This window comes from Stegastes partitus, unplaced genomic scaffold (genome assembly GCF_000690725.1).
Source record: "Stegastes partitus isolate 25-593 unplaced genomic scaffold, Stegastes_partitus-1.0.2 Scaffold1326, whole genome shotgun sequence".
Classification (NCBI taxonomy): Eukaryota; Metazoa; Chordata; class Actinopteri; family Pomacentridae; genus Stegastes; species Stegastes partitus.
The window spans coordinates 1-119865 of NW_007579057.1; the positions used below are offsets into that span (position 1 = coordinate 1).

Sequence of the window (119865 nt, forward strand, 5' to 3'; positions counted from 1 at the left end):
TGGTGTGGCCAAATCTCTACAACATGGATGTGGGCAGACTCATCACGAGCTTGCTGTGCCTGGTTTTAAAGACCAAAATGGCAGCGACCAAAATCCAACCTGAATCTGAAAAACAGCAGAAAATGGCAAACAGTGGCAACACTCATCTTTTACATACAGCCTATGTGACTCATTTACATGCCACCATAACAAGTGTATACAATTTGCAGCGACAGACTGGTCATATAATGTAAAGTAGTGCAGTCAGTAAAACAATGCGCCAAAGTTATTGTGACAAGTTACATAAAAGGGGTAAAGAGCATGAGGGAATACATGCATATGCTTCAACAAACTTAGACGTACACAAAGTCGCACCCAGCAGACACCAGACTGACGATGCTCTATGCGCCGGTTCAAGCGTCTTCCCTGTCTTTGTGTACCTGTGTGTGTTTCTGTGTTCCTTCAGCCTTGGAGCAGTCAGCTTTAATGCCTCACATTTATTCCTCTCTCTCCGTCAGTCAGCGTCACCGAGCTACAGTCTCTCTTATCACTGCGAAATGTGACCTTTTTTTTTTTCTGGCGGATTCGCGTTCTCAGTCGAGTCATTACTCTTTAGCCCCTTGTTGCCTCTACGTCCTTGAAGATAAAGTTAACACACTCAGTGAGTTTGCTTTGCCGCTGTAACTATAAATCTAGTTTATTGCTGTGTGAACGGTGAGAGAGTGAAATGAGTAAGCGGGAGGAGGGGGGGGTTGGAGGTGAGGATGGAAGGGGGGGGGTGCCGGGTGTGGGGAAGCCATGTCTCACCCGCCGAGTCACCGCTAGACCGCCCCTGGGGGTCAAACCTGCTGAGGCGACAGGTGAATCAATCCGGTGGTAGTCAGCTTGACGGCGCACACATCCAGCGGCGTACGTGAGTGGAAACGGAAAACACCGCTGTTACGCAGTGTGAGCTCGGCGTGCCTCTGCCTGAGAAAGCCTGCACCCCACAGAGACTAACACATTATGCATCAGGAAAAAACTGAGCACTGCTCCTCTGAAGTCCCTCAGTGCCAGTAACATAAAAACCTTATTAGGATTAGACCAGAATGTCAATCTGCTCTTTATTAGGCAATTGGGTCGTCTACTGCCAAGGTGGTGGAGGGTTTATTAATTGTAGAAGTCTTTAAAACGTTTCACATTTTAAAGTGCTTTTTTTTTTTTTTTTTTTTATTCAAACACCTAATGTATTCCTGATTGTTTTTTAGTATTTACTCTAAGTGGGTGGATTTCTTTGTCATAGTTCTGCCGCCTTAACCAAAAACATCCATTAGTCTGGGTTTCAGTGGAGAGTTTTACTGTCATATTGCAAAGTAAATGCTGTCTGAGAGGCTTTTTTTTCCTTGCAAAGTCTTTACAACTGCATGGTTGCTTTCTTTGGCAGGATGCTGGTCAAATAGAACGATATTCAGTGTTGTCACAGGATGTGAGAAGTAATTCAATCCTCCTCTTACGTAGATCAGCTACCATCTCTGCTGTAAATGTAGCACATAAACAAGACTATTAAGGCCAATGTATGCGCTCCATGTCCATGTATCTGCTAGGATGACGTAAAATATGTCATCCATATGAATCTCAAGGGTTTGCTCCTCGTCCATGAGCAACCCAAAATTTGTACCACGTGGACTTTCTGTAATGTGAGACTGTACATGCGCAAGAAAAACAAACAGTGCTCAAAGCAAATGATTTTTATGAAGAGAGACTGTACGAGGTGATTCTGGGTCATCCACATGTATAGTTTTTTTTAATTGAAAGAATTATAATTGAAGAAGCTGCTGGAGGTGCTTTGGTTTGGATATGCTTTGGACTGAAGGAGTCCAAAGCAGTGGGAAGTTTAAATTCTCCAGAAGTCCTGTGCTATGTGTGCCCACTTTGCTTGACATACCTCAAATATAATGACATTAACACAGTGCTACAACCCAATCTGTAAGTAGCTGCTATATGCTGTCAAAACTGCCCCATATGTTTTTCTGTGCTCAATATGAGAAGCAATGTGACCGTCTGTGTGGACCTGTGCAGATTTACTGTAGTATGCATAGAACCGCATCTGCATTGGTGCATATGTGCATGAATTGGCCCTTAGAGACACAATCTGTTTAGAAGAAGCCTTAATCGTCATTTATACATCACAGCACAGTGAAATTCTTTTCTCATAACCCAGTTTTTGTTAGAAGTTTGACTGTATGTAAGGATGGACGAAGCATCCATGCTATCACCCATAGGTTTCAGCATAGGAGACAACAATCCTGACTCATTCAAATATGAGTAAAGAGGTGGAGTGTGAGTGGAGCTGAGACAGACCATGTAAACATCTGTAGGCCGTGGACTTTCCACCTGTCACTCAAAGTGGACACACCCTTAATTATACATAGTTTTATGTCTTCACAAGTAAGTTATATAAAAATGAATCCCTTTTGCAGTTGTCCTACATAAAGAAATCATCACGATAGTCTATGGGGATTGATTTACTTTTGAAGACTGTCTCAAGTGGCCATTTGAGGAACTGCAGTTATCAACTTCATTTTGCAGCCCAGGAAGTTGCTGCATAGTCAGAGTGCAGGTTTACCCACAATGTGGTGCCTCTGATAATATGAAGGTTAATAAGGACCTTCTGATTAGGAATCTGAATACTGCCTGTGCAAAATGAGTTTGGCATCCTATGGTCATATATGTTCCAAAATATGAATCTAGCTGACTTTGGTAAGGGCCTGACTTTTTCCTTTGTGCTGCCATGAATTTGACATTTGAATATCTGAAGAATTACTGGGTGGAGTCATGAAATTTGACACAAATTTACTTGGTGTCCAGATGATGCATCCTAGCTTCCTAACTTGCTAAACATCAACTAACTCCTAAGCACTGGCGCTGTGAGTCAATGCCAGGCTGTCTCCCAACATAAGACTGTTTGTTAGGACCCTTTGGTGTTACATTTGAACACACTAATTGCCCTTTAGCATCATTTTTCAATGCCCAGTATATAGTTCAGTACACTTACAGACATCCGTGAAACTCAGAAATAGACACTGAGACCATAGCTGGATTTTCTCAGCTCACTTTAAAGGCAATAGGAAGTTAGCACTTAATGTTGCTTTTTAAGCCAAACCAGGATCTATTCCTAAACCTATTTGCAGGTGCCTAGCTGATGTTTCTGAATGTCTTTGGTGATCCCATGGCTTTTTCTTGTACCACCAACATGGTCAAAATGGTACATTTCATTTTCTAACCATCACATTCTAAGCATCAACACCATAAGGATGCCACGATGGTAGCATTAGACTCAAACTCAGAGCTGTAAAAAGCCTCACAGAGCCACAAGTGTGGCTGAAGACTCTTTGTCAAGTTCAGGTATCACTTCCCTGTGCTGAAGTTAATCAGTAAACCAAAAAGGCAAAACCTTCTGTGTCAATATTTCAAACGTATTTGCATGCAAAGAGGATTATCGAAGATTAAATCGCAGCTCAAGTGAGAGATATGAGTTCTCCAAACACTTCAGATTTTCATATTGATAAAGATATATTACTACACTCAGTCTGAGTTTGAGGATACAACAGTAGGTAAGTGGAACTCTAAAATCTATAAAAGCGGGCTTTTGAGTTGTTGGATGATAGTGTTATTCCCTGATCCAAAAAGTGGTTGAAAATTTGTCACCCAGCAGCCAATGTGAGTTATATTGTTTGATTGTGATGTTGGAAAATCGATCACAGGTGCAGGCACAATAAATATAAAATTAAACCGAACCAATCCGGAGTCCATGCCCAATTATGAAGGATTTGCTCTGCAGACCATCTGTGGAAAACTAACTTATTAAGAAGCATGTCGGAACAAGGGCCGTCTCCTCAGGGTTTGTGGCAGTTGTTAGATTTAGCAGAGCATTTGTACATTAGACATGGCCCATAATTGGTCATTTGTACTTGTAGGAGACGGCGTCCTCCTCTGGGCTGAGTTACAGGCCTGCATCCAGGGACCTTTATTAGTCAGTTTTTGCCTCAGTTGCTGTAAGAATTCGATAAAGCGACCTTACATAGATGCACAGGGGGACGGTGGAGATGGCTATTGATTGACAGAAGTGTGACTTATCAGCTGGATGCTGGACCATTGGGAAAGTGGCAGAGGCAATTAAAAGACAGTTGGTGGGAGTTGGTTTGGGTTTTCGAGGGGGTCAACAGCCGCGGAAAGCAAAGAAGATGAAAAAGCATTTTGGATTTGTTTGCTGTCATCTATTCACTCTCTTCCTCTGTCTCTGCGGTAGCTTCTCTCTTTTTTTGTTGCTCCTCGCAAACATTTTTCACAGCCAGCATGTGACGTTTCCATCACCGGCTTCACAGTAATGGCAGTTTGCCTCCTGGAATCCCAGGCTCCGGCGCTGTGTATCTGCGGACAGGTTTCCAATCATTTCATAGGTGCCTCTTTGAATACCACTTGTGGAATGGAAATCTGTCAGTCAAGCGTGAGCCCGAGGGGGGAGGCCTCGCTTCAATTACAGAAATGGAATCAGATATGAGCCGCTATAAGGGAAGATCGAGATTAGCAGCCCAATGATTCTTTAAAGAGCGATACGGAGCGTGATGGATTGAGGTGGGAGAGGGGGGGGGTGTTGGTCGGGAGGTGAAGAGGAGATAGGGGAGGGGAAGACAAAAGAAGCAAAAAAAAAAGAAAAGCTGAGAGCAAAATGCAGTGGAGGAGAGGGCAGGAGGTGGATGATAAAGGTGATTGTATGAAAGACGGAAAAAGAGAAGATGGGAAATGGGGAAAGGTGGGAGGGACGGAGCGAGAGAAGAGGTGAGAGGAAATGAAGGGGAGAGGGAAAGTGAGAAGGGAGGGAGAGAAAAACGAGCCCAGACATTAAAGGTTAGCAGAGCAAAAAGGAGGCAGGAAGATGGTCTGGGGAGGTGGTGAAAGGAGGACCAGGGCCATTTTAGATACAAAGCAGCAGAGGTGAAGAAGTTGGTTTCGAAAGGAGCTGAAGAGAAGAACGCTGGCAGACACGTCCGGAAAGGTTTTAACAGCGTTTCCACACTGCTGTCTGGACACGTTTTAATCTTGGTAAAAAGAGCCTTGTAAAAACCCAAATATACAAATGTCCCTCATTGTAAATGAACCACACGGGTAGCTTTTGCACATTTTCTCCCATTAACTTGAAATCATGGACACTTTGCAGTACTTCCAGCCATCTTCAGAGCAGCTTTCTAGATTGATTTTATGGCCCAAAGGCAGCCGCTGCTTTCAGACCATGACAGTACATTATGAAAGTCTACTTGCACAGACTTAATACTGCCTCAGAATAACAATCAATCATAGTCAGACAACCATCAAGTCTGGTACATTTATGCTGAAGTTATAGTTGGTTGCAGGATTTTTTTTGTGAAGCAGTTGTTGATGTGGACAATGGAGCCATTTCAAACATTACAGTCCCCCACCACTCAAAAATGTTACTATAGCTGCTAAGGTTTAGGTAATATTTAGAGGGTTTCGGATTCTAGGTGGCATATTTGGACTCAGATTTGATTTACAATTTTAAACAACATGATTCTTGAGTTAACTCATCATATTTGGATACAGCATATACGTGTATCTCTTTAAGACCTGGTACGACATTGAAGTGTTTCCCCCTTTGGATCCAGATGTGACATGAGTGCGTCTCTTCACTAAACATGTGCGAGTCTTGGATAGCAGGTCAGAAGGCACATTCAAGTCTCTTCAGTGATTGTCATTGTTATTTTCATCCAGGTTACTGTTGCATTCTTCTTCACAGTTGCTTCCTTCGCTCGGGGTGTCCGCCATTTTCTGCAGCACATCTTTAAAGTCCCTCTCTGGTCTTTGTTTAAACCCCTAAAAACTCGTCTCTGTGTATTCAAAGTTACAAGTTTGTTGCAAGTCTAAAAATGTGCTTTTAACAATACTCAGCCATGGCATTGATTGCTTATTTATGTTGTGATTTGTCTCCAGCATATTAAAAAAAAACGCTACATGGACACATTAACAAGGAATATAACTTGATTTTCATTGAAGGGTCTCTAAAACTGTTTTGCAGACTATGAACAATGAAAAAAAAAATGGACAAAATCCAATTCCCATAATGCAATTTTCCTCCAACTGGTGTATTAGCGTGCGTCACAGCTGGTGCTAAAAGGATACATAATAAGTGTAAGTATACAAGCAAATGCTTCGTGCATCTGGTCGTAGCAGAAAGGAGTAGTTTTGGGATCTTACTGCATAACTTTTAATTGGGAGAAGGCAGCTTTTTAGCTTAATTTAATAATTTAAAAAAAAATATACGTATGCTATAGTCTTCCAGTATCTGAGTAAAGTATAATGTACGTAATTGTCTAGTTGTCTTTTGTAAAGCAGGCATCAATCTGTATGTTCTGGAGGACGGAAGAGGAAAAAAAAAAAAAAAAAAAAGCACTGTGCTCCACTGTGACGTTATCTCTCCAGCTGTAGACAACAACTGTTTCTGCTCCGACAGATAAAAAACAATGTTTGCCACAATGCTATACTGCTGAATTTCTTTGCAACAAACTGTGGGCTGAGTTATGTTCTGTAGCGGGTAGTAAAATATCTATAGTATGTAGAATCACCAGTTTTTCCAGTGTTGTACATGTTGATTCCAGGTTTTTGTCCAAACTTTAGTCTTTTTCTTTTTTAGGATTTTGTTTCCCTCTTTTGATTGTATTTCTAGGCAGCACACACAGATCAATCAACACATTAACACCACTTGTGTACCCATGAGTGTGTCATCGATTCTACAGTTTTCCTTTCTTGGACCACTTCTGGTAGCCACTGTATACCAGGATCACCTCATAAAACCTGCTGTTTTTGAGATGCTCTAACTCTGTTCTGGCCGTTACAGTTTGGGCCTCGTCAAAGTCACTCAAATCCTCACGCTGCCGCTTTCTCCTGCTTCCAACGCGTCAGCTTTGAGAACTGACTGTTTGCTTGCTGCCTAATATATCCCACTTCTTGACATGTGCCATTGCCAGATAACCAGATAATCGATGCTCTGCACCTCACCTGTCACTGGTTTTAATGTTGTTGTTATTTTAAGCAGTAAACTGATGCTAATGTATGAAGTGCATTCTCCGTTTGTAATAGCCATTTGACAAATTCCAGTAACTTTGATAGGATTTTCTTGTACCTATTATCCATCAACCTGCCTCATCTGTTTTCCCCGCAGATAGAGATTTCATCCATTTCCCAAAATGCTGTCCGCAATCCCCGGAGCATGTGTTGCATCCATCTGTTGGGTTTATACGCGATGAGATGAGAGGAAGCCGTAGCCTAACATCACAGTAAGGTTTTCTAGTTGAGAAACAGTGAGGCCGCGTCACGTACTCAAATTGCAGCATGTCGTGCGGTTGCACTGCACTCTGATCTATTGAAGCTCCCGTCAGTGGAGAAATTGGCATGCCTGCCTTCTCCTGTGATGGATTTCTTTTCTCCTTGTCGAATATCGGTGCGGCGTGTTGAGTTGAGAAAGACTCCTTTTGTTCTTTGATCCTCGGGGACTGACACCAAGATGTCTTCTGTTGGCATTTCAGATAACCGAACAATTTTCTGCAATCAAACGCCGCTGTGGCTGTGCTGAAAATATATCTAGACGTCGTCTGATGTCTATATTTGGCCAGTTTTCTGGGAATTATAAAAATACGCCTTCAAACGATAAAGTTGCGGGACTCAGGTTGACAGTGTTAATCATCATTTCCACTGATGTCCTTTTAGGGTAAGCTGAAAAATTGACGTGTCCACTTATCTCTTGTTATTTATTACTCATTCATCTGTTTCTCTGTTTTTCAATTTTGCTGACAGTTATATAAACTGCTACCATAATCACACTTCTTGATTCTGGGGCGCAAAAACAGCACCCCGTCGAAACAAGTGCGGTAATACATCTCTGTATCATGTCTGGGGATGAGTCAGGACCCTCAACATGTAGGGTGGCGTGTGGAGTAGCATTACAAATTGCACACTGCATAGTTAGGGTCAGAGGAGGTTCATTCGTGCATTTGTCATCAGAATCAATTTTACCTTCTGTTGCTGGACACACAGAAAAGAGTTTCCAACATTCATCAACATTATTTTTCTAATAAAGGGCACAACCGCGGACACATAACATCTTGTAGCTGTTCAAACAGATATCTAGAAGTATTTGTAGATCATATCTTCCTCTGAGTGGGCTGAATTCTGAAATCAAATAAGGGCAGGGTACCTGTCTCGCACAAACAAGCTGACAGAGACACTGAAAAATTGCTCGCGTCAGTCTTAAATGAATTCAGGTTATGAAATATTGATGCCACTGCCAAGTAACATATGGACACAGTGAGGCGAATTCACATCGGCTGCACTGGCAACCGACTCGTTTAAGTTGGCGGCATGCATTAGAAAGCTTGATAAGCAGTTTCTGTCTTACAGCACGTCCAGTTTTGTAGTGTAATCAATAACAACTGTCATATCTGCCCGCGAGGCTGACGTCCTGAAGTTTAGTCGCATCTTTCCTGAAGATCTCCAGGAAAAAAAAAGCATCCGGTGCCCTTTGAGTTTGGGTCAGAAAGCATTCAGTAAACTATACCGACACAAAAGCTCCAGGTCTGATTTTGTCAAGATTCGATGCCAAGATGCCAGAACGAATCGTGGTTACACCACTAACAAGAACAGGGCACCAAGATTCACTGTGAGGATGTTGCACCTCCAAAAAGTCACAGCTACCAGCATGACAACAACAAGAACTATCTCAATCTTTAAAAATGCTCTTCAGTCTCTGTCATTAGAAATTTTTTAAAATAACAATCAGAACTTTCGACACTCACCTACAGCCTTCAGAGAGGCGTACTTGTTGAGATCCTTGTTTTGCTGCTGCTGTTGCTGCTGCTGCTGCTGATGCTGCTGCTGCTGCTGTTGCTCGTAGACATGAGCCAGCTGGCTGAGGGCAGGATAAGGGTGCTGCTGGCCCATGTTTGAACCTGGTCCCACGTTGTTGTTAATCTGGCCACCCTCTGTGGACAAGGACACGCGACAGGACAAGGTTACGATCACGTTCAAGGGTTAACTCTGGAGGGGCACTCACTGGTCAAATGGTTTGCTAAAGGGGCAGCCTGACAGGAACATCTCTCATTCACATTTTCCAGCATCCACTTACATAACCGTCTCTTTTTTATACTGTATGATCTGCTGCTGCTGCTGCTGCAGAGATTCTGGCCATGCACCACTGTTCTCATAAGCATCCACTCATGGACTCTTGCCATCGCTCTACAGCTGCAGCCTGTTGTACGTCTTTGCTGCCTAGTACACATTTGGACACAATCCGGTGTGTGTATATATATATATATATACACATATATGCACACTGATGAGCTGCATCTGCTGTGAATTATATGAAATTTACCAGTCATTATATCATGCATGCCAGTACATATACCCCAGCTGGCAGGGAACATTCCCACAACATTGGCTAACGTCACCTTCAATTCTGAATATTGATTAAAGGCTTCATTCTAATGTTTAAAGAACATAGTCAGGATATCTTTTCAAGTAATATTCCTACAAGGTTTAACTCAGGCACAATGTTTCGCTGCAACTTTCAGAGAATGTTTTGAGGACGTTCTCAGGGCCACAGATTATGTTACAAGATAATAAAAGAAGTTTCCAAACCAACATTTAAAAACTCTTTTCATGACGTGATCAAGACAAAAAGTTCTAACAATGTTCTTGTAGTGAGATATATTAACAAAGTTGGAACGTAATGCCGGCAATACTTTGAGGATGTTGTTGGGGCAACACTTTACAAATCTTCTCACACATGCATTCATTTTGCTTTCCTGGCACATACGCAAAGTTGGCTTGGTCACAACTCTTGGGCTGCACAGTGGCTCGGTAGTTAGTACCATCGCCTTGCAGCTAGAAGATACGCAGTTCATCCTGGTTAGGACGCCAGGGATCTTTCTGTATGGAGTTTGCATGTTCTCCCTGTGCAGCGCTGGTTCTCTCTGAGTTCTCCAGCTTCTTCCCACAGTCCAAAAACATGCTGAGGTTAATTGGTGATTCTAAATTGTCTGTAGATGTGAATGTGAGTGTGCGTCGTTGTCTCTAAGTGTAGCCCTGTGATAGACTGGCGACCTGTCCAGGGTGTCCCCTGCCCTGAATCAGCTGGGATAGACTCCAGCCCACCTACAACCCTAGTGAGGATTAAGCGGTGTATAGATAATGGATGGATGGATGGATGGATGGACATGGGTGTCTGCAGACTCTGGTGGCAGAAAGCATGAAAGCATGATGTGTAGTTGGCCTAAATTATTTTACTCTCTAGTCTGCTTGGAAGATGTGTTCAGTATATGCACCGTGCAGCCTATGTACTATGTAGGTATCTATATGGGCACACTTATGCTGAGGATGAATACTACTGGTCAGATGAACACAAATTTTGGGATGCACGAGGATGTCCACAAAGGGGTTCATGAAGACTCTTGAAGAATTGAGCAGATGACAAACTTCATATCGCTCAGACCCCAACAGACTGGATGTGGAGAAGTATTATTCCCTTCGTCTTCTCTGAAGTACTTTAAGATAAGATAAGATAAACCTCCATTAATCCCACAGTGGGAAAATGTTCAGTGTTACTGCAGCAAAGAGGACAGTGCAGATAGTGCAAAAACCTATGTACATCAGCAGAAAAACAAAAGAATAAACAGGACACATCCCAAATCTGGGTTTTCAGGTGCTGTGTGAGGACTGTGTCTTTGGGTTTGAAAACATTTATGAAATACATCCGTCTTTTTCTCTGGACTCACAGGATTCTTCAACATAAACAGAAGGTTTGTCTTTGAGATGGAAAAACAATAAAATGCCAGCTACGCGGAAATATTTGATCCTCTGTTTCTCAGCATATCCTCTTAACAGTATTTTTCCAGAGTAGGGACCGTCTGACTATCATTATTGTGCTGACCGGACGTTATTACCACAACAGCAGCAGGGAAGAAAAATCTTTCACATGCAGACATTTCACTGTGTTGTTTTGGGGCTTTGAAGAATAGGGCTATTGTTCTTGGACTTAGTTGTAACATTTGCTTGAGTTTTGTGCACTCGCTGCTTCAAATGTTAAATACTCAGCAATCAGCCTCACTGCTTTGATTGAGGATGAAAGTCTGCAAATCTGACAGAGCCTGACAGAGATTTTGTAATCTGCTTGTTTGATTCATCTAAAAACGATTGGTAAAGTCAGAATGTAGTAGATGTAATGAGGTTAGAGAAATGCTTTTTAGCTCTACCATTTATTATTATTTCAAACCATTGAAAATCTCCATCCTCCATGTTGCCATCTATTTTTCTGCTTATCTGGGGTTGAATCAGGGTAGCAGCAGCCCAACAGGGCATTCCTGGTGTCCCTCTCTCTACCAATATTTCCCAGTTTGATGTCCCAGGCCAGAAGAGATCGATAATCTCTATAGGAAGTTCTGTTCTGGGTCAACCCTGCGGTCTCCTCCCAGTTAGGTATGCCGAGAAAGCATCCAAGGAAGGTGTCCAGGAACCACCTCTGCTGACTCCTTTTATAGTGAAGGAGCAGCTATCCGATATCCCCTATCGCTATCATTGTCATTCATTTGATCACTACCCAGAGCTCATGACCATAGATGAAGGTTGGAACATAGATCTGGTACATCTAGTAAATCCAGAGTTTTGCCTTCTTGCCTAGCTCTCGCTTCATGGCAGTCCCCAATCCTTCAGTCCACCTCACCCTCCATTTTCCTGTCACTCGTGAAAAAGATCTAGAGATTCTTTAACTTCTTTACTTAGGACATCAACTCAACCCCAACCTAAAGGGAGCAATCCTCTGGTTTCTGGTACAGAACCATTTCTGCAGAATGGGAGGTGCTGACTTTTGTCCTGGTTGTGTCACACTCAACTTCCCCAGAATGTGCTAAAGGTCACGGCTTGATGAAGTGAACAGAACAACATCATCTGCAAAAAGTAGAGATTCAGATTTTCCCAAACCTGACCCCCTCCTCACCATGGCTTCACCTTGAGATTATGTCCATGAATATCACAAACAAGATCAGGAGTCCAGCACCCACCGGAAACATGTTGGACTTTGTGCTTAGAATATAAATCTTCAACCATTTACCTCTTTTTTTAAGTAATTCAACTGTTTATCCTTTACTTTTACTGACATTTTCAATTATTTTTCTCTTCCATTACACACATTCTCAACTGCAGCCCGTTGTGTTTAGGTGTTACAACTGGGCTTCTCCACAATCCTTTCACATATCCTCTAGCAACTGCATAACACTCACATTTCAGGTTTTAAAACTATCAAAATACATCTTATTACCTTCACTGTATTAGCAGGTGACTGTGTGTGACTCTTTCTCACGACCCACTTATGGCGTAGGAAGTAACAGATGTCTTATATTAATTACAGCATTGTGGTTGCAAAATTAGATAACTGTACTTTCTTCCTCTAATTAAATAAGAGATAATTACATTTCAAAAGATGTGCAGTGGGCTGAGCAAGGAGGAACTCCTCTAGCAGAGCCGCACAGTCTGACTTTAAAGCACGGCCCGAACGTTGAAGTATAATGTGGGACTTGTTCTCTCGCTGCGCTGAGCCTGACGGATAATTGCAAATTCCTGTTACGGAAGGCGAAGGTATCCTTTGCTCAGTGAATACATTCTTTTAAAAGCTCCAATACTGCCACTTGATAATTTGAAGAACATAAAAAATATGTCGAGACAGGGAGCGAGACTATGAAATGAGAGTGGGGGAAAGTGAAATAGGGAAAATGGAGAAGGATGAGGATGCATAAAGAACAAAGAGGGGGAAAATAGTTAGAAAGTTGGGTGGCAGAGAAAAACTATAAAGGAGATGTGTGAAGCTCAAAGTAAGCTGGACCAAAATCATTAAAGCAGAAAATACAGGACACAGAAAAGATGGACGATCTATCGAAGCTGTTCCTTTCCTCCCGTCTCTTCCCTTTCAGCCCCTCTTAAAGGTACTCATACAGATGGCCTTTTGTTGCTCCACAGCAAACAGAGACGGGGAAGATGCGCAGCTACAGCCCGAAAGTATTGATTTCCTCCACCGTCTTCTCCCTCTTTTATCTCGGTGGTGTTCCGTTGAGCCACGAGTTGCGCTCAACGGCCTAAAAACCTGCACGGCTCAACTGTCAAGGCGAAGCAAGTTGTGTTGTTACTAATTAAACACTTAGCCCTGGCACGGACTCAAACCACACACACACACACCCTGACTGACAAGGTAGACGCAGAGGAGAGACAATTAAAAAAAGAGCATCAAAGTGAGAGATGGTGTGTGAGGCCATGTAGACGAAGGAGGAGGGCACGAAGTTCCCCGCTGCGATGAAACGTCCTGCGGTGTTTGGTGAGAATAAAAAGACACATTCAATCTGAGATCTCGTAGACAACAGCGAGGTGGAAAATGCAAGGTTGAGTCATTTTCCGACAATATTATTGGATTTGAATGCGACTTGCACAGCGTCTCTGTAATGCGTTTACTGGGATGGTTTGGCTCACTGAAGGCTGCATGAATTTAGGTAAACCGAAGTGCACTGTGGAGGTTAGAAAGGAGAAGCAGGGGAAGAGAGACGCCATGGATAGAAGGAATAGAGAAGAAAAGAAGCCGATGGCATCGAGTCAATATGATGCTGAGCCCCCCTCTCTCATGAATTTAATAGAAATTCCCCAGAAAAACAAACAACATTCACTCCAGTCATGATAAAAGGCGGCCCACTCCTTTTTTTTTTTTTCATAAAAGGCCAAATCGCCTGGCATAAGGTCACCAATTTTCTCATTTCATAATGGATTTTGTCCGGTTGAGGAGCACATTTGTAAAATTCAACAGCCTATCAAAGCACAGGTGCACCTCCTCCTTTGCAGGCAATCTGCCATGAACGGATTCGCAGTGAATCCATGAGCAGTCACGGAAATGGCTGCACAAAATTGCTAAAGCCACAGTTACACAAAAAAAAAGAGAGAAAAAAAAAGGAAATATGATTGTATGTTAATGCTTTATGTCACAAAGGGCATGACAAGATGGAAAATCAAATTATACTCTCACTGAGCCACAAAGGAACACCTGGTTACAGCTGTGGTGCAATTTGGCTTAAAACAACAGTTACACATTTTAGAAATATGAGGAACACATGATGTTACAGCCACATTCTTTTTTTTTAATATTAGTATTTCTCTCTCTCTCTCTCTCTCTCTCTCTCTCTCTCTCTCTCTCTCTTTCGCTCTCTTTAAATGCGAATATGTCCATTTGGAAAGCACTGTATAGTATGTTATGTCTGCACCTGCCAGTGGAGCATCATGATAGGAGCAGGAATAATTATATGTTGATTCCACAAAAGGTGAGGCCTGATGTTCTCTGTAATTAGTTGGAAAAATACATGCATATATCGTTATTCACAATCAAAAAAAGTCCAATATCGTGGAATCCTCTGAAATCAGCTTGTGTACTTTCTTGCACAGAAGAGATGATCAGTATCACTGTATTGTTAAAAGGCTGAACTCAGAGAAGTTGGCATAGCTTAGCATGGTGACTAGAACAAAGAAAAGGAAGGCTGTACTTTACCAGAAGTAACAAATCTCTTCACCAACACCTCTAAAAAGCACTGATCGATGTGTATTGTTTGCTTAATACGTTTGTGCTAATACGTTTGTGCTAAGCTAAGCTAACTGCTGTAGCTTCATGTTTAGGGAACCGACATAAGAGTGGTATTGATATTCTCATCTAACGCTGTGCCAAAAAGCAGTGGGGTCACAGTACCTGGTTCTGAGGCAAAATAAGCAACTTCATCTTTTTTATAATCTACCTTAGAGGTGCAATGGATGATAAAACTCGTGTTTGGAATCGTATCACAGTTTCTGAGTCGTGGATCAGATTGTTTTGGGGTTTTTTTTTCTTCAAAAATGAAGCTGTATGGGGGACAAATATTGCCATGACTGTCACTGTCAACTATATTAGCATGTTCTATTCTGTTTTGTGTCTTGTCACTGGGTCTCTGCGTTGAGTTTTAGGGAATTATTTCCAAATGAATGCTAAAAAGTATTACACTTCCAAGTGGAGAGTTGGAGCTCAACCAATTCAATTTTTTGCACGGATCCATATAATCTCCTTTAGAAATGCCAGGTAGGACATTGGTCTTGGTGGAGGACTGCACTGTCCAGGTGTCCTTGTAGTTACTTAAAAAAGTAATAGCACTATTAAAGCTATTTATTTAAGTTCATCTTTGCAATTATTCCGCAGTTGGCATGCGTCCTGAACCGTGGGTAGAGATCTGGATCAAGGGTCAACTGCAGTCTGTTAGTAATTTTAACTATCTGTTGCAGAATGGTTAAGTATTACAGGAAAAGGCAGTACAAATGATTACAGGAATGTAAAAACAAGTGTTCTGCTTCAGATTTTGCCTTTAACACCCTCCTGTAACACTGATTTATACCAAAATGTCTAAGAACTTTGTTTTTCCACAGTGCAAAATATGTTAGTTTCACACTAAAAGCTGTAAAATAGTGCGATGCTTCATTTTAAATTTTTTTTTGGCTTGTACTTTTCTATTGTCTCATGTCTTCTATTGCTTCTGTTGTTTTTCTCTTTATAAACCGCAGCAAAGTCCTCATTAGGAGGCTGAAGAGGTGGTGGTGGTGGCATTAGTCACAGGACTTTCACCCAGGAGACTTACATTTGACTAGCATGTGGAACGATTCATGTTATTTTTGTTGTTGTCGCAGCTTCGGTTTGTTCGGCTTCTACAAAGCTACTTAGTTCAGTTAAGGCACTAAAACTACTGTTTTGGGTTAATGAAAAGACCACAGTGCTGAAACAGACTCCTAAAAAACGTATGCATGTCACAATTTTACAGCCTTTTTTTAGGAAAATAATACATTTTGTTCTGTGGCCCCAGCTATTACATATTTTAATGTGAGACTGGGAAGACCTGGACTTTCTCCAGCACCTGCTAGAGCTGTTGAATTTGCGTCATCCACCTTTCTCAGTAGGCTAAACTGTGTTTGAAAGGACCACACTTCAAGCAATTCAACACCTCATGAAGCGCTTAAGTAAGGGCGGTGATTCATGGAAGGAACCGCAGCAGTTCTCTTTGGGTTAGTGGTTACAATAGGTGCACAAGCAGTTTTATTGGACGTACAGATTCCATTTTAGAGGGAATGTTTGCTGCAGTTTATCACATTATGTTCCAGTTCCAGTCTGTAAAATGTGCGCTAATTGTCCCTCAACGTGCATTCATGGTCAGAAATTAATTAAAATTATAAAGCACACTGCTTCTCTCTGTGAACCGCACCAACACTGTATGTTCTCATTCATTATTAACTCCAATACAGTTTTGCTTTAATGTGGAAACAATCCTCACTCCTGTTCGCCTAAATGATAATAGTTATTTTAGCTTCACAGGAATACTGCATGAACTCTCTTCCCATCTTAGTAACATGATTCTGACCCATCTTGCTTCATGCAAGCTTGAGAAAATGAATAAATAAAGATCCAGCAATTATATAAAAACACCGCGACTGCAGTTTCCATTATTATGCTTTCCTACTTTAACGTGATATATCCCAGTAAAAGCCTCTCATCCCTGATCATAGAGGAACAGATCACACTCAGTAGAAAACAAACAAGGCCCCCAGATGACATCACCACACTCTGAACCCGTTCAGCGGGGTGACTGACAGCTGTCACCGGGATGTCTGTCGGGATGATGAAGCGGATGCAGTGGGAGTCTGCCGGTGTGGTCACGGTGCCTCACCAAGAACCAAAACAGACCGACTCCGAGGTCACGAAGGTTTTCTACCGCCAGCTTTTTCTTCCTGCAGCTGAGATATATTTCCCCCAAGATTACAACAAGCAGCAGAATACAAAGAAATGAAAATGATTTTGGATGCAGTTGGGAATCAGCAGTGGCAATTAACCGTCTCATTTTGTTTTAGGCGTCGGGTCAAACAAAATGAAAAATAAAGACAAAGCTAAGATCCCACAACAGTGCTCCTCTACACCCTTATCTAAAATAAAGACAACACTTCAGCAACAGAAAGCCTTATTCAGCTCCTACTGTGTTTTCACTAAACCAACTCGCAGCTCATTGGAAATCTGGTGTATTAAGAGGTAATATAAGAAACTGAAGGAATCTAATGAGAGAAATTGCTCAATAAAGCTGGAAAGAAACCTTCACCAAAGGCTAATCATCTCAGTAAATTAGGGCTCTCACAGCCAAGCTGGAGAGGAGAGACGACAGGACACGAGGTCAACAAAATCAACAAGTTTCCTCAAGCTCGGATCACGTACAGAAGATATTATTTTTATGAAACACACCAGAAAACACAGTATGTTTTTTCTGAAAACTGAAAGATTGGACTGATGATGGTGCCAGTGGAAAGAAACTTTTGGCGAAATGTTGTGTGGTAAAATGTATTTGAAAACTTAGTGGACAGTGTGATGGATACTGTGTCTGTGACTGACAAATAGATTTGCAATTTTTAGTTCAGATACAGTTATTGTTAACCCACCGAGTGTAGGAGATGTAACTGGTGTAGGTACCAGATGTGCTGGGCCTGCTAGATCTGCTTGAGATCCTGTATTTACCAAGGCCGGACCTGAACATCCGAATAGCTGAACATTCGGTCGTTGTGATGGTATCCGGATATCAATTTTGAGATCCGAATATTCGTTGTTGTAATAACTGGTTGTGCCACCAGGTGGAGCCTCTTACTGTTTAATGCAAAAGCAACCAGAGGAGCATTGTTGGAGTTTAGCTTATAAAGGAGCACCGTGATAAAGACCTCATAAATTAAGGCTTACTGAACTCAGGCTAGCGAACCAGTGTTAAATTATGCAGGAAAAAGGCCTGGGAACACCGCAGGATTCCCCAGGAGGAACTGGAAAACGTCGCTGGGGAGAAGGAAATCTAGAATGACCTGCTCATATATTGCCATCACGACCTGACCTCATGCAAGAAAATGGATGGTTGGATTGTTTGTGTACAGAAACCGATCTATAGCTAATACAATGTATTGTAGGGCGGCAGTGGCTCAGGTGGTAGAGTGGTTGTCCTGTAATCGCAAGGTTGGCGGGCAAGACACTGAACCCAAAGTTGCTCTCAATGGCAGGCAGCAGCTTACATGGCAGCTCTGTGTGAATGAGAAAACATTGTAAAGCGTTTTGAGTCCCACTAAAGGTAGAAAAGTGCTATATAAATGCAGACCATTCAAATGCCCAACTTGAAGTATAATTATTTGGTATCTGTGCGGAGTGTTGGTTCAGTATTTTCAAATACATATATATTTCTGACATGTTTAATGTAAACAGATTTTTTATGTTTTAAGTTATGTATTTAATTCTCTACTGGGAATTAAATGAAATGAAATGGGCTGCTTCATTATTTATAGCAATATTATATTAAATCAACAGCAATTTCATTAGACACCCGACAATTTGAATTCAGCTATGCAGAAACGTAATAAATCAGTAGTTTGCGCTGTCTTGAAACCACTGTTGTCTCCAGTATTCAAATCTCATGCTGACTGTCTCTTGAAAACATATTCTAACATTGTTTAGCTATAAAGCCAGGTAAGATCCTCACGTTAGTTCAGTCGCTGTATCTTTATGTAGCATCAGCCAACTCTGAGGTTTCTCCAGTCCTGTGAGTATGTGTGCCACCCTCTAACGGGTGTCACAATTGGTTACCAATGGAGATGAAGACTGTCATCTACATTGGCATCTAAGACATGCTAAATAATTCCTTATCACAGTCAAGAACATTTTAACAGGTTAACAGGTTATTACTGAATTCCTCATTTGGTGTATTTGAATGCAGACAATTAAAGATTAAAGAGGTCTCTTTAAGTTTAGAAGAATTATGCTCTTTGGACTTTCCCAGTGCTTCTAAAAGAGAAGATGGACTTTAGATGTTTGGGATTTTTAAAGTGGCAGCTCAAATTTTTATCTCCTATGTAATAAAACTAAATCTGTGCACTGCAAGTAAGCCTCAAACCATGTCTCCTGTCATTCACATGCACTCTCACATTGGGTCATGAATTATGTTACAGAAAGTAATTCCCAGAGACTTCTCACTGACAGGATACGGGAAAAATCTGCTCAATGGCATCTGAAGTAGCCCATTTGGATGCTATTGAAAATATTTATTGTTGAGTGTGGATGTAATCCTGTATGAGGATGTAATCCTGTAAAAGACCTTTCAGTCTAACAATAGCCCAAAAAAAAACAACAACAATACAGGATTCCCCATTCAGTACAATGAGGCGGCATCAGTGCAGCAGGGTATCCCGTTGTAGATGGTTCTGCATTGACCAAAAATATGTAACATTTAAATTATACAACATTTTAGTAGCTACCATGTAACTGTGTGCAGTGTGAGGTAGAGAGAAAACCACAGGTTACAAAGTCCACTGGATATTATAATAACGTGCTGAATCAGCTGTTAGCAAAGAATGCTGCTGAATAATTCAGTTACAAGATACGCTGGCCTTATTTGAAGCATGTCACCTTAAATATTTAAAGTCGTACTATAGTTGTTGTGTCTCTAGTTCAAATTCTCCATTGTCTTGGTGGTCAAATGCATTGTGCCGGTACAAGTCCACATTCTGTCAATGTATAGACGAGTCGAATTTAGTTAAACCTTAGGACGTTACCTGACAGGATATCAAGGCCTCTTTTTGTCTTTCGCCATGTGCAGCCATATTCTTTACTGGAAACTACAACTTTCTCATGCCTTGTTTGTTTGGTGTGAAAGGTTAAGGATGACTAACGCTACATTTTCTGTGACTCGTGTCCTGGGTGGCACACTGCTCTCTGTCTGTTTAACCGTGATGGCTATCACTGCTTACGCTGACTGAATGCACTTATTGTAGACAGCTGTTGCTGTTTTACTGCTTATCTCAACAAGGTCAAGCACGTTCAAGCTCAAAGGTCAGTTCTACTAGAAAAGGTCAGAGGATACCATCACATATTAGACATCAATGGAGCCTGTCCTTTCTCAAAAATGGACCCCATGGTCATTTTTCAGACAGCTTATTACAATCGTTAGTTGAAATTAGGCAACCTGTAGCGGAAGTGCATGTAAAATCCATTGTTCCACCTTTACATGGTACAGGACTTGTTACTCTGGTAACCTAGAAAATGTAGGTTTCTAACACATGGTTAACATTGTCAAACGATTGTTTTAACCCAAACCACAACATTTTTCCTCAACCTAACAAAGTGTTTTTCCCCTACATCTAATCAAACAATAAAATAACACGAAACTACATGAAAAGATAATGGTCCCATATCTTGGGTGACAGTACTGTGGCATATCCCTCCACTGTCTTTATGCAGACTTTGGTCACTCATTTAAACTGAAACCATTCCCATTGGTGGTTCAAGTGATGCTTGTATGAGTACTATCTGGCAGTGAGGACAAGTGACTGTTATGATAATTTAGGCTGTTGAAGCAGCGTAGTCAGTGTGGTCTTTAAAATGTACACCTCCCAAAATATTTACCTCTGCTGCTAAACCAAAGTCATGTAATTCCAGCGTTGGATACCCAAAGGTATAAAGGTAGCACACACAGCTTCGGGGCAAAGTTGAATAATCTTAATTGCACCGACTTAGTGGCCTTCATCAGAGCAGTGCTCTTGGCCAAAATGTTTTTTTGACATCACCGGAATAAACTGATGTAATTGAGATTAGTCAACTTTTCCCTGAAGCTATGTGTGCTACTTTCTTTTTTTTACTTTTGGGCATTCAGTGTAGAGATTGGTGCACAGCGTCCAAGCATTTCTAGCTACATGATGAAGATATAACAAACTAAACACAATGTATACTAGTTTGATCACACTGCTGCCATGCACAGATTTTTAATGGTGGGTTTGTTGTTTATCCTATGGTGGAAAACATATCAAGAGCAGCAGTCTCAAAAACGTGAATTCAGAGGTTTTATACATAAGAAACCTAAAGAACCAATCCTGTCAGTTTGCGAGGTGGCACTTGGCAGGATCACTTCAATGTTTCTATTGCGTTCTATTGGTTTTACGGTGTTTCAGCAGAGTTGTTGGTGAGCTGGTGTGCTCAAGCTGCAGTGATTGACGAGGAGCAAGTTAGTAGACAAGCAGGGACTTTATAGATCTGCACATTCTAGAGGAAGCAACAGTTACGTCTGAGACTTTTTTAGACTGGAAGGGATTATATTCATTCTAAATTAATTCTTTTGTTTATGTAACTGCATAATCAATGACTGGAGACAGACTTTAATTCACAAATGTCAGGACTGGCACACAAACTTTTAGAAAGGTTTGCTGTTCACGCTCATGAAAGAACTGTTTTATTGTGTTTCCTCCACAATAAAAAGTCGACGCAGGGAGTCCATGGTGCTGACTTATAATCAAATACCAGACAGGTACATCGATTCCATTGACGGGTGTTCCATCTCACAGCCAGTTCTTCTAAAGGTCAGCTATTATGATTTCCCTCAGACCTTTCTGAGTTTGACAAGATGGACGTCTGGCTGTGCAAGATTGCCGCTGACCAATGGGGTCGGTCCGTGTCATTTTAGGTAGCGGTGTTGCTGCACCATCTCACATTTTGTTCAGAGTTTACTCATCTGTTATGTGAGACCCAAAAGTAAGTTCTGCAAATTGTTTTTGGCTGAATTTTGAGAATGTCATATGTTTTCAGACCAGGGAATAAAGTCTTACCTATAGGTAGCCATTTTAAGGTTGGAATACCTCTAGAAATATAGCTCCTACAGCTGTGAAATTAGGTGAGGACACATACAAAAATGTTTCAAGTGGCTACAAATAATCAAATGGCTTGAACAGAGGTCGAATTGTTACTTATTGGCCCTTGAAAATGGAAAAACATGGGTGGTACTCGGGCCCCAGAAAGTTTTCTAAGTGAATATATGTTGCATGTATCCAGATATCATCAGATGGAGGCCACTTGAAGGATGCAGCTGGCCCTCTTGGGTGCATGAACTTCCCCCTCTCACATCCTGCTCCTCTTCATCCTCGTCAGTGGTGAATCCAGCCACCACTTACCATCAAGCACAAGGCTGCATCGTTCAAGTGGCCTCCATCTAATGACATCTGTTGGTGCCAGTAGTTCTGTCACCGTCCCAGCTCCAACTACTGTGTGCCGGAGAAGACAATATAAACTTGACATCAGGTCCAACAGAGGCACTGAAATGACTTTTGAGAATTTCCTTTTAAAATATATGATATAAATCCATTTAGGAATTGAGGACTCTGGCATTTATTTTGTTGCTTTTAGTGCAGCATCGAGCTCCTGCTTCACTTGCCTTGTTGTTTTAGCGCTAACAAGGATGTGTTTTGATATACATGACATCTATTGTGGTATGTGTTGAGTTATCATTATTTTCTCTGCTCAGCGTTTGTTTTAATTATGTGTGGGAACATTTAGTAAAGAAAAATTAGACTTACATTTTGTTAAATTTCAACATCAAGACAACATGGAAGCAACTTGCAACCTTGCACATTTAATAACATGTGGACCCCTTTTCCCACCAATTTTTGCATCATACGAATGACTGTGTTGGCACATCAAAATAGCAAAGAACTGGATGTCAGAGGCCACAAATTTGGTGAAATGGTGACCAAAGACTATATTGTTAGGATGAAATATGAATGTGTCCATGCACATATACACATACAGCAACTTTTTTAGGCCCCCATGACACCCTTGTTTAAAGATTTTGCACTTCATTCCATTTTCAAGGGCAACTAATTAACAATTTGACCACAGCTGAAGCCATTCGATCATTCGTATCTTCTGGAAACGATTGTGTTTTTGTCCTCATCAAATTTTATGGCTAATTATATTTCTGAACACTTGAAATGGCTTCCAAGGTAAGATTTTTTTTCTTTTTTTAAGGGTGAAAACAATGATACCCTGGTCTATAAGCACATAAAATTCTAAAAATTCTGCCAAAATAGTTTATAGGACTTCGTTTCAGATCCCAAACGATAAATAAGTAAACTCCGAGACGGTGCAAGAAACATATTTCCTAAATTCTGTCTAAACAGACACACACTGACCCCAATATGAAATATTTAACACTTCCTCCATGCTGTGTTTTTTTTCTTCTTCTCTCACCACACCAGCTGTTTGCAGAAGCATATTGTAACAGTGGCTGTAAATTGGCTTAAGGTTGAATCATTGCTATGTTACATTAATCACTGACGGGAGGCAGCGGGGGATTTATTTAGATGAAGGCATCACAGAGGACTACTTGAGGAATCATCGGGAGTGGTGGTGGTGGTGGTGGTGGGGGGGAGGAGCGGTTGGATTTGGTTTTTGAAATATATGCCACAGTTTGAACCTTAATTTTAGCTTTAAAGAAGCAGACATTTACATGAAGTTGCACTGCAGGGCAAAGGCGCAGAAATGTCAGGATTACAGTAAGTGTGACGGCACTGATGAGACAGCACGCGCGTGATGAGCTTATGACCGCCAGGTAACAGACAGTGTGCAGTTGGCGACGCACAAAAACGCGCACTACCGTTAACGCTGCAGAGGCAGAGAGAGAGACGCATGAAACACAGAGCGATTTCAAAGCCGCGTTCCCTCCCTCGTGGGAAGCCAGACATCCAGCATGGAGCCGTGAGGCAATCCTCCCGGGGCAAGGAACGGTATCTGTGCTTCTCTCATATCCCAGACAAGAATATATTCTGTTCTGCTGCACAGTGAAGGCGTGGAAATAGAGTAGACAGCACATTCAACTGTGTCCCTTGATGTGCGCTGTATAGTTGTGTGTGTGTGTGTGTGTGTGCGCGCGAGAGGGGAAATGAAGAAGAAAAAACATAAAGACAGACGGAGATGTGAAGAGAGAGCCAGAGCACATGTATGTAGGAGTGCCTCTATCTCATGCTTGGCCTGGCTCCATCGCTACTGGCTGTACAGTGTAATTTCACTGCCTGTTTGATTCGGCGCTGAAAATTGTAAGCAGCTGACTCATCTATTATTCTCTCTTTCTCCTCACTCTGCAAGTGGATAAACCCTCTTCTTTTCTTCAGCTGCAGCGCTGCTTTCTCTGTCATTACTCATCTCTCTCCATCTCGCTCTTGTCATGGCAACAGTATTCTCTCGTGTAGTATTTGCTCTGCAGCACACGGCGAGTTCGCATTGTCCCGCAGTCACCCGCGCCCACATATCAACAGGCAGGCCGGCTGTACTGTACTGAAAAAGTCATTGTTATGCAACCTATGTTATGCTGCCTGCTGCTCCGTGGGTCTGTCTGTTTGACTCTCTCCACCGATTCTTCACGTGTCTGCGTGCCTCCTCGGAGCTCGTTCTAGGTCACATCCTAACAGCTTTGTCAGGCACTGTCAAAAAAAAACGCACATGTTTTATTGAAAGACTTGCTCCAGTTTGGTAAAAAAAAAAAAAAGGCAATTTCGTGAGTCATCGTAGGGTAAAGCACTTTGACGCTGAATAGATGTTGACACAAAAGTCTGCGCTGACAATAAAAAACCTGTGTAAACACAGCCTCAAAATGAAAGATGAGACGCGTGCAGTTTGCCGGAGCTGCTGCTTGCATTGTTGTGAAATCGAGACCGACAGTAAACATCTTTGTGATATTGGTTCAGAAGAGTAACGTGGAAATTGTGTCATTCACTTCCAGATACTACAAATAAGTATTCTCTAAAGTCTTCTTGTATTTATTATGTTGCCGTTAGTTTTTTTTTTGACTTGTCAGAAATAATTCACCTTTGTGTGACAGCATCCTTGAATCGGGGAGTGGGAGTATGTGCGGCCCGCTCTGTTTCTCTGCATATGCATATTTAGTCACACTGCGAATGGTAAGCAGGTTATGTGTGAGCCTGTGTGAGGCGGGAGCTTCCTCTTTATTTGCCCTCCTGTCTGTTTACAGCAACATAAGAAGCTGCATCTGTCTTGACCTCATCCCTCCGGCCCGTATCTCTCCCCTGCAGCCTGGAGGACGGCGAGGATCACAGACGAGCGCGGGCCTCGATGTGAGACCGCTGAGCTCATGGGAATTTCAGCCGGGAGTCGGCTGTAAAATCCCCTTTTGTACGGCAGGCGGCGAGGTGAGGGAGTTCATGTGGAGGTGTGAGCGAGGAAGTTTTTTGGGGCCCTGTGGGTGAACGGGTCAGACCTTTGTGATTGGAGGACGCTTGGGAGAGAAATTCATTAGACGCTTGTATAAACAGGAAAGTTTGCAAGAATGTGAGACAGACAGTGAGAGGAGAACAGATGTCCGAGGCTCCATGGGTCTTTTTACCTGCTGGCGCTGTCAGCAGTGGGAGGCGAGTTTGAAGTGTAAGGGCCAGAAAGCTCACACATAGAAACTATTTGACACCAGTGCTTACACTTTGAAAGACTGCCAGCTTGATGAGAGGAAAGCAAACAGTATACAGCTTTTAGAGGTGCTTCAAAAGTCACAAAGTAGCCGACGTTAACACAGTGATTCCCAATCAGGGACTTGTATTCCAGGGGAAATTATGCTGTTGCCAGGGTATACATGGATAAACTGTGTATAATTTAGAAATACACAGTATATATATATTTGGGTATATAAATAGCTAAGCGGCAACTTCTGGAGCTGAAAAATGACGCCATGGCTGAAGTACCAAAACCTGCAGTTCCTCAAATGGTCACTTGAGACTGACTCCAAAAGTGAGTAAATCCCCATAGACCGCCATGTTGAATGCCTAAATTTACAGCAGAAATAACACACTTGCAGCTTGGTACAAAAAGCGGTTTCTAAAGCTAATTTCCTCATTCAGGACAGCTGCACAGGGGGTGAATTTGAAACTCACTGTGGCGACAGCTAGCGCCACCACGTCGAGTTTCAGGAAACATCATGGAGGGTTTGTCCATGTTCATAGACGGTAACCTACTACAGTTTTCTGACAGCTTTAGTTACCAGTTACTTTTCAGGTTACAATTTTTCATCCCCTTTTCATTTTATAAACTGAAAGACTCCGTGTTCCTTTATGGGTAGAGTGCATCTTCCAGCTTTATTGGATATATAAACACATAATTATTTACATATCATGCACAAATGTCAAAAAGCTGAAAATAGGACTTTTTAGAGATTTTTAAAGATATGTAGTTCTCAAAAAGGCGGCAACGCCACAAGCATATGATGAGCTTATTCAAAAATATTAAACTACTCAACAGTATAGAAACTTGATACATGTGGCCCACCCTTAAACTTCTACAGCATTGGAATGCAACATACACATTAGTTTAGCAGAAATATGATTCCAAAAACATCACACCTGTCAGGTACTTCAAGTCAATTTTACTATACATACTTTTAATCAAGTAAGGTTTTAAATGCAGAACTTTTACTTGTAGTGGACTACTCACATTTTCATAGTGTTGTATTAGTGATTTTATAGACTCGGTGGACTGAAAAGGTTTGGGGTTTTTTTTTTTAACCTTACTAACATGTCCATATTGTGGTTTTTATATGCTGGAAGATACATCATGAGTGAAATAAACAGTCAACACCACGGCTCAGGATTTTCACTTTGGAACTGCAGTGTACCACTCACATTCTCAAAAACACAGATTCAGACTTCCTGGGTTTCATATGTAACAAACCTAAAGAACCAATCCTGGGGTGGAGCTGTTTGTATCACTATTTTTCTTTGACAGGGACCATGTAGATTTGCGCTGTCTTAGGGAAGCAACAGTGTAGAGTTACATCCAATTAATTTTGGGGGAGGAAGGAATTATTTTCATTAAAAAACACTTTTAAATATGTAACTTTGATACATAATGATGAGTTATTAGGGATTTAACCAACAACTGGAGAGGAACTTTAAGTTAAAGATCTAAATACTTCTAAAACTACTGTCTAAAACTAATGAATATGGTCCGATTGTTAAGCTTTTTCACTTTGCAAGACAAATGCTAACTTGACAAAAACACAAAACTAAACACTTAGAGTTGTTTAGAACTGTTACTATATCCACTTTATATAGCTAAAAGTGTTAAATAACATCCAGTTCAAATCTCCTCCATTCCCCACAGTTTGCTGCGTCGATGAACGACTTGGAGCGTCCACTTTAGATCTCAGGATTTCAGCAACACTAAGTTTTAGAGCCACGAAACGAGAACCTGCACGAGCACTCAGCAGCAAACGCTACCCATGTGCAACATGATCAAAGCATCTTACCATATTAAAGGCATGTCACCGCCATCAGCAGTCATTTATTTGCCCAGAAACAGTGCCTTAAGGAATTGGGCGTGTGTGTGTTCATGAATAATACATCTCATGTAGCTTAGCCTTAAGGCTGCCGTATGCATTTCAGCGCACAACACTGTCTGTCTGCTCCAAAGCAACATGTCACTTCCTCAGCCTTATATATGGCCTTGTTTTCCAAACATTGTTCATCTCATTATCATCACCATATGCTGCTAGCTTTGTCTTCACTCATTAGTGCATCAGTACGCTCCCATTTAGAAAGAAATGGAGACACAGAGGAGAGAGTTGTCGTGTAATGCTCCAGAGATAGGCCTATAGAAAAATGTGCTGCAGAGGAATGTGTGCCGTCAACTCTGTTCCAAAACTGAGTGATTCCCACGAGGACTGACCATTAAACAGATAGGAGTGCGGTACAGAGACACACCATTATTGAAAAGTCTGTCATGGGAAATGGCGCAGGGAAATGATACCAGAGAGAATAGCTTATCTGCTCTTAATTGTTCCTCCCTTATCCTTTGAAGGCACAATGACTTCCGCTGCACCCTTTTGTGATTAGAGCTTTCCGTCATACCTTCCCCATTTTGAAGTGCTATCGATTTCTATTGTTCCGCTGTTTTTTTTTGTCTCGCCTGTGTCGGCAGAACATTTGCAGCAGGTTTCAACAGCTGTCTCCCTCTTGCATTGTCTTGTCAAAGGACAATGCATTGACTCGAGTCTCACAGGACATTGTTAAAGCTTGTCACTGAATCAACTGTAAGATATCACTCTGTTAGCTCTTTTAAACTGGAAATATGTCCGCCCAAAGAGTTATGTTTTAAAGGTTATATATGTGGGAGCTTATCCCACACAGGTTACCAAACAATTCTAATAATTACTGACCCATGAGATGCTTCTTTTTTTAACATGTCTCTTAATATACCTAATGTATGCAGGCACAGTTTTCTTCTTATTCTCTGTATTCCACTTTTCAACCTTATAGCAGATGGGAGCAGCCATTTGTAACAGCATTCTAATGTGTCAAATGTAAAGGAATCTACCTTGTGGCATCTACATTGCACGAGTGGATGGAAACGAGTCAGGCGTGAAGGGCGTCGGAGCAAATGAAATGCAAAATAACACCTCCAGATAAAAGACCTGTTTATCAGACGCTTAAAACCATAAGTCCTCTGCACTGCTGGGTGCTGACAGATGTGTGGGAGAACCCCAGGTAGAAAACAGAACATGCAAGAGAAGTTGTTTGGAAAGGAAAGCTGCAGAAAGCCATCTAATAACTGAAATAGCAAGAAGAAATTAAATATGACTTTAGCCTTGGGGTTTATTGTGCAGAGAACAACAGTTTACTAAGCTTTTATTAATGCATTAGTTGCATGACAGGCTACCAAATGTAAAGGGAACAAAGCTCTTGATGCAGTGGGATCTCTGGAGATAGCATACCTGTCAAAACTGGAACGTCTAAAAGGAACGTGTAAGCATGTGCTGATCAGCTACAAGACTAAAAACACTAAGTTCTGCTGAGAAAATCCAGCATTCATGTGGATGCTACTTTGACACACACAACCCATCTAAACATTGTTCCTGACTCACGAAGCCTCTTTATTGCAACAGTGGTCCTCGACTGCAACATTGGACCCCCCCACAAGGCGAAAACTGCTCAGGAACAGCTCGAGGAACGCGACTAAAATCCTTGAACCAGCCACCAAACATTTTACTTTCAAATCCAATTGAGCATCCAATGGAGTCAACCTGAACAAGTCTGATCCATGGAGGCCCCACCCTACAACCCACAGGACCCGATGAATTGGCTGCCATCGTGCCAGACACCACAGGAAGCCTCCAGAAATCCCACAGTCATGCCCCTAAAGTTCAAAACTGTTTTAGATGGCCGTGTACAACACTAGGCAGATGGTTTTGATGTTGTGGTTTGATATCATCATATCTGCAACTATACACTAGAAAACTGTAACAAAACGTGTGCAAACGGAGCACAAAGTGCAAGCAAAAATGTGCAAAACAACACTGGTATTGGCCCTGATGTGAGCATCCATGTCAAGTAAAGTTTCTTTTTCTATGTCATAAAATTCTGTCTTCCTACAGTTATTCAGTCACACTGACGCTAAGCCTCTGACTTTGCTTTTAGCAGCACAGCAATCCCTGGCCTCATATTGCCTGACTTAAAAAGGCTCTCAGTGGGTTCTATGCAGTGAGGTATACAGATTTTGAATTTGGAGAAAAGCTCAGAAATCTAAAATCGAGATATCAGGAGAGAAGAAATTGTTCCTGTGTATCCGTACAATCAATTCAGTGGTAAGAGGTCAGATTTAGCTCAGAAAACCGGCTGAAAGTGACTCTTTCCTTTCTAAATTCTTCATATTTCACACACACAACTCAACAAATAATTTCAAAGAAATTCCCTTTCCTTGGTATTTCAAAATGTCAGTATGCAGGTTTCTGTCACATGGTTGTATCTGATAAGGGCCTTGGGCAGTCGTCTCCGGTGGCTACAGACTGGGTGTTCCTCGCTGTGACAGGGCTCATCAGTCACAGGGCCACAGAGAAAGACACAGTGGAAACAGAGAAATAAATACCTGCTTCACTAAAGCATATGATTGACAAAGAGGAGCCCTTATTCATCATGATGATGGAGCACCACTCAGGGAAACAGAGCATCCACTATAACATCTGGGCCCGTTGTTTTTCACAACGATCTTCTGTCTCTCCCACAGAAACGTGTTCCATTTGTAAGTCATGGCCTGATTATCTCTGAATTTTTGCCGGAAAAAGAGGCCAGTTTCTAAAAAGTTGGAGTGTCCTTTCGTTTTGACCTCTTCTAACTTCTTTCTTCTTCTCCTGGGTCTCTTTTTTTTTTTTTCGGGAACTCATTTGAGTCTTTCTGAGGTTCCTGATTGGCAGGATGCTACAAGCACAGCGCCTCCCTGCCTTACTGGGCCCTAATGTTTCCCCCCTCATCCAGTGTTGTGAGTCAGCAGTGGGACTGCCGCTCTATCAACTGAGGGCAACATGCTGTTAGAGACAAAGCGAGACAGACAGACTCAGACAGATTGGGAGGGAGGCAGTGGGAGATGGTGATGATAATGATGTGTGTCTCCATGGGGGGCTGACACCTCTGACAACATGTCAGCAGCGTCGACCCAGATACCGCCAGAGAGAGACAGGCAGGACACCGCTTTCCAACGGTTCCTTATGAGGGCTTGTCAGGTAGTTATGGCATCCATGATGACAAAAGTAAATCCAGACATATGTGTTTAAACCAAAGGAATATGACAGTAAGCTCGGATCGGTTTTGTAACTGTTGCAAAAAGTCCGGTACAAAGTATTATATTATTGAGTATCCTTCAGTTTGAGCAGAACTAAAGGGCACTTGATTGATTCTGTTTAGTATTATTCAGTCCGGCAAACAGTTGCTGTCCAAATTTGAATAAATGACCCCAATGATGTGATCATAACAGCTTAAGGCTTGCATTATAAACTGGAGTTGTGAAGTTTGAGGAGCCACCGGATTCAGATGGCATCAACCCTTTAAACGGCTGTTACCGACAGCAGGCGCCCTCCTGCACGTCCAAATAGATCAGAGGGTGCGTTACTATTTTTTGGGATCATTTCTAAACAGAGAGTAGCCAAGGTTATGTAGGCGACCTCTTGTGGTCGTGTAAAACGGTGCATGAAGAGTCTCCAGCGGCATCGTCATCATCCTGTAACATGTGGTAACGAAAAGGGTGTCTTTAACCCAAACCCTGATCTTGTCCTGAACCTGACTTAGTAGTTCTGGTGCCTAAAACAGCAGCTGACCATGAAAGTAAGAACAAAACTTAACTCAAAATTAATACAAAAATGTTGGTTCTACATAGGATTTGAACTCATTGCTACATCGTAAGGCTATAAGTATCTGGAACTCCCAACTAGTCTGTCAGAACTGATGAAGCCTCTTGGATGAGAGATGAAACATCTTGTGAAACTCAAGCAAGTCCAGTTGTTACGATTAAACTACGAGAATCATTGCCACATCCATACAAATACATTTTGTTAAGTGTATACATTTTGCGATGTTGATGCCTACTATTCACACTCCTCCAGTGTTTTAGAACCCCTAAAACCAACACTTAGGGAAAGCTCTGCAGACCCTCTTTTACTTTGAAAACTCGAGGTTGTGTCTTAGTCAGGATGAGTAGAAAAACAGACTCTTGGAATCAGACACCCATGTTTCCGTCGTGATTGGTTTTTATCAGTTGCTATGTTTCTTTCCCTGATTCATCAGACACCAGACACCAGCCCATGCAACTCACTATCAGCAACAGTTTCACCTCGTCATTGGTCCAAACGGAGAAATCTCTGCTCTTACTGTTCTTCCTCCGTACAGTGTCTTACTAAGCAACCAACCCTCTGCTTCTCGTTGGCACTGACTAGCCTGCCCAGCGTACGTGACTAATAACATGATGTGCATTTTCCTGCGAGTTAAAACACTCATCTGGACGGACGCCGTTTTGAAACGGAAACGTCTTTAGCGTGGAAGTCGTGCCGCTGTAACCCCTCCAATCGCCTAATGTGAACTTTGGTGCTATTTCCACATGGAAACACTTAGAATCAGCACCATCAAATTAGGTGAAAACAGGCTGCTGAGCTAATAGTAGGTGGAGGAGGAAACAAGTGATAACAGCCATTTAATTGGCAACATTCGAAACAAGTCAAGGAGGACACATTTCGGAGGCAAGAAAGGAGTCATGAAACAAATTACACAGCTGCATGTCTGAAATTTTGACAGTTCTCGTGTTCTAAATCTTTTTCTTTTTCCCCGAATGCAGCGTGCATATTACTGGTACATGCTACTTCCTCATTATATTACGCCTTAAGCTTGGACCGTGTTGCTCATATATGTGTTGCGGTTCGTAGTGTGAAATGAGCTGTCATCTATGTGAGGCTCGAGCTTGTTCATACTCGCACTATCTTCTGCTGCACAGAGGATTGTGGATCAGAGCGGATAGGAAAGCATGCGTACGGATGTAACGGCACATCCTGGTACGTATAGGGACATGATTAGTAGTATGGTAGTATGCGTGTTGTATTTTAGTTTTAATCAGTCTCCAGCAAGCCCCACAAAGTTAAAATGTGACAAAACATCACTGGAGTACATTTTTAATGTTCTCGCTGAACAAAAAAGGCTTTAAAACACCCCGAATGAAACCCATGAGATGCAGCTGAAAGCTACACAAGCTTGTAAGTGGACCTTTAAGCTTAAATTATTTAGCCACAAAAGTCTAATTCCATCGGCATGTTTTTATTCCGCTGATTGTTGCGTTCTAACGAAAACGCCTTTTATCTGATTGTTAAGAGGCTAAACTGAGATGCAGTTCTCACCTTAACACTACATCCAGCTGAATGACTGAAGGCAGCATTCTGATCGCTGATAGGGTTTAATTAAGCGTAACTTCTGATTTTTTTTTATTTCGCTTGCAGTCTCTGACCCACAGTCTGCTCCACTGGCTCCGCTCAAGAGAAGCTTTATGTTAAAAAGCTTTATAGTCTGCTGCACCTGGCCCTTGGGCTGAATCCCTGGCAGGTTTAAGCATTGGAGCACAGCTGTGAGGGGTTTTTTTTTCTTGGCCTGCGAAGACAACGCAGGGCAGTAGGCAGATTTAGCCTCGTTCATCCCTCCGCAGCCAGCCAGCCAGCAGCAGGATGAGAAATGCATGACAATAATTGCTGAACACGAGTGAAAAGTGGAGTAAAACGCGAGCGGTAACGGCTTAAGCTGCACGCAAGTTCGCCCAACATCCCAACAATCTAATCAATCCCAGACTGCAATTAGCAGGCATTTGTTGTTTGGTGAACAAAGAAAGGGCTTCTAGGTGCATGTCTTCAGTACAAATAACTCCTTGTTACATACTTCCTAGAACTGGCTCGGAGCACAACAGCTCGATAACATGATCTACAGCGGTAATTTGTTTTGCACACAGACTCATAACTTGTGACATTTAGAAGTTTCCACAACAACAAACAACTCTTCCGGTCCTTTTCTTCTCTTTGTCTCTCTCTCTCTCTCTGGCGTGTTCGTGTGTCCTGCGAGAAAAAAAAAGCCGCATGACAACACATCAATGATGAAGCGAGTGGAGTGGAGGGTTCATGGTAGCCTCGCATCCTGTCATCGCTCCATCTGTCTCGGGCTTCTTCTCCTTCTTAAAAAAAGAAACATTAATTTTGCCTTCTGTTTGCTCGCTGGGGGGAAATCAGACGGGAGGCTTTTACTTCACCAAGGCTGCAATATGGTTTTGGAGTCGCGTGTTTGTGTTCGCACTCGACTGGGCAGTCAAAGCATGATTTTCTAGAATGTGAATGGGTGCTTTATTGTATGCGGTGGAAGTTTACGAAAGGGAAGGAAGGTTAGACTGAGAGGCTCTCCTCTCCCTTGGTCTCTGCCTCTGTGTTGCTGCCATATGCCAGTCTAATATCAGCACATGGTAGGAAACACATTCTTATCCATGTTCCTGCTTATTTGTGTACCTGTTTATCTGTCTTTTCTTTCTCTCCGCGCCTCTTCCTCTCTCTCAATCCCCTGCTGCCTCTCCGTCCATCTGTTGTCAAAAGCATCCTCAGTATTTATCTACCTGTCTCTCTGCTTTTTTTTTTTTTTTTTTTTTCTAGCTGCAGCTCAAACAGAGAGAACGGGTCAGCACGCTTTCACTGCACCACTGAATGCTCAGGCTCGTATCCAAAAGTGCATCTGATACCTCCAGTTTATGAAAGATGTACAGTTTGAAAGGAGGAATATCATTTGAGGAACCTCGGTGCGGTCCTGAGGGATCTCCGTACTAAGACGGGCAGATTAGCCGGCAAGTGAATCCCACACTCCACCACAGGACATGTCTGCTCGTGCACAAAGACGCCTTTGTGACATTCTATTATTAGAAATATGAACTAAACGCAGCACTTATTGATGACCTGTGCTGCAGGGATCGGCTCGAGCAAGACATCCATACTCCCTCGGAGAGTTAGGGATGCAAGTGAAAAAGGAGAGGGGAGAGAAAAAGTAGGTTACAGAAGAAAGACCGGCTGCCTCCCTCCATTTGTAAGCAAGAGAACACAAGCACTGGCAGGGTGCAAAGTGTACAGTGTGCGAGTGTGTGAGTGTGCATCGCTGCGTTTTGTGTGCGCCTGAGCGTCGCTGTGCCTTTGTGAGAACGACGGCGGCTGAAGAAATGCACAAAGAACAACAGAAATGGCAGCGTATAGGGCTGCACGCAAGTCGACGAGCGCACATGGCAGCGCACACGTTCGCTCAGATGAATGGGTGCGCATCCCCACACGGGTGCTTGCACTCGCGAGCATTTGTGCAACAGTTTAGAGCTGATTTTTCTTGTCTGAATGCCTCCCATGCGCCTTTGTTCGACGCACAGATATCTGGGGGGGTGATGGCGCGAGGGTCCGTGCAAGGCGACGGTCATGCGGAGCGCCGGCTCCTCTCCATCGCTCGGTGTCTTGGCAACAGGGAGTGTGAGAGGAACCAGTGCGAGCAGACAAAGACACCTCCATCTGCCTGACGAATGCTGCAGAGTAGGGAGGCAGGCAGGCGAGAGATAGCTTCTGTGCAACAGCATGGGGGGTTAGAAGTGGGTCATAAGGAAATCCCCATATGGATGACCCATCGTCCCCCTCCTCCACGCCCCGCTGGGCACTTACTGCTCTGCCAGCAGCCCTTCAAAACTAACCCAGAGCCCTGAGCGAGAAGCACTGAGGGGACAAACACTTGGCTGCATAGACAGTGTGTCGGGCAAAATGCTATAGGCTCCCGAGTGGTTTGGCTTTTTAAGTGTAACTGTTTCACTCAAATACCAAGAATGGTGTCAAGAAAAACGCCATAGATCAGAGGATAAAATGTCATGAATTCTGCAAAAAAAAAAAAACAGAAGCATCCGCTGCATGCAGCCTCACACTACCTGCATCCGGCATCATCATTCACTTTGTCTCTCACTCCTGTCTTTTCATATGCACACACATGCAAACACACACACACAAACACATGCTCACACATGTCTCCACCCACTGCTTCATACTCATGTCTTCCCAAATGAACTAAATCTAAACTGGTTAATTATGAGATTCATCGCTGTTAGCACCTGTTAGGTAATTAATGCCAATCACTGCCTTCTGGGGAGGAAAATTATCCTCCATAAAAACACGGTTTAGCTATCATCACTCTCTGTCTCTCTCTCTCTCTCTCTCTCTCTCGAGCAGCTTCTTTCTTCCTTTTCTCTCTCTCCCCTGCTTATTACCTCCATCAACCTGTGTGCCCTGCGCCTGCTGTTAGCAAATCATCCCAGAAAAATAAATAAGCGCCCGCTATAAACAAATGTTGCCGCGATGGCCACGCTCGCAGGATGAAGCAGTGGTGGAATTCCATCAGCCACAGATGGGTAGACAGCGTGGGAGTGCGGATGTGGCGATGGAGAAACCTGAGATGTCAGTTGGCAAATGCAATGAGAAAACAATAAATAATTTAGGAGAGAGCTAATACTGGGATGGTAATGGTGCTTCTTACCAGAGGGCTGGTTGGCAAAGCAGGAGTTTCACCACTCTATATTGATATTCAAACCAATAGTGTTGCATAAAATTTTAAGACACGTTGCAAATTTAATCAGAAGTCAACCACTTGATATTGAAACCTTCACTCCAGGGTTGCTGCAGCAGGAGCCAATGAAGGATGCTGCAGAATGTGTTTCTTTTGATATTGATAGATATCTGGCAGGTGTAGGTTTGCAGGGTGCAATACATACTGAAGGTGATCATGATAGTCTTTTTCGCAAACACAAAGCTGCAAACTGTGCTAGCAATTAAGATATAAAGATGTATAATCCATTAATGCAAATAAGACGTAAACACAGATTATCACTTGGCGGCTGACTCAGATGCACTTTGCTTTATTTTTGTACTGCAACTAATTTAGTATCATGGCAAAGGAAGATTGCTCCACAACACACGAGCTCGTGTGGTGTACAGCAACACTAAAAGGTAAATGGACTAAAGGTACGACTTTAAATTATAGCTGCGCCCAGCTAGCTCATTAAGTTATCTCCATGAGCTGTTTAAAAATACAGTCTCTCGCTGACTTTTTAATTTTTCCAGCTGACGTGCTATAAAATGAGAATCTTCAGGGATCTTAAACACATTCTTTATGGTTCATACATGATACTGAACTAAAAGATCCCCTCCGGTTTTACCTTGTTAACATGCCCATATGGTGTTTTTTTTCTTTTTTCTTTAATACACGCCAGAAGATTTATCACAAGCAAAATAAACAGTCAGCACCACCGCTGAGCGTTTCCACCTTGAAAGTACAGACTCCTGATGACTGTCTCGATAAAAACACATTCAGACTTTCAAGGTTTCATATGCGCCATGTAAACATGCCGGGCTGAATCACTCCAATATTACAACTTGCGATTGTGTAGCATAGAGACGTTTTAGTGTTTGAGTAGAGTTGCTGGTGAGCTGCTGTGCTTGAGCTGCCATCAGTGGAGAGAGAGACAGGAAGTTCATAGATCTACGTATTCTAGAAGAAGCAATCAGGTAGAGTTGCATCTAAGCCATTTGAAGGCAGAAAGGGATTATTATTATCATGGACAAAACTTCTAAATATGTCTCTTTTTAGGGGTTAAATCTACGACCAGAGAGGGCCAGGGTTAGGGTTAGGGTTAGGGTTTGGTTTTTTGAAATCTTTCTCGATAACTTCCCCTGCCGTGTCCGTCGACACAGCAGTTATGGGTGGGTAGGGGTTAGACTAAACAGCATTGTTCTTGCATTACAGTGTAGACATGGTTAATCCTAGTATTATAAGCACGATAAGAAAAAATGTGAGATGAGACCATTACTTTGTTCTACCATAACACTGCATTCCATCTACCTTGGAAATTAGAGGTGGGAGTGACTTTACACCTGAGCTCCAGTCGCAGACCATGTTGATGGACAGAATGATCATAGCTTCATGTATGGGTTTGTGGTCTATTGTTTTGCCCGTTGCCGCCTTGGTCTTCTGAAACCAAATGCAATTACTCAGGGGTGGACTTGAGTAAGAACTCAAGGACACTACGAACAATATGGTCTTTGATTTTGAGATCAGGATCAGTAAGGTTCTTCCAACTTTCCACGTTGAAAATCAGACTACAGGGGTGTTCCAACTGAGACATCCCATTCTAATGGAATGCAGCTTTAAGTTCCCCAAATTAAACAAAGACCAGCAGGATTATGAGGCAGATTTCAGCTGCAGGAACTCAGGGCATCTGCAAAATGTTGCAAATATTTACAGAAATGCACCGTAACTATCTCTATCAGGATCTGACAGCTACGACGTCAACCCCAAGTGTACGATGACAAATAGTAGTCACTAGATGGAACTCCAGTTCAGAGCATGTAGGAAATAGGGCAATGGAGGGTTTGTTATGTTGTCCTATATGGCGAATTTTACTTTGAAAATGGCAACGTTAGAGAGGAGAAGACTGCTACTCAACAAAAACATCGATAGGGAATAAAATAGCATTTGTTGTTCTCTCTGAGTTTAACTCATCAGCATTCGTCTTCTCCCAGATCAACCAATCAGAATTGGTTGGGAAATCAGAAGCACCTACCCCAAAATAAGTACTCTTGTCTATTGGAAAGTTCCACACTCTTGAGGTTACAACACACAGAAAGGTTCGGTTCACCCTTATCTGAACTAAACCGGCATTTTTGCTATTATTTGATGGCAGACACAGACAGGAAACAATGGTTCCTGGTTTAGGTCATGAGCTTCTTAGTTAACATTTAGGGAACATTTTGTCCAAACCGATCCTTCCATTTGTCTTCAGAAAAACTCCAACCTCTTTAAATGCAGTGTACAGTATATCTCCTCATGCAGCCACGTGCACACTGCTTCTACATGCAGAGAAATTAAAAAGCTTGACAGGCCGGATGTTTCACAGTTATGTCTGCTGAGGGATTGGACAATTGAGGTTTAGACAGATCTAGGAAGGTATCACATTCATTAAACTGAGACGTATTGAGCTTTTAAAATGCAGATTGCTGTGTCTATCTAATCAAACGCTTCAAATGATGAAAACTGATGAAAGTAACTTCAAAGTCTAAAATCACAGACTTCAGCTTTGTTGTTCCCAACAAATTAAGGAGAGAAAAGCATCTTGTTTTCACATTCAAAAAGAAGAAGAAGAAGAAGAAGAAGCCTGCAATGTTGTGAGAGGAATTACAATTTGGCAAAGCAGCAGGAGACAGATATTGTGGGTTAAGGGAGGCACTCATACATAAATCGAATCTGTTGCACGGGCATTGCGGCGTGGAATGACTTATACATCATTTATGGCTTTTAAATGTTGATCTTGTGGCATCGCAGCACCTGCTCGAACAATGTACACAATCAGAGAGCCGGAGAAAGAGAGAGGTGTACGAGATGGGCGGGGAGGGGAAGTAGCTGATGCTGGGGAGCAGATTAAAATCAATACAAACATACAGCTGGACCAAATGACTCAGGTAGAGCAAGATGAAATTCAATATGATGCTGAAATAACATGAGACACAGACAAGCAGGTAAGTGAAATGTTTGCACTCGGGGCCATGCGCGCAAAATTTAGGTCTACCTCCTCTACAAAGCACATAATGACGCATAAACGCCTCCTCTTGAAAACACGAGCATACAAGAGGAGAAATCAGAAGCCATTTGGCCGTTGGAGTTGAACTTAATGTACAAAATGATGACTTGAGACACGACTGCCTGAAGGCTCGAATCGAGCTTTGACCTCTGAAAATCCCAGAGCAATAAAAAATTAATAAAAGACTGTCATGCAGGTTGTGCGTAGCCGCAGACCTTGAATATTTGATTATTAGGCCTGTGCATTGAAGGGAATTGGTCTCATGCGTGTGATGCAGGATTACAGTTAGAAAGTGAACCGTTCAGATGAGAAGCTGCTTTAATGATCAGCATATAGGAGCCTAATACACTTTCATCTTAATGGTAGAATCTTGATTGCTGTTGGGTGATAACGCTGAGTGGCACCAGATATGTTGGCCTAGATTATCTAAACCACTTTTTTTGGAGGAAAAACCAAAAGTAAATGCACCTAAGATGTTGGTAATAGGGATGCACGATATATCGGCGACCATTGCCGATATATCGGTATCGGTCCGATGAACAAATTTAGCTGATGTGAGAAACCAATGATTGTCTAACATTAGCGTCTTTATCTCTACATTCGACATTGCTGCTATTTCACAGATATTTTTACTTAAATGATCCTGGACTTGAACGTTAAATATGTTATGAATATGTGGTCTGATCTGGTATGGGCTTCTTCTGAATAGTTTTCATGTTCTCACAGTGCTAACTTATACTCATTTTTCAATGTGAACAAACATTAAATATCGACATCGGTAACATTGTTTATCTGCGATATTAAAAATCTTAATATCGGATATCGTATCGGCCGGAAATTTTAATATCGTGCATCACTAGTTGGTAATAATCTGCCGTTGCACTGGGAAACTGTCTGTGCACAAATAAAGCAAGTTGTGGAGGAAGTTAGTGCGTCTCTCAAATGCTCCCAAAATTCCTCTTATCGTTCTTTTTGTTATATTAACATAAGCTGCCATAAGTAACTAAATACATTTACTCAATTGCTGCATTTACACGGTAAGAGTATTTCCATTTTTTGCTGCTTTATACTTCTACTTCACTACATTTCAGAGAGAAATCTTGTATTTTCTGCTTCACTACATTTATCTGACAGCTTTAGTTTCTTCTAAGATGAAGTTTTTACACAATACATAATATTACAATCTTTTAAAATACAACACATTGTTAAACCTTAAACATTTTTGTCTTCTCACATGAAGCAGCGTGTAATCTGTCACGTTTCAGATGTCTGTCAGTTTTCCTTCTGAACCTCTTCGAATTTCATTGCAATAAATGTTCAAAGGCTCCAATATCTCACCAAAAAGATTAGAGAGAAAATCCAAATAAAACTAAAAAAAAAAAAAAAACAGATTTGTGGATCAGAACTTTGTTTCTCGTTTCTTCTTTCCTCTCTCATTAATCATCTGACGAGCCTTCAGATCTGCAGCTTTGGAAATAATTATTGCACCACCTGTTGTTTTCGTTACAAAGTCTACACAACAGGCCAACAGCATGCGCAATTTTGTTTGATTTTATCATAGTGGTTAAATAATTACAGCATCTTCCAGAAGACATAAAAAAGTCTTATGATAATTCAACACAAACATTTTGCTTTAAAATATGATAAATTAATACAGCTACAGTGTCAAAATGAACACTAGATGACCAGCAGCATTGGAGTTACCTGTATTTTGTGCATAAGCTGATATGTAAAGTTAACACATCATCCAATTATCACTCAACAATGCCTGAAAGAAGAGAATTGTGAGATGAATAGAAGATAGACACCGCTGTGATGAACAAAGAGGAATACAACGACAGAGAAATTGCTTGGAATCAGAAAAAAAAGGGCCTCTACTACAACCTTGAGAGGAAAATGCAGTATGGGTCCACCAAGAATCGCAAAGGAAGAGGCTGGAAACAGTGGGCACAGTGGTTTAATACTTGTTTCCAAGGCTGTTTCTGTGCTGTCTCTGTATAAATAACTGTATGTAAAGTAGGGTTGCAACTAATGATATAAATATAAAATATCATGAAAAACGTGATCCCAAAAGCCAAAGATGATGTCCTCAAGTCTCCTCCCAAAAATGTTATAGTTTACTATCATGGAGGAGAATAGAAACAAAGAAATATTCACACTTAGGGAGCTGGAATTGGAAAATAAAGACAAAAAAAATACTCGCTTTGATCAATTATCAAAATAATTGCAGACTAATTTAATCCTTTATGGGGCAAGTGACCATATTTGGTAACTTCCTTGGACGTTCAACATGTCCACCCTGTGCCTCTCCTGGAGGTTGAAGAACCATGTGCACTTTGATTTAGTTTTTGATATCAGTGCCAGCATCACAACCTTACGAAAAACATCACTACACAAATGTTCCAGGCACTTTATATAAACGCTTTGTTACTGGTTTGCATTGAACTCCACTTTGTTTTATTTTTTGAGATTAGTGCCATTAATACCACTACCCCGAGAACAATGTTACTAGATGAGCTGTCCAAGCACTTTATAAATACTTTGTTACTGGTTGTGTAAGTATCATTACCTCAAACTAAAATGTTTTTGCAGTTTGTTGCTTTTTCTTTTATTTTAGATTCCCTTTTTTTAACTGTAGACGTGCAAGTTACCATATATGGTAACTTTATTAATCTTGATTTTTTATTTTTATTTTTTTTGAAATTTCCAAAAGTACAGATATCTTGAAATATCCTTCAATAACACCGTAGAGTTGAAATTTTCATTTTTCAAGTATTTCAAGGAGTACCCTATAAAGGGTTAATAACTGACAACTAATCGATTAATCAACTAACTGTTGCAGCTCTAGTACAAAGTAGTTCAAACTTGCTGAATCCAGTGATGTCTCATACTTTTACATACAGGATCGCTGTATTGGTACTTTTTTTTCCCAAAGTAAAGGATCCGAACACTTCTTCCACCACTGATTGCGTTACATGTGAAATCATACACCTGACGTTTAACCCATAAAACCTGTGCAGTGGCTCTTATGGGACGCTCACTTGAAAAACAAACTGAAGCTGATAATATAACTGGATATTTCAAAGAAAGCAGATTCAGAATTGCTGACGAGCATGTTTGTACCAGTCCATCCGTTCGCATCCATACCAACAAACAACAGTATACACGCTCCAACCGCCAATTCCCCATCTGCCTATTATCTCCTGTTTTCCACCGGCAGCGAAAACAAGAAATCACCGTCTTTTATCTTCTACCTGTAAACCGTGCGAGACGTTCACATCAATACTGTTTGTTCAACGCTTGACATGCAACAGAATCGCTGATGATGCGACAGCAAAATGCGGACTTTGTTCACGGGGGAGCTTTTGACCGATTCAGGCCTAAATGAGCGTCAAAACATCGACGCCACGTTGCCACAACAGAATAATGTTGCCATTGTGTTCTTGATGGTGAATCACAGCGGGGAGCTTTGAATCCTATCGCCTCTGTGTCTCTTCCACTTTCATACCGGGAGAGGCCTGGAAGATCGATGGCCTCAGATATAGATTTCCTCTCACGTCAAACAGCTTCTCCTTTTGTCGGTGCCCGTTTTTTTTTTTCTTTCTTTCTTTCTTTCTCACAGTCTTTCTTTTCTCATCTCTTGTCCCCCACATGCACTGTACACGTCTCGGTTTTTGTGGTCCTCCACTTTATTCCTCTCTATCTTCCAGACTTTGGCGTGCACAGCTACTCTCTGTCTGGCTCTGTGTGTCAGAATAGGAGGAAGAAAAAAAAAAAAAAAGGCACTTTCAGATCCCCTCAGCTTCTATTTCCCAAGATTCCTGAGGGGGACTGATTCAATCGCTGCCTGCTGCTGAGGTTGACAGTGACATCTAAAGGTACCTCTCCCTCTGGATGCCTGTCTCTTATGCTTCTCAAGAATTCCCACCATTCACCGCTGCACTCGACGCAATTGCCGTCTCCGTATCGTGGAGAAAAAAAGAAAAAATGTACCTTTCTTGTGTGATTGGAGATGGTTATCATCTGTCGGATAGACACTCAAGGGAAGTATTAAATTTGCATGCAGTTCTACTCGCGATAATAAAGCTAAATAAAAGTGGAATGCCTCATCACAGGCAGAGTAGTGTGGATTATACATTACTGGGCAGACACCTAAATTAATGTGCTCACTGATTTTCCAATAAGGTAAGGCCCGTTGGGATTATGAAGCTCATTAAGTTGCTTTGTGTGCAGACACAGTGTCACGCTGCCGCCTGTGATCTGATGAGAAGATACTGAAATGGTGCAATTTGCATAAATGTATGAGACCAAACACACTGGTCAATGAAAGGGCAGGGAAGTAATCCAGATTTCCATTTTGAGCCCACAGGTTACTAAACGTGTGATGCTGGCAAGAGAGGAATCTAAGATATCAGCTTTGAAACAGATAACGCACACGAGTATTATTTATTTATCCGGGAATGACTGGTGCAGAGAATTTTCAACAAGCGTATGCTCGCATTTTTACAGTGACTCATAGACTGCGGGGCTGCCCACTACTACTGCTGTAAATGTTGTATCCCTGTACTATTGTGTGTCTCGGGAAAATTATTCATCACAGGGAAAGTTTTGCTCATTCACTTCCCCCTCCAACATGATAAATATAAACAGAGAGATGTGTTGTTTATCTACATCCAGCCATATGAGGACAGGTGGAGTATACAGGTTAGGATTATATGTAAAAGCTCGTTTGCTTTTTCATGAATGAAGACGGCAAACAGGCGGATGCATGTATCCTGTGTCTTTTCAAAGGATACGCCTCCGCACCTTGCTAATTTAAACCTGTAATCTCCAGGTTGACATGTCGATTGGTTGATCAATATATTGTCAACTGAACAAATACTCACTGGTCAGACATTTGCCTGTTCTACTTTCATAAGGAGAAAAGGTTTCCGTCAATAGCCCTCGAGGATTACTCCATTATCCCTGGTGCTAGAAGGAGCAGAATACCTGGGATTATTACACTTTGAACCCATCAAAGCTCATGCAGACAGCTAAATGTAGGTCTTATTTAACATTTACATTTATTGAACATTTACTCAGAGTCTCCGAAGCAGTTGACACTGTGTCGATCATTGATTAAAAACTCATCTCTCTCTATTAAAGTTGCGTAATTAAAGTTTTTTTCCATGATCTTAAACTGGCTTAGATGTAATTCAGCAGCATTGCTTCCTTTAGCATGTGCAGATCTTTGAAGTCCCCATTCGCTGCAGCTGAGCACACCAGCTCACCTATGACTCTACTCTACCTTACACAAATGCAAGTTGTAACATTTAAGCAGCAGAAATTTTACCCATAATCCTCATGCGAAGTTTGCTGTAGTGGGGTGTTTATTAGCATCCTGGTATACGGCTTACCAACACAGAGCGTCAGTCCGTGGAGGTAAGCCGACCTAGAACATTTGCAGAGTTACACATTTTATAGGGTGTGTCAGAGGGTAGGGAGGGGATGTGTGTAAATACCAAAGTCAGTCGTGGTGAGTTAGTATATAGTTGCTAATCAATGACAGGAGGTAAGAGAACAATTGACAGAAGGTGGTTGAATCGGGGATCTGGTGACCAACCTGTATAGTTGCTAATCATGACAGGAGGAGAGAGAACAAACAGTGATTGAATCAAGCGGTCTAACAGACAACAAATGGTAAGAGAATGAGGGGTCTGGCAGACAGTTACAAAAGGTAAGGAGATTATCAATAACAATGGTAATGGAATAATGAGTGACACTAGGGTTAGTGGGTGTCTGTAGCAAAAGATGTGCTATTTTCTTCATCACAGTTCAGCCATACATGTTCAAACTGATTCTGAGGATAAACAATGATACACAAAGCATGAAATCCTCCAAGTTAACAGGATTGGTCCTTCAGGTTATGTCTAAAAAAGTCTAAACCCTTGTTTTTTAGACTGTCTCTTCTACACCACAGTGGAACTGCCCAGCCATGGCGTTGGCCGCTTATTTTGCTCCTCATGTATCTTGCAGCATGTACAAACACCATATGGACACGTCAACAAGGTCACGAACTTGATTTTCACCAGAAGGGGTCTTTAACACCTGAGGCTTTGAGTGTGAACATACCAAAAGTAGCATATTTGAATACGTTTGGTGTAATAAACATTTTATAGCAGCAGTTGCATTCAGCTGCAGCGTGGATGGATCCTTTATCTAACAGCAGCAGCTGCTCCCAGAACCAGCTGGACGTCAAACTCATCGAAATGGAACAATGATATCAGGATGGGGATGGAATAATTAAATAAGTCACTTAAAATAATTGAATATGGGGCAAACACTAGCTTTTTATTTTTATTTATAATTCACTTTGGCTAGACGTAGGAGTGCACTCACCGCACTGAGGCTGACTGTGAATGTTTAGTTTGTGATTATTGACAAACTGTAGAGCAAAGTCAACCGAGCTTTTCTACAGACCTGCACAAATGATGTCTCATCCGTTATAAAGTGTACAAACATCAATTTATGGGTTTACATGGCTGATATGAAAAACTGTTTCTAATATGTATTTTGTCATCACAGTGAGGTTGCCAGGCAACCAGTCACCGTTTCCTCCTGTCGCCAGTCTTTAAGCTAAACTCCTGCTTGACATCAGACATCAGAATGGTATCAGTTCTCTCCTTTAACTCGAGGCATATTTCACACCACTCCTTCTGTTGATGCAACCTGGATCCGCATTACAATCCACTGGAGCAGTTGTGAATTAACATCTTCCTGCAAAAATGAGGAAAATACAAACTTTTCAGGGCCACCTTTCATGCTCACAACCTTTCCAGTGGGGTAAAAGTCTTGCTAGTAGCATTGTGTATTCAATCAGTGTGCTCTCCTTGCCTCTGTTCTTTGACATCGAGGTGATTCAGGCTGTGAGATGCTTTCTCTAACAGCGTCAGGATGGGAGAAATAAATAAAGACAACATCTGACCTTTCCTGAAAGAAAAGCTCCTGAAAGAAAAAAAAACAAAAAAAAAAACTTGATCTTCTGGTTTCAATCTTCCACGAAGGGAGAACTGTTGCTCAGCTGCGCACGCTACTTATTCCCAGTCGCACAGCATGAAGTATGTGCGGCGTAATAATCGGAGCAGGTTTATCAGTGTCCTCTAACCCCGTTGCTACAGGCAGAGACACACCTCTGCTTCTCTCTGGAGGAAACTGTGAGAATCAAGACAACAGAAGCAACACCAGGAGTAGAAAAGAAGAGCAGATTCTGCAACCAGCTAACTGCCATAAGAGACATGAAATGCCAAGAGAAAAAGGCAACAGTGGCCAGAAGCCGAGCGGAGCTGAGAGTGGGGCGATTGCTGCAATCAGAAGGGTAGAAAACAAAACTCCTTCTCTGTTTTCGTGAGGCGTTCCAGGCTGGTAATTTGCAGGCGGGCAGACAGGCACAAGATCTGTCGGAGTGAGAGCCCAGCATCGTGACGCATTTCGCCCAGCCACATGTCCCCTATCCATGGGCCAGCGCCCAGCAGGACGGGGGGGCAGTGCGGGAGCGGGGGCCGTAAGCCTGTCCACGAGTTTGTGTGTTTTACTGTTTGTGTGTGTCCATATGTATGTATGAGGATGGGGAGGGTGAGCGACGGGACGGCTGCCAATGTGTCCTGACCTCCTCGGGGCTGGGTGGTGAGCGAGCCAGGCCATACTGAAGCCTGCGGGCAAAAGAGAGAGAAAAGAAATGGAGCTCGCTCTCCCAGGACCGAGTTTGCTGATGGGTGTATGTGCGGGGCGGCGGCATGGATGGGGGGGTTTCACAAATGTGCTCCCAGCATGAAAGCTCTCCCTGCCTGTGACGCTGGTGGCATCCGTCAGCTAGCCAAGCAAATCTGCTGCCTGCCCCTGGGCCGTGTGAAACTCAGGCCTGGAACTGAATTACTGCGTGTACATGGAGATTATACACGTGTGGGCACCTTTTGGTGTCCATATGCATGTGTGTGCATTAGAAAGAGAGGAGGAAAAAGGAGCTTCCAGTACTTCTGGGACATGGAAAGTGGTTTGTGGCTTTGGCAGGTTCAACCAAAACAGACTGTTCCAGATTGTTCGCTTTCGAAGCCAAGACTTTGAGAATCTTGACAGGGAGAGGTGAGTGTCCAGCTCAGCTCCTGTAGGTATCATAAGAGGTACTGCAGTGGTATCAGCCTTTTTGTTTAGATGAACCATGCAGACATGCCGAATACAAGAACCCCACAACACTACAAGTCATAGACTGAATTGTTTTTTTTTAATGCTTATAACTATATAATAGCACATCCATCTATCTATGTTTGTATATATGGACGAAATATTAGGAACATTTTTAATATAATGTGATCCAGTGAACGACCACAACCACACATAAGCATGAAGTAGGGTATTGGGTTAAAGGCAATGCTGCAAAACTCTGATATCGAGTTATATTAAAAAGGGGAACTGATGGGGTCATTGTTGGTGAACCTTCCAATTATGTTTTTCACAAACTAATAGCAACTTAACAACTGTGCACCGCCAACTGCTCAGCTGTGATGTGTACTCTGCTACATGTGCTGCAGACAATGTGCAGAGTTGGGTCAGGCAATATAGTATTGTATTACAATGAAATGTTTAATTTTAATTTTAGTTGATGTTGATGATTAATGATCATTTTTAATTAATATATATATATTTTTTTTTTTTTTTTTTTTTTTAATGAAAACCAGGATGGGAAAAAAAGGTTTGAATTCAATTGAACCACTTTGTTGTCCTGATGTCAAGTTAGTGAGTGTGTTGCTTCAGCACACTTTCATAGCTTTCAACAGCAAAGCCAGCTGCAGCCTCCACCAGGGGAGGTCTGTGGGTGCAGTTGGATGTGACGAGACATCCAGGTGTCCACAGACTTTGTGCTCTCATTGCATGCTTTCTTGTTGCAGCTAATGCATTTTGGTGAAACTATCAAGCATATAAACTCTTTTCTTATTACTGTTGATGAGGTGTCTATCACCAGAACATATCACTATTGTTCTATCTCCCAGGCATAGCTGAAAGTATTATAGGCAAGTGCTCTGCTGGACAAACTGTTATGACACCCTTTCTAAAAAATATAGTATTTTTTTCTGCAATATGTTCAGATTTTTTGATCATTTTTGTAAAGTTTACATTTTGGCACATACCAGACAACATATATGCCAATGCCAATATACATGGTCTGCACTTATATATGTAATAGGCTAATATCAGCCACTAATATTCGCCAGCAGATGTTTTCGTCTGCTCTGATATATATCTCACAGTGGCCACCGTCAGATCAAAGTGGAATACTGCGGCAAGAATATACAAATGGGTGCCAAATAAATGCAAAACCCAACATTAAGGGTCTCAGTGAGGTGTTGGCCCACCACATGCTGCCAGAACAAGTTTGAATGCTGCTTGGCATTGATTCTCTCTGAACTCTACTGGAGGGATGTACGCCTTTCTTCAAGTTTTGATGATGCTGGTGGAGAATGCGGGCTAACATGTTGATCCAAAGTCTCCCGTCAGTGTTGATTTGAGTTGAGATCTGGTGACATTAAAGACCACAGCAGTGGAGTCACATCATTTTCATTCTCATCAAACCATTCAGTGACCCCCTCATGCCCTTTGGATGGAAACATTATTAACCTGGAAGACGCCACTCACATCAGAATAGAAATGTTTCATTCACTCAGGACGGCATCATATTGATTTGCAGTGACCCTTTCCTCTGAGGGGACATATGGATTCAAACCATACCAGCTAAATGCCCCAGCAGTATACCAAATCCATCGGAACCCATCACTGCAGGGACCAAACATTCAGGTTTTTTTAATATACTTTGTCTTTATATGTTATATCGTTGGGAATACCAAAGCTTAGGGCTGTATGTTTCTATTAGAAACAGTGGAAAAAGGGGAAAACTGAGTGAAAATAGCAGGAGATTACAGAGGATTTTACACAGCGTTCAGTATTACACAGCATAACACAGCTACATGTTACGGAGCCTAAATAGACTTATAATGCCACTATGATCTTCAGCCTACTTCGCCGTATATCTCACTGACGGTAAGCTTGTTATTGTTATAAAGAACACGGCTGTTTTCTCTACAGCTCCTCTGCTGCACTGACTAATATCAGGAAACATGCATTGATCCGAGCACCTCTTGAAACTTAAACATGTCCAGAATAACAAATGAACCCCTCCCCTACGTGTACAGTTATCCTCATTAATAATTACATTTCTGTGCGAATTCAGAAAATAATCCTAATATTTGCAGAAGACTTGACTCATTAGTTTGAATAGTTGATTAAGAAGAGTCAGTGTAGCAGTTAATTAGAAGCCAGTGGTGATAACCACCTGTTCAAACATACAGATGGGAAGTCTGCCTGCGTATATCCCACGACTGCCTGCTATATCATTACAGATAGCCGAATGTAAATGGAACAGATGAAGACGGATGGAGGCAATATTCCTTCGTCACACTGAGGATTTGACTGAAGCGCAGGTTGTGACATACACATGCACGTGTATACGATGAGCGCGCACCCGCAAAACGCATAGACGCAGACATAATTACCTGTCAAACGCAAGATGTGACTTCCTGGGAGTAAATGAACTGATTAATATTCGCGAGAAGGGGGAGGAGGGGGGAGAGATGTTGGGCTGATTAGAAGTTAAGATATTCTCTGTTCCCATTGCTTCTTTTATTACCCCGCACCACAATGTAAAGACGGTGGAAAATATGAAATACTAAGAGCAGAAAATGACGGGTGGCAGGCGTTAGCCAGCTCCAAAACTGCTGTTTGCTTTCTTCTTTCCTGAATGAGTTCCAATTTACGTCGCCTTTCAGAGAGAAGCTAATGCTCAGTAACAAGAGCATGATGCAGCTCAGGGTAACCTGCTACTTCTTAGGATTTCAGAAAAGAAATTAAAAAACGGGCTCTCATCTTGGGATTTTCTGTTTCTGAAACCTTTTTTTTTTTCTTTTTGCCTTTTCTTCTCCCTCCAGTCCTCAGTCTGCCTCCCTCCCGGCTGTGTTGACACCTCCTTGTCCGGCCTCCCTCTGCGCCTAAACTGAGTGGATGTCTACTGTTGGTCGATGCTCGCCGGCTGTGCGGCCCCAGAGCCCTAATAAGCAGGAGTCTAATGGCGTCCCAGGGCTGCTGAGGGGCCTCGCATTAGGATAATTAGGCAGCGAGAGGGTGAAGGAATGAGGCCCTGGAGAGGAGGAGGAGGAGACACTTCTTCACTTTCAGAGAATCTGGGCTCTGTGACTTAGTGCCTCTTGGCTTTTTTTTTGCTCTCTGTGGCTGATTTGATCCTATCGTGAGGTTCCAAATGATGCTGAAGGACAGGATTTTTTAGAGGTGATGAGGTTCTCCGACCAATTAAATCACCTTTAATGCAAAGTGTCAGGATGATGATTTGTCAGCTTAAAGGAACTGTGTCAAAAAAGTGTTTTCCATCAAGCATTTCTCATGTACCAACTAGTGGCTGAATACTGGATCCAAAGATGTGTTTCTACTAATGAACATCTGACGCAGCATCAAGATCTCAGCAGGTAATCAGATTTCTTCTATGTTTAATGGCAATTTGGAAATCTAGATTCTGTTTCAAAGATATTAAAACGAAAAGCACAACATTATTTGGGGCATATTTGTCTCGATAAACAGTTGCCTCAGATGTTAATCAGCGCTATCACGCTGGTTGTATCTTACTTGCTTCACTGAAGCCTCCACTTCCCCAAAATGTCAATTTCCTGGGTAGAAACAACTGTCAAGATGGGAGCAGCTGCTTAAGCCAAAGAGTTATATTAATGCTCTCGTGTCTGCGTGCTACATGCAAAGCCGGAGCCACGAATCGATTAGCAGCTCTGTTCAAAGTATAAAGAATCCACCTACCACCACCTCCAAAGTTTACTTAACGATACCAGACACATTGTAAAGGAGAGACTCTGCACTTGAAGAATCTCAAACAAAAACCCACGAAAGTATTCTATAACGTTAAACATCGAGGTTTTACAGGACATGTCCCGCCATCCCTCACTAAAGAACATCAAGCCAGTGTGTTGTCGTCAAACTGCGCACATGTATAGCAGCAGTATAATCTGTGTGCAAAACCCCATTTTTTTAACCTGATTTTTAAGCATTTTTAAAAATCTGATTTGATTTGGTGGTTCTACACATGCTGTTTTTGTGTCCCAGTGACCTTTGCATGGCTTTTCCTCCATTCATTTAGATAGAGATCTGGTCGTTTTAGTCTGAAATAACTGCAATTGAGCATTTCCAGGATGACTTCCAAGAGACAGGACTTCCCCATTAGGACTTATTTAGGAAAGTACATCATGTGTGCTCTCATAGAAACAAGGTTCTCTGCACATCTTCCAGCAACATGGTGCTGAAACTTCTCAGCAGCAGATTTCCAGAGTACTAAAGCAGACTGGAGCACACTGCCTAATTTATAGATTTTACTGTGTGAACGGGCTGGCTAGCATTTTAACACGACTGTGTCCTTGTCCGCTTTGACTCTGATGAAGACACAGGACGGTTTGAAAGTGTTTGCACAGTAAAAGGCTATAAATTAAGCAGCGTGCTCTGGGCACCTTTTGGTACGTTATTTGTGCATTAAGCTTGTCATGTCAAAAAAAATACAGCACAAAACTCTCTGTAAAACCACAACTAGTTGCTTGTTGTAGAAACTGAACCATCAAGATCCACCCATTATCTATGCGCAACTTAATCCTCACTAGGGCCGCGGGAGGCTGGAGTCTATCCCAGCTGATTCAGGCCCTGGACAGGTCGCCAGTCTATCACAGGGCTACACAGAGAGACAAACAAGCACACTCACATTCACACCTACGGGCAATTTAGAATCACCAACTGACCTCAGCATGTTTTTAGACTGTGGGAGGAAGCTGGAGAACCCGGAGAGAACCCATGCTGCATGGGGAGAACATGCAAACTCCACGCAGAAAGATCCCAAGCATCCTAACCGGGACGTGAACCAGGGATCTTCTAACTGTGAGGCGGTGGTGCTAACCGTGCAGCCCACCATCAAGGTAGAGATGAATTATTTCATTAGAGTAGAGTTAGAGTTAAAGGGGTCTTTTTTGTTTGTTTTTGTAACAGCAGACTGATCAAGTCCAGCTATTCACCCCTATTTTCAGTCGCTATGCTAAACCAGCCATGTGCCGGCTGTCTCTTTATATTTAGTCACATTTTCAAATCCTTGTCCTTCAAATGCTGAACTGCACCTTTAAATGCATGTATAAAAACGTCCACTAAATGTGTTCATGTGAGAACGTAAGTGAACCGAATTTTTAAAAAAACAGAACAAACCCTTTCCTCGATGGTTCGGATCAAAGACAGCGAGCTGTAGATATAGTGGGAGCTTTACTGTCACTCCAGCGGCCTATGAGTCTGAAAGACAAACTCGGGGATGGAACCTCAACTGTGCTTTTTCTTGCCTGTTTGAACACAAGAACAGAAGCTGAGCTTCAAACGGAGCCGGAGCTGGAGTGACGCCTCACAGATAACTACCTACAGCTCTGTCATTTTCTCTTTCACAGCCTCTCTTTGCTTGTTTCTGCGGCCCGTGTGTAGGTTCAGTAGCTGAAGCGCCTCTTTCCGCTCTGACACTCTGCAATCAGATGTGACATGCTGAAGGCTCGGATGACAGCCGGGAAGACAAGGTCACACAGTCACCTACTTTTAACGAAGGATATGTACAACTCCTTTTGACAGGCCTGTGCTGCGCATAAAAACACATTTACACACTGCGTGCACGCTGTGAGCGCACATGCACCTCCGCTCGCTCGCACACAGTCACAAGGCGGAGCAGCGGCATTTTGCAGACGGGGCCTTTTCTCGTGCCTGTGCAATCTCTGAAGCAATTACCTATTAAAATTTCATCCTTCCCATCTCGGAATGTTTAGGAAAAGATTATAACTACTGGGGAGGTAATTAAGCCTGCAAATGGTGAATTGAGTTGTGAATACAGAGCACTGTGTACGTCGTGTAAGTGTGTAAGTGTGTGTTTTGTCTTAATAAAGCGCTGCCCACCTAAAGCTCTTTACTGTGACACGCAAAAATGACAATTAGAGGAACGAAGGACGTTATTGGACTGCAGGACGTGTTCTGAGTAATAATTCACAAGGATAGCTGCTTCCCCCCCAATAAATTTCACAACTACTTATTTAACAGAATATACACTAAATGTGATAATGAGATTAGCTGATGCTTCGGCGTAAGAACCCGGAGAGTTTATGGTGCTGCAGACTTTGGCGAAAGTCACCCTGAATTAAATGGCTGGAGATGTTTTAAGACGTTTCGTGTCAAAGCGTGGAGCAGCGTAGCTTTAATAGCGCCTCAACGTGGCACATGTGACAAATACGGAGCCCTGTCCTTCATCGGTGAGCGCTGCCATCAGTCTGGATGTTGCCTCTGACATCATCTGACTCTTCTTCCTCTCCTTCCCCGTCCTCCCTCTTTTTTTTTTTTTTTTTTCCCAGCCCTCCCGTCTTTGTCTCCCTTCGCTCTTTGATGCTGGAAGTGAAGAGACACGGGATTTTCGGGCCTTTTAAGGATTCAAACAAAGTCTCTGGGTTTTGAGATGACATGAAAGTCTGCTAGCCTGCACCCAACTGGGGAATTTGTAGAGTTGGCTGGTTTCTGGTTCACAAAGCAACAACAGTGTCCAGTTTTATTACGCAGTCTGTTGCGGGAGAACGCACTGGGGCCTTGAAACATGGCAAACACAGACCTCCGGCTTGTGTATTACTAATTGATTCTGTGTATTTCTCACTTGTGTGGCCCGTAATCATCGTGAAATATCAAGGAGCTGTTTTTTTTTATTTGCTGTTTTACACCTCCGTTGGCGAACACACAGAAAAACACACCTTCTGAATGATAAAGCAGCAGCGATTCCTTCACAGACAATCAGCGTGCGGACGGTCGACCCAAAGGAACTTTTCTCCTCTTTTGTAAGGAGCAGAGACCTGCCAGGCCAGATTCATTGATGCCAGTAATAGGGCCAATCTGGCCATAAGCTATAATCAATATGCGCTTCGCACTAAAAATAGATTTTCCAGCACAATCTCGCGCTACATCTGAACAGACTCCCTTTGTGTGCCCAAGCATGTGCGCGAGCGGCCCTTTTAACCCGAGCACTTATCTTTACATTGCAATTACTGCTCTCTTCACTCTTCCCCTTCCCCTCTCATCTGTCCTTTGCATTTACAGTGACACGCCTAATGAAAAATCACCTCGCCCTTTCCAGTCTATTTATCTTCGGTTAATCACTTAAAATAAGAATAACGCGTCAGCATCCATCCAAATCCATATCTAATTCAACCCTCGTCTCCTGCAAACCGTGATGAATCGCCTCCGTCTTCGGCCGACCGAGGGACCCGTCGGGGCCAATCGGGCGGCCGTCGTGGGAGCGATCCCGCCAGATCTCGGAGGTTAATGACATTCCGCATGATTACCCGCAAGCGGCGAGGATCAGGAGGTTCGGGGGGAGCAGGTTCCACGTTGCAAATAATAATCGCTTTTCCACAGCCGTGTCCTCCACGGCCACTCGGGTGATAGGCCACCCCGCTATCTCATCTCTCCCACAGTGAGGGAAAAAAAAAGGACTTGAGCGAACCCTGACACCTACTAAAAGTGTTATTTATCTCCTTTCATGGTGCCGGAGCTTTAAGACTCCCCCCTACCACCCCTCCATTTATTTAAAAAAAAAACACACATGCAACCTTTCCTTCTCCCTTCTACACGAGATGCGCTCTCATCATGATGTTGATGGTGTCTGTGGGTGTAGTGCTTCATGCTGAGTAGGGTTATGTCACCTTGTCGTTAGCCAGGGGAGCTGTTGTAGGATTGCATATTTATCTCATTCTCACAAATAGAAGTAGTTATTCAATCCCCACCACCACCACAAACGCTTCCTTACATGTACACTTCCTGATTGATGGAACATTTGAAACTCAACTGTGCAGAGTTTAAAGATAAAAGAAGGAACCTGGGGATGTTAAAGGCGATATACGTGGTCAAAGTTCTTCCCGGATGTTGGGAAATTGAGCATCCAATCTTTTGACTTTTTTGTGAAAAGAGCACATCAAAAACGTAGTGATTTATTTTGCAAAAAAAGTGATGAAACGCGCTTTGATGCTGCAGTTAGCTGGAATACTACAAGATGCCATTCATGTACGGCTCGATAGTAACACATGAGACGAGGGAGAAGAGACGCGACCGGTGATGCAACTTGGAGAAGCTGCTGTGCACCGAGCGGTACAGTGTGTTTTCATGTACTGTATGCTCTGGTCTGTACATATTTGTGCTTTGTGCGCATTCACGCGTTTGATCTTCGGTGTTAAAAACACAAAGAAGCCCGCTACTGTAGCAGCCCACGGGACACAGCAGAAATAGATGGCATTCATAGTCTTTGTATTATACCCCTACCACTGCCACCACCCCCCTCCAAAAAAAAAAACAACCTCCACACGAACACACCACTTCCTCACAATCACACACACACTCCCACTTCCCTTCTTCCTTTCTCTCATTATATCATGTGGGCACCAACCAAAATAAAACAGTGAATAACGGCTGGATTTGAAAAAAAAAAGGCTGAAAGAGAGGAGCAGATCTTTCTCTTTCGAGCGCGGTTATGAAATGGATGGATATCTGGCTGGTGAGAGATAAAACAAAAACCCATTTGAAACAAAATAGGAACAAGCCTGCAGGGATGTGTGTTTTCTTCCCCGCGCTTGCACTGAATCTTTGAGGATTTTTTTTTTTTTTCTGACTCAAATACCAGTTTGGTTCCAAAACATTTGAGCCCAGATTGACTGACTTGATCCCCAGACTCTTTCCATCCTTACATCACTCCGGATGACTTTGCAGCCTCTGACACCAACACTGGACACACACTTTTTTCTTTTTTTTTTTTGCTGACACACTCTCCGCCCACACTTCCATATGCTGCTCTAAGTTATACACACAGTTCAGTTAATAGTAATAATATATATTTTTTGAAAACTCACGCAGGTTGGTGGCCCTGGAAACATAGTGCTGCGAGTGCATCCCAAGGGCCTCCTCCCCCCGGTACTGCTCACCTGGACACCCGCCCTGCAGCACGCTGGCGACGGCCCTGTTAGACAGAGAGGAGAGAGGGGGGGAGGAGGAGAGAGACAGGGAGGCGGTGGCGGATGAGAGGTGCAGACATGAGGAACTGTGGTTAATTTAATTATTCAGTTGGGCTGCACTGGTGCACACCACCTTTACATGAAACTGTGCGGTGCAGCAAAAGAGAGATTTGGTTTACTTGCGCTGTTTTCATCCACTATTAAATGCCACTATGAAGGTAAAGCATCTCCAATCAGACACACAAATGGAGCGCAATGCCGCCTTTTGTTTTATTATTTTATTTTTACTCCAGTGAAAGAAGCCGCCCCCGCCACATGAGAGAAGCAATGTTATGTTATACATCACAATGGATGGAGTGGAAAGCGCACGCAGCATCCAAGAGTCTTGACACAGAAGATGTCATAAGTTGCTTTGGTTGCCTAGAAACCACATCCAGTGTGCGAAAATGGGATGCGTTTAAGTAAAGCAAGTTGCAGCTTATTTCAAATGTTTGCGTCTTCTCCGTCTATACTTCTGATGCGCGCAGAGAGGGAGAGAGAGAGGAGAACGACGCGCTCCGTCTCAGTGCGTGCGTAGGCTACTACTGCAAGTGTCTTTGTAAACAAGCGCTCTGAGAGAAGCAGGCAGAGAGAGAGGAGAGAGGAGAGAGACTTACCTGGACATGTTCTCTCTCTGAGGCCGGTGCGCTTTTTCCAGCCCCAGTTTGGTGAAAATCCCAACAAGAGCCATGATGGCCACTACTCCACAAATGATGTAAACTATTAAGTTCGTCTTGTCTTTGGTGCTGTCGTGCATCTTGTTCATTTTGTTGTAAGGGGTCTGCCCGGTCTTCATCCACACCGGAGTGTCATAATTTTTACAGGTGCTCTGGTCGAGCCGCGAGTGCTTGAAGGAGCAGCAGAAGCGGAAGCCACAGGTGCCGCAGCAGTACAGATAATTGCCCGTTTTGCAGATGAACGGAGGGTCCCACTGGCCCATCACGTCGTAGTAACCCCGACATTTGTCCTCCGTGTGCGGGGTCTCCTCGGACACGCTCTCCTCCTCCCTGGAACCGTTGGAGGTGGTGATCATTACGAATCCGCCGAGCAGTCCCGGCTCCCCGTCAGCCTTGCACACGAGAGCCATAAGTTTGAGCAACAAGAAGCCGAGGAGAAAGTATTTCCCTCTCATTGTGCCTCCGGTCAACTTCACGCGGAAAGGAAAAGACTTGGAGAGAGGAACAAAGGCGCACGGTCATGATATGCTGGAAAGTCCAGAAACATACATCCGAATAGCAACGCACCGTCATCCGCGCAGATGGACATCTTTACTCACATAGCATCATCCAAAATAAAAAAAAACAAACGCGCAGAATAAGAAGAAAAAAAAAGAAAATCTCTGTCTTGAACTTAATCGGACTAACTGCTCTCTCTGCTGCGCATCTATACGTCTTCCCCAGAAAGGCTTTGGCAGGCTCAGATTTCGCGTTTTCAGGAGTGCATCACTTTACATATCCATCTGTGCGCTCTTACGCACAGGAGTAGGCAGAGACACAAGCCGCACAGAGGATGAGAGCGCAGTGAGCGAATAGAAGAGCCGAGGGTGGGAGCGCCTGGTGCGCAAAAGGAGAGGAGGAGGAAAACAGGGGGAGGGAAGGAGGGAGGGAGGGAGGGAGACTGCGAGGGTTGAGAGAGAGAGAGAGAGAGAGAGAGAGAGAGCCTTTGTTGTGAAATATCCTGATAAAAGCCCCGAAATACGCACATCACTATTCTGTTTTTGCGAGGAAAGACGTGGGAGCCCACCCCCCATTTTTGCCACTTTGTGCATTTCCAGCCGTAGGTTGCCATTGTTTGAGAAATATCACAAGTAGCTTAATGTGTTACAATTGGCGGTGGCTGGCAGAGCTTCTAAGAACAGGGGATACATTTTGAAAAAGAGCCCTCCACAAAAGATGTAACCCCGGAATATAAAGCCTACAGATCCCAGGGGAGTTCCAACAAAACACTATTATTCTCTCAGTCATTAATGCCCATTAAGACTCAGCCCTTTGTTCAAATGCATTATAACCAAGTGGCACAAACCACATAATAAGATAAGTAATGTGGCACCATAGGCTATAAACCAGTTGTATTATGGTATCTGACTGGAAAATGCTTCTCTTCTTCAAATTGGTCTTTCAAAAACCAGGAGGAAATCAGCTTATGTTAACACACAATCTCACACTTTATATAGAAGGAGTTACATTGATTGGAGTGCTTCAAATGCATTTGATTTTGCATATAGGTGCTGTGAGGCGGGAAAAACAAAACTCCCTGAAGGTCTTGATGTGAGCTGAAATGCTGTAAAAAAAAATCCTTCAATTAAATCCAATTTTACCGAAGAATCTTTAATCCTTCAAGGTATTGAAACTGTGCGGAAGCACAACCAACAATCATTCACCATATAAGTAAACCAACCGTATGAGCTGCTTTTGTTCATTAACATAAAGAGCATGGATGGAACATGCAGCTGCAACAACCTCTCTCCGTGGTACTGAAAGGCTCCAGCCTCTGTCCAAGGTCCTTCTCTTTGTGTGAACCAGGAGCTGTGGGCGACAGCAACATGTGAAATGATGATGTGGAGGTGGAAAGTTTATCAGGGGCACAGGGGATACATCTCCCTTTGTATTTACCCCAACGAACAAAAACATAAAAGAATCATTTGTTTTTTGGGGGGGAAAAAACAAACCTGCGCTGTTTACTTATAGACGCAACAATTCCAAGATATTTTTTTTTTTTTTGTTATTTTTTCTCATTTTTATGGATAACAGGTTGCATTAAACAACAGTTTTGCGCATATTTATTTATTTATTTATTTATTTATTTATTTATTTATTTATTTATTAATCACCAAGCTCACTCACTTTTAAAATGTATTTATTTCATACAATACGTGTTCCGTCTTAACCTCTTCAGACCCGAGCTCTTGTTTTAATCTGATCAAATAGCAAAGAGAAAGAAAAAATGAAATTTTAAAGAAAATAAAAATATATTTGAAAAAAAAAAGGTATTAAAAAAATTTAAGGAAAATATATAAAATAACAATAATAAAATGATAATAATAAAATAATAAAAAATAATTTAAAAGATAAACTACTGTGGTAATTTAACCCAAAATATGATGTCCACACATGTGGATGCCAGAGGTTAATGATATGTGACAAAGCTGACTTGAAATGAACTACCAATGTCCATTAATATATTAATTAAAATGAAAGAATGAGTCATTGATGTGGTGAAGTGCCACGTGCACATTTCCAGAGGTCACTTCTCCAAACAAAAGACACAAAAGAAGACAGAGGAGTAAATCACACCTGTATGTATGTGTGTGTGTTGTTTCAGCCAGTGATGATATGAAATGAGTAAAGTTGATTTGGAGAATAAACATTTGAAGGCAATGCAGAATGCTTCAGAGCCCCACTGCATATTCCATTATACTTTGGTAAGTGCCTAAGTTTTGTATGTTTCTTTACAAAAAAAAAAACTGATGAAGAAAAATTGCAAATTAGCGCATAAAAATTCACCAGTGTATGGCGCTCAGATTTCCTTGGGGAGGACATGAGATCTACCCAAAATGCGGAGTTTATAGCCTCAAGGTTCAGCTGTCACTGGGAGCAGCTTATGTTTGGTGATGAGAGGAACGCACCTGATTATCATTTTTACAGCATCTAATTGTGGTTTGTGTAATAAAATGATCGTATAATTAGTTTTCTAAAGTCATTTTCACATTTCCTACAGCACCCTCCATAAACACTGAGCTTCTCTGGTGTATTAACAGTCACTCCAGAGAATAACACTAATTCAACAAACATACTTTTTCGAAAAAAATAAAAAAAAATCCTGTGTGTTAAGCTACACTTAAGAAAGCAAGTATGTTAAAGTGGCACCTTATGGATTACAGATAAAGATATGAAATTAAAATCTGTTTTTTCTCTTTCAATTTCTATATATGGCTTTATCCTCCGTAGGGTCGCAATAAGCTGGAGCCTACCCCAGCTGACTTAGGGCAGGAATTAAAATGTAATAAAGGATACAGCAGTATAAAATCAATTAAAGGTCCCTATTGTGCCCATTTCCAGTAAAATAATCAAGACTCACATGTCCTAACAGGCTGTTTTGATGTGAAAACCAATGAGCTGCTGCTGTCCCGCCCCCTTCAGGAAGAAAATGCTCTTCGTTTGTGATTGACAGCCAGAGGTGTCAATCACAGTTTGAGCAGAACAGCTATTGAGGTTTACTTGAGGAATGGCAGAAATAAGCTTCTTCATATCTTAACAGCTTTTATTTTACACCTCAAACTATGTAACAACCACACAAAACAAATCGATTTTCTCCTCAAGGGACCTTTAAAATAAATAAATAAGAAGAAAAACAACCAAAGACAAAATAGTACAGAGAGGCTCAAAATAGTGCACAAAAAATATATAATAATCAAAACTGATTGGCCAAAACATCAGGACAATATGAGATAGAAGTTTTTTGTTTGTTTTTATTCCTGAAGGAAAGTCTTTTGCCAGATATTGCTCAGAAAACAAAATGACATAACATTAGGAAATGCAGTGCCCAGCAGAAACGCAAAACAATGGAAGTGTGAAACATTACTGAAAATAAAATAGTACACTAAAACAAGGCTGTAAAAAAATAAATAAAATAAAATAGGTAATACTGGCCATGATACTGAGGTAGTAAAGTGATATCACACATGATAATAAAATACTGTACATTACATACACATTGTAAATGAAAGTAAAATATTGCACATGTAATTAAAACATTGAACCTGGTTTTGGGGTCTGCTGCACACACAACCCATACCACTCATACAACAATAAAATGAGCATCCAGAATAAAATAAAAGAATAAATAAGTGACATAAAAGTGCAATGCATTATCACATTACTTAAAAAAAAACAAGTGCAATGTGAAAAAATACATACAGACACACCCCTTACACTGTTACACACATTGTTATCTGGATGACTGGCTTCCTGTCTTTCTGTTCCTTAATGAGCTTCACTGATAGACGGATGAATGAGTGTTTGTACCTGTTCTGTTAACACAGTGGAACCCTGGACCTTCTTCCTGAGTTCCTCAAACTTATCCATACCCTTCCATTATAGAAAAGGCAAAATTCACAATAGCCACTGAAATAACTAGAAACTGAAAAAAGTAATAATAAATAAAAATTTGCTAAATTACAATTTAGTGAAATAAGACCATTATTTTTGAATTGTGGTTAAAAAGAATAATGAAAAAAAAAACTGTCCCGGACAAATTAGAGCACTTTGCTGATGAGCAGTGGGCCAAAATCAAAATACCTGTCAACAGGTGCAGAAGTCTGATTGGGTTACAGAAAACACTTGATTGCAGTGATTGGCTCAAAGGGTTGTTCAACTAAATATTAGTTTAAGGGTCCCATCATGCTTGTTTATTTTTTATTTGTTTATTTATATATTTTACATTTCTGTTGAATCACAATTCAAAATGTCATGATGTTCATTTTTTAAATTATTTATTATTACTTTTGCCAATTTCAACTTATTTCATTGACAGCTGTTTTTTTTTTTTATTTATTTTATTTTTAATTTTTTTTTTCCTTCTTTAATGGGGGTATGAATATATTTGAGGACGACTATAAGTAGAGTGTATTCAGGGTGCAGTGCTTTAGAGAATATGAAATACTGTCTGAGGGTCATTTGTTCTAGCAGGTCATTTATATGATGCTAGACACTATATAATACTCGACACTGAGAATATACGATTATGCTTAATTACAGTACTAAACGTTGAGAGCTGTGCCTGGTTCGATAACCAGACAGCGACCTGTTGGAGCAGAGCGCGGCCGGTGAGCTGCAGCCTCACTGGGGGCCGCTCCAGCTCAACTTCCTCACCACCACCAGCAGGCTGTGTAGTCGATCACCGATAGTCTCCAGACCGAGCTAGCCGCGGGGACAGCTGGACCCACACAGCCGCTACACAACAGTCCCGCCCGGAGGCACGACTCTGCAGTCGCACGTTAGTTTGCGCGGACGACCAGCGGACACCATGGCTGAGAGTGAGAATATGTTTCTCAGGGCGAAGCACCGCACGTTCAGCGGATTGACTGAAGGTAACCGACTTTGGTTAGCTTGTTTAGCCCCGCCGGCTAGCCAACTTATAGGCTAACCCATTAGCTAACGCTTCCTAACTTGGCAGTTACACAAGTTGTTGTTGTTGCTGGCTGCAGGTCGGCGGTGTGACAGAGCAAGAGCCGTCACTTGACAGCTTTTGGTGGCTTTATTTGAATAAACGTGTCGTCGTTGTCAACCACATGCAGTCAAGGTGACTAGCCTGTTAGCTTGTGTTTACAAAAAGTATCCGTAGGTAGTGTTGTTCTCTCATTTAGCAATGAATCAAATCAGTGCAGGACTTGAATACAGTGGTTGCTGGCTTTGCTCCAAATGTTTCGAAAGCGCTTCACATGTCAAAGGAAACGCAGAGAATGGGATCGTTTCGTAACTTAGTGCAGAATAGTTACAGAATGGACGATAAGTCACACAAAAGTTCTTATTTAAAAGTCATGTTTGACTCACGGCTCGAGTCTAGACTTAGTTTAACCACATTCCTAAGCCTGAATCTTTTAGCACAACTTGATTTTTGTCTCTGTGACTAAAAAAAGTTAAATAAAAAAACAATTATATTTATATGATTAACTGTTAAAAGTGCATGGTTCGGACCTTCAGCTAAGATATTAAGGGATTCAAATCACGCATACAGTGCTCAGCTACATACTGGTGACACATTTAAGGAAAAGCCTCAACACCCTACAGTGAGAGGATCTGGTGGTTCTGTTGTGTCCATATAGAAAAAGGTCACTACAAATCAATATAGTCTTGTTCTGCCTGATCGCCTTTATCCTATGATTAAACATTTCTGTCCCAATGGGAATGGTTCCTTCTAGGATGACAATGCCCTCATCTATAGGGCACAAGAGGACTCAATGAATGGTCTGATGAGTATGAAAGTTATGTGCTATGGCCTTTACAGTCATCAGATCTCAACCCTACCGAACACCGACTAGTATGCAGGGCTGAACAATTGATTGAAATATGACCAGGTGCAGTATTTAATCACAGGTGGTGCAGGTTTTGTTCACAAAATTCCATTAATGAAGTATCACGGTGTCATAAAAATGCCCCAGCCTACAAATTAGATTCTCCAGACAGAAGGAAACATGCTGGTTTGCTACAGAACACAATTAAAATCGCATTATCATGTTTTTATTTTTTCAAGTGGAACAGAAGTGAAAAAAAATTACCATTCCCACTGAAGTCATGAATCATGTTGCAATATTAGTTACAAAAGGCACAGTATGAATTGTTTTGCATATCATTCAGCTTTTTGAGACTTTGGACTAATGTGTTCGACGGCTCTCTCCACCACCACCATTAAAACACTGACTGTGGGCACTTCTAATATGGTGTTCGTCCCTCCTGTAGAGTTCCAGAAACCTCAAGAACCAGTGTCAAAGTGAGAATCAGTGTCAAGTGCAACATGCCACCACATGTCCTGACAACATGTGGTGGCACCACACCTTAATACAACACTTTATGTTGGTTTTTCCTTTAATTTGTCACCTGTCTGTGTTTGCATTCACCAGATTCTACCCCTCCTGTTCTACCCCTGTTTGGTTTATCAGCACCTCCTGCTGGAAACCAGCTAGTATTGGGGAACTCAGGGGAAGAAACTGAAATCTTCAGTATTTTATTGTTTGCCACAAAAGTAACCCCCTGTGCACCTTAATCTAAAAACATGATTAGTTTTGTTTTAACTGCACCATCTGCCACCTGAGAAATCTGAGCAATTTATGCTTGACGTTTGGCTCCTTGAACACAGCCATAACAGACTGCTGCCTCTTATCTCTCGTCATCAGAGCATTGCCAGTTTTTTCCCATTTGTCTACAAAATAGTCACACATCTGACTCCAGAGAGAAGCACTGTACTACAAAGAATGCTCAGTGTAAGTTAAGAACTTGCAGGATTTGCATGTGAACTCTGTGAAATGTTTATAGATTGTGTCTGTTAAGAAGAAAAGAAGATGGCTTATAACTCAGGAGCAGGAAACATGCATGGAGGTGCACATGCACATGAACATGTTGTATGTCAATGCATGTGCACACTTGGGTGCCCATGTGATTTGCATACATTCCTTTTCAAAGAAAATCTGCTTACAGAGGTGTGTATTGTCAGGTAATGAATTCTATATGAACACATTTAGCTGAGGCAGGGATTTAGAACAATTCTTCTGAGCTGCCAGAGTTCAAAAAATGCTGATGAAAGTTTTTGATCAGTTTAAAAAAAAAAACTCCAGCTTGCATCCTCTCAAGAAGTAAATGCTGGTAAGATAAAATTAGGTCTATACCACAGTAGGAAGCTAGACTGTACACGACACTGCTCCTGCTAGCTGGGTAAATTCAACAGTCCCCACTGTGTAGACACAAGTTAAGATCCATGTGAGACCAGTCTGGACGGAAGGCATTCTGAATTCAATTGAAGAGATGGTGATGATAATCATAAAAGCACAATGTTCTTCCCCTCGTGATTTCATAAGTGTCAATTACAACGAGGGGATCATTGTAAAGCTTCTACTTGTCTCGTTCCCATGAGCGAGACACCCTTTGTTGCTCTTTCTTTTGCTATCTTTGCTCAAGTTTCTCTGGAGGACAGAATTATCATAAACTCATTTGGGAGAGAGATACATGGAGAGCATGTTAAACACAGTGGATGCTGAGCAGCTACTCGCCCCTGCTGAGTGTAAGTGAGGGGATTTGTGCAGAATGCAGATGCAGACTCTCAGTGACAGCAGAGCATAACTACAGTGGTACTCCTTCCACATCCTCCGGAAGCTAAATGAGTGGAGCAGAAAGCTGTTGTTTACACCTGCTCTTAGCATCTGTCCATTTTCGAGCGACAACGACAGTCCATTTCCATATCGCTTCGCTGGGCTTTCTCTTGTGTCCTCCACGTCGGAGCTTGTCATTGCCATCAGCCAAGCCGCTTTGAGCGTCTGCTCCTGTTCTTTACGTGGAAAGGCAGGCACTGTTTGCCTTGTTAATGAATATTTGAGAGTGATTAGATTGTAGAGCTCTTCTGTTGCGTAATATCAGGATTATGTAAAACACTTGTTCTTTGCCATTCATTCTCCAACATGTAGCTCTTTGTTAATTATTTAGCAGTGGTTACTCATTGAGCGAGCACGTACATCACTTCTCCCCCCTCTTCCGATCTTCTATTCCCCAGTCCTATATCCTGATCACAGCGCTTTGAACTAATCAAGTGTTGTGCTGATTCCAAGAACGCATATGATGAGGTTTCTACAAGAAGCTTTCACAGCAGGCCTTACACCACGAAATGACTAATACCGTGATGACACCTAATCCTTGAAGCTTTTCTCTTTACACTTATTACTACGTGGCTTGTTCTCTGTAAGCATCCCTTGACTTTACTATATTGACATGACAATGTTTGGATTCTGCCATAATATCTAGCTGGTAATACCCCGGGAGATAAATCAAAAGGTCAGCTGCCATAAACATACTGTGAGGTTGTATAAACTGATGAAAAGCACAACTTTATGACACTGCATAAACAGTGTGCAACCTGCAGGAGATGATGGTCAGTCTGGCCCCAATTTGAAAGAACAGGCAAAAGTCCCAGCAACGCAGCTAGACGATGAAAAGCTAAAGACGGGGTCAGTGGCACAACATCCCACCGAAACAATAATCAATATTACTTGTCTACGCTCTATCTGTACTATTTTACCACACTACCTTGCCATCAGATCGCTCTTTCCACTAAAGAATCGCCATCTTCAAAGCCACCTATTGACAAATGCTGTCACTTTACCTGACAGGAGACAGGAGTTGCTGGTCTATTGCTGTGTAACTGTGGTGTTTTAGCACCAAACTAATGTGTTTAAACACCAAAGTCACACAGCAGCACAAATCAAACTAACTGATCGCGTGTTCTTCACAATGAAATGACTGTTTTTGTCAAAGGAGTCATGGGGTTTTGAAGAGAGCGGGGAGTGATATAAAAGTTCTCCTTTGGAAAGGGTTTTCTGACAGCGAGATAAAACAATGCAGATGTTCTAAATGTGACCCAGACTAAAGACTTTTTCTAGGTGGTTAAAATAGGTTTTGCTGCTGCCCCCGTCCACAGCAGGTCAATGTTTAGCAGCTGTCCTCCTGGCTGCTTCTCTGAACTGTAAACTCAGTGACTGCCATCTACTGTAGGTAATACACTGACTGTGGATAAGTACATCATACAACCCTCCCTCAGTGAAACCAAACTGTCCCTTTAATGTCAAGTTAATCACTGAGAACCCATGTAATACAGTTAATGAATGCGTAAAATAATGTTCATTATTTGGTTGATGCTGTCATATCTATGGCAACTTCACTGCATTGAAAGCACAGCACCAGCATTTATCAAGTTTTTGATGCAAACAGTTGTATATTTAAACATCCAGCAGATATTTACCAACATTGTTATTCATTTATCAGGTTTCTGGCAGCCAGATAAACCTGCAACCAATGTTCACTTCCCTTTAGCTCTATTTTGACGTCTACCAAGTCCTACTGTGGCTCTTTAGCGGCATTTTTTTTCTGTGTTCACCAGCTCTTCCTATTTATGTGTCTTGTTTGGTGCTGGATATGTGGTGTACAGTAGCTGGGGCTAGGGGGCTGTACAACCAAAACAGTTAGCTGAAAGAGAGTTTTCCTTTTTTTATTTGCGTCTTAGTTTCCAGTTGGTTTGACAAAATGTAAAGTTGTCAAATAAAACCTTTAATGAAGCTGTATGACGTTGTAATCTTGGTATGAAATAGTTAAACTGTATATTTATGCTCACCTGTTTTGTTCCAGATGCGGAGCGTGAGTGGAAGGGACCATTTTGCTTCATCCAAGCTGCAGACCCCCAGCTTGGGTTGATGAAGGCCTGGAGGGACGGAGACTGCGATGGTGGCGGGGACGAATGGGCTGAGGAAGTTGAGTTGACTAAACAGGCTGTGGAGGCTGTTAACCAGCTCCGACCAAGGCCAAGGTTCATGGTGCTGTGTGGTGACCTCGTCCACGCCATGCCAGGTAGGGTAGGAGCACAAAAATAAACACACTGCCCTGGAAATTCTTTAAAATAGTTGTAGGTCTCAAAACTAAATGAGAGTACTACTGCTGCAATCTCATCAAAGTGAAGAGGTCGTTTTGCCAGTTTCTCACCTGGTAAAATCTTTTTTTTCAGTCATTTTTAAAGAACTAAAATCTTTTTAGCAAGTGGCTCTAAACAGGTGTTTAGAGGAAACACCAGGTGGGTCCTGCTTTTGCTTTTATCTTTACTGAGAGATAAATACGTGTTGAGCTCTGAAGCTTGCAAAGAAACATCAACAGCAGCACTTACTACGGAAAACAAGCCACAGCAGAGACGAGAGGTTCCCAGTGGACACACCACCGTATGGACAGTAAAAACAAGATATTGGCATCCGCCAGTGGCACTGCCAATTATCTGCTAATGTTTTAGGACATAATGTGAACTCACAGATGCCAATTGCGTGAAATTGAACTCTGCTCATCCTCTTTAAGTCGGACCAAATGATACAGCAGAGGTCCCATGAGTGTTATCTCATAGCATCTGGTACCAGACGCGTGCTCGTGCAAATGCTGCACCTTTTTTCCAATCACTCTCTCAAATTACAGATAACAGTAAACTATTTGTAAACACAAGCTGTGATTTCATGCACTATGCACCATTTCACCAGTCAACTTGTTTTATGCCTGATTGGTATTCAACAGTTTTATTCCCGTTGTGATTTGGAACGACAGTTGGTCATGCACTTGCAGAGCTGGAGTGATATCCAGGGAAATTCTGTTTCACCTTGTCTAAATAGACAAGGTTGTGCATTCTTGTGGAGCAGTGAATGCAAAAATCAGAAGCGTTGCTGTGGTGATGGCTTTGCAAGATACTAAAAAGGTAAAAAATGATTTCTGAGCTTCTTTTGAATTTGCTTCATGTTTTTGTAGAAATGTGTGGCAGGAATTGCAAACTGTGTCAGCTGAGTAAGCACAGTTCTTGCAGTGGCTACAACATGTGGGTCAGTTTTCATGTACAGTCACCCTCAGATTTATTCATACCCTTTCATTTAAGAAACGGCAAAATTCACAATAGTTACTCAAATAACTAGAAACTGAAAAAGTAGTAATAAATAAAAGAATTGCTAAATTATAATTGAGTGAAGTAAGACATTGTTTTTGAATTGTGGTTGAAAAGAATAATTAAAAAAACAAAACTGTCCTGGACAAATTAGAGCACTTTGCTGATGAGCAGTGGGCCAAAATCTAAATACCTGTCAACAGGTGCAGAAGTCTGATTGAGAGTTACAGAAAACACTTGACTGCAGTGATTGGCTCAAACAAAATATTAGTTTACGGGTCCCATCATGTTTCTTTGCTTGTTTTGTTTTGTTTTGTTTTTTTAATATTTCTGTTGAACCACAATTCAAAAGTAATGTCATGATTTTAATTACATTTTTATTTATTATTACTTTTGTCAATTTGAATTTATTTCACTGACAGCTGTTTTTTTTTCCTTCTTTAATGGGAGCCTATGAATACATTTGAGGACGACTGTAGGTAACCTCACAGTAGGTACTTACTTTGCTACACCACAACACAGACCTGAGAAATCCAGCTTCACCACAGGATAGTCACCACCTTTGCATCATAAGTAGGAAATGCACCACCAACTACAGCCTTTGCCCACAGAAGCTATGGCTGCTGCCAGATGCCTTTCACTTCTAAGTGCCCGTGTCTGCCTTTGTAAGCTGAAATGTTTTCACTTCAAGATGATTGCTGGATTATTACTTAAAGTATCAACATATCAGTGATACATCTGGCATTTGCTCTGATAGTTCAGTAATTGATAGTGATGTGTAGACGTCAGATAGATCAACTCTGTTGAATGTGGCTCCGCTCACTCTGTTTTCAGTGTGGGTTTTCTTTTTTGACCTGCCTAGCATGAGATGAAACAGGAAAGCTGCTCTGAAAGGATCTCTTACACCTGTGTCAAATATATTTTTTATAATAGTTAAATACAACAAGAGCGTTTCTTGCTGAAACCTTCACAATTTGTGCTTTTTCTGTCATACAGGATTCCAAAAATGCATGCAGTGTGATCTGATTCCAGTTAATAGATACAGTCAGCACCGTTTTTGAGCCTTGGGCAGAATTGATTATTTTTGACCCCAGAGCAGCAGGTGGGAGAGGTTTGTGGTGACCTGCAGAATTAATGCATCTCTGGTGATAACAAATGCCACTTGTCAAACCAATATGTAATCTAAACGTGAAGGACATGCATAATAGATGTGCTGCGTGTTTTACAGAATTCTTTTCAGGGTATGTCTGTCGGGTGTGAGAATAAACATATAGAACTGAGTCTGCATGGTGCTCATTATGTCGATTGCTGCAAGTTGTTAAATATGTTGTTAGTAGAAGCAGAGCAAGTTTTCTAACATACATCAGTCTTTAAAGAGAAGGCAATATGTCTGATACAGATATTGATTCTTGTATTCTCAGCTGCCCTGTGAGACAGTCCTAATCTAATTAATACACTGTGTGAAGAACTTTGGGATGGTTCAGTCACAGAATATTTCTCTCTGAGGTAGGCTTGAACATTAGCCGTCTCTGTTTCCCAGCCAAAGTGTGTAAACAACCTATTCCCATATGGCAGCGGCGGCTGATATTCATCTGTGAAAAGCAAAGGGCTCGTGGCTATTCTCAGGCTGATGCTGATGAAGATTTTGCTTATTGATCAGACTGAGCAGATCTTAAATTCCTGTCCAATTCTAAAAAATAAAAAATCTATATAAGATAGCTGCTGGTGTGTTCACAGGTGCTGCAGCAGCTTCAGCTGGGAGGCAAAAAAAAAAAGTTAGCTGTCTGTCCTGTCCGTAAAGTTCAGTTTGTAAACATCAGAACCAGTGTGACAGCATGCAATATTTATCTATTAAAGCACCTGGTTGCCTTCGAGATATTTGCAGGGAGGCTCTATTTTGTTATTTTTGAAAAGTTGAAATGGTTCAGCAGAAGACTACGAGTTGCAGATTTTGAGAATGCGAGGCATGTTCATTCCATCATTCGGTTTGTGAATAATATCTATCAGTAGTGTGGTTCGGTGGTTTCTCTCCATCCATCTCATTCTGGGAGTTGATCATATTAGATGTCTTGGAATCAGGACAGCAAGCCAAGCTCTTTTGCCACAGTGGCAGCTGGTTTCCCCCATACACCAGATGCTTTCACTGTTTAGCCAGACAAATAGATTTTCGGTGTAGAAATTGGGTTTGAAAAAATAGCTGGTTACCTCCAGAAATGACTGGTTGAGTAAACAAAATAATCCTTTCGCTGGTCATTTCCCACCTTGTTGGAAGCAGACACATTGTGTTTGACTCACGCTGCGTTCCATTGTGCTCCCGTCTGTCGGGCTGTTTCAGTAGTGACAGAGATATGATGATTAATACTACATACCATTTAAATACAAACAAACACGTCTTGCTCATGATGCAGAGCACCGTTTGAAGCTGTACGCAGTATGTTTCACGAGTGCAGGAGCTTGATTGTGTACGTTGGCAGGTATTATTGGAAAGTGGATGCTTTAACTGAAGTAGCTGTAATGAGCGACTCTGGCATGGTGAGCGCGCTTTTCGATGTCCAGATGCCTGATTCTATAACGAGGTAAGAGAAACGGTGCTGGCGAGACCCACTGTAGAGTTAATGTGCAGCAAAAAGAGCCGCAAGCCGCCAACCAGCGCAAACTACCTTTGCATGACAATTAGAGGGCCAGCAAGAGGTGCCTCCGTGGTTGACTGGCCTCAAGAAATGGACACTGGAAGAGAAAAGAAGTCAGCAGGTGAACCTGTCTGTCTCCATCTCTGCATGTTTTCTCTATCAGTACTCCGTTAGTGTGTTGGGTTGGATCGTGATGAAAGTTTCCCAGAGCTCGATCCTGAGGACAAAGTAAGATATTAAACAGAATTAGAATATTTAGTTATATGTGGTGCTGTATGACATCTGTAAAATGTCCTTGGCTCCCTGTTTCTAAAATTTGACTCAAGGCAAACTATTCATATTCAACACAGATTTGGCTTGGCTTAGTCACAGAGCAACTCTTGCTTTTCCTCTCTTCTTTTCTGGGTCATAATGACCACCAATTTTAGCAGCACAGCCACAGTCATGAACACTCCTGGAGCTGTCTCTCCCTATCATCTGAGAGTCTTGCTGTAGGCATCCAAGTATCCTTATCATCTCCATGACTGCTCCATTTATACCAAAACATGTCCGCCATCCATTTTCCACCACCCTCTTCCCCCGTCCCCCTCCGATCAGTCGCATGCAGAGGTCGAAGCGAGATCCATTTCACATGCTGTGGGACAGTAGATAGCGTAAGCATGGGGCTTAAACCCCAAGGCCTTGGGGACCTTTAAACGCTGCAACGTCAGCCCTTGTTACTGTCAGCACCAGCAGGGCAGGTTGTGTGTGCCATCCTCATTACTTGCCACGTCCGTCACTTGCCTGGCAACTGGGCTGCTGCATCGGCGGGGAGGAGGGAAAAGATATTATAGCCGGAGCTGCTCCTTCCGTCTCTGGGCTGACATTTCCCCTTAAACTGTTTATTTACAATACAGAATGAATGGGTGGCGGCCAGGGGAAGCTGGCTGTCAACCGGCATTGTTGACACTGCTGCCTGTCGGCGACAGGAAATTGGCAACTGTATTTCTGTTCCCACGGATTTCGCTCTCTATCTCTCCTCTCCGTTGCTCTCACACTCTCTTTTCCTTTCTGTCTCTTGCCTCTATCATCTGTCTTTTCTCTTTAGCAAGCAGCTGCAGTCACATGCCTCATACCTTATTTTGACAACCTTCATTTGCAAGTCTGACACCACACACAAACACACTAATTTATTCTCGCCGCTGATGAATCTATTTGAGGCATTCGTGTGAATTCAGTCTAGTGTTGAAGAATCAAAGGTTCTGTTTGTTCGTGTAATCGTTCTAAACGAAGGATCACCGTGCTTTTCAGTGTCGCATATAAAGTTTACATTAAGATTTGAGGGCAGAAAAACTGTACGCTAAGTGGTCTGCATTTAATAAACTCTCTTCCTTATCAAAGACTGAGCAGTGATCAGGGGCGCTTATGCACACAAAACTAAACAAACCTAGGTCAAAGGAAAAATGGTGAAGAAATGTTGGCCAGCGTTTGCTCCCACGGCATCACGTCATCCAGACCTTCACTGATAGAACGTTCGTTGATCCCAACTCCCCGTCTCCTCTCTCAAATCCAAGCAAACCCCCAAGAGACGCTTTCTCATCTCAAGGACTTCCTTCAATCTCGCCTCTCTTTTTCCTCTCTATCGCCGCCCCTCCTTCCCTCTCTTCCTCATTTTCACTTTCTTGTGTCTTTCTCTCACTTACTTTCAAAGCTGACAAATGAAGAGGATAAAGAGCAGGGGGAGGCAGCAGAGAGAGAGAGAGGGGGTGAGGGAGAAAAAGAGGGAGATAGAGAGCTGATTAGATTAGAGAAACATGCTGGACTTGACGCTCTCCTAATGAGCACTACAAAGGATTCAAGCTGTGTCTCCGGGGGTTCGCGAGGAATGTTACGCATGATACAGCAAGGAGAAGTGTTTAAGTACATGTGTGCACGCATGTGTGTGAAACTCACAAAGGTGAAGTAAAGGTTACCTTAGGACTTCCCTGTCCCCCTCGCTGTAGCTGTGGAAAGCTGCCAATGAAGGGAGATAAAAATGAGGCTCTCTGTGGGATTCTAAAGCAGAGGGGAGGAGAGTTTGTAGGAGACACTGCCTCGGGAAAATTTGTTTTTGGGACGCGTGGAAGCATTTTGGATTTTTTTTTTGGAAGTAGGCGGGTGAATGTGGAGGTTTTCTGTGATTTTGCCAACCGATTGATCCAGTAGCTTGTGGGCCGTAACAGATTTCTTTCGGGGTTTGAGACGACTAGTGCAGAAGTTGGGAAAAATCTCCCAGAAGCTGCTCAGTTTTAAATGTCAGTGTGAAAAGATCTTCTTAAAACCTATTCATAGTTTTCATACCTATGAACAACTGTAGATAGGAACTGGGGAGGCAGACCGGCATAATCGCCTATACATGCTGCAGTCTGCCATTATTTGGACATGCTCTGCACACATACAAGGTGTGTCAGAAAGGTTCCAGGACTGGTGTCACAAAAGATATGTTTCAAACCCAAACTACAAACTACCAGTTTTCCCCTTCAGACGATCAACCAGCACGTCTACAAAGAGATTCTGCGGCGTTTGCTTCGTTCACTGTGCGAGAAGGGTTCACAATGTCCTGAGCATCCCACAGTTCCTGGCTGAGAAGAACATCGCCGTGCTGGAGCAACCTCCCTACTCACCTGACATGGCTCCGTGGGATTTGTTCCTCTTCCCCAAGCTCAAGGGGGTCATCAAGGGGACCTGTTTTGAAGACATGGACGACATCAAGATGACTGTGATGATGGAGCTGCAGAGGATCCCAGAAGAATCCTTCCAGGAGTGCATGTCGGCGTGGCAGAGAAGGCTGGGACAGTGTGTTAGACTCCAGGGGGATTACTTGGAAGGAGAAAACTTGTAGCTTGTAGTTTGGATTTGAAATATATCTTTTGTGACACCAATCCCAGAAATTTTCTGACACACCTCGTATATAAGAAAACATTGTGGCGTCCTTCTGACAGCAAGAAGAAGAGCTGCTTTGATGTTTGTGCTTGGCTGGACAACATGAAAAATGAACAAAGATGGAGCCATGGATGTGGAATATGGCTGAAATTTTAATTAATTTCAAATCACAGTTGCCATTTTGAAACATACAACTGCTAAATTGCGAAGGCTACAATTTAGCTTATATGTTGTATCGTGTGTCTGATCCAGGATTTAAATGTTAACGGTTTTACAAATTCCATCCGTCTTCCTTGTGTGACAGTCATGCTTTTGCTTGTATCTAATGTCGTATTGTTCCATCACGTTTTAAATCTATTACGCAGTTAATGCTAAACTGAAGCTTAATTTAGAAAATTATTTTGCAAATCAAATCACAGTAGCTTTAAAAGAAAAAAAAGAAATTAGATAATTTTTCCAAATCGTACAGCTGTAATGTGGAAAACAAGCATCCTCTTTAATTTTCTAAAACATGTGAATTTGATGTACTTGCTGTGTTGACAGTCTGTGTGCTCTCAAATTTTGCGCAGTACACAATGGCAAACCGATCAGTTCGTTTGGTGGTTTATCCAAGTCCAAGTTATTGTGGCAGTTTACTAAACACAGTCGTCTAGACAATGTTCTGTATTAGCTCTTTGAGGGCACATTTCTCTTCAGAGCTTGCCTCTGAGTTTTGAGTTCTTCAGGCTATCTTTTAGATACCTGCAAACTAGTCGGCTTTTGATTTTAGTGTCAAACATTTGTGTGAATTATGTAGAGCCAAGAGTTTTTAAAGATGGTGGGAGGTGAATGTTTGCGTCTAGCTTGCTTGCGGCCACTTCCAGGGCTGTGTTCTGTGACTTGGTGCCTGATAAAAGTGAGAATGAAGTAGACCTTTTTATTACATTTGATAAACTTCAGTGGTGCTTTTAAAGTGCATCTTGGAAGAGATAACCATTTCATGCCTGAACATGCGTTCTTATCCGCACAAAAGGAAACTTTCCAACAACAGTTTCCGTAAGGACCACTTTAGATATACTTATGTGATGGCATTCTCAAAGGTACACATCATTTTCAAACAAGACAGTGATCAGTGTGTCTCCCAGTCAAGGTTTAGTCACAACGCTGGACTAATGCAGTAAGAAAAACAATGGCTTGCTGTAGACTATTGATTATGTTTTGAAATTAAACTGTTGATTAGCTGGGCGTAATGGGCAATATGGATGCAAACCTCTCAGTAAATAACAACCAAATATTTATCATCTGGAGAAGACATTTAAATGGGCCTGAAGCAGCAGATAAAATTAATAATTGTATCATTAACAGCTTGTTAGACCGACAGATGGAGTAAAGCGTTTTAAAGAGGGAGGCTGTCTCAGGTGTGATTCTGTGGTAATGGCATATGACTAACATGGCTCAGAGGGAGGTTAGGACCAGCTCTGACTTCAGCTGCACTCATCAGTTTCGCCTGTCAAATCAGACTTCTTCAGCAGAATATACCTGCATCTTTACTTCTCTTTAATTAAACATAAAAATACTATTTTAAAAAACTAAGCAAAACAAATAAGCTGATGAATATATCAAATGTAGTTAAACATTGTGGTTAAAATACTCAAAATTCAACTTGTTAAATAGAACAAGCTGTGTTGTTGTTGTTGTTGTTGTTATAATCTTAAAAGGGTCTAAATGGTTTCGGTTGTACATCAAAATCATGTAAATTTTCCTCTCAGGAGAATACCGACAGACTTGATTTCTTGTTCTTATCTTGTCACATTCTTCACTGCTCTAATGTGTGCAGGTTTGCTCATAACTTTTAGTGTGTGCACCCTGCAAAACACACTCACTGTGACCACTTCTGTCAGCAATAAACCTGTTGATCTTAATAAATCTTCAGTGCAGGATCCAGTCTACAGATAATCTCAGCTGGACTTGGTGCTCAAACATTCGTTTTCGGCGTTTTATGTACAGGATGCGAAAGCTGCAGAAATCTTCCTCCTCTCGAAGGATGTGGCGATACGGCAACTAAGGAAGCATGAGGCAGAATCATTAGTATTGACACCTCTGCTCTTGTGGAATAAATTTTAATTAGTTGATGAATGTACAGGTAATGTACCTGCACATGACACATTGTAGTGAAGACCCGTCATTATCCTCAATAGATTTAATCTAAATATTTAATGAAATCATTGCGGGTGACGTCAGAAACGTCGTTCTTTCCATTATGTTCAACAAGAAAGCGAGCACGTCTTATTTTTGTAGTGATAATTCACAGGGTTTTACAGTCGAAAGCGTTTGCTGTGAATGTCTTCCCACTCATGATTGACAGTACAAGGATACTATGTTGTGTGTACGTGTGAAAGGCTGTGTGAGACATTTACTATGAGTTCATTCAAACCTTGTCATAAACCGGAGGTGCCACATCAGCACAACTTGTCTGTACACACTCGAGTTAGTCACAAATATCGAGGTCCCCGCGCATTGGAAACACGCCGGTTTAAGTGTAGAAAATGTATGCGACAGCAAGACCCCACGCACCGAGGCCTCTGTGCAGTCTCGACAGCCGGTCTTTAAAGGAAATTGAGAGAAGTGCTTACAGTGTTGGACAGGCTCAACGAGAACCTGCCAGAGTCTCCTGTCAAGGTTTGAGAATCAGTGTTGCAATCTCATTAAACGAACAAGGCCTTTCAGTCAGAGCTGCAGAGAGAGCGGAAAGCAGCATTGTGTTTATATTTGCGTATCCCCTAGTCTGTACATATATATACTGCGTATTCCAAAAGAGGAAAGCAGGGCAAGAAAATGTTTTCATTAAAATGTACTGTGTTCCATAAAACGCTTGGGATGCCTCGTTATTTCTTATACATGAGAAAGCCTGATCGTTTAGGAAATTGACTTACCTGAAATATTGAATTACTCTTGTATGTTTGGTGGCAATTTGCTTTTTTTTTTTATTCGATATCATTTACAGCAGGGAAATAGGTTCACATCACAATGTGATAAGTGACCAATGTGGGCACATAGCTATACATCCAGTTTTACAATGAAGCAGCAGGATAGAGATCATGGTCTGTTCAAGGATGTTATGGTTGTTCATTTTTATTCACAGCCTTTTTCTTCAACTGCAGCAGGATGTTCATCCAAACAACCTGTAGCTGTATAACTCTACACAACTTGTTACCTTAACTGTCTGAGCTGTAAGTGCTTCTGGGTGTTTTTTTTGTTCCTCTCACATATTTAATTACTTTGGGCTCATTTTTCACTGCAATGTTAAGTTCTTCATGTTTATGGAAATAGCACAACCATTGCCAGAAATGAAAACTGTATTATAGAATTACATTATAAGTTAAAATTCTTTCAGTATTCATTTTATGAGAATTAGAAAACAAGCAAAAAAAAAACAAAAAAAACCTGGAATCAACATGTGTAACATTTTCCAAGTGCCCTCAGGTGTTACAAACGCTGGAAAAAAATGGCGACTCCACAAACTAGAGATATTATACTAACATTTTTTATTTGTTTGCATCCTTGTGTCCCATCTGTTCTGTGTAAAAACAGCCTGCAGTTCAGCTCAGATCAGCCAAATAGTCCCAGAATTTTTGTCACGTAACTGTTGGTCGCAGCGAGCCACCGATGGCTTCTTGGTGCGCTGGGGAGTACAGAATTTTATTTATTTTTTATTTTTTACAGAATCTAGTTACTGGAGTTATTTTTTTGGGGCGATTTTTTAAAAATGAGACATGTTGATTAAAGTGATTTTGATGAAATATAAGACTTAGATTTGGTTGCTTTTGCAGAAAAAAACAGAAAGTCACACGCGATTAGTTCAAGGCCGGTCGGGGTGTTTAAAATCCAACGATTCTTTCTGTTTCTTACAGTTTCTGGCTCTGATAGATGGTGTAATTTTGGTGATTTATTTATTTATTTTTAATTACATGCCTTTAAACCTGCCGGTGGGTTTTGAGGGTTTGAGGTCATTAGGGTTAATTGGGTAATTCACATGACACACACACATACCCCCACCACCATCATTAATCTGAAGCAAGGTGTCTCAAGTTGTTTGCTTGAGGATAGGTTTGAGTTGTGTGGTACAGATGGTTGATTCATGGTTATGCCATGCTAGCAGATGGCTGTAGTTGAGGGCAGGCAGCTGGTGGTGTGAGGAAGCAGAAGGCAGCACAGCGTCCCTGCTACTGTGTGTGGCTACCAGTGCTATTTATTCACATTTATTTATCTAGAGAAAGTTAAGTGTGGCTAGATGCTCTTGTTTAGCCCCACCCTGTATCACAGTCGCTGAGAGCACTGCCGCATTTGCCATTCTGTGCCATGCTCGAGTGTGTTCGAGCCCAAAGTCTGGTGCTGTTGTGTGAACGTTGTGTACCACACCCAAGCACAATGCAACAATCTGGGACCGGGCCCATTTGGAAGAGCTGGACTTGGGTCCAGATCAGACAAACGTGTGTGCAATATGCATCCATAAGCCAGCTGTAACACAAGCAGGAAGGACACTGCTGATGGGGATATGACGTCAATATTACTTTTTTAAACATTGCCCCCGCTTAAGGATCTCTCTGGTGATGAAATTCTATGTTTACCATACATTTGGTAAAACAAAGCTATCCGTCTCTGCACCACCTGTCTCCTTAGGAGTCTGTGTATGCATGTCGGTCTTGACACTAGCATCTGCTTCGCTGCATGACTGATGAGGTTTGAAGACAGATGAGAGTGTGTCAAGTGTCCTCCTTCTCTGTGCCTCCAAAAAAACAAAAGCAATTCCAAGTTGAAGTAGCGCTCCATTATAAGGCTAGCTGTAGGAACTGGATTTGGCACATCTTTTTGCTGTGTATGCTCTCTCACTCTGGCCAGCGGAAGAGTTGGGAGGAGAAATTGTACTCAGCCACAGTACAGATCAATCGTAGTTAATCTGGAAGTGCTCTTAGTTACGCACATTCACACTTGGGTGATGTCAAGCATAAAACATGTTTTCCTGTTTGTAGCCACTGAGCAGCTCCACTGGAGCAGCTGACAAGGTCAGGTGCCTTGCTAAGGGGCACAGTGATGGTGTTTAAAGACAGGAGAGTGCTTCTTATTCACTTATCTTTCCAGATTCGTCTAACTAGTTAAATAGTTGAGAGAAACTGACCTTATGCAAAACAAAAACCCGTGAATAAATGGATAAAATAGGTTACAAATCAATTTGTCTGTGACAGCAGGGTTACTTGAAAGCCACCAGCTGCAAAAATTGCCTCAGCATTTTAAACGACAACCTTTACGCCCTCTATTCTCCATCCCTGCTTTATTAGTGAGGCTGCCTTTGTTTGTATGATTGTAGCAGCGGTCAAATTTTGTGATTGTGGAATAATGAGTTCACATTGTTGTGGCTGTCATCATTTTCATTATGATTCTGCTTCACATTGTCAGCTCCCCCCGAGAACAAAGCAGATGTTTAGTTGTTTCCAACTGCACTATGCATCAGCCGGTAGAACGCATCGCTCTGACCACTTGTCAAGTTATTACTAATCAATGAATACAGTGTGAATTTATCAGTACGGCAGCTTGATTTATGCATGACTGAAAAATAATTTTATATCGCTTTGTTCCACACAAATAAAGTTAGTTTTTGTAATAGGAATGAAAACTGTTTTGAGGTGCCAAATATGTAACTTCTCCACTTTAAAATGTCCAAAAACAACCAGACTTGTGTTACATATTTGCTCATGCTTATCCATATCCTTCTAACAAAACTAGAGCAGTCCGTGAATTTATTCAGTCTAATGGTGTGTTTCTTTTTCACTGCTTGTCAGCGGCGTCATTTCACCTTTACCTGCTGTAGCCGGGGTCAGAAGAGTGTGCAGAATGAAGAACAAGGAGTAGCTAATTATTTGCTCAGTTGTGATGGATTACAGTTATTTTAGTATGATTATTTTGACCACAATTGAATTTGCCACATAACATAAGCTACAGTAGCTCTATGGCTAGTCGACCCTTCTGATGGTATGTTAACAGGTTCAACTGAAATGAAACGTTTTATTGTAATTTCTTTAGCTGTATTGCCCAGCCCTCGGTGTTGTTGTTGTCGGGTATCTCCAGCACATCCACAGTACCTTTAATACCTACTACAAGAAAAAGGTTGAGTTCGCAGTTCAAAACAGTAGAGAGAATTACTGTACACATATTTCGTGTCCTGAGCTTTTACTGGCAGCTCAAGAATTTAACAAGATTTACCTTGAGGTGACATCAGCCCATGTTAGACCAACCAATCAGGCGCTTTGTGAGGTTGCTCGGATGATGTATGAACATTTCACCACATTAATTTTATTGCCCCTGATAAAATACTACCCGTCATGTGTGATGAAATGAACATACTGTACGCAGTTACTTTTCTGACCTGAGTAGAAATGCACTATTGAAACATGTCACATCCTTTTTACAGAAAAAAGAAAGGGCCTTCATTTATCTCTTTGTGTTTGAGTTCAGGTTTTTGTGGTGTATTGGCAATTAGAGGTCTGACAGGCTAGTTTTATTGTAGTGGGATGATAGGTGAAAACGACAATTTACCTTTCATCCGGATACGTTTTGAACTCCTCGCATTTTCTCATGCACAAGATGTTCTGTCGGGAAAAAAAAAAAAGGCTCTTATGTAATGAGTCCTATCCAAACATCCAAGGAAACGTTTGCTCCAAAAGTAGGCCAATAAAATAATTACTCAGATGAATAAAAAGGAAAAGAAATAAGGAGGAGAAGAGGGAGAGGAAGGAATAACTTAAGAGCAGGGGCTGATAGGTTTGTTTGATATAAATTCTAAATAGATTGGAGTCTCACTCATTCTCTGCCTTTTTTTTTTTCTCAAGCTGGGACTGAATTCATTTAGCTCAAACATCACCCTTATTTTTGCACACTTCTCCTCTTTGTGAACTCTACACTCAGTATCGCCTCAGTTGAACATATTCTAAAGATCCTGCAGAACAAAGATCCTCATGTATGCGTCTGAGCGCTGAATCCGGGGAGTGGTGCGGCCCGTGGGTTTCGGTTTAGACTGAGAGGATCCCACCAGAACACTACTTATCATGTCAGTAACCATGGTGATATAAAGTTGAGCCGTGCGGAGCATTGATCAGTCTCTGAGCTGTCATCATCATCCAAATAATCCCCCTTCCCTTAGGCGACTCTCACCTGTAGTACCCTTCACACTCTCAGCCTGACAGTTTTCATCAACATTCATCTCTGGCTCGCTCCTCTGCTCATTTTGTCTTCTCCAAGTAAAATATTATTGTAATCCAGCATCTGTTTTTTACCACCGAGTCAATATTGTTTTGTTCTTTTATCGATCTGTAACCACCGTCGTATTTGTCACGAGGATATTAAGCTGTCTTTTCGGCTGTGACTGTGAGTTTCCCCATTTCCCTCCACAGACACGCCATTCAGAGACGGTCAGGAGCGAGACCTGAAGGCGGCCCTGAAGGGGACGGATCCCTCCATCCCGCTGGTGTTCGTCAGTGGGAACCATGACCTAGGGAACACCCCCACACCCGGCACTGTGGAGCAGTACTGCAATGCTTGGGGGGACGACTATTTCAGCTTCTGGGTGAGCCGACACTTAATAGATTCAGTTGTAGAAGCATCTCCAGTAGTAATACTTGTATAATGGGTGCATGTAGATGATCAGCTGGTTCTGTGTTTTGCAGTTAATTTGTTGTGGGACATTACTCCTGTTTTTCAATGAATATATCATGTATCGCTGAAGTCACTTATCTGTTAAAGGATGCTTTTAGATATCGTGCTTCCATAAAGTTTGGCAGATAGATTAATCCCTGAACCACTTTATTGAACTGCTCTCAAAGTATTTATTACAGCAAGTTTTTGCACATAGCAATTCAAACTGCACGACTTGACCTTTCAAACAATTCCAGTCTCTTGGCTGTGGGGCGGAGTGTCAGCGACAAAATCTTGAATTTACGTCATCACCTCCACATCTGTCACTCTTGTTTCAATTACTTGTGAACTCATCATAACACAGAGATATGGGGCACATAATGCAAACATTTGCCTGGTTTGCCACCTCTGCAAGTAGGTCACTGTATGTGAACACTTCAGTGGATAAAACAATTACATTTATCTCCGTCAGGCACTATTCTTCAAATTGCACACAGTATCCAAGCATCGTGTTCCCAATATTGCCAGATTCCAGACATTCTCCTCCACAGAAAGATATCTCAACTGCAAATATGGTATGCTGAGATACATGTAAGAATGTGACAGTTTCATAACACACTATGTACATAGTACACTTTTCTTTTTTTCCTTGAAGCTAATACAGAAAAATCTGCCAGAATGATTAAATTAAATCGTAGAACAGGCAGATAGTCCAAAATGCTCTGTGAAAAATAAAATACAGCATGTGTGGCTAGGGCTTGGTGGTCAGCATCGTTGCCTCACAGTTAGAGGATCCCCAGTTTGTATCCCAGTTAAGACACCAGGTTCTCCAGCTTCCTCCCACAGTCCAAGGGTAATTGGTGATTCTAAATTGTCCGTAGGTGTGAATGTGAGTGTGCTTGGTTGTCTCTTACGTGTAGCCCTGTGATAGACTGGTTACCTGCCCAGGGTGTCCCCTGCCTTCACCCTGAGTCAGCTGGGATAGGCTCCATCCCCCCACACCCCTAGCGAGGATTAAGCTATGTATAGATAATGGATGGATGGATGGCTAGCCCTTATAACCCTTGTAACTTTTTAACTCTTTTAGGCAAAGAACCTATAAGTAAAAGTCCAGCCCCACCTTGCCCTCTGTGAAAAAGTACTCGCCTCCTTAGTGACCAATCTACCTAATGACCAATTTCATTTGGTAACTGGGTTCATTTTTACCAGCCACACCCACATATGATTACTGCCAGGCTTGTTGAATCTAAAGATCATTTAAATAGAACCTGTCTGACATTGTGAAGTAGCTAAAAGGTCTCAAAAAGCAGTGCATGCTGCCACATTCTAAAGAGATTCAAGAACAGATGCAAAGCAAAGTCATTGATTTATCAGTCTGGAAAGAGTTACAAAGCCATTACTGCGGCTCTGGGACTCCAGCAAACCACACGAGAGCCATTTTCCACAAATGGAGAAAACAGGAAACAGTGACGAACCTTCCCAGGACTGGCCAGCCGACCAAAATTTCTCCATGAGCGTGTCAACATGCTATCAAGGAGGTCACAAAAGAACGAACATCAAAAGACCCGCAGGCCTCACTTGCCTCAGTTAAGGCCAGTGTACATGATTCCACAATAAGAAAGACACTGGGCAAAAATGGCTTCTATGGGAGAGAAGCAAGGCCCAACCACTCCTGACCAAAAAGAACATAAAGGCTCATCTGGCATTTGCAAGGAAATATCTTGATGAGCCCCAAGAGCCTTTGGGATAACATCCTGTGGACTGATGAGTCAAAACTGGAATTTTTTAGAGGACATGGGTCTTGTTACATCTGGTGTAAAGCTCGTACTGCATTCCACAAGATGAACATCATACCAACAGTGAAACATGATGGTGGTAGTGTGATGGTTTGGGGCTACTTTGATTTCACAAGACCTGGACTACTTGTCATATTTTGATGGAGCCATGAATTCTTAAAAAATATTTTCTTTTACAGGCTTTTTGCCTTTATTAGCAGGGCAATGGAGAGAGACAGGAAAGGGGAAGAAGAATGGGGAAAGACCTGCAGCAAATGGCCATGGGCGGGAGTCGAACCCACGACCGCTGCGTCGGGGACTATAACCCCTGTATATGAGTCTAAGTCTACTGGACGGACTAACATCACTTGTTTCAAAGGATAATAACTCATTTAGTGTTTCGATGATGGCGGTGGAGAGTGCTTCATCCAAAATCTCCCATAGGCGTTCACTTGGGTTGAGATCCGGTGACTGTAAAGGCCATAGCATATGACCACTTTTACACTCGTCAAACCATTCAGTGACCCCTCTGGAATGGGTCATCGTCACTGTAGACAAAACCACTGCCATCAGGATAGAAACATTTCATCATAGGATAAAGGTGATCACTCAGAACAGCTTTTCATTCATTTGCAGTGACCCTTCCCTCTAATGGGACAAGTGGACCGAAACCATGTCAGCAAAATCCCCCCTGCAGCATAACAGAGCCACCAGATCTCCTCCCTATAGGGGCCAAGGGTTCAGGATTTTCCGATTTTGTGTCACTCATCTGTAAATGAGAATTGAATGTAGTGCGATGTCAGAGGTACAACGATACAGGAAACACAACACAAACAATACTGATAAACTAAAAAAGCATTCTGTCTAGCTATGTCTGAGCTCGTATGGGGTGAGCGTACTGATCAAGTCTTCAGAGTGCACCACGCTGATGAGCTCTTATTAAGTGGCTGAAGTAGCAGCATTTTCAGGCATCTATGGATTGTTAAAACCTTGTAATTTGAGGAAAAAGTAGTGGCTGACAAGTATCAGAGACGTCTGAAGGTACACAATAGGAAATGTTGAGTGTAATTCACAAGTTTGCATTGTGCTTAGGAGCTGTCTTTGATGGACTCTGAAGTGCATCAGTTCATCAGTGATGTTTGTCTAAATCAGAGGGACATCAGAGGGCTTTTTCTTTGTGAATTGCAGTACTGATTGAGCCTCTAGCCTGCATTTGTAATGTGTTTCCATGTTAACATTACAGCTTCTTTGACACACGTTTTGTCACACTTGACCAAAAGGGGAATATGCTCACATAGGCACACATTAATTTATGTATCATTAGTAAAATTTGCATGTTAATTTTCATCGATCCTCTATTTAGAAGTTGGGTTTTGGATACAGTAGCTTACAGTGAAGTAGTACAGCAAAATGAAGAGAGAAATAAAAATAGCAATAACTAAACGTTATGGATGTAATTTAAAACCGTTTAACTTATTGTTTTTCTCTCTCTTCTCTTTCTCACTCTTGTTGTCTCAGGTGGGTGGAGTTCTCTGCCTGGTTCTGAACTCCCAGTTGTTCTACGACGCCTCGGCCTGCCCTCAGCTGAAGGAGGCTCAGGAGACCTGGCTGGAGGCGCAGCTGAGCAGGGCCTCCTCCTCCTCCTCAACGGTAGGATGGCATGACTCTGATCTGATTCATGAAGATGTTTAGATAGATGTTGTCTTCCTTTTCGCTGTGTCTCGGTAACTGCGGCCATCTGTAGCAATAGGACACCTGATATGTATTGTGTCTGTGATGCTCTAACCTGGTACATGTCTCTGTTCAGGAACCCAAACCCAAACATGTCCTGGTATTCCAGCACATTCCTCTGTATCTAGAGAGCCCAGATGAAGAGGAGCAATACTTCAACCTGCAGATGGTGGTCCGACAAAACCTGCTGGACAGGTTCAAGAAGGCAGGTAGGAGATCAGGGAAGACAAATGATGGGTTTCTTATACCTAACTCCTCGATTCACCCTGTGGGGACCAACTTACTGTGTACATGTGTGTCCAGTATTTTGCTCAAGAGCACTAACAGGAACTATCTTTTGTTTCATAAAACTACCTAATCTTTTTAGTCCAATTCTGTGTATGTTGGGCTCCAATTAGAAGTCACTGAAGAGGTAAATATGAGTTTATTGTTTTTATCAGAGAAGCAGCTGCTTCTTCCCGAGTCCTGAAATATCAGCAGTATTTTCTCTGATTATGGATTTAGGCCACTGTGAAGTGTTCTTAAGTTTCTTGTCTTAATACGTCTTAGCTAATATTACGGTTAAACCTGTTCATTTCAGGCATATCTAACTGAAGCACAGTTAAGATCCCGGCCCAGAGGATTAATACGCCATTATCCAGAACCACAGGAAGAGCTCCTGGCACACAGACAACACAGACATAATTGAATTAATGAATGCATTCGCTTCCTATAAGAAGAATAATTCCATAATCAGAATCTGTTGTTGTAGGCTTATAAAAGAGTGATACAAGGGTGCCGGACAGCGAATCTCTCACAAGGACATAAAGTCTTTAGGAAGAAATTGTCTCAGCTAAGACACATGTACAACATCGCGCTGTCTGGACAGATCTGCGCTGCTGATTGACAGGACCCTTCATACGAACACGTGCCTTCTTCTCAATCATGCATCAAGGTGACTGACGGGGGATGGTATTAATTTCATTATTCATCCATTATTCCAGCATGTATTTAACCATGTTGGCCCGTTTTGGTCTGATGACCCTTCTCTCTCATAATTGATTGCTCCTCTAAGGGAACATTGGTTAAAGATTTAAAGGGCAATCCGCACAAGCTTTTTATATGCAGGGATGGAGGGTGTTGCTGTACGCTCAGAACATGTTATGTGCAAGCGTCCTTTCCCACCCACACTCTTGTTCACATGTGCCCTGCCAGCAATTATACATTCAGATTACATACAGGGCATGTGCTGTATGAACTACACACATACATACATGTATATGGTTTTTAATAATGTATAGCAGACATGCTGCTGCTCTTTTTAAGCCATGCACGACATGACTTTTTCATGTTTGTATGCTTATACATTTAGGTTTATGTGAGTAAGTACAATATGTGGTACTTTGATTGCAGGGAGAGAAAGAACGTGATTTCTGTGATTTATCTCAGGGCAGTGGTGATTTACTCATCGCATTCTTTAGGGCTGCACGATGATAGCCAAAACGATAATCATGTTTACTCCCACGATTATTGTTTTTTTTTTTTTTTAAGGTGCAAAATATTTTTTCATTGCACATTCACATCTAAATAAGCAGAGCACTTTTATTACTTCCATGTTAGGTTCCATTCCTGCTTATGTCCAAATCCTTGCATCAAAATATGACTTAAATTCTTTTTCACCAGAATTCCTCTCCAAAAGGAAAAATATAGACAAAATTGCACTCAGAATAGCACACTGGCTTGACTCCTGCTTGTCAATACTCACTATAATTTCCCAATGTTCCAAAAATGCCTCATGCAGACAAGGTAACCACTAACTAGGTGGCACAGAGACGTCTCTAGTCTCCCACTAACTTACTGAAGTGCAGCAAATAGGTGTATGGCCAAAAATCATGTTGAAAGGAGTGAGATAGTACGTTTTAATGTCAGACTTTCCTGAGTTGAAACCAAGTGATTTAATTCAATTTAATTAAAAAACCTTTATTTGTTCCCTGGGGGAAAATGATGATAATCACAGATAAAATTCATCTGTATGGACTTATATTTTCTGTAAGCAGAGCATTTTAAATGTCAATATTGCAGTTAATTATTAATTGTGGGAAGCCAAATCGTGATGGTGATTCATATCATTTTTATTGTGCAGCCCGAGCATTCATGCACCCTCTCTGTCCAGTCCTATCCCATACATAACAATGACGTCAAGCTTAATCTCTTAATTAACTTATCTCATAATTTCTATTTCTGCTGCAGATGATTTCATTTCACTGTAAGAATGTCCTTCATTTCCATGCATTTAGAAATATTGTCATTCTAACTCTTAAGAGCTACTTTCCAATTATGCATTTGCTCCCTTCTCGTCGTTTTGAATGCGCCGGGGTCAAGGCCCTAAACATCCGTCAGAATCCACTGATTTCTTTCTTTGTCATATTTATTTTCTTTCTCATTCGGACTTGTGTTCATACCTTTTTCTTCTTTTCCATTAACAAAGAAATTTCAACAATAGCAGTCGAATTGTTCTTACCAGACAGTTCACGTAAGAGTTGTTATTACGGTAGAAAATAGAAGACAAAAACAATAACTGTGCTGTCACTCAGTGATCAAAAGTACGTGTGGCTACAAACCAAAAGCAGCCAGACTTCATGACCACCCAGCTTTTAAATAACAGCTGACCAGCTGATACAATTAATGCCTCAGTCTGCTGATTGCCAGAGGGGTGGGTCTGCTCTCCACATTCTAGTCCAATTCATTAACACAACTACAATAGCCTATTTTTTACTTCCCATGTTTCATTATGTTCATGCTTAATTCATCAAAATAGAAGTTGAATAATGCTCATAATAAGCTCCAACCCTGACTATAGGAAGCCTCGAAGTATTCAGAAAAGGCCTGAGTTCCACATTACAATGACAGAGAAAGCTGTGAAACGCAGCACATGTGTGTCATCATTTGTAGCTCTCGAAAATTCTGCTAAATATGTAAATTCTACCACTGTATTCATTCACTTCAAAAAAACTTTGATGGAGGAAATCAGACCGGTTATCGTTGAATAATACAGCCTTTGTCTTAGTTCTTTCTGCTCCCCTCTGATCTCTCCTCTCACTTCCAGACTCTTTCTGCTTCCTCCTTCATCTCCGACTAGAAGTGACTGGTGACTGATGCTCTATCGTCTATACTCTGAATCTACTGGAGTCTGTCCTGGAGGCATGCTTGTAAAAGAGAACTGTGATCATCACTGCTCTGCGTCAGTTTGTGATAAAGCTGCTACTGCGCATTAGTACCAGTAACAGTGTAATCATCGGGGTCACTGCCAGGGCAGGAAATAATACAGTGACTGGGAAGACAATATTGTACAAATGACCTGAAAGTTCAAAGCATTATCCCAGTTAGACATCAGCAGTATGACGTGCAGGAAAGGTCCAGGACAGCCTGGATTTGACCCCGGACTCACTGCTCGCGGTATTTGCAGCAATGTGGAGGGCGCAATCACCACTCAACTGTCTGGTTGCCCTTTATGTACAAACTCCAACATGTAAACATACATTTTTTTCTTGATTTTCATAAGATTGACTCACACTTGAAGTGCGCTGTATTACTGCCTGTCTGCACTGATACACAATGAACTGCATCATGAAGATAGACAAAAGTGTTTCACATAGTATGACCACAAACTACACTAACTAGAATAGAATAGAATAGAATAGAATAGAATACTTCATTTATCCCAGACCTGAGAAATTATTTGTTACAGCAGCAAAAAGACACCAAATCCCAACAAGTTAGAAAATATAGTAAATTAAGTCTATAGAAATGGAATAATAGAAAAGGACTGAAGTGAACACAGTGAGGCAGAATAAGAGCAGAATGACTATTTCAAAACTATGACTTCAACAGAAATGTGCAAGTTGAGTTAACTGTGCAGGTTGTCTGAAATGAAATAATACAATGGGAATGAAAAATAAAGAACAGGCTCAATACTATTAACCAAATACTATTTAACAGTGCAGTGACCTTAAAATTAACAACAATGAAGAGATCAAATAACCAGTTAAATTAAAAAATAAACTAGCTGTACAAAATGTGCAAATTGATGTATGATATATGTATACTATGAAGTGAAATTAGTGTTTATAGATCTTTGCATAAACCAAAATATCATGCAGATTTACTTTCACTTGAAATATTGGCTGTAAAGTTAATGAACTGTAGGAACAAAGCAGAAGTTCCCTGCAGGGCAAGCATATAATAAAATGTCCCAGTGGAGCGACTGAAGGGTTTTCAATTTTGAAAACAATTGACACGAGCCAAGAATTGCAGATAACAAGGATATGTTATTTACTTCACATTGAAGAATAAAAAAAAAGATAGGCAGAGAAAATATGTTGTTTGTCTTTGCATCTGTGTCACAAGGGACCACGTTTCCTCTCATGCGTGGTAAATCATGTCTCTTTTGGACATACATCGGCATATATGGTAATTTTTTCCCCCTTTTTTTTTGTCATGCGTTATTCACGCATCATCTTCCTCTCCCGTCGGTCTGTCCTCACCGCTGCAGCTCCCTGATCTGAAGCCTCCAGATGTGCTCTGGTGATCATTACTTTCATTAAAGTAAAGGGCAGCATCATTAACCTCACACACACATACATGCACAATGCTTCCTCTCATGCCGTACTCTCTGAGGGATTCACGCACACTGAGGAACAGTTAATAAGCATTGGCACATAAAGCATGAATGTCATTTTTCTCGGGAGATTTTCATTAAGTAAGCAGTTGACAAGGATGAGTTTCTATCTGCGTTTGTGCAGCTCACTCTCATATAACTTTGTCTGGAAGACGAATGCAGCCGTACCAGCGGTTGAAGTATTACATGCTTTATTGTGTGAAAGTACTGGAAAGCTCTTTATGATATTCTAACAGTGTTTCTTTGTACCGGGTGAAACGTTGTTCCAAAAGCGGGATATCTCAACTAAGGATATTCTTCTTACTTGGCTGCCTCAAAGTTCTCATTGGTTCCTATTTGAGCAAAGCCAAACAGCAGTCTGGCAAGAACTAAGAGGTAAAATTGGACAGCTTTCCTCGTTCTTTGTGTAGTAATTCTAATGCTACGGAAAGCAGCCTTGAAATAGGATCACTGGATGTTACACAAATGTCTCTTTGGCATCAGATCAATCCTCATAAGTAAGTGCACACTGGTGTGTGTGTAGCTGAGTTGTCTGACCACTCCAGAGGTGTCTTTTCATAGCGTCTGTTGACTTACAGCACCTGGGGATTTGGCTCAGCATTTGCGAGGTTGTTATTGCTGCTGCTGTGTTTTCTACAGCCCCCACACCACTCCAGTCACATATGATGGAAATAGAGAGTATAGTCCCCTGCAGACAAAAAAAAAAAATACATTTAATTGATTTTTCCTCACAGAGGTGTTTTTCATTCCCCCCCTACTTCTTCATCTCATTGCAAACGTGCACCAATAGCTGTTTGAGTAATTGTGTGTTGCATGTTTTGTGCCCGCATTTTGCATATAAATTACTATGCAGAGGTGCATTTTTCTATGCTTGATACGTTCTGCAGTATCTATATGTTATCTCAGCAGCACAGCTACACATAGAAAAAGGTGCATCACCAATTAGTCTTCTTCTGGCTCATCAGAGCGAGCAGTTCCACTCTGGGAGCTGTTGACTGCATTCCAGCTCGTATTAATAATACTCTGTGTGATGACCTCCTCTCGGGTAGTATTATGCAATCGTTTCTTTTTTTTTTACTGTATAAGCAATTACTGGAGTTCGTGATTTTACAGTGATTACGTTAATTCTAACTCGTGCTTTTAATTGTGCACTTGCTCCCCGTGTTTATTATCTTTTGAGTTCAAATCACTAATTGGATGTTTCGAATGTACAAACATATATGTCTGGAATTTATTTGCTGCTTTGCGGACTGTTACGGCGAACAGAAAACAAAACGAGCTTGACAAACAACTTGTTTTTACTTATTTCGTGGCTCAGTTCAGTGCAGTCAGTTTGTTGGTAACAATCACACAAAGCCCAAAACACCCTGGAGGAAATTCTTTCCTCCTATTATGGTTACCTCTGCGCTGCCTCGTCACTGTCATACTTATAATCATAGTAAATAATGCTCTCTTAGGCTTTATTAACCCCACCTTCGCCAGCTTTTTCAATGCACGAATGCAACTCAGCCGCCATTTAGTTACTGTAAATGAAGGAAGAAAGACATGCAAAAATTGTAGGTTACACGCTTGTTGAGGATGTTGAATTTAGAGAGAAGAGGCTTTACACGCACCCAGAATCTCTTCAGAGAAGATTGAATCCCCGTGGCTGGGGACGGGTGTCTGCTTTTCCGAGAGGCGAGTGGAGTAACAGAAATCCCAGCAGTGCTCTCAGCCTCTCCTCTGCTTATAGATGGAGTACTGTAATTAGATTTCGTTGCTCCCCTTCTCCTCCCTCCTCCTCTTCCCCCTCCCAGGTTTATATCCTACATTCAGGATCAGCACACATACAAACAAGGACGAACGAACGCACAGACACACACTTCCCCTCCTGCCTTTGTTCGCCTCCAAACCCTGTTTATGTGTTGAGGAGGGGGGAGAAAAAAAAAAAGCACAAAAACAAGAGAAATTCATTGGAATTCCCAACATTGCTGCCGGCAGTTGAGTTGTACATACAGTAGGTAATTAGAGGCAAAGATAAGCTGTGTGCTGCTCTGCATAGTCTCTCCATCTTTCCCTCTGTGTCTCTCACTCTTCCTCGCTCTCTTGCCGCTGGTTGTCTTTATCAGCAAGGGTTCTACGCTGTTCAGAAGCGAAGACACATTCATCACCCACTGGGAATTTGATAAGAGGCCACGGTTAAGCCTTTAACCCCATTGTTTTAATGATGAGATTGAATACTGCTTCAGCTTTTTCTGTTTCTTGCTTTCTTACACTGTCTATTTTTCTACTTTTACCCAAAGGTGTGGGGTGTTGAGGATGTCTTACAGGGATTTTTAGACCAAAAGCAGCGCCCTGCATGGATTGTTGTTCCAGGTTTTGGATGCTAAAGATCACAATCTTGTGTGGCCAATTTGAGTAATACGGTAACGTTGGAACCACGTCACATTACAAGATAGTCTCCAGTACACTTTATAGGCCATGTCCACACAATGGCGACGTAAGTTGAGCCTGGTTGAACTTCTTCGGATGGTGCATTGCCGTGTTTGTCTTAGCACAGCTAAACTATAGTAATCCATCATCCCCTCATGCTTGAAACATGGACGATATCCATGGAGGGACACTTTCACTGTGTTTCTTTGTGTGACTTGATTTCAAAACTTGTCTCTTCTGCAGCACGAGCATAAGTAACCATAGATGCATGTGGCTGCTTTGTTTTTGTTATTGCGCTTCCTGTATAATAGATCTCCACAGTTAATCAAATACTGATACTGAGTTTGGTTTTGTTGTTAAATCATGCACCACAGATTGGATACTATGCTCATAAAAATCAGTCCATGTAGATAGATCACTTGCCTTTAGTTTAGATAACTCTAAGTTTAGAAGCTTTATTTCACTGTTTTTAAAATAATTTTTGTTCACACACTTGTCTGAGCTGCTACATTGCAGTAACTAAGTGGGGAGACGAGAGGCTTCTCTGTGCACAGCTGCCTCGCTAGCATCTGCCTTGGCGAACTTGAAATTGTATTGTGTCTCGTTGAACAGATGGTCAGGAAAGTGAGACATTTTGGGTACAATTTTATTTATTTGCTTCTTAGAATGGACTTCAGGTAGAAAAGAACCTTACTTTAAGTCTAAGATTTGCAGATTAACAGGAAAGTAGCACAACGATGCAGTGCAAGCAGAACGAGTACAATCATGACGAGTAATCGTGATCTCAGTTTTTTCTCAAACCAATCATGATCGTCATTTTGATTATATTTTGCAGACCTACTTTGCAATTTTTGCACTCGCCTCTATTAGCCTCAATACCTGAGATTACATGTCTGATCTCATCTCTAATCTTTACTTATTTTTAGTAGGGCTGCAAGGTGGCTCGGTGGTTAGCACCGTGGCCTGGTTAGGACCCCGGGATCTTTCTGTGTAGAGCAGGGATCTCCAACGCCGGTCCTCGTGAGCTACTGTCCTGCAGGTTTTAGACTTTTCCATACTGCAACACACCTGACTCAAATTAATGGATCATTACAGACTTGTGTAGAACTTGACAACAAGTTGTTAGAGATCCATTAATCTGAGTCAGGTGTGTTGCAGTACGGAAACATCTAAAACCTGCAGGACAGCAGCTCACAAGGGCCGGAGTTGGAGATCCCTGGTGTAGAGTTTGCATGTTCTCCCCGTGCAGCGTGGGTTCTCTCCAGGTTCTCTGGCTTTCCCAACAGTCCAAAAACATGTTGAGGTTAATTGATGAGTCTAAATTGCCCGTGAGTGTGAATGTGAGTGTGCTTGGTTGTCTGTGATAGATTGGCGACCTGTCTTCGCCCTGAGTCAGCTGGGATAGACTCCAGCCTCCCCATGACCCTAGTTAGGATTTAGCGGTGTATAGATAATGGATGGATGGATGTATATGTTTATTACTTTTAACCAAGGGTTTGCCAATTGCAGTGTTATTGGGAACAAATTCTTTAACGGCTACTTGTCTGTCACAACGACATTTAACTTTTAAGAAGTTTGGCTTCCTTGTGAATCACAAAAATAGGTTTATAATAAATGTTCATGGTTCTCCACGAATGGTATGAACAAGTTGTTGTTTTGTTTCGTAATATTACAAACAACACCCAGCCCTACACATAATGGTGTTACCCACTCATTTTCTTTGTGGTGTCTTACCGAACATCTGAGCACAGTATACATTGGGATTTAGCTTTCTAATCTCGTGATTAATAGATGGTGGCATCCTTTGTCCCCTGTGATACATCAGTGATGTCATACCTGTTCAAAGGCCTGTCATACTTAGAGAAGCAGGATAATTGTATCTTGGAGGATTCAGGATGATTAGGTACCAGGTTGCGGACCAAATGGCCAAAAGTCATGCATGCTCTTCGAGGAATAGATGACATGCTGACTACTTTAATTTCCCAGCTCCCTTTGTGATTGCGTGCACGCGTTTTGTTTTTTTTCTTCTTCTCGCGTGTGTGTGTGTGTGTTGTGGAGGATACAGGAAGGCGATGCTGCGTGGTGACTGATGGCTGAGAGTGATTTATGAGGAACCGGGGCTGCAAGATGCCTCACCACGCTACATCATTTTGTATCCCTCTGTCATGCAAATTATCAACAGCCACCATTTTCATGATGAATTATTTCCCAGACCTGCACTTTAATGACAACCGCCCTTCAATACACGCGCACACGTTGGATGTTCACTCCTACGCAGCCCGTCCTCACAGATGTGCAGATGACAGCTTTGTTCAGAACTACATTAGGAGTTCGTGTCAGAAGAGAAAGGAGGAGAAAATGATTCTTGTCGAGGTTTTCACTGATAGGAGGAGGTTTTAGTGGCAAGATAGGAACTTGGCTCGCAATTAGAAAATCCAATCTTACACCCTGCAAATCGGTGACCAAGAGATGAAAGGGCGATGATGGAAAGTGAGAACTGAAAGAAGGGGGAGGGCAGATTGGCGGAAGGGATCACAAACATCAAACCTAATTAGATGTGGACTGATGTTTCTTTACGTCTTTTGTGCCTTTATTCTAGAGTCTACATCCACGGCAGCTATTAGCATTTAAATAGTAAAAAGTGCTTTAGAATAATCAAACAGATCCACCAATTACGGATAATGTGGCTCAGATGATGGCAGCGTATAAGAATCATAATATACACAAAATACAGCGCATACTGGAAGCCACTCCGCTCTCCTTTCTCTGCATTTTTCTGCAACCCCTGACCAGAATTCAATTTGACTGTGGGTAATTTTCCTCCGTTTGCATTCAATATGTTTTCATCACTCTGACTGCTTACTCTGGGTATTTTCTGATCGCTTTACTCCCCCCCCTCCCCTTCTCCTCTGCCTCTGCCTCCCTCCCCACCTCTGTCTGTCAAAGCAAAAGGCCAGTCCCCGCATGGGAGTCTTTATCACAAAGAAAAGCACAAAAGAACCTGTGCTGTTTCAAGGCTGACAGGTAAATGGGATTTCCGCAGAGACCGAGACAAGACGTGGAATTATCAGCAGAGAGAGTGCATGTTTTCGCGAGGGCACCCACTCAGCAAGAAAAGGAAATGGGAAGAATGCAGCAAACCATGGCGAGGAGACAAAAAAAATGGGGCAAAATTGTTCTTAACGGCCCTCTAATGAATGTGATACTGCTATTTAACACTCTCTGAGCACGTACTGTGCCTCGCGCCTGGGTAAAGCCAGACACTTAGACTTAGCATGGTTATGTGTTCTGTTTTCTATATAGCTGAATGGGTTTAGCGTGGTGTTGTAAGGTAGAGAGAGTTCTTGATCTAGCTCAATGGCTGGAGCCGCAGCACTAACAGCACCACGGTGGAGGGTTTAAGTCCCAGCAGGCCGCCCACACTAATTGTACTGCGAGGCACTTTGGATAATAATGTACAGAAGGTGATATGTGCTACTCAGGAGTGAATGGAGGTAGCGTATCGTATTTCGTCATTGTCAAATCAAGGCCAATTTCCCAGAAGGGTGCCAGCTGTCATTTTTCCTGGAGGCAGCGGTAGCCTACAGCAGTGTGTGTAAGTCCAAAAGCTCTCAGGTTTTTCCAGCCAGTACAGGATTATGGTGGTTGTTTGCACTCATGACTTGTCCTTTAGGTTTGAAGGTGGGGAACATTTTACCGTGGTGTTTGATGAGAAAATGTGCCTTTAGGCAACTGGCAAGAGATTAAAACCCCTCGTTCTCTAGTGGAATGTGGGGACAGCAGGTACCATGTCGAACGGAAGGCACGTTTTTGTACGCTATGTCATGCAGACAACTTGTGTGGAGCTTCTGTTTTGCCATCACAAAGTTGGTTTTCAAACTCTCTTTTTCCGAGTTATTCTAGTAGCACGTAGTTGCACAAGTGCCTGTGTTCAGTTCCAATTAGAAACTCAGCCCTGCGCTGAACACATCCTGTGCTGGCAGACGGTGGACAGAAGCTGCTACTGCTCTGCTGACATACTGCTTTTGCTCGGTGCGTGGTGTCAACATGTAGCTTAGGTACACTTTTAGTCCTGTTTCCACTTCTAATTTGCCTGTTGCTTCTGCTACTAAATATGCATCTCACACACACCGTCCATTTCTTATGTGGTTACCTGGGGTTTCGAAATGTCTTTTGCTTTTTTTTTTTTATTTTGTGCATTTTTCAGTTTCATGCAGGCACTCTCAGCCTCCACCCATTGATTTTCTGGCAGACAATTTCAGAGGTCAGCTTCATCTTCTGGCTGCATTACAAAGGGGACAGCTTTCTCAACATCTTTATTCCATTTTTTTTTTTCCCTTCAATTGTTTATCTTTTATTCATACGCACAATCTTTTGCAGATGGAAAATACTTTTCTTTCTCAGACAGACCATCTTTTCTCTCAGTGTTTTTAGCAAACAAGAGCCCAGCTGGAGTGGTTTGACTTCTAAAGCCAAAAAAATAACGCCACTCTGAGAAGGACACACTCAAATGAATTTGGGTCAGGGTCGGGCGCTGGGCCTTTGCTAAATTCTTGCTATGAAATCGATTTTGCTCTAAAAAAGCCACTGGAACAAGCCAGAAGAGCAAGCTGATTAATTTCCACAACATACAAATTGTCTTTCGGTTCAGTCCACTTCACTTCTCGGTCATACTTGCTGCTACATACTAAAAAAAGAAAGAAAGCCTGTAGTGTGCCGTGGTGACCCAAAAGGTCTGATCGACAGGTTAGCCAAGCTCAACTCTCGGACAACCTTAGAGGAGAAAACTAAGAGGGAAATATTTCAGAGAACAGGATAGAATTGTTGTTGTTCTGGTGTCTGAACTGTACTTTAACAAAGGATTGTGTTTGGTGTTCATAGCCATTTAAAAATTGTAGTAAATGCAGTTCTTTAAGTGCAAACACATTAGATATAAATTTTCCAACCAGAAATCACCTTTTAAGGCAGATTTATGGTTCTGCATTGTTTTTTGTGTAGCTGTCTCTGTACTCAAAGTAAAGAATTATAAGAATTTAACTAGCATAGAGGCTACAGAGACGCACTTTCATGAAAGTCTTGCAACAAGCAAATAAGTCGTAGCGACCAGGATCTGATCCACTGGTTTGTGGATCGCTAGTTTCAAGCTTTGAGTTGAAATTTGGTCATGATCTGAGAACACAAGAACACTATGCATGCCTGTATGGTAGTAGCCTGGCAATCACAAGGTAGCCTGGAACATGAACAGCTTTTTTATCTATTGCACCTTAAATGGAACCATCATTTACAACTGAACATCATGCTGTGTTGAAATAGGCGTGCGACTAGATACTGAGACCATAAACTCATTGGGAAAATGTAACAAAATAAGTAAGAAGTAGGGTTATTTTCTCATTGACTTCTATACAATCAGACTTCTTTTGCAGCCAGAGGAGTCGCCCCCTGCTGGCTCTTAGAAAGAATGCAGGTTTAAGGCTCTTCGACATTGACTCCATTTTTCAGTACCCGAGGCTACATCCATCTTTTATAGAAGGTGTCTGGTTAAAAGTTTGACTCTAACCAGAAAGGGTAAAGCGCTCTTTTGTGTGTTTAACAGTGCATGTGTTTATAAGCTGTTTGTTTGTTAATGTGCCTATTTTGACTTTTCATTTTTAAACTACAACCAACAAACATACAGCACAACACAACTAAACAAATTCATCACCACTATGCAACATGCATATGGGGGAAGCTCACTGCTGCTGCGTGGTAGTGTCATGCAGTGCGTGTGGGATGTGGATGATCAGAAATGTCGCAACAGAACTCCGACACACTAACACATGTATACATATGCACACTTACATACTCCCACATACTTTATTTGGCGGCATGATTAATCATGGTATCTTTAGGAGTTTCAGAGGAGGTTCAGCTTCAAAGGGATTTTTATTCCACCTGCTGGTTTATTCGTCATTATTGCAGGATTAACTCTTGTCTATCACCCCTTTACTATTACTGTCTTAGTGTCTTCCTCCCACCACCTCATCTCTCGGAGGTGACGAAGACGTCGCAGCTCTCATGTGGATACTGTAACAAATCCAACATTTCCACAATCGGTGTCGCTAACTGAGTCATCAGGTGATCCCATCAAACATTTTCCCCGGTTCACACTTCTGTCGCTGCTTGGCTTTGTTTTCATTCGTAGGGTCTGAATAATTGTAGATGAGCTGTGTAATTCCTTGTGGGATAGAGAAAAACACACACATGTACGGACCACACACAGAACACACACACACACAGCTACACACACATAGTTACACAAAATAATGAGTCCATCCTTCGGCCTAGAGGCGCAGGGGGGTATTTATGGCCTTTCGGTCCTCATTTGGAATCTACATCAAGGACACACATTTACAAAAACACACAATTGTGACTAAACAATGTTGACCCTGCCCAGTTAGTCAGTCACCTGGAGAAGTGGCAAGGTTACATGGAAGGCATTCCTGGCCCACACACACACACACACACACAAACCGATTCATGAAATGTGTGGTCCATAATGATATGGCTGCAGGCCCACCCACAAGTCACACAAGGGTGGGCACACACAGTGCTGCCCCAGGTTTTGATTAGAAATGAATTTAGCCAAGGCATACACACATACAAGCCTAAATCATCAATTTCCATCTATGGCGGATTAATTATTTAATGGTCCAGCATGTGCAACCGCTGTCCTCACAGAGCTCCAAATATTAATATAAATTTAGGTCACATTTGTATTCTGGTGCTGTTTGATTATGCAGAGTGGCCGACTTGATGATTCAAGGCAATTTCACGGTGCTGACATCGAAGTAGTATCAGCAGCGGATACATACGAGCTTTTTCGGAGGGATCTTCCTTGTCTTTGTTGTGCAGATTTCTGGGACAGACCGATGTCTTTCTCATGCACAGACTGCAATTTATCCTCTTTTGTTGCCAGTTTTCATTATTTTTTTGGCTGGGTGTCTCTTTGGAGACGAGGCAGCGAGCAGCCAGACTTCCCTCCATGGAAACACTTGCAGTTAGAAAATAGAACAGCTCATGTTCTCTGCCAAAAGGCTGCAGTAAACTCATTTCAAAATCCTCTTACCTACACATGCATGTGCATTTGAACATGCACGTGTGCTGGTGGTAGAAACGGGAATATACACATGAAGTCATGCTACACTTTGATCTTTTTGTAACCTAATTTTAAGGCACTAAACCCAATGACCAGTTTCATCTCATCCCAACCATCCTAACCCTGTGTTTTCCCCTTGTTCAAGTGAAAATTGGCCAAAATTGACAGCAACTCGCCTGAAAGTCAAATTGGTTCTCCCCAGAATAGGGAGACAAATTCACAGGCTCAGACAAATGCAGCCAGAAAAACAACCCATTTTGCAGCCCTCATTCAAAGTGAGGCTTGTTTGGCGTGCCATTTTAAGTGTGCAGTCATTTTAACTGTAGTGACACAGCATCACTGCCGCAGGGCCGAGCCATACCCTCTCCGTTCTATTAACGATGTTGTTTGTAATTGAAATCAAATTGAAAATTGAGGCCACCTTAATGAAAGTTGCGAAAATATACGACAAGTAGAGGGTTCCACAGTTTGTTCTTTCTCTCTTCCTTCCACCCACCCTTCTTCAATGTTGGTCTTTGTAGTTTGGTTCTTCTTTCCCTCATCATATTGTTTTTTCTACCTTTTCTCATTCATGCTTCTCTACATTCCTCTCTTGTGTTCTTTTCTACTTTCCTTTTTCTGTCCATTAACATCTAGACAGGTGGCTGTTGCAAGGAACAAGGTTGGGAAGTGATTAAAGGATTCACTGTAAAAATGCAATGCGCTTGAGTGCATTCGGAAGAGATGAGATGTGCTAATAATTACATTATGCTCATGGAAATAAGTTGTAATTAAATGTACATTAATCTCTCAGAAACTGACAAAACTCAGCAGCAGCTTCTTCTTGAAAAACACACCCGGAGCTGTAATCACAGTTATTTAAAGGCTGACATTGAAACCTGTCAATTCCATGTAGACGTATTCTGATTATTTTGTACTGTGAGGTGTTAATAATTGTAAGTGCTGATTCTTTATTTGGGATTTCATGAGGGACACAGGGTCAAACCTAATGTGAATTACATGGCACCTTTAAAGCCAAGTTCACTATTTAGTAATATCCCAGTTTAGATCAGTGACTTACGCTGAGGCAAACTGAATCAGGCCACTAAAAACACATTTAAGAGCAGCATTTATAGAACAAAGACAAATAAATAGTGGAGTAATTGCATCCTTAGCGGAGTCACACTCCCTCTGTATGAATTGTAATCTGAGCGTCTCTGTTTGATGTTTTTGTAGTCAGTCCATCCACACGTGTCAGTGTATGTGAATGCACGCTAGGATGTGTGAGTCCAGCAGAGTGAGTGTCACCTTCCACTCTGTAAGAACAAGTATTCAGCCAGTGTCTCAAAAAATGGCATTTTATTGATGTTATTTACCTAATTTATTTGCACTTTTTCATTTCAGTCTGCTCTGTGTGTCTCCTCTGCTGTGTGTGACGGACTCTTGATGAAGCAGACACACACAGATCAGAGCAGACCAAGTAAAGATCACGTTAGTCAAGTGAACACCAACTCACTCTGACCGTACAATGTATTTTACTTGTCTACCGTGGGTTAATGGTTGTGGCTGGACTGTTTTTTGTTTTTGTACACAATCTGTATGGTTGTAAATGAAACACGACAGGAGGGGGAGGTGTGGCCAACACACACATGTCTTTAGCTCGGAGATGCTGCTGCTTTACATCAACTGGTTCTGAACCCCTCATACAGCACCTTCACATGTTTGAGTTCCCCCATTAAATGCTGTTTGGTTTCTTGATGACTGAGCCTAATTCCTTACACATTTTCTCATCACCACAGGGGTGAAAGCGGTCTTCTCCGGCCATTATCACCGAAACGCCGGTGGCTGCCACGGTGGCCTGGACATGGTCGTCAGCTCAGCCATCGGCTGCCAGCTTGGCGATGACACCCACGGTGTCAGGGTGGTGGTGGTGACTGCTGACGGTGTCATCCATCGCTACCACAGCCTAGACCAGCTGAGGGCACAAGGCATGGACGAGGACCTCAGGAAACTCCTGCAGGCTTGAGGCAAAAGCAGAGAAATTTGGATTGTCAACAACAAAGCTGGGTATTTTGTTGATTGATTTGGCTTAATTTCCGGTTTGGAGCCCCCTAGAGTTGAACTAGACTTGACTTGGTCAACTCAAAAATGTGTGATAATAAAATCAGTCATACGTATACTCTTAATAGATCATTTGCTCCATTATGACAAGCTAAACGTACTCATGAGCTACCTGAAACAGCTGACCAATTGCCCAGTCTCAAAGTAGAGATAACACAGTTCTATTGTAGCACATATCGCACATTTGACCAGAAATGAGTCAAAAGTAGTGAATTCAAACCAGCAAAAATGAGGCGACATGCCAATCACACAGTATAAAGTGTACAGAACCTCATGATAAAATCAAAACTGAATGTTTTCCTGAGAATATCTCTTGAAGAATTGGATGTCATGTCTACACAAAGAGATCACTGAATGTGTTTTTAATCTCGTGGTTCTTTTGTGGAGAAGCACAGTCCTCCTATATCTAAAGTAGCATTACATCCTCGGGCACCCGCTCTGTCTGTCTGTGCAGTGCAGATGTTGTCTGTGTAACTTTAAATATGTCCAAAGTTTTACATCATTAAAGGAAGATTCCACTCTAACAAATACCATAAACCTCATTTAAAACAGCTGCTAGAGGTGATCTCTGCAGTTCAAGACACATCATGTTGTTGTTTGCTTGTGCAGCTTTCTTCCTGTTTCTACAGGTGACTGTGGTCACAGTGCAAAGTGAAACAAAAGACCAACGGCACATGTTTAGTAAATTCACTTCAGGACTGTTTTTACAGGCACCACAGGAGAAGTAATAAATAGATCAGATTTAAATTCTTCATCAGTTTCAGATGATAAAAGTCTGGAGTTTTCCTTAAATGATCCTAAACTGTCTAGCTGTCATAGCTATACTCTGTTTGCTGTTGCTGCAGTCTAATGCCTTGTTGGCCATCCTATGCAAGCTATCCACATCACCATATTGTGTGTTTGTGTTTTTATGTTTTTTAGTGTGGTACATTGTTTGACTGACCTCTGATCAGATTAGAGCCGAGTAAAGCTGATAAAAACAACTGTCCACCCAGTATGGTATTTAAATATATGTTGACTTAAGAGATTATATTTAACCTGCGCTAATAATTATAACAACAATGACAATCTTGTGTTTGACAAAAGCTCATTTTAAAGTCATTCTCTGATCGTTGATTTAAACCCCTAAAAGCTCATCTCTGTGCATCAGAATTATATATATTTTTAGATTAATTTTTTCCTATGAAAACAATCCCTTCCTACCTTAATAAGGCGTAGATGTGAAGCCCCTGCTTCTCTACACCTATCCGTGTAGCTCGAGCACACCAGCTCACCTGAGACTGTCATCGGTACTCAGCAATGGCGTTGACTGCTTATTTCCTTCATGATATGTCTTCCAGCAAAGATAAAACACCTTGTGGGCATGTTAACAAGCTAAAAACCTTGAGTTTACTGGAGAGGGTCTTTAAAGTTATTATTATTCCCACAGTTTGAGTCCCGCTTGATGAGCAACGCCTCTTCTAGATGATTCTTTTAGCACCAACACACCATCTCTCCTGAGACTGCTTCACTATAAGAGCCACTCTGTGTTTTGCCAGTCAAATACTTGGAAGGTAAAAGAGCAGCAACTGGAGGAAATGTTGGTCTTGCATTAGCAGCAGCTTTGATACAGGATTCTGAGAAGGCTGATATCTGTGAGATAAAATTATAAACTGTATGACCTGCTGCATTTCTTTACATCTGAAGCCCGTGTTGGAACGGCAGACCCTGCTACTAGCACAAAACTCTTAGATTAATGGGTTATTACAAACACAATTGAATGGAATCATAACAAGTGTCAATGAGGGTGTTTGATTTAATTGAAGTCTCAAGAAATATTTGGAATTGCATCAGATTCCTCCACAACCAGCAAATTGCTCTTCAGTGCAAGTGTTGCAGCATCCACTTGGTGGCTCCCAGTTACACGTTTATTAAAGCATAGATCAAACTGACCGTGATTTTCCCTCGCTGCCGTGCAAATATTTCACCATTAGACCACAGTTTCAGCTTGAGATTTACGATGCAGCAGCTCAAATTTAAAGCACACCTAATCACTTTAATCTGCACACGGCTCGGGTCCTCGCTGCAAACTGCACAAGCTGAAGTGCTCAGTAAATAAAATGAATGAAGTGTAATTGTGTCGTTAAAAGCCAAACTAAAGGAGGTGTCAGACTGATGTAACACAGTAATAGTAATCTGTGATCTGTTGGTGATTACTGGTGGGAGGAGGACAGTATTTCCTGACTGTTTAGTCAGAGCTAAAACAACCTCACAGTGTTACACTCCGCTCGCTGCGGGCTGATTTGGGAGCTCACAGTCCTGAAATTGTCTTTAAAATGGACATTTCTGCAACAAAATGACTTTCTCTCTGAGCCCTAAATGACTCTACTCGATTACACTTTCCACACAGACTCTCACACTCGCCCTGACCGACTGGGAACGGAAGAGGGTTGTCATGGCAACCCTTTAGCAACACATCTGTGTGTCTCGGAGAGAGACGGCCAGTGTGGGGGGGTGGGGAGAAAGCGTACGTACTCCCCCGTCTGTGTGTGCGTCCGTCCGTGGTCTGGTGGGTTCTGTAGGTGATTTTCCATCAGCGACGCGATCACTGACCTAATTTCACACTGACGGATTCCGTCTCCTCCAAAAAAAAGTCAGCATGTGATGGAGGGAGGAGGGGGCGTCTAAGAGGAATGGATAATGAGTGTGATGTGTGAAAGACGAGTCAGTCCATCTCCTTCATTTCCTGTCTGAGAAGGAACCTTATGTCCTTATCTATTTTTATATCCTCATGGTAGCCGAGCTCAGTCACATTGTTCGTTATCTTTTTGTGCGTGTGTGTGTGTGTGTGTGCGTTTGAATTTGTTTTAGAGCACATTCGCTCAAAGAATTTGGGGAACATCACACACTTTGACTTGTTCCTGTGTTGAATTCTAATGAATGACCATACTGAACACCATGACTGTGATGACCTGTTGTATTTTTATAATAAATGTTGATTTTATCTAATGATCGCATGGTGTTACCTGTGTTTATTTGTCACCCATCTGTGGTACTTAGACAACCAACTCCTCATACATGTGTTTCTTAACAGTAGGTGAGATGTTGTGTTACCTCATATTGTTTAGCTTGGTTTCAGCTCCCAGAAGTTAAGCCAGGTTAACTTCAGTAAGTCAGGCTTAGTTTTAGGATATTCAGTTTCCTAAATAACTAAAACACATCAAGGTGTTTTCAAACAACACAGATAATGTACAAAGCACTAAACAACCAACTTCCTGTAAATATTCAGAACTTGAACAGAGATGCGGGTTCTTGCTGGAGGGGGGGATTTAAAACTAAAACATGGAAGATTTCGGACAAGTCATTTTGTCGTGAGATTGTGGAATGGATTGGGGTTGGAGCTCAAGCAATGTCCAAGCACGACCCAGCTGAAAAAGCAGTACAAAAATTATGATTCTCTCGAGGTACAGGGAGGAGGAAGGGCTTTGACATGGGTATATCACTGATTATTTAATATTTGTTTATTTATGCTGTTTAATTTCTATTTAGTTTGTAAATATGTACATAAAGAACTATGGGAGTGGCGTACTGAGTGACTGATGGTCGCGATGGAGAAGGGGTAGGAGTAAATAAGCTTATGCTTTGTCCTACTCCTTTTCAGATATGGTGGGTTATTAGATGTTGCTTTGTTTTTTTATGTTTGTTTTGTTGATGTTCTGAATATTTTGATTTGTTTTTGTGGCTTTTTCATTTTTCTCACATGTCCAAACTATTCAAGGTCAAAAAGCAACTCGGTAAGTATTTAATCCTGTATTTTCACCTTGTGTAGTCTTGTTCCAACCCTGTAGCTCAACTCAGTTACTCGGTTTCAAGAAAATGTTCTATCGCCAATCAACCACAACATTCACAACACCTGCATAACAGTGAGTACGTCTTTTCTCAAACCAGCGAAACCGCTCTGCCACCATGGATAGGACTTGTTTTTCCTCGATTGGATTGAGACCTGAACTCTTTAGAGGGCAAGTTACCACCTTGACCTCTTGGTCAGGTTCCTTAAACTGTTCCTGGATGATGTTTGCAGCGTGTCAGGGAGCGTTTTTCCGCTGAAAGAACCCACTGCCATCAGGGAGTATGGTCGTCATGACGGGGTGTATGTGGCCTATAACGATGTTTAAATGGGTCATACGTGTTTAAATAACATCCACGAGTTCCCAACAGAACATCGCCCAGAGCGTCGCACGGTCTCCGTCTGCTCGCCTTGTTCCCATAGTGCGTCCTGCTGTACAATGCACACAAAGCCAGCCATCCACATGATGTAAAAGAAAACATGATTCATCAGGTCAGACCACCGTCTTTTAGTCTGGACATCACGTGTCCAGCGTAGGTGCTTTCAGTTTGTGGACGCACCTATTTCAAAGCCTCTCAGATCCTTTTTCTGTCCGTTTCTCCTGCTTCCGACACATAAACTTGAAGAACTAACTGTTCCCTTGCTGCCCACCTTCACAGGTGCCATTGTTAGGAGACAATCAATGCTTTCCACTTCACCTATCCGTGACTTTAACGTTGTGGCTGATTGGTGTAACCTACATCTCAGACGTTCATTTTCAGCAATCATTCCACAAAGAATATTCACTTTACTCACAAAGGACTTGAACAGTTGATGGCATGATTGCAGCAGAGCGCCACAATAGACTGAATCAACAGGGAAGTTTGAAAGTGTTTTACTCTCCATATTATGTATTTTGTACATGCTAAGTGGAAGAACAGTGCGGTTTTGTCTTCACAGCAATTTTCTCCTGAACTAATCTGACCCGTGCTTAGAGTCTCCGGTCTGTGTTTAAAGGAAATAGTTCTTGTGGCACTGAACGAATCTTTAAGGAAGAGTTTCATGTAGACTCACGAACGCTGTCTGACTTGCAAAACTATATTTATTAGCGCAACTTGTAAGTGCTCCCTGGAGTCGGACCTTCACGAGGTGAAAACCATCTGCCTAATGAAGATCTAGCATCAAAACACTTTGCTAATAAATGTATTTTTGCATTTAGTCAGTGTGCCTGAGTATGACGGAAACTTTTGGATGCGCTCGTCCCTCTCCTACGCACCTGCCTCAAGAAATAGATGTGCAAAGAGTTCCTTTGTTCAAAATGTGAACACAGCAATTAGGTACAAAAGACCCGGTAAAGGAAGAGGACTCATTCCGGTTGCAAACAAATCTAGGACCAGCCTGTTGCTGTACACTGAGGTGTGGTTTTCTGTCTCATTGCCGTCTCCGCTTGTTTTAGAATTCGTGTGACAGTTTGTGTTTTGCCTTTTCACGAAGCAGAAACAACAAGACTCCAACAAGAACGCCTCCTTGTTTCTGATGACTAAATGGATGATAATGATTCTGACATGTATCCATCATTTCTAAGTTTGGTTTCTTTAATGTTTCATCCGTCAAAACAGACACAAATCTGAAGGATGATCAGTTTTTGCAAGGGGAAAAAAAACAAAAAACATGCAAAGCACACCAGATCAGTGGGGCTGCTGATAAAATATGGCATTTAATCATAAAAGCACGGACGCCTTTATCAGTTTACGGCGCCTTATCGTATTTTATCCGCTCTTTGTGTGTTAAAGTAGAGATTAGCTGAGCAGGTGTGGATTGTTTGCTCAAGAATTGTACAAGTGGTTGTTATTGGACACAACAGCAGAGACTGGATTCGGCTGCGTGCAGGACTAATTCATTCACAAACCCACATCAGCTCACCTACAAATTCCCCTGAAATAGCGATTCAGCCCCATGCTTGATCGCTGCTTTGTACAAAATCGCCAACCCTTTCATTTCTCTGAAACACTCTTTTTATGCATCCGTATGCTTTACGCTGCAAAAATATGAAAACTGTCCACACAAAAATGGCACCTTTCTGGACAGGTTCCAGCGGCGTGGCCTTTGCTCTCTGCTCCTTTCCTACAGGAGATTTATTCTACCGCGACAGATGAAAGCTGGCTCCTGTTTATTGATCTGAAGTGCCGCGTCCTCGAGTGCACATGTGAAAAAATACAGACGTCCACGTACGTATGGCCAGACTACACACAAACATGAAAGACACAAGTATCCCCCACAACACTTTCATCAGCTGCCGGCGTGTAAAATCTACAACACTGATGTTTTTCCTCATACAAGAGCGCGCTTCAAGTGGATGTGGGGGACTCGGGTCAGGGGGGTCATCCGCTGTTGAACACCCGTGAGAGGCTTCTGTGCAGCCCGATAGCATGAGGGGGATGTTAACGCTGCAGAAGTGAGCGCAGCAAACCGCCAGAGATGCACAAAGGGGCCTATTTTTTGCGTGAGTGTTTCGGTTCTGGGCTGCAAGGTGGTGCAGTTGGTAGCACTGTTGCCTCGCAGCAAGAAGGTTGCCGGTTCGCGTCCCGGCCCTGCGATAGACTGGCGACCTGTCCAGGGTGTCCCCTGCCTTCGCCCTAAGTCGGCTGGGATAGGCTCCAGCCCCCCTGCGACCCTAGTGAGGATTCAGCGGTGTATAGATAATGGATGGATGGATGTTTCGGTTCCAATTGGAATCCAAGAAGTTACCATTACACAGTGGCAAGAATTCTCTGGTGGTCAGATATTTCTGGCTCGTGTTGGTGGTGGTCATCCAAGGCAGACGGTGGGCTACTGCTGGCAACCAGTTCGCACGGCACAATTTATCCAAGGTTCATCAGAGTTTGTAAAGTAATGACAGCCGAGGCAGTTTAAATTACATGCTCCACCAGTTAGCGCTCCCATTCCTATTGTTGGAATAGAGAAAGTAATTTCACAACACAAATCTTCTCCATTATAATGCCCCAGGACTTAAATCCACTTTTGTTTGGTTCACTCAAATTACTTCATGCTGGAGTCTAGAAGGACTCGCAGTAAATGGGGAGATTTGTGCGGTAAACAATGACACCGCTGAGAGCTTTATCAAAAATTATACCCAAACCGAGAATTGCTCTCTAAACGGATTTGTGTAGCCGTGGAATAATTCCAGATAATTCTGTGATATGATTATTAGCTTAAGTAGAAGGGTTTGCTTGAATTGGATATGTGGTCACGACTGCTCTGCTCCCAGCAAGTGTCTTGTTGTCATGAAAAGCTGTGTTTTTTTTTGTGCAGCGAACCACGGGATCATGTCGTGTGTAGCACAGTATGTTTAGTTGGCAAATACTGGCTTTGATTAATACAGTACAGATTAATACAATCAGGAGTTTGTCAAATGTCCAAAATCTGTGCTGCACACAAACAACAAAACAAAAAATATATTACAAAAATGTACCAACTGAAGTAAAGGACATACATAATGGATAAACAATTACATTTATAAAGGATTTGGTTCATAAAATGAGTGAAGATAAAGGTTGACAATATGAAAAAAGAAAATAAAAAGAAATGCTGACAGCTAATCACTGCTACAACTAACCTAACTGTAGATCTAATCCTCTAAGTCCATCTAACCTAATGGTCTAAATCCATCCAATCATGTAAGCCTTAATCCTAATCTACTGTAAATTAACTTCCTTGCAGTGACCTAAACTTAATTCCATTTGGTCTTGGCACGAAAAGTTCAGTCTCACCAGAAGGTCCATTTATAACTGCTGAGGATCTTTTAAACATATTTTTTTCTTTGTTCCCAGTTTACACAGAACACCTAAAGGTTGCAGTTCTCTCTAAATATACTGATTCTCTAAATATTGACTTGAATATTTTTCTTCAGAATTGGTGACGCCACCTTTAAGTGTCTTCTCTACTATTTTTAAAGTTGAATATGTAACAGCGCCATCTAGCCTGGTCTCACACACAACTTATGACATACTGCTGCTTTGTTAGGACTCCTTGGCGTCATTTTTGAGCACACTGGGTAGCCTTTAGCATCATTTTTCAGCCAACAGGGTAATGTGATGGTTTGATACTCCACTGAACCCAAAGTTCCAAGCACCTTGCATGGCAGCTCAGATAATTTAGAAACATTGTAAAGCACTTTGAGTACTGTTAAGGTAGAAAAAGTGCAGACCTATAACCTATACTATACCTGTTACATCTAATAGTCCTTTGTTGGTGTTGTCACTGTTGTCTCTTTTTTTGAAAAAGAGAACTTTGCTTTGTGACATTTGTGTTCTGAAAGGGTGCAAACCAAACTCAGCCTTTTCCTAAGCTTAGCCAAGTAGTTTTGGTGCCTAAACTTTACCAAACAGCAAGTTAAAATGAAACATTAATGGACAAATGTCCATCTCCTGAGTGAAAGACCTGTGATTTATGCCTTCTCCACCCTTCTCACCTCATTTTGAGGCCATTTTGAACAGTAGAAACTTTGCAACATGCGATTTGTGTGACTTTTTGCTGCTCAAGGGAAGCAGAAACAAGCACAACCGTGACCTGTTATCACCTACAGTTGTTGTGGTTAATGTGGGAGCAAACTGCTGCCTATTTACACATCTGCAGAGAAACATTAGTGTTGTGGAGTCATGCTGCATTATACTTGTTAAAATAATATTGTTTCTCCTTTTAGCTCTTTTTTAGTCAATTGAACCAAAACAATGAGCTTAGAAGTCCTAAAGTTTCTGACTGGAGCTCTCTCATTCAGGTTTAAATATTTGGCATGAGCAATACCTCACACATTCCATGCATTTTTTGGTCCACCATTACTATAAAAATCTCAGTTATAGCAGCTTTAAACTGCTTAAATAAATGGAAATGTGATCTACAGTTGCATGACAACTGGGCAGCTGAGGAAGATGGTGTAATATAGTCAAAAGTTCCAGAAAAGCAACTTAATGGACCACATGATGAGACAATGTTGTCTGTTCATGAGGCCAGAATAAACTTCAAATATCAAAAAAAAAAAAAAAAAGTCCTCATCCTAAACTCTCAGCCTTTAATGTACAATAAATGTCCTCGTGCAACAAGTGTAAAACCAGGCACTCGAAAGGATACAAGCACAAGAACACAGACTGGGACGGGCTCCAGTACCGCCACCCCTTCATTTCTCCACGCAGTCCACAGGTGTTGGGAAGCAAATGAAAGTTGGCGTATCCAATCATGGCCTGACGTCAGGGCGCCACCCATTATGGCGCTGAGCCCGCTGACAGAGCGAGCCATCTGGGCAGCATGAGAACCAGCGACAGGCCCATCTATTGCTGTGCCCTGCCCTCTGGGCCTGCAGCCAGTGAGACAGACTGGGAGAGCTGGCGGGGATCAGCGCTCGCTCGCTCGCCAAGCTAGAGCATGTTTTCATCATCCTAGCATTCGGTGGGGTCAGAAATGTGCATGATTCACTTTATTTAATGCAACGGGTTGATTTCAGCCACTTAGTCTGACTGGTCACGGATGTATTCCCACTGCTCCATTAAGGCCATAAATAATATTTCTCTTATTTTCCCATAAATATGTATGTTCTGTCACCACCACCAGATGATATAAAATCACAACAATGCGTCTGTTTGAGTGACCAGTGCTCCCTGATGAATGAAAACACATTAACATACACTAAAAACGTGCCCAAAAAATGTCACAAAACCAAGACCTGCCAGTATATTTCTGCTGTTTGTCTTGTTTAAAACAATTTGCTGCATCTTTGTCAGACCCAGCAGTAAATGTCTGGGAGAGACACTGCTGGTGGAGCGGTGAAAAAACACGTTAAAGAGTTTAAACACCCTTCGGCAAAGTTAATCATGGTTGACAGACAAGTATGCGCCCATAACTTAGTGATGATAATTGAGAGGTGGAGACCGGGTGTGATGAGAAAATTAAAATGATAATTGTCTCCCTGCTTGAACTAAAAGCTGCTTTTTTTTTTTTTTTCTCCCCCTCATTTGAATTCTCACAGAAAAGTTTTTAACTAAAACACCTCACTTTTAGCACTCCGGAGAGAATCCTAAAAACAAAAAAGCATTTATTACATGGAACATGTGCCCTGCTGGTGTGTCTAGGAGCAGGACGTCGACATTTCTCCACATCTAAAAGGTGCTGTTCTGTGGGCAGACAGCTGACACAACAGCTATTAAACTAAATTGTGCTCTATTTCCCCTGTCAAGTCTGTTAGCCATGCTATCAGCGTGGTTCTAGGTTTGGCCGTGTTGGTCTGATGGTTGGTCGCTCCACCAATTTGGTCCAAATGCTTTTGTCCTACACTTTGGTTGAATAGCGGTTCAGAGACGATTTACGGGCGGCTGAGTCAGAACGAAACATTTCTCTCAGTCGGCTTTCTGACATGTAATCCTGACTTGGAGGTATCAGAAAATTCCAGCAGTGCTGATATCATTTGATGAGAAGACAAAGTCAGGCAATATAAACGGGCCTCAACGGTTTAATATTTAATGTCACTTATTAAATAATGTTCCAAATACACAATATTAAAATAAACTCCTCTAATGTTGCTGCCCGTATTGGAATAATGCAGGAAATAGTAGTTTTTCCTTCACTTTTCAACTTGTGGATGCAGGATTAGCAGAGCGTTGTTGTGAGCATGCTACTAACATGGCTGTAGTTTTATTTCTTTGAACATTATGTAGGACATTGCCCAACATGTTCCAAAGTAATTTTATCCATTCTACCACTGGTATGCATGTTATTATAGACAGGTTATTTTTGAATTTGCCAAATCTTCTGTATTGTGTGTGAGACTGATGGCTGCTGCATAGACTGTGTATCTGAGACTTACTTATCCCCAGAGGGAAACTCTTACATATCTGGTGCTTAACACTACTTAAGTGACTCACTTCAGGTAGTCTCACACAGCCAGACCATTCTAGTGCTGTGTTGAATGGTCTGGCTGCACCTCATCATCATTCTGCTATAGAGGAGAGAAAAGTTCTAGTATGTTTGTTTCTCTTTGAACCATTCACAGTTGTCTTGTGCTGGTTAAGCAAAGGATGCAGCAGTGGTGCTTCTGTAAAATAGTGATGAAGGAATTGTTTCTGTGGAACATCGGCATGCAGGGTAGCGAGCACTACAATATAAAGATGGTTAATTCATTGAGGGGGAAGTTGCAGAGCTGCCCTACTGTATCGTCCAAATCTTCATCAAAACGTGACATTTTCAGTGTGGTTGGTTGCTGCTCGGAGGTTACTGTTGTTTCACATAGTGAACAAGCTTTTGAAAACTGTAACACTGAAATGCGAAAGCCGTTAGACACCTGCTGCTGCATGCGGTGAGTTAGACTATTCACATGGCAGCCACACCCTGACACGCATTTTACTTTATCATCTATTTATATCAAAGTTAGTGTAATTTCTAGTTTCTGTTTGTAAATTACGTTCATTGCAAGTCAAACTTACAACATAATCCAATTTATGTCTTCAGTAGTGACTCAAAACCAAACAAACATGGACGTCCAACATCAGGTAACAATGAGATTTAAAGATAACAAACCTGCATGCGGTTCTTTTAACCCGAACAGAGCCGGAGATGTCCATTAATACACGATCAATATGAGTTGCATAAGGCGGTTTAGCATCGTGTGCGTCTAATATCCTTCTTCTAGGGGAAACAGTTCCATACATCAGCTCTGTTTTGATGCATTTTACATGAAAATGCTGCTTTAAATACTGTCAAAAGGCAAAAAAAAAAAAAAAAAAACTCTTGTGGAGTAAATTAAAACTGTGTTTATTATGTTGTCAAAAGTGGTCAATAACACCGTTTTTTTACAGCACAGTAGAGAGTTGCAGTTAAATGCTGCTTTTTATTGCACACTAGTTATTATAATTTTGCTTTTTATGACTTTTTTTACAAGTGAAATTAACACTAAGTGAGAATTCACTTCACTTTCAGCTTCAACATTGTGCTGTAAGGACTCATGAGGGATTGTGACTATGATCGGGGGTTAAAGTGAGCTCAGCTGTGGCGCATTCAATCTTCAGTAGCACATCAATGTATAGATTCTTGCAATTTTTCATATTAACGATTCAAGCAATAACTAAAACACGTTTTCATTTGTACCACAAGATCTGATAAGTGAAGTGCAGCAACTTGCAAATATCAGATGTCAATAAGTTTCTCTAGCAGCCACCTTGCAGATCAAACCATCTCCCGTCAGTCATTCGCTGCAGATGGTAGACGTTTGACGAGGTAGGAAGAGAAATAGGTCAGAAAATGACACGTAGTCCTCATTTTGTTTCATAACTGAACGTAGATTGCTTTGATATTCTGCTCAAACAGCAGATATTTGATACCGACACACGGGAGAGATCACGTACAGAAAGGTTTCGTTTTCACGCTGATACATTCGGAGCAAAAGGGTTGTCGGCGCAGATGTGACCTGGTTATGTACAGTCTGTTGAAGATATCAGTCACAGGCCTACACTTTAAAATCTAGAGGAGCTGTGGATTCAAGTGTAGGCTTCTGTAGAAATAAGTTGATGTGCACCCATGAGCACAATGAAACCACAAAACGTCCTCCACCTACTAATCCCAATTTAACTCCAGACTATGGCGTGATAACAGAATGCCCAAAAACCTGGGATCAACAGACAAGCTAATTAATAAAAGTAGCGAAATGAATGCAATCAATTGATAACATTAATGAATTTTCTACGAACAGTCTTCTCAGGCAGAAAAATAAAATAAAAAAAGGTCTAGCAATTAAAGGGAGTGGACGTAAGCGCCGCTCCACACGTCAAGTTGTGAACACCATCCATCCCATATGACGCGAGCACAGCCACAAAAACAGGATGTGAGCTGCAACAGTCCGTGGTTAGACGTGTTCTGTATGTGCCCACAACACAGGAACACACGCTGTAAAGTGAACGCAACACTTCTGGCGTCAGGTGGGAGTCAATTTTCTGAAAAACCGTTTGGGTTTGTAGGCACATCTGTGTCTAAACTGATCAGCCCATCACTCCGCTGCAGTCTTTTCTCTTTTCTTCTCTGTCTGTTCTTGCAGCACAGTGTTGGATCTGCTCACGGATTTTTTTATTTTTTATTTTTTTCGTTCGCTTAGTCAGATATGGAACAGAAGGCTCTCGGTGACATTTACCCACAATACTGTTGTTCACACCACCACCACCACCGACTGGACTCCCACTCTCCTCGTGAAGAAGGAAGATTGTTTCAACAGTTTGTTTGGACACAGAACACAACCTCCCCGACAACGAGCCACCTGCCCACTAAAAAAAAAAAAAATGGCCGAACGCTGGTGTTTACCGGCACGCGGGATGTGAGTGTAGAGGCTGAGAGGTGCACAGAGGCAGGAGCGACAACAAGGAGCACCTGCGCCCACCTCCATACGCTTTTTTGTGTTTCACTGAAAGCTGTGGTTGTGAGAAAAAGAACAGAGTTTAAAGTGCTGCAGAATCCTCTGCAATTGCTGCATATGGAGCCCTTTACTCCAGTATTTTGAAATCAAATTGCGAAAGGGCATCCAGAACTAGAAATATTTTCGGTTCTTTAAAATTAATGTGACAGCAATTTTGTGTAATTTTTTTGCTCATCTGACGTGCAAATTTTCCACCTGTGATCACAACACTGCACCTATATGTTGAAGTTAGCTCAGTTGCCAAGAAGACCACCCACTGACGAGCCATTGGAGCCACATTTAACATGTTAGTACGTTCGCACATAGCAGCATTTAAATGAACAAAGAAAGCTTTAAAAATGTTATGTCGTTATATTCAACCTCCAAGTGCCCCTGAACAAGCCCCAACACGGAACTCCTTGCTTCAGTTTCATAGAAAATTTGGTTGTGGTTTCCATCAGGATCAGATTTTATGATGAAAGCTCAGATTACAGACATGTACAATTTGGTTTGTTTGGTCACGTTCCATATGGAAACAAATAAAGTCATGGTCACAGAATACACATGATCCTAGTTAAAGAATATTAATGTAGAAATGGTTCAATAATAAAAGGCGACTTTAAGGATATCAGTGTCCGTGCCATTAGTCAGTCCACCACAGTGAAATATAAATCTAAATCCTACCCACTCTGGTTGTAATTTTCCATCCGGGCCACCCTGAAGTTGACATTTGTGGTTTAAAGCAAATGTCTCTCCAACTGTTGGATAGATTGCCGTGACATTCATGTTCTCCTCGGCGCTGACAATGTGGCCAAATTGCTACTTACAAACCACCAAGAGCCTTGAAGCCCTCTTGGCTTTTACTCAATAACTACATTTTGATCAGGGTTGGGCCATAAGAGCAGTGAGCAGCAACCCAAGGACAGAAACCAGAGCAAAGTGAGAAAAAGCGGTTTATTTTATCCCCAAGTGGTTCAGTAATATGACTATTAGAAAGCATTAAATAGCTTAAAAACTGAACAAGCAACGTGATTTTAAATCTAGGCAATGAACACTGTTAAGAATAACGACATAAAACGAAGCAGTTAGATTAAATAGTCCCAGGATGCAGTAAACATGAGAAGTTACAGCGAATCAGCATCGTCTCGGGGAGATTCTATCGCATCCGGTCCAAGCAGCTGCCTTGATGGGCGGCTTCTGTCCTGCTAGTACTGCTAGCTTTTTGGGTTGTAGAAAAAGAGTTTGATTTTTAGATCTATGTTGCAAATGATTTTGTTAATTATGCAACTCGAATTTGGGAGACTTAGAAATTTCAGACCTTGCTGCAACCTTTACACCAGGGGTGTCGAACTCTGGTCCTCGAGGGCCACAATCCTGCATGTTTTAGATGTTTCCCTCTTCCAGCACACCTGATTCACATGATCAGGATCATTATCAGGCTTCTGCAGAGCTTGATGATGAGCTGATCATTCGACATCATTCGGAGTTTGACACCCCTGCTTTACACCAATCATTGGGTCGTGGTATTCATGTTGATCCTCCTTTGACACACCAACAACACTGCCGATCGCATTGACTTTTTCCCACTTGCAAGACAATACACGCTGCCACTGCAAAAAAACATCTGTTTAGGATTGACTCGAGGAACACGACCAAGAGCCCAATGTGTTGATGCAGCCTCTAAACTCCATAGACACCAATCTGAGCAGCCATCCGTCTGTTGTGCCACAACAAGCCTGATCCACAGAGTCCATATCCTGCAACCCACAGGATCCGCTGCCAGCATCCCAGTGCCAGACACCACAGGACGCCTCCAGAGGTCCTGCCTCAATGCTCCCAAGGTTAAAAGCTGTTTTGGCAGCACAAGGAAGGATCTACACAATATCAGGCAGGCAGTTTTAATGCTGTGGCTGATCGGTGTCATTCCACAGCTTGTTCTCAGGCTCCTGTTCTGTGAATCCGCACAATGGAGTTACTTCACATGTTAATTTGCCGATGACAGTTATTTTAAAAACGCATCCGTGATATAAACATTGCAACATCTTTTTTAATATATGTCAGAAGAGTGCATCATCTTCCAGAAACAGCATCGAGCCGGTGCTGCAGCGGCTGCAGGGCCAAATGTATTTCACATGAGTTTAAAAGTTCAGAGTTCCTGCAGGCCACTTCTAACCAACTTAAAGTTTTCTTTTTCGCCAGCAAAGCAATTTGTAGTGTGGCATAGCGTCCATTTCCCACTGTCATCACAACACTCTCCCCTCACTGCTGTGTCGCATGTATAAGACCCCCGAGGAGCAGCAGAGTGTAACAGCTGAATAGAAGTGAACATGTCTCTAAACCAGCTGCTGTCCCCCGAGAGGAGACAACACACACACAAACACACACACATCCCCTCACTCTCTCAGGCGTGTACATCCACACTCTCTTCACTATCAGAACACACACACTCTGACGTCCTCTCCGACACTCACATATGTGAGAGACATACATAATACTGGAACATACTGTACTTTTCCTCCATACGTACACAAAGTCCACACACATTGCAAAGTCAGGCAGACATTTTGACTTCCCGCCTGTCAATCAACATCCTGTCTCACAACCTTTAGCTTGCCGTAGCGTACGGCAGCAGATCTGCATGCCATTACTGTGGGTTTCGACACTAATGGAGCCATTTCACCAGGCAATAAACTGTGGGGGAACATTAGCAGCCGAGACGCAGGCTAACAACACACTAAACTGACGGGTGCCGACGTGCCGCGCATCACTGAAAGCGCCTCCGGGGCGAGGCGAGGCGAGGCAAGGCTACAATCATTCTAAATATTAATATTCCTCAGTTTCTCGGGGACGGATGACAAGAGGGAAAGGAAAGCTCGGGCTTAATGTACTTCCTCAGTCAATCGCTCTCACCTCCCGCAGTGGAGTGGAACCTCGCTCAACAGGAACATGTGGAAAGAAATACAAAGGAGCAAACGCCACACAGAGTGAAATGATATAGTACAGAAGCACACACCCTGTGCTTTTCAAGATTACAATAGGAATCAAGACAACGCTTTGTTCACATTTTTATTTTACTATCATCTCGGCCTGGCTGCAAATAATACAAAATATCTGAGAGGCTGCAAAGAAGGTAATCCATCAATCAGTCACCACATCACATTTAATGAGGGTCACTGTCTCGTAGTTTAATTTTCAACTGTCCACATTTGCTTTTTTTTTAACTATTCTAGTCATCCATGTCTGTGTTTTGCGCTTGTGGTTTGCCTATAACATTAATTAATCCATGATTACATGGGCTTTATAAATGTAATTCAATTGTGCTGCTGGATCTGGGAGGCTGTAGACTCCCCCCCTGGAGTTAATGGTACAGTCCAACCACAAGCACAAAACAAACACATGCAAAATTAGAATAATGAGTCAAATTTTACAGCAACAACCCAAATGTGAGCAATTAAAAATAGAATTTAGAAACGATTTTCACTCATCATTAAAGTTTCAAATCTATTCTTCATTTGTTGTTACTCAAGTTTTAATCACGAGGATTTTCAGGTCAGTGTTTCCTGATCGCTCAGTGATTAAGATACGGTTGTAATTAGCTGAAACCATTTGATTAAGATACAAAAATGTCCTCAGAATGCAAGAAATCCGTATTTACTGCTGAGACAGGATGTGAACCGTATTCTCCTAATGTCAAAGTCATGTTGAGTTTAACATTTACTACCAGTTTATAGAGTTCCTAGTGGTTCATCTCAACAATACACTACTGATATGTCAACACCTCAAAACCAAAGAGGACAGGCCTGTTTCTTTTATTACAACCAGGCTCTGCAGCCGTCTCTGTTCCACATTAAACCCGTCTAACCATTTGCAATTGCAAATCAAATTTAAAGACCCACCCTTTTCTCTTGCTTTTACTCCTTCCTGAAGCTGCTCTTGTCGTGTCCAATTTAGTTTCTTTTCATCGCTCGGCTGTTTTGTATTGATCGATTACTAATTTCACTCTCTTTTTTCTTCCAGTCTTTGGCTTTATCATTTTCTCTTTATTATTTCAGACAGCATGATTTACTCCAGCTATCCTGTTCACGTCTGTGTTCACATGCGCTCATCCCTGTCCTCCATGCATTCGTATTTTCTACTGCGTGTTATTAACTTTGTGCCTTCGCTCTGCTGTGGCTTTTGTTTTGTCCTCTCTGTCCTTTCCATCTCTGCACCTCTCTGCAGGTATTTCTGGCTCTGGAGCTGCCCAGGTCTGATCTGCAGCGACTGCTCCCACCAATCTGTTCTCTTGTTTGCTGCCAGTCTGTTTGCTATCCTTTATTCTCTCTCCCCTTTACCTCTCACCCCTTCCAGTCGAGGCAGATGGCTGCCCTCCCAGAACCTGGTTCTGCTGGAGGTCACTTCCCACTAAAAGGAATTCTTCCTCTCCACTGTTGCCAGTGTGCTTCCTCATAATGAATCTCTGTTGGGTTTTCCATATGTTGAGTTAGCTTTAGTTTTAAATTCGTGAAGTACATCTCCATAATTAATCATCTTTTAGGGTCTTGCCCATAGTATTATATTTGTAATGCCAGTCTCATATCTGAACTGTGAAGTACTTGTACTCTCAAGTTTTAAATGTGTTGCATGAATAAGGGTGATTTGACCTGACAGTTGACTTTTGTCACTTGCAACCTTCTGTGGAACTGAAAAACTCGCCCACCATATCAAAAAGCAAAGCAACGGGAACACAAAAAAATCTCTCAAGCCCCCTAAGCTCTCTTTTCACAGTCTTTGAATGTTCACCAAACCACAACACCTTGAAAAAAGATTTACCCCAAGTCTCCGCACATGTTGAAATTCTTCATATGAGTGGCCACTGAGAACCATGGGGTGGCACGTCTAAATCAAAAGCCATAACTGAATTTCAGGAATTTGATGGTACTGAATAAACTATTTGAAAACTACATCAGTTTAAAGGTTTAGGAATTGTGTGCTGATCTACTTTTAGAGTTAAAGCTGATGATTTGCAGATGTGTATGGCCTCTTACTGGTACAGCTGGCAGTTTGGAGAGATGGGTGACCACCACTGAAAAGATCCAGGAGAAGGGATGCTGCTTAGTATTTTGAAAACAATTCCCCTTTTGGCAGGACATCCATAGTTTATTTAGGATTTTAGAAACATGAAAAATTCTTCCTATGTGCAATGATAATGGATCTATCTACAGCAGTTTATGGTTCAATTAAGTGTGCTTTCATCATGTCTGTTGGTATATTTTGGTACATGTAATGATTAGAGAGGTCACGTTGTATATATAATCAGTGGAACACATTCATTAGCATTCTGTGTGACGGCTCACCTGTCTGAGGTGTAGAAAAGTACTGACTGTCATTTGCTGCTATCCTGTCTCCATGTCGTGGACATTTTATA

At 42.0% G+C, this 119865-nt stretch overlaps 2 protein-coding genes across 2 annotated transcripts; one reads left to right on the forward strand and one right to left on the reverse strand.

Annotated features, from left to right (window-relative positions):
* Positions 1-8822: 8822 nt before the first annotated feature.
* On the reverse strand, positions 8823-57193 carry shisa9a (shisa family member 9a; the record flags this gene model as incomplete). Its single annotated transcript, XM_008298547.1, has 3 exons — positions 56679-57193; positions 55921-56027; positions 8823-9008 (listed from the first exon to the last, which is right to left on the reverse strand). Coding segments are annotated over exons 1-3 (808 nt in total), but the record flags the coding sequence as incomplete, so codon positions are not given.
* A 4796-nt stretch (positions 57194-61989) lies between these two features.
* On the forward strand, positions 61990-104221 carry cpped1 (calcineurin-like phosphoesterase domain containing 1). Its single transcript, XM_008298542.1, has 6 exons — positions 61990-62149; positions 66945-67163; positions 81179-81351; positions 84713-84844; positions 85002-85134; positions 100908-104221. The coding sequence occupies exons 1-6, from the start codon at positions 62086-62088 to the stop codon at positions 101132-101134; spliced, it is 948 nt and encodes a 315-aa protein (XP_008296764.1). The 5' UTR covers positions 61990-62085; the 3' UTR covers positions 101135-104221.
* Positions 104222-119865: the final 15644 nt, after the last annotated feature.

What these genes read in the sequence shown, in the direction of transcription:
- cpped1 (XM_008298542.1), top strand. Translation starts at nt 62,086, where the DNA reads ATGGCTGAGAGTGAGAATATGTTTCTCAGGGCGAAGCACCGCACGTTC. An exon ending in GTTCAGCGGATTGACTGAAG is followed by an intron (nt 62,150 to 66,944) that starts GTAACCGACTTT and finishes GTTTTGTTCCAG; the next exon opens with ATGCGGAGCGTGAGTGGAAG. An exon ending in CCTCCTCCTCCTCCTCAACG is followed by an intron (nt 84,845 to 85,001) that starts GTAGGATGGCAT and finishes GTCTCTGTTCAG; the next exon opens with GAACCCAAACCCAAACATGT.